This window comes from Eschrichtius robustus, chromosome 6, assembly GCF_028021215.1.
Source record: "Eschrichtius robustus isolate mEscRob2 chromosome 6, mEscRob2.pri, whole genome shotgun sequence".
NCBI classification, from domain to species: Eukaryota; Metazoa; Chordata; class Mammalia; order Artiodactyla; family Eschrichtiidae; genus Eschrichtius; species Eschrichtius robustus.
Genome location: NC_090829.1, coordinates 86,654,898 through 86,778,002, shown reverse-complemented (window position 1 = coordinate 86,778,002; position 123,105 = coordinate 86,654,898). Strand labels below are relative to the sequence as shown.

At 40.5% G+C, this 123,105-nt stretch overlaps 1 protein-coding gene across 5 annotated transcripts; it reads left to right on the top strand.

Moving 5' to 3' along the window:
- Positions 1-14,772: 14,772 nt before the first annotated feature.
- Positions 14,773-104,346, top strand: SIDT1 (SID1 transmembrane family member 1). 5 transcript variants are annotated; one of them, XM_068545528.1, is made up of 26 exons: positions 14,773-14,985; positions 39,221-39,342; positions 40,352-40,522; positions 50,295-50,340; positions 53,503-53,604; positions 54,218-54,301; positions 61,512-61,599; positions 63,943-64,014; positions 64,433-64,526; positions 72,821-72,864; positions 78,734-78,805; positions 80,161-80,306; positions 81,333-81,406; positions 82,798-82,864; positions 84,244-84,317; positions 85,294-85,417; positions 85,625-85,742; positions 88,061-88,197; positions 88,831-88,942; positions 91,830-91,844; positions 92,809-92,885; positions 95,552-95,598; positions 99,729-99,834; positions 99,919-100,029; positions 101,030-101,143; positions 104,284-104,346. In XM_068545528.1, the coding sequence occupies exons 1-26, from the start codon at positions 14,773-14,775 to the stop codon at positions 104,344-104,346; spliced, it is 2,493 nt and encodes an 830-aa protein (XP_068401629.1). The 5 variants fall into 5 exon arrangements, with proteins under 5 accessions (XP_068401629.1, XP_068401628.1, XP_068401630.1 ...); XM_068545527.1 differs by having other exon boundaries at positions 92,806-92,885; XM_068545529.1 differs by lacking the exon at positions 54,218-54,301.
- The last annotated feature ends 18,759 nt before the right edge of the window (positions 104,347-123,105 follow it).

Sequence of the window (123,105 nt, the reverse complement as noted above, 5' to 3'; positions counted from 1 at the left end):
GATTACATATATAGAATATTACTCCAACAACCAGCAGAATACAAATGCTTATCATATGTATACAGAATTTTTAGCAAGATGGACAATAATCTGGACCATAAAGCAAGTTTCAATAAATCCAAAAGGATTCAAGTTATACTAGCTATGTTCTCTGACCACAATGGTTAAATCCAAGGAGGAAAGAAATAATAAAGATTAAAGCTGAATCAATAAAATAGTAAAGCAAAAAACAATAGAGAAAACCAATGAAACTAACAGCTGAATCTTTGAGATGATTAATTAAATTGCTGAACCTATAAACAAATTGATCAGGGGAAAGTTACATATATATTACCAATATTGGAAATGAGAGAGGTGACAGATTCTACCGATACTAAAAGAATAATGTAATATTTTGAACAACCCTATAGTAATAAACTCAACATCATAGGAAAAAATGGACAAATTCCTTGAAAAACATAAATTACCAGACTTTCTCAAGAAAAAATGGATAACCTAAATTGCCCTATATCTATTAAAGAAGTTAAAGTTGCAATTTAAAAAAAAAAAAACCTTCTCACAAAGAAAAATACAGGTCCAGATGGCTTTACTGGTGAATTCTACCAAACATTTGGGGAAGAAATATTACCAATTCTACAGAAACTCTTTCAAAAAAATTGAAGAGTTGAAGAGGAGGGAATAATTTCCAACTCACTCTATGAGGCCAGCATTATCCTGATATCTAAATCAGAGAGAAGTTTACAAGAAAACTACAGATGAATATCCCTCATGATTACAGATGCAAAAATTCTTAGCAAAATTTTAACATAACTCATTTAATAAAATAATTATGCTGAGTGAAAGAAGCCAAACAAATTTTAAAAAGGGTATATACGGTGTGAGTCCATTTATGAGTCTCTAGAAAATGAAAGTTAATGTAGTAACAGAAGACAGACCACTGGATGCTTGAATAGAAAGGAAGCAGAGAGGAAGTAGGAGAGAGATTTAAAGGAAGAAGAAAACTTTAGAGGATGTTGAATATGTAGAAAATGGTTTCATGAGTATGTGTGTCTAGAACACAGGTGATATATATGCTTTAAATATGTGAAGTTTGTTGTGTGTCAATTGTACCTCAAGAAAGCTATTTATTTAGCTTTCTCTGGGTGGTCCAAATGTGAGCCAGATATGCTCCCCAAGCCATAAGATGCTCTACTTCTGCTTAGTCCACCTCCAGTTCCCCCATCCCAAATTCTCATCAGTATTTCTGAAGTCTTCCCGTTATTTCACTATAAATCTTTCCCACTTCCCTCTTGTCTTTGAGTCTCCGCCAAATGCAAGTGATGGTGGATGATCCTTCCTATATCAAACGCCAGATAAATAGTTTCTGTTTATTTTCATGTCAATAGTCTTTGTTTCCACAACTGCTTCTATTTTTTATGACACTGATTTTTTTTTTAATATGGAGAAGATTCGTCTTCAGTACTACTATGAGAAGAATCATACATTTTATATATTCTGATTTTCAAAATGTAAAAATACCTAAACTGGGATATAAATCATATAGATCTCTGGTTGGTTATGAGGAACAAAAAATAGGGAAGCTGGCAGACATGACCAAATCAGGACAATTCTGGGTTGATTGTTGCAGAGGTTATGGTTTGGCTTCCTGGACTGACTGCTGCAGAGATTGTGGGTCAGGTTCTATTGTTATATATCACCTGGCCATTGTCTGTTTGAATATTCAGTCACAGACACCACCATGACTAGCAAACAAGAGATCAAGAGCAATGCAACTGTCCACCACTGCTCATGCCAATGAGTTGAGACTGATTTCTATTCCTTCTAGAGCTTAGGTAGTATCATTAATAACTTCTGCCAAAGTTAATGATAACTTCATCTTATAGTCTTTTCTATTTGTATAATTCTCACCATTGAGAAGACTGCTCTGATTATTAGGATAAACAATGAGTCAGCAATTCCTCCAGGTAGAGTACCTGAACAATCAAGGGTGGTCTCCTTTTGTAGCTTGCATTTGAGTCAGAATTTCCATCCTTGGTAGTTTATAGAATTAACGTCTAGGTGTATAAAGAAGTCTTGGGATGCTATTACTAAAGTGGATAAAATCTTAGTCTGAGGCAAACAAGACCATGTGTTCTGCCTGCAAAGGAAGTAGTAGCCTATAGGGGCACATGGAGATCCGAGAAAAAAGATTTTATGGTAAAATGAAGTCAGAACCAAAAACTTACATATTTAGATCTCTATTAGTCTCTTCCAAGTGGCAAGTATTTGGCCCATCACCCTACAAAGTTTGTTGAATTCACATTTAGAATTACCTGGGGTCTGATCAATAGATTGTACTAATTGATTCTTTCTCTGGGAGAAGGGAAAATAGCAGAGTCACAGGTTAATGTGTTTAATGTAGTTTGTCCATGTAGGTGCAAGTGGAATAGCCATTGGCTATAGTTCTCTATGATCTCATTTGATGCTAGCCTATACGTTTTCATTGTGAGAATCCCATGATGAATGGCATATCCAACAGTCAGTAAGGCTGAGGGCAGAGGGTCCTATCTGGGACAATCTAAGAAGAGTGACTATGTTCTGATCCAACAATTATAATAAAGAGGGGGGGAAAGGAGAGAAGGGAGCATTCTGGGTAGAAAACATCAGTGATCTATATAGTAATAGAGAAGGAGAATATCAGTAAGTCGGTCAAAAACAAAACAACAATTAGACAGGGGTCCTGGTACAATGTCTTAGTTGGAATCTGTCCATTTTCCAAGGCCATGTGCTTATTCCAAAGGTCTTTGGTCCATTGTCTATTTCCAAAGATCATCTGCTTCTAAAGGATCTGTGATAATCCTCAACTTCTTTGTCTCAATCCAGAGATTTGTCTTTTAGGGGGTTAGTTAGTATCATAATCTTGGTTAAGCCTGCTTGTTTGGCAAAATGATCTACTAGACCATCTCCTTTAACTTCCATTTAGTCTTTTTGTCTCTGTTACCGTGGGCCTCAATCCTTACAATAGCCCTTTCACTGGGAAGTTGAAGTGCATCTAAAAATTTCTTAACTTGTTGTCCACTTTTGATGGGGATTCCAGCAGAAGTGAGAGAATCTTTTTGTTTCTAAAGCAGCATGTACTACTCCAGAAGCATACCTGCTATCTGTATATGCGTTTATTCTCTGGTCTTTGGCTAGTTGACAAGCTCTAATAAGTGTTATAAATTCTGTCGTCTGGACTAACTTTCCCTCAGGTAGAGGACTATCCTGTAATGGAGAGTTGAGATTAGTGATAGCATTAGCGATGGCATGATAATCTCCAGTTTCGATTTTGAAGTATGACCCATCAACAAATAGTATTCTCAAAGGGAGAATTCTCAAAGGGAGAATCCTCTCTAATAAAGCTGAGTGAGGTACAGAAAGTCCCTAGCTGAAGCAAGACGATTGTGAGGTTCCCTTTCTGGTAAGGGCAGGAGAGTGGCAAAATTCAGGGTGTTGTGCAGTTAATAGTAATGTGAGAGGGAGAGGGCAACAGAAATTCATAAGAGGTTAACTGACGGACTTAAAAGTGTTGTGTGGAGACTGGTTCAAGATGGCGGAGTAGAAGGACGTGCTCTCACTTCCTCTTGCGAGAGCACCGGAATCACAACTAACTGCTGAACAACCATCGACAGGAAGACACTGGAACTCACCAAAAAAGATACCCCACATCCAAAGACAAAGAAGAAGCCACAGTGAGACGGTAGGAGGGGCACAATCAAAATAAAATCAAATCCCATAACTGCTGGGTGGGTGACTCACAGACTGCAGAACACTTATACCACAGAAGTCCACCCACTGGAGTGAAGGTTCTGAGCCCCACGTCAGGCTTCCCAACGTGGGGGTCCAGCAACGGGAGGAGGAATTCCTACAGAATCAGACTTTGAAGGCTAGCGGGATTTCATTGCAGGACTTCGACAGTAGTGGGGGAAACAGAGACTCCATTCTTGGAGGGCACACACAAAGTAGTGTGTGCATCGGGACCCAGGGGAAGGAGCAGTGACCCGATAGGAGAATGAACCAGACCTACCTGCTAGTGTTGGAGGGTCTCCTGCAGAGGCAGGGGGTGGCTGTGTCTCACCATGAGAACAAGGACACTGGCAGCAGAAGTTTTGGGAAGTAGCCCTTGGCGTGAGCCCTCCCAGAGTCTGCCATTAGCCCCACCAAAGAGCCCAGGTAGGCTCCAGTGTTGGGTCGCCTCAGGCCAAACAACCAACAGGGAGAGAACCCAGCCCCACCCATCAGCACACAAGTGGATTAAAATTTTACTGAGTTCTGCCCAACAGAGCAACACCAAGCTCTACCCACCACCAGTCCCTCCCATCGGGAAACTTGCACAAGCCTCCTAGGTAGCCTCATCTACCAGACAGCAGACAGCAGAAGCAAGAAGAACTACAATCCTGCAGCCTGTGGAACAAGAACCACATTCACAGAAAGACAGACACGATGAAAAGGCAGAGGGCTATGTACCAGATGAAGGAACAAGATAAAACCCCAGAAAAACAACTAAATGAAGTGGAGATAGGCAACCTTCCAGAAAAAGAATTCAGAATAATGATAGTGAAGATGGTCCAGGACCTCGGAAAAACAATGTAGGCAAAGATAAAGAAGATGCAAGAAGTATTTAACAAAGACCTAGAAGAATTAAAGAACAAACAGAGATGAAAAATACAATAACTGAAATGAAAACTACACTAGAAGGAATCAATAGCAGAATAACTGAGGCAGAAGAACGGATAAGTGACCTGGAAGACAGAATGGTAGAATTCACTGCTGTGGAACAAAATAAAGAAGAATGAAAAGAAATGAAGACAGCCTAAGAGACCTCGGGGACAGCAATAAATGCAACAGCATTTGCATTATAGGGGGTCCCGAAAGGAGAAGAGAGAGAGAAAGGACCAGAGAAAATATTTGAAGAGATTATAGTCGAAAACTTCCCTAACATGGGAAAGGAAGTAGCCACCCAAGTCCAGGAAGTGCAGAGAGTCCCATAGAGGTTAAACCCAAGGAGAAACATGCTGAGACACTTAGTAATCAAATTGGCAAATATTAAAGACAAAGAAAAATTATTGAAAGCAGCAAGGGAAAAATGACAAATAACATACAAGGGAACTCCCATAAGGTGAACAGCTGATTTCTCAGCAGAAACTCTACAAGCCAGAAGGGAGTGGCATGATACACTTAAAGTGATGAAAGGGAAGAACCTACAAAGAAGATTACTCTACCCAGCAAGGATCTCATTCAGATTCAATGGAGAAATCAAAAGCTTTACAGAAAAGAAAAGCTAAGAGAATTCAGCACCACCAAACCAGTTCTACAACAAATGCTAAAGGAACTTCTCTAAGTGGGAAACACAAGAGAAGAAAAGGACCTACAAAAACAAACCCAAAACAATTAAGAAAATGGTAATAGGAACATACATATCGATAATTACCTTAAACGTGAATGGATTAAATGCTCCAACCAAAAGACACAGGCTCGCCAAATGGATACAAAAACAAGACCCTTATATATGCTGTCTGCAAGAGATCCACTTCAGACCTAGGGACACATACAGACTGAAAGTGAGGGGATGGAAAAAGATATTCCATGCAAATGGAAATCAAACGAAAGCTGGAGTAGCAATATTCATATCAGATAAAATAGACTTTAAAATAAAGAATGTTACAAGAGACAAGGAAGGACACTACATAATCAAGGGATCAATCCAAGAAAAAGATATAACAATTATAAATATATATGCACCCAACATAGGAGCACTTCAATCCATAAGGCAACTGCTAACAGGTATAAAAGAAGAAATCGACAGTAACACAGTAATAGTGGGGGACTTTAACACCTCACTTACACCAATGGACAGATCATCCAAACAGAAAATTAATGAGGAAACACAAGCTTTAAATGATGCAATAGACCAGATAGATTTAATTGATATTTATTGGACATTCCATCCAAAACAGCAGATTACACTTTCTTCTCAAGTGCACACGGAACATTCTCCAGGATAGATCACATCTTGGATCACAAATCAAGCCTCAGTAAATTTAAGAAAATTGAAATCATATCAAGCATCTTTTCTGACCACAACACTATGAGATTAGAAATGAATTACAGGGGAAAAAACGTAAAAAACACAAACACATGGAGGCTAAACAATACATTACTAAATAACCAAGAGATCACTGAAGAAATCAAAGAGGAAATCAAAAAATACCTAGAGACAAATGACAATGAAAACACAACGATCCAAAACCTATGGGATGCAGCAAAAGCAGTTCTAAGAGGGAAGTTTATAGCAATACAATCCTACCTCAAGAAACAACAAACACCTCAAATTAACAATCTAACTGTACACCTAAAGGAGCTGGAGAAATAAGAACAAACAAAACCCAAAGTTAGTAGAAGGAAATAAATCATAAAGATCAGGGCAGAAATAAATGAAATAGAAACAAAGAAAACAATTGCAAAGATCAATAAAACTAAAACTTGTTCTTTGAGAAGATAAACAAAATTGATAAACCATTAGCCAGACTCGTCCAGAAAAAGAGGGAGAGGACTCAAATCAATAAAATTAGAAATGAAAATGGAGTAGTTACAACAGACACTGCAGAAATACAAAGCATCCTAAGAGACTACTACAAGCAACTCTATGCCAATAAAATGGACAACCTGGAAGAAATGGACAAATTCTTAGAAAGGTATAACCTTCCAAGACTGAACCAGGAAGAAATGGAAAATATGAACAGACCAATCACAAGTAATGAAATTGAAACTGTGATTAAGAATCTTCCAACAAACAAAAGTCCAGGACCAGATGGCTTCACAGGTGAATTCTATCAAACATTTAGAGAAGAGCTAACACCCATCCTTCTCAAACTCTTCCAAAAAATTGCAGAGGAAGAAACACTCCAAACTCATTCTATGAGGTATCACCATCACCCTGATACCAAAGCCAGACAAAGATACTACAAAAAAAGAAAATTACAGACCAATATCACTGATGAATATAGATGCAAAAATCCTCAACAAAATACTAGCAAACAGAATCCAACAACACATTAAAAGGATCATACACCACGATCAAGTGGGATTTATCCCAGGGATGCAAGGATTCTTCAATATACGCAAATCAATCAATGTGATACACCATACTAACAAGTTGAAGAATAAAAACCATATGATCATCTCAATAGATGCAGAAAAAGCTTTTGACAAAATTCAACACCCATATATGATAAAAACTCTCCAGAAAGTGGGCATAGAGGGAACCTACCTCAACATAATAAAAGTTATATATGACAAACACAGCAAACATCATTCTCAAAGATGAAAAACTGAAAGCGTTTCCTCTAAGATCAGGCACAAGACAAGGATGTCCACTCTTATGACTATCATTCAACATAGTGTTGGAAGTCCTAGCCACAGCAATCAGAGAAGAAAAAGAAATAAAAGGAATACAAATTGGAAAAGAAGAAGTAAAACTGTCACTGTTTGCGGATGACATCCTAAAGATGCTGCCAGAAAACTACTAGAGCTAATCAATGAATTTGGTAAAGTTGCAGAATACAAAATTAATGCACAGAAATCTCTTGCATTCCTATACACTAGTGATGTAAAATCTGAAAGAGAAATTAAGGAAACACTCCCATCTACCATTGCAACAAAAAGAATAAAATACCTAGGAATAAACCTACCTAGGGAGACAAAAGACCTGTATGCAGAAAACTATAAGACACTGATGAACGAAATGAAAGATGATACCAACAGATGGAGAGATACACCATGTTCTTGGATTGGAAGAATCAATATTGTGAAAATGACTATATTACCCAAAGCAATCTACAGATTCAATGCAATCCCTATCAAACTACCAATGGCATTTTTTACAGAATTCAAACAAAAAATCTTAAAACTGGTATGGAGATACAAAAGACCCCAAATAGCCAAAGCGGTCTTGAGGGAAAAAAACGGAGCCGGAGGAATTAGGCTCCTGGACTTCAGACCATACTACAAAGCTACAGTAATCAAGACAATACGGTACTGGCACAAAAACAGAAATATAGATCGGTGGAACAGGATAGAAAGCCCAGAGATAAACCCACGCACATATGGTCAACTAATATACGATAAAGGAGGCAAGGATATACAATGGAGAAAAGACAGTCTCTTCAATAAGTGGTGCCGGGTAAACTGGACAGCTACATGTAAAAGAATGAAATTAGAACACTCCCTAACACCATACACAAAAATAAACTCAAAATGGATTCGAGACCTAAATGTAAGACTGGACACTATAAAACTCTTAGAGGAAAACATAGGAAGAACGCACTTTGACATAAGCCACAGCAAGATCTTTTTTGATCCACCTCCTAGAGTAATGGAAATAAAAACAAAAATAAACAAATGGGACCTAATGAAACTTAAAAGTTTTTGCACAGCAAAGAAAACTACAAACAAGATGAAAAGACAACCCTCAGAATGGGAGAAAATATTTGCAAACAAATCAGTGGACAAAGGATTAATCTCCAAAATATATAAACAGCTCATGCAGCTCAATAGTAAGAAAACAAACAACCCAATCCAAAAATGGGCAGAAGACCTAAATAGACATTTCTCCAAAGAAGACATACAGATGGCCAAGAAGCACATGGAAAGCTGCTCAACATCACTAATTATTAGAGAAATGCAAATCAAAACTACAACGAGGTATCACCTCACACCAGTTAGAATGGGCATCATCAGAAAATCTACAAACAACAAATGCTGGAGAGGGTGTGGAGAAAAGGGAACCCTCTTGCACTGTTGATGGGAATGTAAATTGATACAGCCACTATGGAGAACAGTATGGAGGTTCCTTAAAAAACTAAAAATAGAATTACCATATGACCCAGCAATCCCACTACTGGGCATATACCCAGAGAAAACCATAATTCAAAAAGACACATGCACCCCAATGTTCATTGCAGCACTATTTACAATAGCCAGGACATGGAAGCAACCTAAATGCCCATCAATAGACGATGGATAAAGAAGATGTGGTACATATATACAATGGAATATTAGCCATAAAATGGAACGAAATTGGGTCATTTGTAGAGATGTGGCTGGATCTAGAGACTGTCATACAGAGTGAGGTAAGTCAGAAAGAGAAAAACATATATTTATATTAATGCATATATGTGGAACCTAGAAAAATAGTACAGATTAACCGGTTTGCAGGGCAGAAATTGAGACACAGATACAGAAAACAAATGTATGGACACCAAGGGGGTAAAGTGGCATGGGGGAGGGGGGTGGTGGTGGGATGAATTGGGCGATTGTGATTGACATGTATACACTGATGTGTATAAAATGGATAACTAATAAGAACCTGCAGTATAAAAAAATAAATAAAATAAAATTTAAAACTTCAAAAAAAAAAAAAGTGTTGTGTGTTCTGTCTTTACCCCACGTGGAACCGTAAGTTCAAGCAGGGAGCCCAGAACTAATTCAGCAGAAGCGTCAACAAGTTTTGCAGTGGCAGCTAGAGCCTAGTTGTCCACATAGAGTGTCGTGCAGTCAGTTGAAGGCAAAAAGTTATTGACAGCCCTGGTGTAGACGCACACTGAGAAAGCCAGAGCAATAATCTGCTGCAGTGAAGCAGGTGATGTGGGGAACAACTGATGACAGCATAGTGTTTCAGTTAGGTACTAATGGAAAGGAAGGGATAATAATTGTATTGATGTCCCTGAGATCTTGAACAAATCAGTATCCTTGTCCGTTTGGTTTCTTTACTGGCAGCACAGGAATGTTACAAGTGTTAGTGAAGGTTATGAAAAGGCCTTTGGATATGAAGCCCTGGACCATAGATTTGAGGCTTTCCATTGCTCTAGCTTCTGGCTTTGGGGAAGTTTGGATAAGAGTTTGGTAGGACCTATCAGAACTTTAATAGATTTCATTCCAATTGTTTTCCCTATGTCAATTCCTATGGGAACTTTAGCCCATAGAGAGTCAGGTAGTATCAAGATCTTCATCTGGAGTATACACCAAATACAGTGGAGAAGGGGAGGTTTGTATAGAGCAGACACAACTTGACTATGAATAGGTGAGTCCTCTGAAATCAGAAATAGTCCCTCTTGTGTGCATTTAATATTTCAGTTACATTTGCAAACTATATCTCTCCATAATAAATTTGTAGGGATGGTATCACAGAGCAGGAAGGAATGTTTTTCAGTCAAAGACCCAAGGATTGTAGTTAAAGAAGAATCTGTGGGTTATTTGAAATACCTACCTGTGTGCTATGTTTACTCCAAAGAAGAGGCTGAGCAAAGATGGCAGGGGTTGATGTAGAAAGATTAGTGTTGTTAGAAGATATTTTCTAGTTTATCCCAAAATCTCTTAACAGTTTCATCTTTTTGTTTGTTGCATGATTGCATTATGGTCCAATCAACTTTTATTGGAAATGTTTCAGGTGTGGCTTTTAGGAGAGTTTGACCTATCTTATGGGCTTTTTTTTTTGACCCTGGGGTTTATTGTGGAAAGAGGGATCCTGTAGGTCCCTTTCTGCGTCATTCCAATCAGCTTTTGCCATCCAGGATTTAGCATCTGAGGTTCTGATCACAATGTGTACAAGTTGATATAGGTCAGGTAACCCTGGGTCATATGTATCCAAAGAATTCCAAATTCCTCCATGAATATTTGCTGGTGTTGCTTGGGTTTACAGAAATCTTTCATTACAGCTCTTAATTCCCCCTGGGTCCAAGGTTTAAATTTTATGCTTGTCTGCATATCTAGCTTATGGGAGGGATGAATTCTTAGAGGCAACTGGCGTTTGAGGGTTTTAGAAGAGTTGTTGACAAAAGGTAGGCGGTCTGGACGAGAGAAATATGAAGGAGGATGGGCAGAAGGGAAGACAGCAGGAAGATAAGGGGGACGGGACGGGGGCACCTGGCTACAGGAAGGCAACTGGAAGACAAGGAGGCGGAGGACTTGCTATGGAAATGAGTCTAGATGGTTGTTTAAGTTTGCCAAATTGTTCATTAGCTTTGACCAAAGAATCTTCTAGTGAAGCAATTTTGAACAGAGTTTCATTTCAAGGTGTCTGCAAACCAGTAAAAAAAAAATGCTGCCCACTGAGTCTGAGAAGTTTATTCTCTTTCTTTTTTAAGGCACCTCTCAAATGAACAATTTTGTTCAAGACCAGTGTTCCACACACTGGCCACTGAAGGCCCAGATCATCCTTGGGGAAGTTATGCCATTTGAAACACAGGTGCAAGAATTAGAACTGTAATGAGCCGACATATGAGAAGTAGGAGTTTTTCCAGAAGGAAGAGAGGAATTAGACTTAGCTGACCCCATAAGAGCTGGCAACAAACAGTCCATTGAAAGTGCTGCTGTGCACCGTGAGTCTTGAGCCCCCAGTGTGATGGTAACTGCCTCCAAATGTAGACCCAGCACGCTACACCTCCAGGCACGTGTAGAACCAGAGAGGAAGCTCTCTGTGGATCAAAGCCAAACTCTGGGGACCAAAAAAAAAAAAAAAATTGAAACACAAGGATAGTCTTATCTAGGCTAAGCAACGTACGTCCAAAAGAATGCCAGGCAAGTGAGAACCATACTGGTCTGTGAGACCAGCTTAAACAAAAAGCTTAAAAGGCCTATGCCTGTGTTCTACTCTGTGATAAACAACACTTTTAGATGACATAACATAAAACAGAAGTAGAAAAGAGAGCAAAAAAAAAAAAAAAAGAATAAAAAGGAAGGACCTGACTCCACCAGAGATGCCAAACAAATGGGAACCAATAACAAAACCGGGATATCAAACTGAGACTCGATAACCAAAGAACTCAAAGCAAAGGGCAGAGCTCAGACCCAGTGCTGACTTACCATGTCAACGCCTATAAGTGGACTCGGTGGGTACTGCACCTGGTTGAAGGCTGGCGCCCATGATGACAGGCAGTACAGACAACATCTCAATGGAACCTTCAGGAACACTATGGAAATAAGGACCACCCAAGGAAAACAATCAGAAGTTATTTATTCAGAGCTTGCTAAAGTAAGCCACCACTTGTGTTTGGCAGAGACTTAAAGGCAGGGGAGTAGGAAAGCTTTATAGTGAAAAAAAGGGAAGGTTTTCAGAAGTGCTCTGATTGGATCTTGGTGGCATGGAGAAGCTGGAAGCAGGCGCATTTTATGGTTTGTAGAACATATTTGGCTTCCTCTGACTGATCCTAAGTTGGAAGCAGGGGCAAAAATTGGAGAAGCTGGCAGTCACTGACCAAGTCCTGACTGTTCTGGGCCGTTTGCTACAGAGTTTTGTGGTTTGGCTTCCTGGCCTGGCTGCTGCAGAGGTTGTGGGTCGGGCGTCTGTCATCCTACATGGACTGCGCATTGTCTGTGTGTATGTTTAGTCTCTCACAGTGGAAGCTTGGCATTGTAGATATTTTTAAAACCTGGCTGATGGACCACGTTTTACTTTTTAGCTATTGAACAACATAGTCGTATAATAATATTTGGCTGTATAACATTTTATGCTTTCTAATATTGATACAATTTCAAATACATTCTTCCCCCCGCCCCTTTTATTCTTACAGCAATCTTGTGATCCTGGGGAGGTTAATTACCTAATGTCATTCATTGGATTTGGGCTAGAGTTAGGAGTCAGTCACAGTATAGCCTGATTTGCAATATAACACTCAAATTGTCTGGCAGAGATATCATCTATAATGGCTTTAAAATAAATATTTTGGGCTCTATGGGATAAAGGGTCTGTTCCAATTGCTTCTAGATTCATTACTTAAAGTTAGGATAAATCCTTGAAGGGTCATAGCTCCCTTCAAATCCCTACAAGGCTGTCATGTGGAAGAAGGATTAAGTTTATTCCTACGGCTCCAGACGGCAGAACTCACACCAGTGAGTGGAAGAGAGGCAGATTTCAATTTAAAATGTGAAATATCTTTCTAATAATGAGACACTTGCCCCCCAAAGAAGGGGTCACCTTGTGAAAGGGCCAGTTCCTCACCTCTCTTAGTGTTTGAGTAGGACTCCATGATCCTACTCCTCTAGAAAGTGCTTGAACTGGCCAGGCCAGCTAATCCCAAAGGACATCATAAACTTCAAGTTTATGAAATTTTTTTAAATTATGAAAAGAGGCATAGACATTTTAAATACAGCAATTTAACATCATTCAAATTCTGAATGAAATTATCATGCTATGTTTCTCAAAAACAATCAGTTCTATTTTAAACTGTACCCCCAGACTCTTCTTTGAATCAGTATTTTTGTCCTCATGCCCATATATTTTCAAAAACATTTTTTAAAAAGAAAAAAGAAAAAAAATTAAATTCTAATAAAAGTACTAATAGGAAGTCATCTAATTCAATCGTCCATCTGCATTGTTTTCTGATTATGCGCTTATAACTTTATACCAAATGTATTGCGCTCATTGTTTTTGATGTTTTAATAAATTGTAGTAATTCAGTAAGGTTAAAAAAAGAGAGAAACCCTTCCCATTGAATGGTAAATGCTAGGATTTTAATCTGTAATCTTAATTCATTGAACATGTTCTTTTTCCTTCTCTGTGGCTTCTTTTTTAATGTTCCCTCAGGTTGAACTCAATTATATTCTTTTCTAGTTTACAAATAACTTGAAGCTGAAAGAAAAGAGTCCTCCTGACTTGTGACATATTCTGCAAGGACTTCCGAGGGATCCTCTTCTCAAACCACCCTTTTACCTGCCTCTTCAACTGTTTCAATTGACTCCCCTAATTTTTTCCTGAAGGGTTATCTCCTTTTGATTTGGGGCTGTGGTTTCTCTCCTGAAAAACAATACAGAATCCTGGGGATTCTGCTAAATCTAAGAAGTCACTGCAGAGGTAAAGTAGACAAGAAGTTGGGGCAGAAGTTGTGCCCTCTGCACAAAGCCACAGAGCCTCTGCTCCGGGTCGTCTTTGACAACTTCCGGGACCAGACTTAAGGTGGTGTTCGAAATTGTTTTCTTTACCATATCTATTTATTTTTTATGACTGTACATATTTACATACGTACACGTATGGCGAGGGAGAGAGAAAGTGATGACGTGAGGCTCCTTGAGATTAGGAGGTGATAAGAAAATAAAGCAGGTGGCTGGGAAGGGAAAAGGGAGAATTCTGTTAGAGAAGGGAGAATTGAGAGTTAACCATCATTCAGACGAGCAGGAGGTCTCTGCAGGTAGCAGTCTGGAAATGCGAACTCGTGCACCCTCTTTGGGGACAGGCTCTGTTGCTTTCTATTTCTTCGCTTGCAGCCGCGTGCCTATTTATTTGAAACTGACTGAATTTCCTCTCAATGGCTGGTCAGGTTGATTCTTCAAGACTAGTGGATATTTCTTTTTAATGTCTCCAATGCAATTTTTTCTTTTTCTGTCTTTCTTTTTTTTTTTTTTTTTGAGGTTGACGGGGAAGAGGTGGTTGAAATTCTGGCTGGGTAAGTGGGGGATTTCTCAGAAATGAGAAAGGCGGAAGGAAACGGACTTAGAAGCCGGCAAGCAAAGCAGCAGCCCCCGGCCCCCCTATCCTCCGCACCCCCTACCTCCGCCCCGTGACCTTCCGTGGAGACCCCAGGAGGCTGCATCAATATTTGATCAGCCTTTCGCCAGCGCGTTGCCAACGCTTGTCGGCAGGGCTTGCCAGGCATCGCCTGCGCTGCGCTGCGCTGCGCTGCAGCCGGCGCCGGGGCCCGCAAGGGGCTTTGGAAGGACCGGCTCTTCGCTCGCCCCCTCCCCTGGGGCGCGGCGCCCACCATGCGGGGCTGCACGCTGCTCTGCGCGCTGCTCTGCGCGCTGCCCTGGCTTCTGCCGCCGGCGGCACCCGGGCTCCCCGCGCAACCCTTAGCGCGGCGCCGCGACCCCCGCGACCCGGCCAGGGGCGCTGAGTTCGATCGCATCTACAACGGGGTGGTGAGCCTCAGCACCGAGAACATCTACTCCTTCAACTACACTAGCCAGCCCGGCCAGGTAAGACACTCGCTCCCTTCGCTCCCAGGAACTTGCCAGATCTCAGAGCCCCGTCGCTGCTCTGGGTCCCTGGGGAATCGACCTCGGGAGACCACAGGGACCAGGGGACCCTCGTTCCCTTTCTCCTTCAAAGCAATCACTGCCTTGCCCAAGCTGCCGCATCCTCTGCTACCGGCCTCGGGGACACCTTCGCCTCCTCTCGCGCCTTCCCGGCCTGGTCTCTCGCATTTCTGGGCTTTGCAGGGGCGCTGGTTCCCTGCACCGTCTGCGGGTCCTGGCCGCCTGCTGGGCCCTTCTCTAGGGAGGTCACGATTTCTAAGGCTGAGGAGGGAAAGGACCACACCTCTGTTCCTAATCCCCTGCGGGGAAGGAACCTCACCTCTTTTGGATGATTCTGCCAGACTTCTATTTCATAGCACATGGGGAGGGAGAGCTGCTCAGAATCTAAAACGGGAATGTGTGAGAACGGACCAAGCTGCAGAACCTCTGTGTGTTCAAGAGTCACTGCCTGCGTTTCTGTACCGTTGTCACACGTTTGTGCTTCAGAGAAGCCAGAAGACCCGGCCAAAGATATTGGAAATGCAGCCATCAGCCGATTTATCCAGGTTTTGATTTTATACAAGGATGGATAATTGAGTGAAAGTTCTAGACCTATTTCTGACAAAAATTGAGGTGAGACAAGGGAAGGAAAGGACTGTTCCAGCAACTACCCCTTTGACACATATACTCTGATTGTATAATGTAAGAAAACGCATACAGTTAGCTTTTCCCCTCTAATAGGAGGCACAGAGAAAAGAGAAAACTCCCCAGTGTACCTGCCTCTAGATCTTCTTCCCATGAATGTATGTGAATGAATGTGTATATATATGTATACATATGTGTGAATGTATATGTATCCCTTACTATGCCAGCATTCCCTACTCACTGGGGAAATTCCAGAACCAGATGATTGGGATACCATGATATGCCTCCCTAACTCTCACGTAGGATCAAAACTCAGAAACCTGGTAGCTTGGGGTAGTATTTAGCCAAGAGGGACCAGTGTGCCCATCACCACTCCCAGACATTTCCCAAGTGTGTGTACTGAGCAAGTGCACCATCTCCAGTCTGGCACCAGATCCTAAGCTTGGTCTTCACCATGGACCATGTCACCACATTCTTACCCTGTCCTGTCCCTCGCTGACCTTTAGGTTGTACTCCTGAAGTAAGCAGAGTGGCTGTGTGCAGAGCCATTCCACTGTAGACAAGTCGGGGGGGGGGGCAGTTTTTACTCCCCACATTCCTTGTAACCCACCTTTTCCAGTTCTGTGTGCTGTATGGACCAACTGACATTGCACCTGAAGTGTGTTCCCAGCCCTGTTATTGGCTCAGAATAAATAAATGTCTGAAAAACCCCATGATCTCTGGGGTGTACTGCCAGTTTCCCCCTAAATCATTGGTAAGGAAACTCAAATGATGTGTGCAAAGTAAGACCCTACATCAGGCTTTAGTATTTCTTACACTGCTGCTTAGAGATAGAGTGACTGCTTTTTTTTACTGTTCTTTGGACCTTTTTGGCTACAGTATTCAGTGAGTTCCTCTACCTCAGCACACGTTGCGCTGTTTGCAGTTAGGGTCACCTACTTGACTTTCCCAGAAAACCGTGAGATATTGAGGATGGGGGCAGAGTCATGTCCATCTCTATACCCTAGTACCTAGCACAGTGCTTGGCACATAACAGGTTTACTAATGTTTTTGAAAAAATGAATAAATAGTTGAAAAAAGATTTAAGGAGTCTTTAAGCTAAAACTAAATAAAATATACTTTTTAGTAGGTTGAATGTGAGGTCATTTCAGATAAAAACAAAGTTTTTAAAAATTGTTCTGAGATTATGCTCTTTCCATTTTGCCTGTATGTATGTTAAAATGCCCTTTATTTTATGAAACAATGGTGATAGTTTTTAAAATATCTTTGCATAATACAATAAAAAGCTGACAGTCCCTAAATTTTACTAGTCTGAGAAATATAGTTGGAAACCTTAGGACTAGTAGAAAACTCAAGTGTTTTAATTATTTTAATGCCAGTATGCAATAATATGAACCAGATGTCCTCAAATCTTACAGCCTTCTGAAACTTCTCTTTAATGTGCAAATAAGACAGTGGAATCCTCCATCAATTTACTTTGGAAAACTGCCCTTCTCTCCCTCCAGTCCTGTATTCCAGTTGGCTTTCTCCAGAAATGGCATTGTTCTGACCTACCCATCCAAACCATTATTCTGTTTCTCTTGATGGCCTCCTCTCTTCTTGGTCCCTTTTGCCTCATGTTGGAGACCAGCGCCCCCTCCTTCTAATACCATGAACACAATCCTGTTGGATATAGCAGAATTTTACTGAAGGTTTGGAGTAACATAAGGGAATTGCAGAACAGCACAGAGTAGGTGATAGATTAAACCAGAAATCTAAGCAACACTGTCATAACAATTTACCAGCTATTCCTCCACCAGGAGAAATATCAGGAAGGTGGCACTATTTTTCAGGCCCTGGCTTGTCACCATCTTCTTGGCCACCCCTCACCCCAAATGCTGGCCTCTCAGTCTCTAAATTTTTGTTATTCTCTCACATCAAGCAGTTTTGCCTCCATGACCAACCCCAAACTCACTAAAGAACTCTGCTAAATAAAGAGCTATGAGCCCAAGAGCAGAACCTTTTTCCTTTAACCTGAGCAAAGTCTTGGTCAGGGCTCTCTCCCCTGCACACGTCATTTCCCATCTACCTGTCTTCAGTGCAACTAAGAATTTGGTTTAGACATAGGTGTATTCTTAATTGGAAAACTGAAAAATATTGAATGAAATACATATAACAGTGTTTATATTGGCACTAATGGACATGTAGCACATTAAATCATTAAATTCACACTACAGAGCATTATAAAAAGACTTCCCTGAACTATTTTTCAAATGCTTCCCATTTCTTTTCCAATGAACATAAATTTTATTTCCTAATTTTCATGTAGCATCTAGCTCTCCAGAGAGCAGCTCTCCAGAAATCTTGACTGCACACAAGTTTTTCTCAATTTAATTAAGTACATTTTATTTAAAGATTTTTATTTTTGAAAAGACTAATCATCATTCAAATTACACTGGATGTTTCATAAAATTACACTGGATGTTTCATAAAGACACTGTCTGCAAATACTGACTATAATGCTGTAAGCAAAGGAAGAAGAATTAAAACAATGTGGATAAGTGCATTTTAAAAAAAAAAAAAAAAAAGGAAAAAACAGAATTCAGTTTAGAAAAAAAAAAAAGACTAATTTTTTTCGTTTTAATCTTTTTTCCTTTTCTCTTCAAGCCATTGGTATGTTTGCCTTTCTTTTTCCTTCAGCTTGGAGGAGAAAGTCTATTCTAAGTTTAGGCTTTGGTGCAGAGAGGAAACTGCCGTGGGAGACTTTGTTCCTAACCTCCCCTGTCAGCCACTGCATCTTCCATACCAAGCGCTGTCTTGGAGAACTATTTAGCCAAATGTGTCATGCTAATTAGCTAAGCTGGCGCCTAGAAAAGTCTCACATGCCTTCCAGGCTGAGAGTAATGTAAATATGAGGTTGCCGTTAAAAGAAAAATCACTGAAGGAATGGAGTGACTGGTTTAAAGAAGGATAATGAAAATAACGATCGAAGGTACAGGTCAGGCAAGCTCGTGGTTCATTTCAGTCCCTGGAGGGGCAGTGTCTGGAGACTCCTTTCAAGGGGCATAGGGTTTCATTGTGTCAAGGGCTGGGACCAAACTAGAAGGAAATCACCTTGTTGAGAAAATTGTCAGGGATGGGTTTGACTGGGACAGAGGGCATAAGAGCAGGTTTATTGGGAAATGAGAATACTCTTGTAGAGACAGGTGGCGACAATAATAAGATGTTTAGATTTGAGCTAGATGGTGATAAGAAGCCCTTAAGTAAAAATCTAACCATGACCCAGAAAGAGGTCTTCTCGAGGCTTTCAGTAACAGAGTTCATTGTTTGCCACAGATTTTTGAATTTGAAATGTTTCTCTGGACTTATTTCTTTTATTTTGTTTATTAAACTGAGGCATTTATCTTTTAATGACATATAGTTTTCTATGCCTAAGGAACAAATCTTGGCTTTATTAATACCAACCAGTATCTAGAACCAGTTATACCAGCCTGTCAGATCCAGACTGAAAAAGCCTATCCAGTTCTCATGAACAGGACATTCCAGGGGTAACTTCTAGCTGTCTACATTACTACTTAGAAGAATTAAAAATGTTGATGCAATAGCCTCAGTTCTCTCCATCTCGTATGTACTCTCCCCGTGCTCTTTACAATCTGAGGCAGAGAAACCTCCTCTGCTGTCCTCCCACATCTCCTTACTGAACTGGACTGGTGCTTGTTTGGGAAGAATCATCTCATTAGCACATTACCTGGGTGGTTGGTTACTGTCTCAGTCAGTTCGGGCTGTTAGAGTACCATATACTGGGTGCCTTAGAAAACAAACATTGATTTCTCACAGTTCTGGAGGCTGGGAAGTCCAAGATCAAAGTGTCAGCAGACTTGTGTCTGGTGAGAGCTGGCATCCGGGCTTGTAAACAGCACTTACAGATGTGTCCTCATGTGGCCCAGGGAGCAGAGAGAGAAGCCAGCTCTCTCATGTCTCTTCTTATAAGGGTACTAATCTCATCACGAGAGCTCCAACCTCATGATCTAATTAACTTCCAAAGGCCCTACCTCCAAATACTATCACCCTGGGGATTAGGCTTCAACACATGAATTTGGGGATGGGGGGGGGGGGGACACAAACATTCAGTCCGTAGAGTCACCTCTCACATTTTCCTGCGTGGCTCTGAAAAAAGAGTATCGACATGTCATAAGGGTATTTAGGGGCTGACATTACTCCAGTTATGAGTCTGATTTTATGGAGGGCCCATCTTCTGCCTGCCTTGACCCGATAATCATATGCTAAACTGTACAATGGACCTCTACCTTTGCTACTTGTGCTGAACTTGTTTTTCAATTCCTTTTTGTTTCTTGCTGAGTGCCATGTCTATAAGCTTGCTGTAGTGTTGGGTTTGGTTTTTCAGTTGTTATTTTGTTTTGTGTAGATTTTACTGCTGTGATGGTCCCTTCTGACAGGGTGTTTTAGGTTCTTATACAGTTCATCGAGATTTTCAGCCTTTCTGCCTTTCCTGATTTGGTTTCAGTGTGTTACCGGATGTATCTCCTATGTCATTCCTCACTGTTAGCTTGAACCTTAAAGACCAAGGGACTTGAAGATACCGTGAAACCTCTTTGCTGCTAGAAGTGCCAGCATGTCTTTCCTCATTGCAAATAGAAGTAACCACACCCTGTTGACATTATTACACGTTGCCGTGCAGCACCCCAGAGTATGTTAGCCAGCTCTTCCTGCATTGTTTAATGCTGGAACTGACTGAAGTTCATGTCAACACACCAAGATGGTGTGTTAAGGATGTAAAGGCACATCTAATGAGCTATTGGAGCTGGGGCCTCACCATCCTTTCTGCTTATTTGCTAAGCAAGATATCAAATATATCATGGGCTGCCAGACAATGTAATCATAGTCTTTTCTATTCTGCTAAAAAAAAAAAAAAAAAAAAAAAAAAAAAAAAAATTATAAACATTGATTTTTTTTTTTTTTTTTTTTTCTTTTCTTGGACATTTTGAAAATGGAAACTTTGAGGTTTTCCAGTACATTAGTTGGCTATGCAAACCAACACAAACCCTAAGGACCTGTACTTTGCTTAAAACCTAAGGTCAGCAATAAGAATAACACTGTATTCTATTACGTCCTCAGCCTACGATCCCTCGGTTTCTATATACAATAGTGTTTCTAAGGACGTGTGTAAACATTAGATAGCAGAAGCAGTTGATTTACATGTTAAAAGACAGTGCTCCATTCCTGAAAAGCAAAGCTGAATGTTACATAGCGAATGTAAATTATATAGTAAATGTTATTAATAAAATTAATTTGCTGTAATAATTAATTACTTCAAATTCTTATTCCCCTCATCCCCTCAGTTTATTTGAAGTGACAGTAATAGCCAAAGAAACTGATTTTCCTATTGGGAAGAAGTTATATGCAGATGTTAATTTTTGCTACAAGATTCGACAGGGGGTTTTTCAGTTGGTTGAACAAGAAGAGTGAAGCTGGCTTGAAGTTGTCTTATATTGAAAAATGTGTCCAGAGAAAGCTGAATGTAAGTGTTCTTTCCTGCTAAGAAAGCTGTTAGGAATCCACTTCCCTGTCACAGCTCCCAAGAAGTGGGAAATTTTCTCTCTACTTGGACCACGGAAAAGGTTTTGAGGAGCTAGTTTTCAATCCATAATTTTAAGGAACTTTATTTTGGACCCAGCCTTCGACAGCTGATCCCAAGGAAGGCCAGGGGCGTCACTATGTAATTATGAAAGTATTGGTTATTTAAAAGTGAAGACCACCTAGGTTTTGGTTAGACTCTTAAGTGTTTGAATAAAACACTTAATTTCCAAAAATGGTGGCAAAATTAAAGTTTATCTAACATCATCAAGTAACATGTTGTCCTGAGTAAAAACACCCTTTGGCTACCTGGGAACTTACACTTGATACTGTGGACATTTAAAAGTGTAGATAAAAGTCCACCTCTCCCTCTGCCTAACCTTGGCTGCAAAAGATTTACGACTTTGTTTGCTTCCTCACTGTCCCCTATATGTACATATTTTTAACAAAACTTTATTCTTCAAAGCAGTTTTAGGTTTACAGAAAAATTAAGCAGAAAGTGCAGAGAGTTCCCATATATCCTCTCCCCACCCTCCCCCGTTCACACACAGTTTGCCCTATTATTAATATCTTGCATTAGCGTGGTACACTAATGATGAACAAATATTGGTGTTATATTGATATTGTATTGGCCTTTATTATTCACTAAAGTCCACAGTTTACATTAGGTTCACTATTGGTGTTGTACAGTTCTATGGGTTTTGAGAAATGCATAGTGTCAAATATCCATCATTATGGTGAATTGTATAGAATAATTTCACTCCCATAAAAATCCCCTGTGCTCTACCTATTCATCCCTTCTTCCTTTCTTTCAAACCCTAGCAACCACTGATTTTTTTTTTTTACTCTCCTTATAGTTTTGTCTTTTCCAGAATGTCATATCGTTGAAATCATACAGCATGCAGCCTTTTCAGACTTGCCTCTTTCACTTAGCAATATGCTTTCAAGGTTCCTCCATATCTTTTCATGGCTTGATAGCTTATGTCTTTTTAGTACTAAATAATATTACATTGTCTGGATGTGCCATAGTTTGTTTATCCATTCACCTACGAAAGACATCATGGTTGCTTCCAATCTTTGCCAATTATGAATAAAGCTGCCAAAAACATTTGGGTGCAGATTTCTGTGTGGACATAAGTTTTCATCTCATTTGGGTATATACCAAGGAGCTTAATTCCTAGATCATATGGTAAAAGTATGTTTAGTTTTACAAGAAACTGTCAAACTTGTCTTCCACAATAACTGTACCATTTTGCACTCTCACCAGCAATGAATGAGAGTTCCTGTTGTTCCACATCCTCATCTGCATCTGGTGTTGTCAGTGCTTTAGATTTTAGCCATTCTGATAGGTGTAGAATGATATCTTATTGTTTTAATTTGCAGTTTCCTAATGGCATATACAGTTGAGTATCTTTTCATATGCTTATTTGCCATCTGTATATCTTCTTTGGTGAGGCATCTTTGCAGATCTTTTGCCCATTTTTAAATTGGATTGTTTGTTTCCTCGTCGTCGAATTTTAAGTATTCTTTGTAGATTTTGGATACCAGTCCTTTATCAGAAACAAGTTTTGCAAATATTTTCTCCTTGTCTATGGGCTTGTCTTCTCATTCTCTTAATAGCATTTTTCACAGAGCAGACATTTTTTTATTTAATGAAGTACCACTTACCAATTTTCCCCCATGGATCATGCCTTTGGTGTTGTATCTAAAAGTTTGCCATAAAGTCTAAGGTCACCTAGATTTTCTCCTTATATTATCTTCTGGAAGTTTTATAGTTTTGAATTTCACATTTAGATTTATGATTCATTTGGGGTCAGTTTTTGTGAAAAGTGTAAGGTCTCTGTCTAGAATTTTTGTTTGGTTTTTTTGTTTTGCATATGATAGCCAGCTGTTCCAGCACCATTCGTTGAAAAGGCCACCCTATATTTTTAGTATTATAGTACCGCGTATGTGTGTATACATTTATAGCCTATCTTGGACTAAAGAGTTTGAAGCAACTCTTTATTTGGGGCTCATTGTTCTTACCATTGTTCCCAACCTTCCCCTCTGTTACCACCATCTCCGATCTCTACCATTCTCTTGTTGCTCCTTTTTTCTATGTATCTTATGTCTCTCTGCTTCTTCCATCCCTTTTGTCTCTCCAGTCTTCTGTGGACACTGTCAGTCCATCAAGGTTCTTCCTCTTCTCTGGTCGTTTGAAGCTCTGCTACTGGCAAAAATATTATTTCTTCTTCATCTCAGGAGATATGTTTTGTTCCTTCCTTCCTGATTCAGAGCCATAATGGGTAATCTCATTCACTGGAGAGCCGGTCTCCCAATTTTTAAGGTTTTGCTATAGAATGTTAATAATACCAACAGTGGAGGATGAAGAGCTTACATTATTCGGGCAATCAGTATATATTTGTTTGACTTCACGTACCATTGTTTCCTTTCTTCACGTCAACAAGATTTTCTTTGTCAAGTCTGCTTAGCTACAGAAGTGTGTCATTGGGCTTGCATTTGTGATGTTTTTTCTATTTTTTCTATCAATAAAGGAAACACAAAATATCCCTCAAAACCATAAGAAAGAGGTAATTGTATTTTAAACTTAAGAGCTGAAAGGACCTTTTAAATTACCCAATCTCCTCTCTCTTAAAAGGAGAGAAAACTGAGCTGGTAAAATAAATTACTTGTCCAAATTATATAACTAGTTTGAAGCAAAGCCAGGAACATAACTCAGGTTCCTGAGGACATTTCCTCAGGATATTTCTACTAAACCTCCCACAAGGGCACATCTGTTATGCTTATCAACAACAATAAAAATGTTTAAATACCATGGTCATAATTCCACAGTCAGGTTGCTTGATCATACAGTTTAAGAGCTTTATGTCTGACCCCCTTACAGTTACTGAAAGTTGAAACGAGAGGATTTTCACTTCTGTTTTTCCTCCATGGATCGTCCAGGCATCCATTTGCCTGTGTTAAGTCAGGCAAGCAGAGTTGACACTAAGGAAAACGGTGAATGTGACAGATTTCCTTCAGTGTTTCACAGAGCCACAGGCACCCACCACCCTGCGGACCAGTCTTCATCTCTTTTGTGCTCTATTGTCATTAATGCTGGGTTCCTTCTTTGTGCCAGACATAGGGCAGCTTGGAGACCTAAGCAGTTAACCTATATGTTCCTCTAGGGCAGTATTAATCCTGAGAACTGGTATTTCCGGATCCCCACTAAATAGCTATGAAGATAAGCCACAGCAAACAGGAATGACTGACTCTTTCTGTCCCTTTAGATCTAACTGCCCTTTTGTGGACAAAGTGACTCACAACTATTTTAATTTGTCTAACTGGGGGCGTATGTTTTGCTCCCCCAAACTTAGCATGTAAATGCTCACAGTTTTACTTTATCCTCTCTAATACTTGCAAAAAAGGAATCCTGTATTCGTCCCCACTCTCTCCCTGCACCGTCTTCACCAGAGTGGAGGAATTATAGGTTTCTAGGAGAAGGACAATGTTGATCTGGGTAATAAAGGGATAAAAAGCGGGGGATAAGGAAACAGGCAAACAGAGTGAAGTCTGGGTGTGCAGAGATGGTTTGGGGAGATCTGTGGACAGTAAGGCTCAAGTTTGCTGTGAGGTATGAGTGAAGTAGACAGAGAAGGAAAGAGGGTGTGGGGTCGGGCAAGGTTATTGGCTGCAGGCAACAGAAATCAACTGGCTAACATAAGCAGAAAAAGAATTTACTAGAAGGATATTGGACAGCACCCAACCTGAGTTCCTAAGCGCACACTATGGGGACCAAGAGAGAATACACTGCAAGAAATTATAACAAGAGTCACGCAGCAGGAATGTTGTGGCCAGGATGCTCACCTAGGCACTACCACCTCCTCTGCCATTAGACACGGTCACCCCTGGGCCCTGTTGTCATGGTCCCTACTGATGTCACCATTGACAGCGAGTATTAAACTCTTCCTTCATCTTTGTATCATTTAATCACCGTTGAAAGTACCAAGTGGGAGCATCCAACTCTCCGAGCGTGGGTCCTGTACCTGGCCCCTATGGCGTCTACAGGCAGCCTTCCCTCCCACAAAACTCACACGGTGGGGTGGAGGGGAGGAAGTTCCTCTAAAACATGCAAGGCATTTGGATGCTGGGCAGCCCCCAAATCAACCCCTCCAAAAGTTTTCACGGGGTGTTCTCTAGCTAGGACATTTGTTGGAAGACAGCTACATGGACCCAGACATAAGTGATCAGGGACCAATGGGAGCAAATCTGGGCTACTGCAGGCTATCTTTGCCCACTTAAAGAGGAACATCTTACCTGAGCACCAGAGAAGAATTCAAGTCATATATATCATCTCGGCCACAGTGTTTACTCCATGATTGGAAATAGTTGTGTCTCTGAAATATGGCCTTCCCTGAGGCCGCTTCTGCTAGTCTCAGGAAATTTTCTTCGAAGATTTTGAAGCGGATGATGTTTGCAGATGATTGGCTTTGTCTTGTTTAGAAAGCAGTTTTCTTTAGGTAATACTTATATCCTGCCAATACTTATTTAAAATTATAAATGGCACCAGTCTGGCAATGAATACCGCTACAGAAATAAACAGCTGATAAACATCAGATCATAACTCTGACAATCATCGCAGTTTTGTAGTGCTTTTCCATCTTTAGAGCATTAATTAAGTAGGCCTCAGAATAGCTCTAGAAGAAACATGCCTGCAGTGCAATCACTCGGCATATAAATCAAATCCAGGGAGTAGATCCTTGTGTTCTGCCTCAAACCATAAAATAAATTATTTTTACCTCTTTATAATTTTTTCTCCCTCCCAAGAGAAGGAATATAAGCAGGAAATAGAGAGAAAAAGACAGGAAAGATAAAGAGGAAAAAGGAATCACACACAGAGATAAGCAGACTCAGATACCTAAGAGGTTGGTGAACCAACAGAGGCCCCTGGCTCTCTCCCAGGAGCCAAGGCTGGAGATGCCTCAAGCCAGATGGAGGGCAGTGGGACAGAGGAGCTAATGCAAAGTCTGTGAGAGGCCTGGAGAGACAGAAGATGGTCAGCTCTTGGGGTGAGAGGCAAGTGGCCACCCTCAGTCTAAGAGGCCATGGGTAGGGAATAGGTTGGGGGAGAGCTTTCTTGTGGTGCTTTTTGGCCTCCCTCGGTTTGGCCCAGGTGTACTGCTGCCTGCCCTGCCTCGTCATCATCAGGAGGGAGGAAACAAGCAGCACACCCAGGGTCGGCTGGCTCGCGGGATAATGTCTGTGGAGGCTGGCGTGGAGAAGGGTAACCACTGTGCCTGCTGACCTGCTGACCCTGAGCAGTCCCTGCTTTCCCACAGGCCCCTTCACAGGGCAGACGCTGGCAGGTTAGGATGGGAGCAGGAATAGTGTGGGGGGGGGGGGGCGGGGTGGGGGGGCGGTGGACAAGGGGTGGGAAGGTAGAAGTAAAATTAGATGGGGGGGGCAGACTGGACCCCTGGAGGGGGGTGAAAAGGGGCATGGTCAACTCAGAGGCTCTCCACCCTTCCAGTCCCTCCTTCTTCCCTGAACTCCCCTCACATTTAGCTCCTCCCCTCTGGAGTTCACGCTACGACCCCAGGTAGCTGATAGCCCAGGGAATCAGAGCTCATGGGAGAAGATAACAACAGATCTACAGAGGGAAGTTACGTGAGAAACGTCAAACTGAATGACCTTTACCAGATGTAGCAGAGTTAATGAACAGGAAGAATAAGACTTCATGATAAGCAAAGTGACTATCCTGGAAGAGATGTGGATAGGAGGACGTTGTTCAAATGAAACAGGTTACAGCTATAAAGATGAAAGATAAGCAACCGGGAAATCCCAGATTTAAAAAATAATACTGTTTACATAAAGACCTCAGCAATGGGTTGGACGTTCGCATGAATAACGGATTAGAGAACGGGAGGATCGTGTTGAGGATCTACCTAAAGAGGTGTAGGATATAAAGAGAAAAATTAAGAGATTGGGAGGGTGGACCCAATTATGACATCAACATAATAGGGGTCCCACAGGAAGAAAACAAATGGAGAGAAAGGAATATCTGTAGAAATAATGCTGAAGAATTAAGAAAAGCCATTTGCCTGACATCCTGGGGTGTTTTTTAGGACTTGTTGAAAGCTACAACCTTAGCTGGACTACCTCCGCTCAGATGAAAACAGAAACTGTATGTACTAAGTGTCAAATACATGCTTGACTCCAAATAATGTCACAGATAAAATCCTCAAAGAGAGACAAAACAAATACATGGAACAATTAGCAAATATTACAAAACATGAAAATATGATGTAACTGAGCACTAAATTGGGTAGTACAGTCCTTAAGTTTTATGATATTAAATGGCCAGATTAGGGAGAGTTAGGGTCTTCAGGACATACCTGATTTGACCTCAGTTCTTGTGAAAAAAATATCACAGCATTTCCCAAAGTGTGTTCTATAGAACATTTGTTCTGTCGGATAGTCTTGGTGTGGCATGTGAAAGGGATTCCAAGTGTAGTGGAATTTGGCCATGTTTTAACTGCCCAGTATCTGAACCCCATTCCTATATGTTTTGGGGAAATTCCTCATTTCATGAGTCTCTGCTGGAGATAGAGCTCCTTCCACTAGGGAAGCAGAACAGCAGCCATCTGCTGTCTTGAATACACCCCTCCCAACCCCACCAAGCTCAGGCTCGGGGCTGTGGCCACGGCGCTACCAATCAGATCTGCTTTCCCCAGACTTTGACTTGGGAGCCAGTGATGCAGGAAAGCAGTTGTTCAGCAGCAACAGAGGCAGCACTGGGTGTCCAGGGATGGCCATAGCAATGGGGTGGTAGCACTTAAAACCTTCCAGAGGCTTTCTATTGTCCTTAGAGTAAAGCCCCAACCTCTCTAACATGACTTTAAGACTCTTCAGGACTATCATGGCCTTTCATGCACCTCAGGCTTCAGCCAAACTGATTTTCCCTTAATTCTTCAAACTCGCTTCTTCCCTTCTCTCTCTCTCTTTTCCTCCTTCCCTCCTTCCTCTCTTTCCTTCCTTATGTCTGCTACACAGTTCCCTTTGTTTGGACATTTCTCTTGCTCTGTCCACATTTTTCTGGTTAATTCCTACTCATCCTTTAGGAAGATATTCCCTGGAAAGTCTGTGCCGTGCACTTCCACAGCAACTTGAATATTAATGCACTTGCTTGTTGAATTGGCATTCCATGTGTAAACCTGTGATCTCAGTGAGGGCAAAAAGCTATGTCCACACTGCTTAGTAATGTATCTCCCATGCCCAGAACAATGCCTGGCACAGGGTGGGGAGTCAAATATTTATAGAATGAACAAAGTTCATCCTAAAGTAGCTAGAATCTAGACCATATATTGTTCTATATTCCTGGCCTGCCAATCATTACACCTCTCTTCACTGTTCTCCCATGTTTTTATTGGAATTGAAATGTTTAAAATAAAATTTAAATCATAAGCCAAAAGAGGAAAGAGTATATAAATGTATTTCTGTCCAGATTATTGTTGGCATAATGAAATTGGTGAGATGAGGTCTGTAAAGCATGATTCTTAGGAAAGTGCTCTGAATTGTATTCATTTTGTAATGCTGAGAATCTAAAAGAATAGGGAATAAATAGCTCCCAAGGGGTAAACTGCTCTTTTCGATGAGATGAATGAGCTGTTCCAGGAAAGCTGGAAGCCAAGCTGCGAAAGGAAATTAATATCCTATGTGAGATGGACTGCATAACCTTCTCCTCTGCCCGGGGGCAGTTGGGCTTATAAATGTGTCTCCACACGTAGAAAAAAGACAGTCAATAACTGATTGATTGGTGAACGCGTGGGAGTGGAAAAGCACTGCCCCAACCCAGAGCCCGGGTGGGACAGCTCTGCCTTCTGCCCTGCCTGGTGCTCGGCAGGTCACAAAACACAGGGCACCCATAGTCTAGGGAGGTGGATAGTTTGGGTGTTACTGTTCCCATTCTACAGTTGAGGAAACTGAGAATGTCCAAAGTCACCCAGATAGTAGATGTAGTGCCAGAAATAAAATCCAGTTCTATGTATCTTTCTGCCTTATAGCATAAGTTTACAGAAGATGGTTTTCCAAGGCTACATCAGGCAGAGGGAATTATAAACAGTCACATCAATAACTACAGGAATTACTTTAAAGCTTATCTTAAAAAAAAAAAAAAAGTATAACCTGTGATTAAAGCAGCTCAGTTCCCTGCAGTAGTTATAAAACTTGTGGGATGAAATGCTTCATTTACTAGGACTTTCCAGCCTCTAATAAGAAAAGGAGGGCTTCCATGGTGGCGCAGTGGTTGAGAATCTGCCTGCCAATGCAGGGGACACAGGTTCGAGCCCTGGTCTGGGAAGATCCCACATGCCGCAGAGCAACTGGGCCCGTGAGCCACAACTACTGAGCCTGCGCGTCTGGAGTCTGTGCTCCACAACAAGAGAGGCCACGATAGTGAGAGGCCCGTGCACCACGATGAAGAGTGGCCCCCGCTCGCTGCAACTAGAGAAAGCCCTCGCACAGAAACGAAGACCCAACACAGCCAAAAATAAATAAATAAATAAATAAATTTATTTTTTAAAAAAAAGAAAGAAAGAAAAGGTTTCAGAACTGCAAGGCCACTTAGCTCCAGGGCAGCTGTTTTCATACAACAGTCACATAATGGACTCTCCCAGCAAGCCTTCCTTCATTCAGCATGAAGGCTCTTGGCAGGTGGGTACAAGTTGGAGATAAGCTGCTGGTCAGCGAAAGGTACAGATCTGTACCTGAATGGCTTTATTCCTCAAAAATTCTACAGATCTAATGTTATAGGTTGATTTATGTCCCCACCTCCAAAATATATGTTGAACTTCTAACCCCTGGGACCTGTAAATATGACCTTATTTGGAAGTAGGATCTTTGCAGATGTAATCAAATTAAGATGAGGTTATTAAGGTGGGCCCTAATCCGATGTGACTGAAATTCTTATAAGAAGAGGGAAATTTGGACACAGACATGCACAGAGAATCGGACAGAATGTGAAACAGACACACAGAGAGAATACCGTGATGACAGAGGCATGAGTTGCAGTCATGCAGCTGCAAACCAAGGAACCTCAAGGATTGATCATCACCACCAGAAGCAGCAAGAGGCAAGAAAGGATTCTACCCAGACTCTCAGAGGGAGCGTGGCCTGGCTGATATCTCAATTTCAGACTTCTAGTCTCTGGAACTGTGAGAGAATACATTTCTGTTGTTTTAAGAACCCAGTTTGTGGTACTTTCTTACGGCAGCCCTAGGAAACTCACACACCTAATAACACGGAATCTAGGCTGGCACATTACTGTCCAGTGCAGTACTAGCTTCATCTTCATATTTCTTTTCCAGGGAAGAGCAACGGAGAAATGAGTTATGTTAATCAGACCAAAGACAACGTAAAGTTTTCCAGCTGGCTGCGCGTGCGCAAGGTGGGTGGGGAGGTGGGCAGGCTATAATCGGTGAAGTTAGTATAAGCAGGTCAAGCACTAGTAAGGACAGACTATATGAGAGTATGTTTTGGAGACTGTTTGCCACTTCCTTGAATAGCAAAGAACCTGCACAGGGAATCTCCTGGCAGTCCAGTGGTTAGGACTCGGCACTTTCACTGCCGTGGCCCAGGTTCAATCCCTGGTCAGGGAACTAAGACCCTGCAAGCCACGTGGCCAAAAACAAAAACAAAGAACCTGTATAAAATGTATGAAATGAGGGTTGTTGCTCAGAAGTGGGCAAACACAAACACCAGCACATCACGGCTTCTTGATGATGATGATGATGATGATGATGGTGATGAAATATTTCAGACATATAAACAAGTATAGAAAATAATATAACAAATACCAGTGTACCCACAACTCAGCTTAAGAAACAAGAAGACGATTATAATTCCCTACTTACCTCCACCCATCCTCTTCCTTCATCCCCCAAAGTAACCATTTTAGGGAGACAGTTCTTCATAGGTCTCTTGATTTCTGCACATCTTACAGGAAGGCAATGACTGAAATTTTTCTACACTGTTCTTTCAAGGACATTTGTATAGTGAACACCTCAGAAAATAGAGATGGTGTCCCTCTCTGGGGCAAAGTTCAGGCAGGCTTTCTGCCCATGTTGTGACCAGACTAATAATGTACTTGCTCCTAACCCATGAGTCTGGGTCTTCTATCAATATCTATGAAACTGTGGCAACTGGGGTTAAGTCTGAGATCCTTCCAAGTTTTTGAAAACAATTGTCTTGAATTTGGTGTTTATTAATTCCATGTATATATATTTTACTAAAGATAGATAGAAAGATAGACAGATATTATTGTTTTGCTTGTTTACAAAGTTTATGTAAATAGGATCATACAACCTGCTCTTTCTCTTAATTTATCTTCTTCAGAGTTATCCACCCTGATCCATAATCTACTTCATTTCATTTCATTCTTATTCATGACTTTGTGTAAACTTAGGAGTGGAAGTGCTGGGATGTAATGTGAAGTCGTCTTCAGCTTACCCAGCTTGTTCTCTGAAATGGTTGTACCGAATAACATTCTCGTAAGCAATATGCAAGAGTTCCTATTTCTCTCCATCCTTGTAAATGTGGTATTGTCATACTTTTGAGTCTTTACCTTTCTGATGAGTGTAAAATATTCTCATCTTTTCACATGTTCTTTGGTCAGTCTTCTCTTCAGTTGCTCTTTACATCCTTTACCCATTTTTCTATTGGGTTATTGTGTTTTTCTATGAGTTTTCAAGATTCTTTACGTATTCACAATACTGATATTTTGTCTGTTGTATATGTACAAATAACATCTCCTATACTGTGGCTTGTCTCTCCCTTCATTTATGGTGTTTATATAGCTCCTTGATGTCACAGTAGAAGTCTACATCCACAACGGTGTTCAGTGGAGTCAGGGATTCAAAATGGTGATGATAGCATGATCTGACCAAGCATTGTGTGGAGACTGGGCTGCAAGAAGCTTGGGTTCTAGTAATGATTCTTCCATAGCTGAGCATCCTTGGGGAAATCATATCACCTCTACGTCTTGGGCTCCTCCTCTGTAAATGGAACCTTTGGACTAGATGATCTCCCTGAGTACCTTCCCAGATGCAAGGTTCTCTAACGCCATGAGTCAAGGTCATGTGCGCCAGGCAGGCAACAGCAGGACCTATGTGAACAATCCCAACTTCCCTATAACTTGGGAAGTAACCAACTAGCTTCTGTGTTTTTTACTCTGACTCTTCCACATGGGTAGCCACTTTGTCCTCTGGGGGCCCACAGCACCTGCTCACATTGCTACTATAATATCATCACATTATGCTTTTGATGATAACACCATCTGTCTCTCTGACTAGATGATGAGCTACTCAAGGACAGGGTTCCCTTTAGTATATCCTTAGCACCTCCCATAGCTCCTGACTCAGTGACTATTTGATGAATGATGGAGGGAGCATGGCACGGTAGGAAAGAGGGAAGGAAGGAAGGGAGGGAGGAAGGAAGGGCAGACAGAAGGACCAAAGAACCTAAACACCCCCAAAATACACACCCAGTGAACATAACAGGGTTATTAAAACAGTTACCAAATAACATTTGTATGTGTTTGTAAAAAAAAATCGTTTCATAATGTTTGTAACATGAGGAAAAGGAACCATTAGCAAATACTATGGTAGCTATTTTACAAGTGGAATCAGTTTTTCAAGATCACACCAGAAAACAATGGTGTGCCTAAGAATGGAAACCAGTAATCTCTGATTCTTAATCTGATATTCCAATAAAGCCTACAGTCTCATTATTTTAGCAAAACCAAACTAGAATTTGAATTAAACTCATTTTCACCCTCTTTCTGCAACAGAACTCGATTATTTGTAATTTTGAACTTTTCCCTACTGACATATTCTAAAAGATTAAAAAGGGACTCTCTAAGCTTTAAGACCTTTTGTAATTGTGATCTATATAATATCAGAGATAGGAGTACTTAAATAATTCTTCCCTCATAGTTATAATGCAATTCCCTGCTTGTAGTACCATAGGAAGAGAACAAGATATATGTAATAAAAGTGCTCTTGTTGTCATGACAACAGGAAGAAGCAACAGGAGGGAAAATCTTGGCTCTTAAGAGTAGTCTGGGGAGATTGGGATTGACATATATACACTAATAGGTATAAAATAGATAACTAATAAAACCTGCTGTATAAAAATAAATAAATAAAATAAAATTTAAAAACAACCAGTAGTCTGTTACCGGGTATCAGGGTCCATTATGTATTGTCAATACCTTCATTTAGTTTTGGCTTTACATGGCTGACTTCACTGCTGCAAATGTAATCCAACTTTCTCAGTTGCATATTGGTCTCTGGAAAAGCAAAGCAACATTTTAACAGGACTTTTTATCCTTTCCTGGGGGTGATGCATTACTGCTCATCTTGAAAAACTGCCCAGTGTTTTCTATTTCCCACTCTAATGTATTTTTTTTGCAATTTATTATGCCAGTATCTCTGAGTTTTTTTTATTATAATTAGTAAGATCATTGTTAAATAATTTAAAAAACTAAGTGGGTTACAAGAGCCAGACCAGGAATAAAAGAGTGTGGAGATAAAGAGTGGAGTGGAGTAACAATCTGCCCTGCTCTGCTCCCAGCAGACCTCCTTCCTGCTGGCCCAGTTTCAGCCCCACCAGACACACTAGCTTCCAGACGTGCTAGTGACATTGGTGATCCCACGGTTGTGCATCTCATAATAACGGGCAGTTGGCAAGTTGCTGACAAATGGGTCCATCTACTAGATGGTTTCTTTGGAACAGTACTTCCCAAAGTGTGGGCTCCAATTCACATGTATCAGAATCCCCTAGCATGCTGTTAAAAACACATTATTTTTAAGTTCTACTCCAGAAATGATGAGGGGGGGTTTGAGAGATTCAAATGCTAAAAAGCACACTAAAATTTGAGAATCACTGCCTTAGAGTGACATGTAAAACAAACAAACAAAAAAAAAAATGGAGGGAAATCCCTTCTGGAACTAAGTACCTAAGAAGGAAGGAGAAGACTGCAGCCTAGGTAACAAAAAGGGAAGCAGACAAGCAAAAGATGAAGCTGGCCTAGTTCACAGCTTTCCTTAGGTTTTTACCTCAGTTCTGACTGCTATAGATTTAAGCCAGACAAAAGTGTGCTCTAAACACATGTGCTGTAAGTTGGTGTTTGTGTTATGAACCTCAGAAGTGAGCCTGCTTCTAAGTTAATTCATTTTGCCAGCACCAGAGATGCCAAAGGTGAAGTTTTCAGCTTTGCAGAAGAGCCAGGCAAGTAAACTAAATGTTAGAATACTGAGAGGTCCACGTCCACAATGAGACACCACTTCACACCCACATAATTATGATCTAGAAGACAGACAATAATAAGTGCTGACAAGGATGTGGAGAAATTTGAAACTTTTACATTGCTGGTAATGTAAATTGCTGGAATGTAAAATGATGCACCTCTTTGGAAAACATTTTGACTGTTCCTCAAAAAGTTAAACATAAGAGTTACCATGTCACCCAGCAATTCTCCTCCTAGGTATATACTCAGAAGAACTGAAAACACTGTAAAGCACAGGGAACTCTACTCAGTACTCTATAAAGACCCATATGGGAAAAGAATCTAAAAAAAAAAAAAAGAGTGGATATATGTATATGAATAACTGATTCACTTTGCTGTACACAACACTGTAAATCAACTATACTCCAATAAAATTTTTTTTAAAAAGAAAGAATTGAAAACACATGTTCACACAAGAACTTGTTTACAAATGTTTCATAGCAGCATTATTTGTAATAGCCAAAACGTAGAAACAACCAAAATTTCCATTAACTGAAGATTAAACAAATGTTGTATATTCATTCAATTAGAATATTATTGAGCAATAAACAGAAATGAAGTATTGACACATGCTACAACATGGAAGAACCTTGAAAACATTATGCAAAGTGAAATAAGCCAGACACAAGAGAACATATATTACATTATTCCACGTATATGAAATATCCTATGTGAAATAGGCAAATCCATAGAGAAGTTAAATTAGTGGTTACCAGGCACTGGGGGAGGAAGGGAATGAGGAGTGACTGGTAATGGGTACAGGGCTTCTTTTGGGGGTGATGAGAATATTCTGGAATTAGGTAGTGGTAATGGGTGCACAGCTCTGTGAATATACTAAAAACTACTGAATTATACACTTTAAGAGTGAGTTGTGTGGTATGTTATCTATATCTCAATTTTTAAAAGTGACCAAGAAAAAAGGAATAAATTTGACTGCATGAAAAAGTGTTTTGTGGTTGTCTGTAGAAAAAGCTAGCTTCTATTTTCTTCTACTCACCCAGTACTTCTGACATCAGATTTATGGGTTTTCCACACATTAAGCAGTTTTGTGTGGGTGGGTATCCTACAATTCAATCCAGTTCTGACACTGTCTACCTGATGTTTGCATCACATCTCATAGGTTAAGGCTCAGTCCCACAAGACTGCCTCCCTCCCACTTCAGATGCTGATCACAAGTCCAGGCTGTGACCTATGCTCTGACCAAACAGCTATACATCAGAGGTTCTCATGACCCCCTCCTCGGGTTTGATTAATTTGCTAGAGCAGCTCACAGAACTCAGGAATACAGCTTATTTACTAGATTACTATAGTATTATAGTAGGATATAACTATAAAAGGATATAACTTAGGATGAGCAATATAGAAGAGGTGCATAGGGTAAAGTCCAAAAGTGTTCTGAGCACAGAAGCTTCTATCCCCATGGAGTTGGGTTGCTCCATCCTCCTGGTATATGGATGCATTCACCAACCTGGAAGTTCTCCAAACCTTGTATTTTAGGAATTTTTATGGAGGCTTCATCATTTGGGCATGATCAATTATTAACTCAACCTCCAGCCCCCTCCACTTCCTGGAGGATGGAGGTAGAACTGAAAGTTCCAATCTTCTAATCATGGCTAGGTCTTTTGGGTGACCAGCTCCCATACTGAAGTTATCCAGGAGCCCACCAAGAGTCTCTGCATTAGAACTAAAGAGACTCTTGTCACCCAGAAAATTCCAAAGGATTTAGGAGCTCTGTCAGGAGTCAGGAATAAGACCAAATATTAGAACAAAATATGCCACTAGTGCTCTTATCACTTAGAAAAATACAAGGGTTTTAGGAGCTCTGTTCCAGGAACTGGGGGCAAAGGCCATATTTCTATTATTTCACAGTGGTGTTAATATGCTGTATATTAATGCTGTATAGAGGTAATCAGAGGCCACATGCCCCCCCAAGAGAGGGACACCCACTTATTTGATGGGATGGGGACATATCAGGGAAGACATCCCAAAAAAAGGACTTTAGGGATGAGAAGGATACTGAAAGGCCAATCACTGGGGACAGAGCCCTTTTGAGAAACAGCAAGTAATTGGCCATGTGCAGGATTGGCAGGCAAAGAAACTAGAGAAGAAGGCAGTAATCAAGAAAAGCCCAGAGCAATTCAAATCAGTGGAGCAAAGATGGACTTGTTAATAGGTGGTGCTGGGACAACTGGAGAGCCATATAAAAAAAAAAGATGAAATTAAAATCATTCCTCATACCATATGTTAGTATTAATCATGAAGGGATAGGGATTTAGGTATTAAAAATATGATACTAGAAGTATAAAGTACTAGAAGAAAATACAGGCCTCAGTAACCTGGAGTGGTGAAAACTTTCTTGACTCTAATTCCAAATCCAAGGAAAAGATGGAGAAATGTATTTAATTGAATCTAGTCAAGCCTCTAGCTCTGACTGCCAGTTTACAGGAAATACAGGGGATAAAGGAACCTGTTCAATGACACCACAGGATGCAGTCAGCAAAATCTAGTATGTGGGTGTTTCAGGTTTGTACTGCTGCTTTGTGAGCTGCTTTCTTTAACAAATAAATTCCCAAAGGTGGGGGCGGGGGGGTTACCTTTAGATTAAAAGAGATTCAAAACACATATCAACCAAATGCAGTATGTGGATCTTGTTTGTACTCAAAATTTAAAAACTGAAAAAAGCACAATTTCTTAAACAAATGAAGAAATTCAAACACTGTGTGGATATTGGGTGATTTTAAAGAAATATTATTAATTTGACTGAGTATGATAATGGTAATGTGTTAAGTTAAAAAGAAGAGGCCTTATCCCTTAGAGGTATAGATGGGAATATTTACAGATGAAAAGGTATGATCTTTGGTATTTACTTTAAAATAACCCAAAAAGGATGTGTGTGGAAAATGGAAGGTGTAAATGAAATACAATGGTACAATTTTTAATAATTATTAAAGCTGGATAAGTACATGAGGATTCATTATTCTATTCTATATTGTCATAAAAATACTATTCCCATTCCTTTGGAGGAAAATCTGAAAATTCCCAGAGCCACTGAAGGCTTTTTCAGCAGGAGAATGCCAAGATGAAATTGGCATCTGAGGGAGTACAGCCCTGGGGATAAGAAGACTAAATAAGGTGCTGTCAGGGAGGGTCACCGTAATAAAGGACTGGACTCGGAGTGTCATTGGTGGGGGAGGGGAGGATCTGGGTATGAACACTATGTAGAACTTGATGACCTATTGATGGAGAATGCTACAGAAGTAGGAATCAAGGATGACTCGGGCTCGGAATAATGGCTGTGTGGTGAGGCCATTCAAGGAGCAAGGAAATTCAGAAGAAATGAAAGTTAGGGGTGAAGGAAGTGACAGGTGCCACTTCAGACAGGTTGAGTTTGAGGTGCCTGTGGAACATCCAGAGCTTAGGAAAGAGGTCTGCACTAGAGACAGGGTGTTGGCAGTGATCAGCTGCAGCATAATTTCCATGGAAACATGTAGAGCACAGGCACAAGAAAACTCTCCCTTTGTGAGCAAGCACTTCTTATCTAATTATAAATTACTCTTGGACGGTTTTAACATTAAAAAACTAAGTGTCTTAATCAAGAATGATATAAGAGATCCAAATAGTAATAATCTATGATTCCCATGCTACTCTGCTACCTCTCAGTTTCCATTTTGAACATGTCATAGATCTTCAGGGTTTCACTGCAAGCCTTTCTTGCTTCAATTCTTTCCCCTAATAATGTGTTTTCAAGAGAACACTAGGGCTTAAATTCATTAGGGGAAAAAAAAATCTCATAGAAAGATCAACTTTTTCTTACTTTGCCTTTTTTCTATTGCCTATCGTATTATTTAAAAAAAAAAAAAAAACTGAAGGGAAACACCAAAACCATCTAGATCCAGGGGCACAATTCAATTTCCTGTCTTCTAAACAGCCATGATAGTGTTCAATCCTCGGGGTGACACATGTATTCAGAAGAAGCCACGGATCTGCTGATAAAACAAAGCATTTAGTGTTGGGGATTGATCTATGCCTTGGAGCAGGGCAAAGAGAAGACTCTTCAGCCCCTATCGTAACTGTTGCTGGGGGAGCATCAGGCCATCTGCTAGACTTTAATACAACGTGGCAATAACATTTTGGTCTGAAGCACAGAATGATTTTCCAAACCAAAATTAAAGTTTGTTAGCAACTGAGGCACTTGTAAGTATTTTTTTTTTAAAGATATTTGTATATTTAGCATTTATATTCAGATAAGAAGAGAAGCACATCAACATCTTTCTTTTTCTGTTTGGGCTTATTCTCCTAATCTTGTGTTGACCACCCAATTCAAACTCCTCAGCCTGCCATTTGAAGCCTCCCTAATTTGGCTTCACCCAAGACAACTTAAGTCAAAATTGTGAGGGTTGGACCCAGGCATCAGTTTTTTTTTTTAATCTCCCCTGGTGATTTCATTGTGCAATCAGTGTCGAAACTGACTATGGTTACAATATGAATGAGGAGAAGACAGCTGGGATATTTGGAGTGTCTATGGTCAGCAGCAAACGTATGAATTAAAGTTTTTCAGAGCTTCCGATGGCAGCTGTGATGTACCACGTCTGTGCGTGCGCGTGCGCGTGTGCGTGTGACTTGCATTTCCTCTCCCTCTGCCCTGGCTCGCAGGTGAACGCCGTGCGGGTGTATGTGAACAGCTCCTCCGAGAACCTCGACTACCCGGTCCTGGTCGTGGTTCGCCAGCAGAAAGAGGTGCTGTCCTGGCAGGTTCCTCTGCTCTTCCAAGGACTGTAAGTGGATCTTTCCCCGACAGCTTCATTACCTTTGTTTTCTTTCAATGTGCTAGACCTTAACTGCTCTTTTCCCTAGTGAAAGGAGAAATCAGACATGCAGAATGTTGACATATTAGGCATGCTAAGTGCAAACAGTTGTCGTGGTGCGTGCATTGACCGTTCAGCTCTGTTCAGTTTCTCTCCTCTTTGAGGTTCTGACAAGCACTCTGTCTAGATTTGTAGCACCTAGAAGAACGTTTAACATTTTAGTTCTACCCAGAATGTTCTGTTACTCTTGGTTGGTTAGCGGGTCATCCACCAAGGTCAGGGCTAGGTCCCACAGTCAACTTCAATGAGTGACACCTCCCCCCATTCTTCATAATGTTCACCGAGTGTACTTGCTTTATCCCATAATATTTATTGAGCGCTACTAAATGATAGATGCTGGGGATACAGTGGTGGAAGACAACAGTGAAATCCCTGCCTCGTGGAATCTATATTTTTGCAGGGGAAGCTGTATAAGGCACTAGAGCACTAACAAGAACAAACCAGAAGGCATGCAGACATGGGCACATAGTACAGTGTTAAATCATTTTTGAAGGTTAAGACATGTGAGGATTGAAATGCTGACTCTAATGCCCTGACTTGGACTCTGGGGCTTTCTTTATGTTCATTTAGCAAAAGCTTGAAGGTTGGAAAAATGGAATCAACTGGTTGTTTTATCAGAACAGTTTTCCCTTCAAAATCTGATAATTTTCCTGACTGAATTAGGAGGATGATTTGGTACTGAAGACACCTAAGTGAACTGCTCAGCACTCAACAGCCCTCATATCTGTGTTATAATGTCACACAATGTGTGCCAAACACAGTAGCTCTAAAATTACTATCAGTAGGTCCAGTATGAAATTTTAAATATAAGGACTTGGAAAGAAGTTCAGGGAGAAGTGAAACGAGATGTTCCTTTCCCTGCTCATTCATTGAATGTCTTTTCCTTCTCGCTGGCTTTTCTCTCCACTGGCTGCTGCAGATACCAGAGGAGCTACAGCTACCAGGAAGTGAGCCGCACCTTATGTCCCTCAGAAGCAACCAATGAAACAGGGCCTCTGGAGCAACTGATATTTGTAGATGTCGCATCCATGGCGCCCCTGGGTGCCCAGTACAGACTGCTGGTTACCAAGATCAAGCACTTCCAGCTTCAGTAAGCGGGACTCCTTGTGGCCTTTCTCTGTTTGCTTGTCTGCTCTTCCTGACCTTGTCTGTGCTCAGTCCAGCTTCCTTCCTCCCAGATCAGCACTCCAGAAGGAAATCATCCACTTGGCATATTGTCTTAGCAACTTCTGAACTCTCCTGTGCACAGCTGGGCAGCAGGGCCTTAATCTGTGTAAAGGGGAAGCAGTAGGGGACCGGAGCAGAGCAGAGGGTGGTGCACCTGATAGGTGTATCTGTTCCCAGGCAACTGTGAGGGCCCCCTCCTGTCTGTCGTCCAAGCAAGTGTGACGTCCAAGCACTAGTGATGGGTACTTCTGTGTCACTCACCAGTGCCACTCTCCTGAAGGAAGTTTTGGTTTTGTTTTAAGGAAGATCTTAAGCTATTTTTCTTACCCTTATTACTATTCCAGTTTTCTCCTTCTGGTTAGGAATGTATACAGGTTGAAAATAATATGTTATGTGGCTTTGTGCGAAAACTTATGACTGTTTCCTCCTTCTCCTTGCTCTACCATCCTTTGAAACCAAATCAGTCAGGATACAGCATCTCGAATTGTTTATATTAGACATGGAGTATCATAAATTCAGTGGAGGGCATTGTCTCTAAGGGATCTATTCTCTCCCAGAGTTAGTCACATAAAATATTGCATAAATCTGTGTGAAAATGTAAACAGAAAGGCTAAGATTATTCCTTAATAAGGCCAGAAACTTCAGGGAGTTTCCTGCCCTATCTTACTCTAAGTTCAAGGTTTCTCAAGGGTTCAAACTATTCCCTCCCCTCTCAGTGTTTTAAATAAAATTTTTAAAAATATGTCATTAAATTGGTCATATTAAAATTTTAATTTGTACTCATCAAACGGTATCATTAAGAGAACAAAAAGACAAGCCATAGACTAGAGAATATGTTTCCAACACTAACGAACAAAGGGCTCATATGCAGAATATATAAAGAACCCCTACAAATCAAAAAGAAAACACTGGCAAGCTTTTGGCTGCTGTCCCCAGAACCACCCACCCTTCCGTGGCTCTGGCTTCTTCTGGGCAAGAATCTTGGAGCCTATGAGTCTGAGCACTGCTCAGAGTGGGGGCTGGCACCCAGGTGGGTGCAAGGTTCAGACTCCGCTTCAGTGAAATAAATAGATTCTCTGAGGCAAAAATGAGGAGATCTCAGGAACAGAAATGATACTTGAGACTTTGACCTCTCACTAGAACTTTGGGACAGAGACAGAAGATCTCAGAAGGGGAATCAATGTTTATATTTACCCAATGAAAATAAATGACATATAAATAGACTCAAATATGCCAAGTAAAAGCCTAAGAATGTCAAATGGGATTTAGAAAAAAAGAAAACTAAATATATGTTGCTTACAGGAGTACAATCTTTAAAAAGAATGTATAAATGTAGATAAAAGGATAGTAAAAGAAACACCATACTGATACTAAACAAAAGAAAGTTGATGTATTATATCACATTATACAAGATATTCCTTAATGCAAGAAACATAATTAGATATAGAGAGACATTCCGTATTTCTAAAATAATCGTTTACCAGGAAGACAAATTTAAATTCTAAATTTCTGTGTACCTAGTAATATCACTTCAAAATATACAAAGCAAAAATTGCAGAATGGGAAGAAGAAGTGTACAAATTCACAATCTTTGTGGTAGCCTTCTCTATAGCTAATAAAATAACAAACCAAAATTTTAAAATGTATGTACAGGGTTCCCCCACTGTGTGAAAGTAGAGTGTTCCTGTGAAACCTTTTATAAGCCAAATGATATTAAGCAAAGAAGCAATTACCTTAGGACACATCTTACTAACAGATGCACAGAATAAGTTGAGATAAAGCACAGAGGTTCCCAGACACAATTCACAGCTATGGTGGCTTGATGCTGAGATGCTGAGTGTAGTACCAGGGAAGGCGGTGGCGGTGCCACTCTCACCGCTCAGGGCGCACACTGCAAAACAAACGCTGAGCACTGTTTTCGCTTTTCATCTTTTTTCATAAAAGCAAAAATCTTCAGATTTCTTTCAGTTAGTGAAAACAGATACTAAGGTAGCAAGTTGGCATAAAGCGAATTTTCAAAAAGTGAAGGATAGCGGTATGTAGTACCTAGAACAAATATTGGCAAACCATGGCCCACATACTAGCCAATGGTTTTTGTAAATAAAGTTTTATTGGAACATAGCCCTACCCATTCATTTACATATTGTCTCTGGCTGCTTTCATACTACAATGGCATAGTTGAGTAGTTGGGACAGAGAAATTATGGCCTGCAAGCCTAAAATATTTACTATCTGGCCCTTTTAGAAAAAATTTGCCAACACCTGCTATAAAAGAGCAGATCAACATGATTAACAAACTTGAGCTAATTAATGTATTTTGAAAACTGCATCTCAAAATGATAGGATGCCTAATCTTTAGAAAATATACATATCCAAACTTCTGGGATGCAACTAAAGCACTGCTTACAGGAAAATGTATACCTTCAAATGTATATGTCAGAAAAGACAAATGGCTGAAAATCATTGTGTTAACTACCCATTCTAAGAAGTTAGAAAAAGAACTGAAAATAAAATTCAAAGAAAGTGTAAGTAAGTACTAAAATAAGAGCACAAAACAATGAAATAGAGAACAAATTAACAATGGACAAAATCAACCAAACCACAGGTCAACTATTTAAAATGACTAGTATTATTTTTATAATTGTTTTCTAAAAAATAAAAAAGACAGGCAAGCTCATTGGAAAAAAAATAGGCAAGAGACTTAAACAGACACTTCACCAAAGAAACTATACAAATGGTCCAAAAACATAACCTCATCAGCTGTCAGAAATGCAAATTAAAACCATAATGAGATTCCACTGCACCTACCAAACTGCTATACTTTGAAAGGACTGACAACGCAGTTCCACTCCTAGTTATATACCCAACTCCTAGATACATAATTGTGCTGTTCATTCGAGGAATATCACACAACAATAAAAACAAACTATTTTTGCACCTAACAACATGAATAAATCTCACAAACAAAATGTTGAGCAAAAGAAGCCAGACAAAAGGAATACACACTGTTTGATTCCATTTATATAAAGTTTAAAAACAGGTGAAACTATTCTGTAACATTAGAAGTTAGGACAGTGGTACCGTAGGGGAGGAAAGAAGAAGTGCGTGGCTATGTTTAGTTAGTGAGAATTCCTTCAGATATATACTTATGACTTGTTATCTATATGTCTGTTACACTTCAATAAAAAGATTAATTTTTAAAAAATAAGAATATTTTAAAATATTTATATACTACTTTTTTGCAGCTTATTTTTCTGATCAGAATGTTCTGCTCTATTATAAAGCTCTCCTTAAATTTCCTAAGGCAGTTTATTCTGAAGTCTGTAGCCAGTAGAGTTGCTGATATGAATCAAATATTTACCTTGGTCCTCTCTACATCCCTTGACAGTGTATACCCATAGATACAGATGGACAGATAGATTAATGAATGGTCAGAAGGATGGTGAAGTAGTTACAGCATTTTTTTTCCAAGTCCCTCCATTAATTTTGGTGTAGAAAAAAATGATGTGATAATTTCAAGGGCAAAGAACCACCCCCCCAAAAAAGGCAGAAAAAGATCAATTATATGAGTCTCTAGGAGGGAGGTTTGAGCATTATAGTATATATATTTTTAAGGTTCTCCAAGTGATTCTAATGGGTAGCAGAGTTGAGAACAACTACCTTTAAGCAATTTCTAAATGTGGTGCTTGTGTTTAATTGTTTTAATAACTAAATTTATTTGTGATATTAAACAGTATGGGAATTCGTGCTCATAATTTGAAGGAGGTGGCAGCACATTACCCGAACAGAGTGCATTTTGAACTTTGGAGAAGCCCTGCATTTACTAATTGGTCTCTGTGTGCCTGACCTGTCGCTGTTACCTGGTAGTAGTGTACTTGAATTCTAGGGCTGCTATCTGTGAGGCTAATTAGACCCTTTGGAGAACTGAATTCTGTGAAACTGAAGCCATAAGGTCATGACTCTGTGAGAGGGTTATTGAATGATACGCACGTGGTGAAACTACAAGTCTATTCCCTCATATTGTTTTCTGTTTCTGCCTCTCACAATGTGACCTGACCTCAGCAACCAGACACGCAGAGCATTTCAAAATGCACACAGTTACCAGGGGTTTTATGCGAATAAGATAAGCCCGAGAAGAGATGGTAACTGAGATATATGTGTCTCTTCCTCCCTGGCTCTGGACTGTCCCACACCAGCCTTGCTGGAAACTCAGAAATCCAGAGGATGATGGTAACAGGCAAGAGCTGAGGACTGTGGGGAGATCTGAACTCAGGTATTGAGAGAAACACTGAAGAACTAACTCAAATTTCCCAACATTGCAGTTTCTGTTGTATGTTTTTCAGTGGCAGACTACAAGCGTTGTTTTTTTTTTCTAGAATCATAAATTTTTAGAAGGACCTTTGGGAATTGAATCCACTCATTTCATTTTTACAGATGAGCAAACTGATGCCCAGAGAGGTTAAGTGATTTGTCCAAACTCACACAGCCAGGAAAGGACAAAATCAAAATTAGATTCGACCTCTGACTTGCAGTTCTGAGCTGTTCCCACTATACCATGCTATTTCTACTTTCTGTTTAACACTGTCCTCCTAATTTTTGTTGCCCTAAGTATGTTTCTCAATTCCATGAAGCATTTATTTATTTAAATCCAGCTTAAAAAACTAACTTCTGCCTTAAAGCATTACTCCTTGCCGTCTTAACTCTCCCCCACCTGCCTCCACACATGCACATACACCAGCTTTGCCCCTACTCCTTCTCCCAGACCCCATTGCCCTGGCGCTCAGTGCTGCAGAGTGTGAAGTTGCAGATAGGGACAAGCAGGAGGCTGCAGGAACAGGCAGGCACCTGATCCTGGGGTGGGAGGAGCTTGGAAGGGCTGTTGGGAATTCTCTGGTGGTCCAGTGATTAGGACTCCATGCTTTCACTGCCGTGGGCCTGGGTTCGATCTCACAAGCCATGTGGCTTGGCCAAAAAAAAAAAAAAAAGATATTCCCAAGAATGGAAAATGCATGACAGATAGATAGTTTAAAAAGAAAAAGAAAGAAATTTAGACAGTTGTCTATGTTGTGATATTTGTATGGATAATGGATTTGAGCGGGACTAGACTGGATGCAGAGAAATTAGAAGGCTGACGCCGTGGTCAAGATAAATAATGAAATGAACTGAAGAATTTAGAGGTGAAGTTGACAAAACTTGATTGGATATCCAGGGTAAGGGAAATGGGAGAGTCTAGGATGACCATCTAACTTGTAGATGGTGGTGCCCCTAAGAGAAAATGAGAATTTTGAGGAGGGAAGGAAAAGATGGTAAGTTCACTTTGGGACACGTTGAACTTGAAGTGCAGTGCCTGGCAGAGTGTTGAACTTATACAGCACGATGCTCAGGAGAGAGGGCTGAGCGACAGAGAGGCCACTGAGTAGAAGCTTCAGGAAGGCTGGTCCATATGGTGCCTGAGGTGGAGTTACAGGAGGTAAGGGGAGAAACAGGCAGTACCCAGTCCTTGATCTTTGAGATATTTTTGCTGCACCAGGCAGTTTAGACTTCATCTTTAAGGTTATGGGAGCCACTAAAAGATTTTAAGCAACAGAATATCCTGAACAGGTCTGATTTTTGAGATGACTTTAGTAGCCGTGTAGAAGATGAACTGGAGAGGAGAGGGTAGAGGCATGTAGACAAATAAAAAGTTTGAACAGAGAAGAATTAAAAAATTATTAGGACCTGAACATATCATGGCAGCAACAAAGTTGTAAGGGAGAAAAAGAGTCAAGTAATACACATGGGGATAATTCACAGATTCAAAAAATACATGTGGCAGAATCAAAAATATAGTCTTACATGAGTACTTGAAGCCTTCAACCCTCCTCTAGCCTTCTAAGTAGGGATCTTGAGTCTTTGTTTTGAGAGAGAGTTCTGAGAGCGATAGCTCAGCTACTATGCTGTGAAAAGTAATAGAGTTTTGAGGAAATGGATGAGTAAAGAGGCTTTTAGACCATTTTGCTATATGTCATCCTATGTAATGGCCCTTTGGTATTTTGGGGTAGAGTACAGTAATGATTTACATTGTTTTTCAGTTGTTTTTTTTTTCTTATTGGATGCTCTACTGAGCAAAGACAGTGCTTCAGGTGGGAGCAGGTGCATCCAGGTTACATTTACACTAATAGAATCAGTAAGACTTGGTGAGCAGTCAGCTGTGGAAGGGATACAAAGGGAATCCAAGACAACTCCAACAATGATGTCAGAAGTCAGGTGAGGCTTATCGACAGACGTGGCAGGTCAGGGTCAGGGAAAGGGGAGTACATTCCATTTTGATCATACGGAGTTTGAGATGCTTGAGGGCCGGTGAAGTGCAGAAGCCCAGCAGAGAAACACTCTTCTGTGACTGGAGCTCAGGAGATAGCCCTGGGCTGGACATGGAAACTTGTGATTCACTAGCATTGTTGTGGTTTTGGTGGCAACTGAATATTTATATATATGGATTTTATGGCAATTATAATATATATATAATTATACATATATGAATGAAGATGTATGTGGCTAAGGGAAACGAGGAGATCAAGAACAGGACTGTGGGTCACCTTCTCATATAAGGGATGGTCTGAGAAATAGGAGCTCTCAGAAGAAGCTGAGTCGGCATAGTCAGATGTGTGGAAGAAAACCCAGGAAAGCAGGGGTCACAGAGCCCACGGGAGGAAGTTCTAAGACAGAGGAAGTGGCAGTCAGTGTCAGCTGTCACAGGCAGGTAAAGAAAGTTAGGGACTAAGTCACTGGATTTAGCTACAAGGAGGTGACGGGCAACCTCAGGGAGATGCTGGAAAAAGAATCCTGACAGCAGTGGGGAGAGGAAAGAATGAATGAGGGATGGGAACAGAGCACTCTTTGAAGAGGCTGGTTGTGAAGGAGAAGAAGGATACAGAATGACATCAAAGGAGAGAAATTTGGGGAAGAGAGGGCAATTTTGGGGGGTGCTTTTGTTTGTTATTTATTTTGAAAATGGTTGAGACTAGAGTATATTTATAAACCAAGGAGTAGAAAGGCAGATAAAATTTATAGGAGAGTTGGATTTTTGTAGAAGCAGCGTCCCAGAGGAGGGAAGAAAAGACAGGATTTAGCACATGCGGGGAGAGTTTATACTTCAACCAGAGCCTTGAGGTGGAGGGTTACAGATGATGGAGGGTTAGGGAAAGATTTGGGATAAGCAAAGGCAGTTCATGACAGATGGCAGTAAGGAGATAACAGGAAATGATACTCTGAAGTCCATAGTCCAAGTGAATAACCAGTGTAATTTCCTTCGACATAGTGAGGGTTTTGAATGCTCACCGTGCTCTGTGCTAGGGGCTTGCTGTCAGATGAATATGATGCCCTGAATCTCACAGTCCTCTCTGTACTCACCTCAAAAACGACTTAGTTTCTGTCTCTGCCTGTCTTTCCACTTACCCTTTCTTCCCATCCCCCCTTCCTTTTCCTTCTGTTTTATTACTCTCCTGTAGATATTTCTCCCCCTTCTCTCTCCCTTCCCCATGGGCCCTTTCCTCCCTCTTCTCCTGTCTCCCTTCCCTGCACACCCATCTCTCTTGACTCCTCTTTTCCTTTTCTCTTTCCCTCTCCCTCAAACTAGCCAAAATGAGGAAACAAAATTAGCTTTGGGGTTTTCTTATTTATTGAATAAACTTTTGTTTCCTGTGTTTAATTTTTTCAAATAAGTCAAAAATTGTGTACTTCCTTCTCGAAAACTAAAGGTGTACATGTGTCTCAATTAGATTTGTTCTGTTGCTTAATGACACCTGATAAAATAAACCTTCCTCAACTCCACTGAGGCCCACGGGGAAGGAAACAGAACCTTTCATCTGCAACAGGCACCATGTTTATTTTGCACACACTGTTGACTCCATGAGAAAGAGAAGACTTAAATGTGATAGTCTTAAAGAAAATAAAGTGTTTTCAAAGTTTGTTTGTGTTGTACTAGTAAAGGAAACATAAAGAACAAGAAAAAAAAAACAGAAAATTCCTATCAATGTCCACACATTCAATGTTATAACTGGAATTCAAATGACAGGGGAGAATTTAAAAACAAATTGCTGGCCAAAGAAAACTGTTTGCTTCTGGAAATCTTACACTGTCTGTTGCCAGCCAAGAAAATCACTGTCCTCTTCGTTCCCCTGACCTGGCAACAAACAGAATTCAGGGCCCCCTGTTGCCCTGGTAACAGCAGATGACACTCCCCACACGCTGAGAGCCACACACAGCACCGCCGGTCCAGACTCTGGCTGTGGAATCTCAGGAGCACACACACAACTGGATTTGACACTGACTTTGGCTTCTTTAGGTGACTTAAGATCACGAGTTATTAACCATATGTCAGCAGAACCAATCCTTGACTCTGATGATGATTTCTATTGAGAGCGAATATATACAAATTGTATCCATTGCTAAATTCTGAGCCTCCTCTGCTGACAGCCTGAATTGTTCATCATTACCTTTAGAAATAGTGCTCAAATTTTTATGACTTCTAAACAACACCTCCAATTATAAACTTCATGCTTAAATGTCCTGACATGCCCTTTCTAAAGGAATCTTTAATAAAAATTTTAAACTATTTAATTTTTATAAAAGGAAAATTAGGAGTGGAGAGAAAGACTCCTTAGCACTGGGGGATAAAGCTGGGGAAGGACCCCAGAAGAAGTTCAGGTTCAGGTTCCCAGAAGTGCAGGTCACATTGGACAGTTGGGATCATGACATTCCCCAGACACAGGCATTGAGAGTGCAGTGGGCATGTGTGAGTGATCTTCACAACTAAAAATGAGGCAAGAACCAGAAAGAACAAAAGCCCCAAACAGCCCTTACATGACTACAGAGAAGACCAAATTTCTCTTTGTTTTCCAGTCTCTTGAACTGTTCACATATGTTCCTTCCAATAGCGCTCTACGCTACAGATGTATGGTTCCCACATGCTCCTCACACTCTCCTTTCCTCAGTGCTGGATCATTTCTGTCTTTCACAGAAGAATGAAAATATCTAATAAAATATCTAATAAAATTATTCACAGCAAATTAATAATTGGAGAGAAAATAACTTCGTTATATTCTTTTGGTGGTATGTGCATTTTAAGAAGGGTCTTAGAAGGCAATGCCTAACCCAAAGAGGACACAACCTTGGAGGGAAATGTAGACAACTGGGGGTGCTTTGGGGCAGGAAGAGTATGCTTCTATCCCTAGAGACCCTCCCATGGTGATTATCTATCCACCACATTTTTTAAAAAGTGATCTTTTGCCATGGACACATCAAAATTTTGAAGTGCTATCTGAATTATGCAAATGAACCTCAAACCTTCTTTTCCTCTCTCTTTCAGACCACTTCTGATACCTAAACCCTGTACTTGATTGTAAAATCTTAAGAGAATCCAAAGACAACTGTGTCTATAAAAGTCAACAAAGTACTTACTTGTATAGGTATGACTTCATGGGTTTACAAAGACATAAAATTGATCCCTTCCCCAATTTGATCATTCTTGAGAGTTGAAACCACCAAGTTCCCATGCAGCGTACTTTGTCACTTTTATGGGCCCAGAACTCCTTTCTCAAAGGGTAGGGTTTTCCTTGCATCTAGTTTAAGATTTTTTTTAATAAATAATTTTTGCTTGCTAACTTATGCTTTTCTTTCACTTTTCCCACTTCCCCCTCTCCCTCTGATATTTCTCAGGACAAACGTTGCCTTTCACTTCACTGCCAGTCCCTCTCAACCCCAGGTAAGTGAAGGGCTTTAAGGTTATCATGATTCTTCCTGTTGGTGTTACCCAAAGAAACCATGGTAACAGGTAGAGTTAGCATGTGATGTTACCCTTGGTCTTTCACAACATGAGCTATATTTGTACTTTTGGAATGTTGTTCATGTAACTGGGATTTTAGACATACCTTTAACCTTATCACTTGAATTGGTGTAAAATGGGAGGCATGAAGTATTTGCAGATGTTCCTTGGCTCAACCTTCATTCATAAAATTGTGGGCCTATTATATACCAAGTACAGTGTTAAGACTGTACTAGGTGTCAGGGATAGAAGGATGAAGAAGAGACAGGTGCAACTTCTGCCCTCACGGACCTTATAATCAGGATGGGGGTGGGGAGACAGAGAGTGGAAGACCACCACTAAACAGATACAAAAATAATCAATTGATCTGAAAGTACAATAAAAATGAGACAGATTTTAATTTCTACAGTGTTATGGGTAAAATTAATTAGTTTCTCCTGTCATTAAGAAAGAACAGGAATGCTGACAAAAATTATTAGAAGAATTGGATATCTGTGGTGTGCTCTCCATTAGGCCTTAATCATAAACAGACTAAATAGATGAAAACTTCGATTGACTCAGGCTGCTTTTCTGGTGACACTTCTAGCTACCTTCCTTTTTCCTTTCATAGCTTCTGAAAGAGTGAAGTTTATGCAATAGCAAGTTTAAAACAGATTTTTTTAATGTCCTGATATTTATTATAAGTCTTCTGTAGGCTGTAATGCAACTTTGTCAAAAATGGCCTTGGATATACTGTACTAAAACTGGGATTAACATATTATATGGATAACGTTGTAAATCTGTTACAACCACTTGTGAGCTGGTGAATATTTAACAACTGGTTCTTAGAGTGAAAGCCCTGTTTTGTAGCGTTTGCCCATTTCTGCAGTGTAAATACCTCCACTCTGGTAGATTTCAAGCTGCCAGCGTGACATCATTGAACACAGAGTTTGGAATCGATGTGCACAATCAGCCTGCAAGAGCCAACTCCAGCACACCTTGAAGAGTTAAATTTCCCATCAGTGAAAGCCTCCACAGTGCATATATGCTGCCACCCACTGACAGAAGAGGACTACAGTCCCACGATCCATTGCCCTCAGAGTATTAGCCACTTAATTCATGAAATATTTGAAAGCACTAGTTGCTGGGTGCAATGGGAGATATCTATATAGAAAGGGAGGGGAAAACTTGTACCCCAACTGCAGAAAGAGTACAGTCTAATAGTCCTGTCGAAAGCTATAATAAATATGATAGACTGAATGTCGTGATGTACTTTGTAGACTGAAAATCAGTGATGATTATATATTATAGCTTCTTTCTATTTTAAAAAAGTATTAAACACTAAAGCCCAAATAATTTGTATATAAATCACAAACTAGAGTAAAATATACTTAAAACAAATGCATGAAAAAAAATAGAAATTCTTTGACATCTCTGAAGGTCTTACTTTACTCGTAACTGTTCCCATTTCGGCCTATATTTTATAACCTCTTCAACTGTAGGAAAAATTTTCTGTTCCTGTAAGTCCACCCAAACTATTGCACATACTCAGACAACCTGAATCACCGCTGTCTGCCTCTATTCCTGTAGATAGAAGCAGGTTACAGAAACTGGATAGATAATCAGGACACAAGATGGTGATTTTTAGCCTACATTCCAGGCATTGCTTTGGATCCTTGTCACTTGCTTCTTTCTGGTAAAAGTAGATTATCAAGGCAAGGGGTTTATTTATTTGGGGTTTATGGTAATTTAAAGGTAAAAAACGATTAGTAATACCTTGGTATACAGATAAGGCTTCGGTAGATGTCTACAGCTTGAACAAAACCAACTCCTAGAATATACAGGCATATATGTGATGCTCATTACTGCTAATAGTAACCATAATAATGCTTTTGAGTTACAAAGTATGGTTCCCCTAAGAACCAAGAACGCCTCTTGGGAATTCCAGAGTATTCACCTTTGGAAGAGCCCTGTATTATATGTATTTGAACCAAGCTCCAAAATAAAAGCACAAAAATGAAGTGGGTTCTTGAGAGTGTTGCCATCTGTTACAAGGCATAAACAGACTTCCAAAAAGTAGCGTTAATGACACTCTTTAATCTTGAGATAATTTTTTTCCCCATCAGAAGGCTTTGGATTGTTGAAAAAGTTCTATTTTTATTGCTCTGGTTCTCAGAATAAGGTTAATAAAGAGGATGTTGGAATGCAAAATGAAGTTTTAACGGGTTTTGCTTCTCCTTTAAAGTGATAGATTTACTAAAGCCCTAGGATAGGGGTTTGCTTTGTTTGTTTTCCTCAAAATTTTAATCATGTATTTCATGTCAAGCTTCTCAACCAGTTTCTATATTTATAACTACTGGGCAGAAGTCCCCTTTCTTCATTATTAGCAACATGTTTAAGGCTTAGAGTTAATGAATTTTTCCAGTGGATTGATAATCTAAGTAGATAAATAGTGTAACTTTTATCTATTATAAGTGTTTCCTTATTCTGATGATATTTGAGAAATACTTCCGCCCAAAATTGTGAACATATTTCAGGAGGCTAGATGTAGGGCTTGGTCTTTGAATCTAAATGTCATCTCACTGTATTCCAGCCAGGAAATAGATTCTTTGGTAAAAAAGTCTAGGGAAAGGGTGGGTCTAGTGCTAATTCTTGCCTATGGGAATGTGGTTAAGATTCTTGAAGAACAGGCTTATCTGCTTTTCAAAGAGGAGCTTCATATTTCAAAATGACCGCACAGAGGCAAACCTTGTCTCCTGTCACGTTTCACATATCTTTAATTCAAAGGGTTGGGGGCATCTTCTTAAGTCAGAATTGGAATGAAGTGTAGCAAAGTTTAGTTGAGAAGGAAAAACCATAAAAAATATGGCAATATTGTATGAAATGGCTCCTTTCTCTTGTTCACTGCTGTGTTCCTAGTGCCTGAGCCTTGCACAGAGCATTTGCTCAATATGCAAGAGATGAATGGCTGACTGAATTATTGGAGGCTTACTGAGATTTACATCTGAACTTTGTGCTTAATATTTGAGGAAACCACCTTATTCATGGGAAAATAGCTTGAGTTTTTGACGGTAAACATTTCTTAACATTAACAAATCCTGTCTTTCTTTTTTTTATTCTTAGTATTTTCTATACAAATTTCCTGAAGATGTGGACTCAGTTATCATTAAAGTTGTGTCTGAAATGGCTTATCCATGCTCTGTTGTCTCAGTCCAGAATATCATGGTGAGTCTTCATAACCTGTCAACCTTCCAATATGGAGTACCATATTGTCCCAGGATAAATGAGAGAGAAGGGTGAGCACCATGTCATCCTTGTACTACATATTCCTGACAAAACTGCTAAATAATAAAAACAGTATCTTGTGCACACAAGTGGGCAGTCTGTGTTTGTAGACATTGATCTGGGGAGATAGAGAGCAGCTGACTCCTCACCAAAATAAACAAAGGAATGAAGGGAGGGAGGGAGGATCATGACAGAGAACAAGGAAGACCAACTTGTGGGCTGCACAAGAAAAACAGAAACCTGTTTGTTCTATTTTTAAAAATTTTTATTGTGTCATTAGGCCCTTTCTGTTTCACAAGGTGTTAATAAAAAATGGGAAAGGTGTGATACACTTTAAGATGATCTTTTCAGTTCTCTGATATAAAGTGACCTTGACTTCAGAGAACAAGGCATCAAGTTTTAGGAGGACTATTTCATGACTGTTCTGGGGGAAAACTCTTCATGGTTTCTGGCTCAGTAGGGACCCCCTCCCCTGTGATCCAGGTGGCATGTGTGGTATGTATACTATGACATTAGTGATGCTTTCCTTTTTTATCCCTCATGCATGTTACAGTGCCCAGTGTATGATCTCGACCACAATGTAGAATTTAATGGTGTCTATCAGTCCATGACCAAGAAAGCTGCCATCACACTACAGGTGAGACATCACTTCTGTGGTTGTTATTGTCAATGACAGTGCACAGTTTATAATCAGATTACCTACTGGACCAGTCAGGTTACCTGCTGGACTTAGACAAACCTAAGGGATTACCGCTCACTGTGTGCCTTGAATCTCTTTCCTTTCTGATTGATTTTAAAACAAAGATTGCTACACCTGAAATCAAAGCCTTGGTGATAGTAGACACTGCTACTCTGCCAGGTGCTCCGCTCCCCTTGGGGAATCTTGGGAACCTGTGATGCGGTGGGACACGTGTCTGACAGATTGCTTAGAGAAGTAAAGGCAAAAGATTCCAATCTACCCAATGGGGGATGCCAGTTTAGGGTAAAGTTTTTCTGATCCATTTAAAACAACTAAACATATTCTACTAAAACAATATTTTAGAGAAGCAAGAAAAACTACAATCCTGCAGCCTGTGGACCAAAAACCACAGTTACAGAAAGATAGACAAGATGAAAAGGCAGAGGGCTATGTACCAGATGAAGGAACAAGAAAAAACCCCAGAAAAACAACTAAATGAAGTGGAGATAGGCAACCTTCCAGAAAAAGAATTCAGAATAATGATAGTGAAGATGATCCAGGACCTTGGAATAAGAATGGAGGCAAAGATTGAGAAGATGCAAGAAATGATTAACAAAGACCTAGAAGAATTAAAGAACAAACAAACAGAGATGACCAATACAATAACTGAAATGAAAACTACACTAGAAGGAATCAATAGCAGAATAACTGAGGCAGAAGAACGGATAAGTGACCTGGAAGACAGAATGGTGGAATTCACTGCTGCGGAACAGACTAAAGAAAAAAGAATGAAAAGAAATGAAGACAGCCTAAGAGACCTCTGGGACAACATTAAACGCAACAACATTCGCATTATAGGGGTCCCAGAAGGAGAAGAGAGAGAGAAAGGACCAGAGAAAATATTTGAAGAGATTATAGTCGAAAACTTCCCTAACATGGGAAAGGAAATAGCCACCCAAGTCCAGGAAGCGCAGAGAGTCCCATACAGAATAAACCCAAGGAGAAACACGCCGAGACACATAGTAATCAAAGTGGCAAAAATTAAAGACAAAGAAAAATTATTGAAAGCAGCAAGGGAAAAACGACAAATAACATACAAGGGAACTCCCATAAGGTTAACAGCTGATTTCTCAGCAGAAACTCTGCAAGCCAGAAGGGAGTGGCATGATATACTTAAAGTGATGAAAGGGAAGAACCTACAACCAAGATTACTCTACCCGGCAAGGATCTCATTTAGATTTGATGGAGAAATCAAAAGCTTTACAGACAAGCAAAAGCTAAGAGAATTCAGCACCACCAAACCAGCTCTACAACAAATGCTAAAGGAACTTCTCTAAGTGGGAAACACAAGAGAAGAAAAGGACCTACAAAAACAAACCCAAAACAATTAAGAAAATGGTCACAGGAACATACATATCGATAATTACCTTAAACGTGAATGGTTTAAATGCCCCAACCAAAAGACATAGACTGGCTGAATGGATACAAAAACAAGATCCATATATATGCTGTCTACAAGAGACCCACTTTAGACCTAGGGACACATACAGACTGAAAGTGAGGGGATGGAAAAAGATATTCCATGCAAATGGAAATCAAAAGAAAGCTGGAGTAGCTATACTCATATCAGATAAAATAGACTTTAAAATAAAGAATGTTACAAGAGACAAGGAAGGACACTACATAATGATCCAGGGATCAATCCAAGAAGAAGATATAACAATTATAAATATATATGCACCCAACATAGGAGCACCTCAATACATAAGGCAACTGCTAACAGCTATAAAAGAGGAAATCGACAGTAACACAATCATAGTGGGGGACTTTAACACTTCACTTACACCAATGGACAGATCATCCAAAATGAAAATAAATAAGGAAACAGAAGCTTTAAATGACACAACAGACCAGATAGATTTAATTGATATATATAGGACATTCCATCCAAAAACAGCAGATTATACGTTCTTCTCAAGTGTGCACGGAACATTCTCCAGGATAGATCACATCTTGGGTCACAAATCAAGCCTCAGTAAATTTAAGAAAATTGAAATCATATCAAGCATCTTTTCTGACCACAACTCTATGAGATTAGAAATGAATTACAGGGAAAAAAACGTAAAAAAGGGCTTCCCTGGTGGTGCAGTGGTTGAGAGTCTGCCTGCCAATGCATGGGACACGGGTTCAAGCCCTGGTCTGGGAAGATCCCACATGCCGCAGAGCGGCTAGGCCCGTGAGCCACGACTACTGAGCCTGTGCGTCTGGAGCCCGTGCTCTGCAGCAAGAGAGGCCGCGACAGTGAGAGGCCCGCGCACCGCGATGAAGAGTGGACCCCGCTCGCTGGAACTGGAGAAAGCCCTCGCACAGAAACGAAGACCCAACACACCCAAAAATAAATAAATAAATAAATTAAAAAAAAAAAAAAAAAAAAAACGTAAAAAAGACAAACACATGGAGGCTAAACAATACGTTACTAAATAACCAAGAGATCACTGAAGAAATCAAAGAGGAAATCAAAAAATACCTAGAGACAAATGACAATGAAAACACGACGACCCAAAACCTATGGGATGCAGCAAAAGCGGTTCTAAGAGGGAAGTTTATAGCTATACAAGCCTACCTAAAGAAACAAGAAAAATCTCAAGTAAACAATCTAACCTTACACCTAAAGAAACTAGAGAAAGAAGAACAAACAAAACCCAAAGTTAGCAGAAGGAAAGAAATCATAAAGATCAGAGCAGAAATAAATGAAATAGAAACAAAGAAAACAATAGCAAAGATCAATAAAACTAAAAGTTGGTTCTTTGAGAAGATAAACAAAATTGATAAGCCATTAGCCAGACTCATCAAGAAAAAGAGGGAGAGGACTCAAATCAATAAAATCAGAAATGAAAAAGGAGAAGTTACAACAGACACCACAGAAATACAAAGCATCCTAAGAGACTACTACAAGCAACTTTATGCCAATAAAATGGACAACCTGGAAGAAATGGACAAATTCTTAGAAAGGTATAACCTTCCAAGACTGAATCAGGAAGAAACAGAAAATATGAACAGACCAATCACAAGTAATGAAATTGAAACTGTGATTAAAAATCTTCCAAAAAACAAAAGTCCAGGACCAGATGGCTTCACAGGTGAATTCTATCAAACATTTAGAGAAGAGCTAACACCCATCCTTCTCAAACTCTTCCAAAAAATTGCAGAGGAAGGAACACTCCCAAACTCATTCTATGAGGCCACCATCACCCTGATACCAAAACCAGACAAAGACACTACAAAAAAAGAAAATTACAGACCAATATCACTGATGAATATAGATGCAAAAATCCTCAACAAAATACTAGCAAACAGAATCCAACAACACATTAAAAGGATCATACACCACGATCAAGTGGGATTTATCCCAGGGATGCAAGGATTCTTCAATATACGCAAATCAATCAATGTGATACACCATATTAACAAATTGAAGAATAAAAACCATATGATCATCTCAATAGATGCAGAAAAAGCTTTTGACAAAATTCAACACCCATTTCTGATAAAAACTCTCCAGAAAGTGGGCATAGAGGGAACCTACCTCAACATAATAAAGGCCATATATGACAAACCCACAGCAAACATCATTCTCAATGGTGAAAAACTGAAAGCATTTCCTCTAAGATCAGGAACGAGACAAGGATGTCCACTCTCACCACTATTATTCAACATAGTTCTGGAAGTCCTAGCCACGGCAATCAGAGAAGAAAAAGAAATAAAAGGAATACAAATTGGAAAAGAAGAAGTAAAACTGTCACTGTTTGCGGATGACATGATACTATACATAGAGAATCCTAAAACTGCCACCAGAAAACTGCTAGAGCTAATTAATGAATATGGTAAAGTTGCAGGATACAAAATTAATGCACAGAAATCTCTTGCATTCCTATACGCTAATTATGAAAAATCTGAAAGAGAAATTATGGAAACACTCCCATTTACCATTGCAACAAAAAGAATAAAATACCTAGGAATAAACCTACCTAGGGAGACAAAAGACCTGTATGCAGAAAACTATAAGACACTGATGAAAGAAATTAAAGATGACACCAACAGATGGAGAGATATACCATGTTCTTGGCTTGGAAGAATCAACATTGTGAAAATGAGTATACTACCCAAAGCAATCTACAGATTCAATGCAATCCCTATCAAATTACCAATGGCATTTTTTACGGAGCTAGAACAAATCATCTTAAAATTTGTATGGAGACACAAAAGACCCCGAATAGCCAAAGCAGTCTTGAGGCAAAAAAATGGAGCTGGAGGAATCAGACTCCCTGACTTCAGACTCTACTACAAAGCTACAGTAATCAAGACAATATGGTACTGGCACAAAAACAGAAACATAGATCAATGGAACAAGATAGAAAGCCCAGAGATTAACCCACGCACCTATGGTCAACTAATCTATGACAAAGGAGGCAAAGATATACAATGGAGAAAAGACAGTCTCTTCAATAAGTGGTGCTGGGAAAACTGGACAGCTACATGTAAAAGAATGAAATTAGAATACTCCCTAACACCATACACAAAAATAAACTCAAAATGGATTAGAGACCTAAATATAAGACTGGACACTATAAAACTCTTAGAGGAAAACATAGGAAGAACACTCTTTGACATAAATCACAGCAAGATCTTTTTTGATCCACCTCCTAGAGTAATGGAAATAAAAACAAAAATAAACAAGTGGGACCTAATGAAACTTCAAAGCTTTTGCACAGCAAAGGAAACCATAAACAAGACGAAAAGACAACCCTCAGAATGGGAGAAAATATTTGCAAATGAATCAACGGACAAAGGATTAATCTCCAAAATATATAAACAGCTCATTCAGCTCAATATCAAAGAAACAAACACCCCAATCCAAAAATGGGCAGAAGACCTAAATAGACATTTCTCCAAAGAAGACATACAGACGGCCACAAAGCACATGAAAAGATGCTCAACATCACTAATTATTAGAGAAATGCAAATCAAAACTACAATGAGGTATCACCTCACTCCTGTTAGAATGGGCATCATCAGAAAATCTACAAACAACAAATGCTGGAGAGGGTGTGGAGAAAAGGGAACCCTCTTGCACTGTTGGTGGGAATGTAAATTGATACAGCCACTATGGAGAACAATATGGAGGTTCCTTAAAAAACTAAAAATAGAATTACCATATGACCCAGCAATCCCACTACTGGGCATATACCCAGAGAAAACCGTAATTCAAAAAGACGCATGCACCCGAATGTTCATTGCAGCACTATTTACAATAGCCAGGTCATGGAAGCAACCTAAATGCCCATCAACAGACGAGTGGATAAAGAAGTTGTGGTACATATATACAATGGAATATTACTCAGCCATAAAAAGGAACGAAATTGAGTCATTTGTTGAGACGTGGATGGATCTAGAGTCTGTCATACAGAGTGAAGTAAGTCAGAAAGAGAAAAACAAATATCGTATATTAATGCATGTATGTGGAACCTAGAAAAATGGTACAGATGAGCCAGTTTGCAGGGCAGAAGTTGAGACACAGATGTAGACAATGGACATATGGACACCAAGGGGGGAAAACTGCGGTGAGGTGGGGATGGTGGTGTGCTGAATTGGGCGATTGGGATTGACATGTATACACTGATGTGTATAAAATTGATGCCTAATAAGAACCTGCAGTATAAAAAAACAAACAAAACAACTAATACTAAACTTTCATTGGGTTATTTGTATGGAAATATGTTAATATAAATGTTTCAGACATTACATGAAATTTCTAAAAATCTTATATTTGTATTTGTATGGAAATATGTATGGAAATATGTTAATATAAATGTTTCAGACATTAAAAAAAAAAAAAAAAACAATATTTTAAATCAACTATCCTTCGATTGAAAAAAAACATATTGTAACCAAAAAATAACTTCAATTCTGGACAGAATGGATAGGTTCAAAGGAATATGAACCACATTTGTGCAGAAGTTTGCCCTTTTGGTATTATAATTAAATTATTATTTCAATGGTAATTTTATAGCAAAAATGTACACACATCATGTCAGCATATTTTCAAAAAGATTCTGTCCCTGGCTTTAGAGTGGTACTTACTTGGGGTACCTGCAATTTGATCTGTTCTCTAGGTAAGGAGATACTGTTTATTGAATAGCAGGCCATGAATGAGGAGAGGTTAATTATAATTGAGGTATCAGACCAAAAAACTTCTATTAGTCAGGCTTTTATTTTTAATGTCTCAGATTCGATATCTCAAATATCTGCTCTTGTTTTTAGTATTTTTTTTTTCCTTAGCACATCAGCATCATGTGGTCCCAAATTTAAAAAGACAGAAAAATAACCATAGTAGGAAACTCAGACTTTACATCATCCGGACACTAAATTAATGAAGTACAAATCATATCAGTACATTCCTACTTTCAATATGTTTGGCGATAAGTTATTACTTCTCTTTTGGACCCATGATTCACTATTGGGCCATTTTCTCAGTGGGTTAAACATAATATCAGAAATTTGGGGAAAATAAAAAAATTCAGAGTTGTATAAATATACTGGACCTTAAAGATTATCTTGTCAACCATGCTTCATTCACGGATAAGAAACTGGGACACAGAGAAGCCCACTTAGAGAAAGTCAAAGCCAGGACTGTAGCTCAGGTCTCCTGACTTGAGTCTTTGCTTCCCTAACCTAAATTGTTTATTTAACTGCTGACTGTGTGACTTTTAGGAAAGTCATTTATCATTAAATTTTAAAATAATAAAAACTTAATATACTGAAGCTAAAACTGCCCTAAAAAATAAAGTTTATTAAAGAATTTAATATACAAGTATGAATTATTAAACATAGACTGTTGACATATATTTTATATGGGATCTATTACAATTCTAGGCACTCAAGTGGGCACCGGACAGATTGAAATCAAAACAGTCTATTTACATAATTTCTTGGATATAACAATTATTTTATTATGGATAACCTGGAGTAGATCATGGGAATGTGAGAGTCCTTTCTAAGGAGTTAGGGAGCAGAGGTGAACTTTACTTTTCTTCTCTTTCCTCTTTCTTTTTGCCCCCACCATTATGGACTTTCTCCCTTCTTCTCACTATCTTTATGTCTTGTGCAGAAGAAGGATTTTCCAGGTGAGCAGTTCTATGTGGTGTTTGTGATAAAGCCTGAAGATTATGCCTGTGGAGGATCTTTCTTCATCCAGGGTAAGCAACAGTGAGGAGTGTTTGTCTACTTAGAAAAACCTAACAGAATGGAATGGAAAGGAAGCCAAAAGCTCATTTTGGCCCCTTCTGGCCCCTTCCAACGATCTCTAGTTCCCACTAAGTGAGGGTCATCAGCAGTGGCTTGGCAAGGCAGTCTGAGACATACGTGAGAAAAAAATAAAGGGAAGAAAATAATAAATCTCAAGATATTATTGTTACTACAAAATGCCATTTAGTGCCTGAATCTTTTCAAAGCCTTGTACTCCCTCAGTTGGCCCTTTACTCAACAAATATTTACTACTGTGAAGTAATGATCTTATACAGCAGATCGAGGTCCATTTTCAAAGATCATTTTGGTAGCGAGCAGTAATGGAGCCACTTATATTTATCAGTAGTCATCATTTCCCCAAGGAAAATTCAGAGTTCTCAATTCCCATTGCCAAAATTGTACCTTTCAAGACAGTAAGTAAGCAAAGTAGGGCAACTTATCCCAATGGCAGGGGTTATGTCAGCTCTTAGGCATAGTACAAGTGGTTATGGGCAACTACCCACTAACTACCACGGGAATGGAATAGGCTGTTGATTGAAAACACAGACCCCCCCAGCAGCTGATAGGCCATATGTGATCAACATGAAAAGTGTTTACTGTTGAGTGTAACATCGTTCCCTCAGTATTTAGGTGAATTTTCTTCTAATATATTCTTTAATCTCTTAATTACATAGCTCTAGAGTTTTGCCAATGTCCAATGTTCTTGGCAAACTATAAGTCCTTTGATGGCCATATAAGATAAAAACAAATTCTCACTGCCTAGAAAAATGCAAACCACCAGTGCAAGAGGGTTCCCTTTTCTCCATACCCTCTCCAGCATTTATTGTTTGTAGATTTTTTGATGATGGTCATTCTGACCAATGTGAGGTGATAGCTCATTGTAGTTTGATTTGCATTTCTCTAATGATTAGTGATGTTGAGCATCCTTTCACATGTTTGTTGGCAATCTGTATATCTTCTTTGGAGAAATGTCTTTTTAGGTCTTCTGCCCATTTTTGGATTGGGGTGTTTGTTTTTTTGATATTGAGCTGCATGAGCTGCTTATATATTTTGGAGATTAATTCTTTGTCAGTTGCTTCATTTGCAAATATTTTCTCCCATTCTGAGTGTTGTCTTTTTGTCTTGTTTATGGTTTCCTTTGCTGTGCAAAAACTTTTAAGTTTCATTAGGTGGGAATGTAAACTGATACAGCCACTATGGAGAACAGTATGGAGGTTCCTTAAAAAACTAAAAATAGAACTACCATATGACCCAGCAATCCCACTACTGGGCATATACCCTGAGAAAACCATAATTCAAAAAGAGACATGTACCACAATGTTCATTGCAGCACTATTTACAATAGCCAGGACATGGAAGCAACCTAAGTGTCCATCGACAGATGAATGGATAAAGAAGATGCAGCACACATATACAGTGGAATATTACTCAGCCATAAAAAGGAACGAAACTGAGCTATTTGTAATGAGGTGGATGGACCTAGAGTCTGTCATACAGAGTGAAGTAAGTCAGAAAGAGAAAAACAAATACTGTATGCTAACACATATATGTGGACTATAAAAAAAACCAAAACAATGGTTCTGATGAACCTAGGGGCAGGACAGGAATAAAGACACAGACATAGAGAATGGACTTGAGGACACGGGGAGGGGGAAGGGTAAGCTGGGATGAAGTGAGAGAGTAGCACTGACATATATATACTACCAAATGTAAAATAGATAGCTAGTCAGAAGCAGCTCCACAGCACAGGGAGATCAGCTCGGTGCTTTGTGACCACCTAGAGGGGTGGGATAGGGAGGGTGGAAGGGAGGCACAAGAGGGAGGGGATATGGGGATATATGTATACGTATAGCTGATTCACTCTGTTATACAGCAGAAACTAACACAACATTGTAAAGCAATTATACTCCAATAAAGATGTTTAAAACAAAAAAGAAAAAGAACAATGCAGACCAAAAAATGTAGTAGCTCTCTATTTTTGCAGCTGTTTTCTTCAGATGTCTGTGGCATATTGAGCCATATGATATCAGGAGAAGGGTCAAGCCTTCTTCATTCAAGAAAGGAGGCTGCATTCTCATTTGAGTCACTTAGTGCTACCAAAATGCACCCAAACAAAGGCCAAGTTGAAAGTTTTAACCAAAAAAAGTATTAGACAGTTTGAAGGTTTTCACGTAGTTCTTGCTAAAAGAAAATTCAGCAACCAGAGTTAATTCTGGACAGTTTTTAAACAACTGTTCATATCAGAGGCCAGGAACCTAGTATCTGATCCATTGTGCTTTGTTCTTTTTTACCAGAAAAGGAGAACCAGACCTGGAATCTACAACGTGCAAAGAACCTTAAAGTGACCATTGTTCCTTCCATTAAAGGTCAGTCCTGTTACTAAGAGTCAGTGGAGAGATTCCTATGTCAGGAAGGCAGTCATGTCATTCAATGGTAATGTCATCCTTCCAGAGAAACATCATAAGAAAACTAATGTTTACCTTAGAGATAAAAGAGAGAATCAAAGCATTTTGTTAACCCCTTTGCAGAAAGAAAGGGAAGTCAATTATGAAGTTGTATACAGGATGTCCCTTCCCAGCTTCCCTGAGGAAGTCATCACTGTGAAAGGCAGCCATTTATGGACGATGTCTGGGTGACCTCCAATAGCTTTGCTGCTTTGCGTGGAATTATCTTAGGATTTAAGAATGAGTGTGATGCAGATGGGCCCATGAAGCTGTCCTGTCCCAAACATGGTCCTCTCTTCTCTTGAGGACATCCTGACCAAAGCTGTTTCTCTTCCCTCAGGATCTGTTTATGTGAAATCCATTCTTCTCAGTTTCCTCATCTTCTTCTCCTTCTACTTGGGATGCCTGCTTGTTGCATTTGTTCATTATATCAGGTATGTCAAGAGTTTCAAGAAATGTCAACCCCCTTCACCTGTCTCTGCTTAGTGATTAGCACATTAGATTTTAGAGCCATATTAACTGGATTCGAATCTACCTTAGCCACTAACTGTGTGATCTTGAGCAAGTTACTTAAACTTTCTGTGCTTAAGTTTCTTCATCTGTAAAATGAGATAATAATTTACCTCATAGACCAGTATAACTGCAGTGTTTACATCAATGTCCTGCACAGAGTAAGTGCTGATAGTGTTAGCTATTTTCATAGTTAATGAAACTTCAACAGAAAGATAGCTTGGGTAATTTTTAGACCAGAAAAGACTCAATGTAGATCCTATGGAATGTAGGAAATGAGTTCTACCTAACATAGAGATTTAGAAACAGCTTTAAACATTCCATCAAAAAGTACAATTAATACCTAAAATAAATATTGAGATATAATAAGTAGCAGGAGTAATAAATATGCTTTGACACTACATTACCAGGTACTTTCTTACTGTTGTAGCATCAATTTTACAGTAAAATGTTCCTCGAGAGAAAAAAAGGAGATAATCATGCTGTAATTTGGAAATTTCCCTTCCCAAGAGTTTGGAGCCCCCAGTGAAAAGAGCACCAGTCTTTCCTTGTATCTCAGAGCAGGCCTGAACCTTGAGAATTCCATAGCTTGTCGTGGTCTCTGTAAAACAACTACAAAGGAATGGCAGGAGGTACAATAAACAAATGTTCTCTCTCCTCTTGAGCATGTAAAGAAAACAAAGCCAGTATAGAGTTTTCAGATTATTGGGCAAGATTAGCCTCATCTGTAGAAAAACCTCATGGCTACCACAGTGATACAACTGTCTCAGTGATACAGGCCTACCTCTGACTCAAAAAATAACTCCCTTCTGTGACTTTTATGAAGCTTTGCAATTGAGAAACTGACTTCAAAAACCCACTGACCATATCTGGGACAATTTGAGCACCAAAACTATTAAGGAGAATAGTGAATTATAAATCATTGAGAAAAACACAACTTCATGAATCCATATCAGTAAGGGAAGAAAGGAAGGGAGAAAAGGAGGGAGGAAGGAAGGAGGGAAAGAAAGAGCAAAATACTTACAGATATACATTTAATAAACTCAACAAAATTACTAAAATAGATACACATTAGGGACAGGACCCATTAGCAAATACTGACCTAGGAGGGAGGACTCTTGCCTACAGCAGAACACCAAACACTGACTGGTAAATAAGGAGAGAGTGCTGGAATTGGAAAATCATCATTTTGCATAGATCAGGTTAAGAATCATCAATGAATGCTAAAACTAGCAGGAAAATCTGATGAGGATCAACATATTTGCATGACCTTAAGTGCATCCCCACAAATCCCTTAGTAGTTGTAATGGAAAAAGTAGTAACTATACAGCGGAGAAATTAGACTATTGACAGGGTGATAAAAATTAATATGACCAAGGGAAAGATGGACACTGTGTGCCTCCAGATGTGACACCCTGAGAAGGAAATAGCATCACTTATGCAGTATTCCCGCCAGAAATGCACATTTTTAATATAATCCTGAGGAAAAAATTAGACAAACTCAAAATGATGAACATTCTATTAAAATGTATCACAAAAGACAAAAAATAGCTATGGAAATGTTCCAGATTGAGGGAGACTAAAGATATGTGACCACTAAAGACAATATTTGATCTCAGACTGGTTCTTTTACTAGAAGAAAAATATGCTATAAAGGACATTATTGGGTCAATTGACAAAACTGTAAAACAGATAGCAGATTAGGTAAGATTATCATATCAATGTTAAATGTGCTGAAGTTGACAACTACACTGTGGTTATGGAAGAGAGTATCCTTATTCTTTGGAAATATTTAGGCATAAAAGTTCATGACATATGCAACTTACTTTCAAATGGTTCAGAAAATGTTTTTACGTATACATGTATATGAAAACACACATATGCACCCAGAGACAGAATGAGAAAGCAAAGGGAGTAATATGCTAACAATAAGTGAATCTAGGTAACGATACATGGGTATTCTATATTCTATTCTTATTCTTACAGCTTCTCTATAAATATGAAATTATTTTCAAATAAAAAATTAAAAACAAAAACTCCAGTCTACAGGCAAATATTATACCTGGAAAGTATACATACATTAACTGGTTATCAGCTCATTAATTTATCAGATCATAATCACTAACACTGAACAAGTACTTACTCTTTGCCAGGCACTCTGAGTAGACTATCTCATCTAAAGCCCCACAACAAGTAGTAGTATTATCATTATTTGACAGTTCAGGAAACTGAGGCATTCAGAGGTTAAGCAGTTTGACCAAGAATTCACTGCCTGGGCTTGAACCCAGGCAGCCTGGCTCCAGAGCCTTAGCTTAAGCAGCCCAGACAAGATGGGTCTGGAGTGGTCAAGGCATGTGAAGGAGGGCAGTCCTAATCAAGGAAACCAGGTCAAAAGCCTGGAACCCCAGCATGAATTTGATTGAAAAGGGGTCCGAAAAGCTGCCAATTTTGACTCAGGTGAGTTACAGCATCATGGGAAAAGAAGTTCATCTTTTCTGCCTCTCTTAGGAAGGCTGTCTCTACCGCTGATGTTTTAGATTTTAGAAAATAGGTTTCACCTCTTTAGTTACCTAGCAGACATAACCAGCGTACAAACAGACAAAAATTAAGAGCTGGATGTCAATCTCTCTAAAGTTGTTATTCAGCCTGCTGAAGCGAGCACAGTTTTTGAAAGTTGTGGCCTAAGGCTCTGTTGAAACCTCTGGCTGCCAGATTACTTTGCTACTGCCAACTGCACAAGCATAGATTCTTTCCAAATATAGGCAAACTGAAAATAGAAATCTGGAGACATAAGAACTACTTGGCATCTAAATAGGGGAATAAACTGAGAGAAAATGCTAATAGAACTCTTCCTTCATTGAACTAAGCAGAAATAACAAAGTTTTCTACAAAACCAAGTGAAGCCAGCCAGTCCTGGAGCAGAATGCCAATTGCTTGTTGAGCCCCTGTTCTTTATTACTAATACATGCGGGGTTCGCAGTACATGCTATGAGATCTGGATGAAGACAATGATTAGAGACATGGCTCCTGTCCTCAGGGAGCTAAGAATTCAAAGTGGTTTTATGCTATTTTTTGTTTTTTATGTTTTTTTGTTTTTATGTTTTTTGGCTCAACCCTAAACTCCATTCCCCTCCCACCCCCCAGCTCCAATTCATTTAGCAAGTATTTATGGAGCCCCTGCAATGACCCCCTGGGTCAAGCACTGCATACATGTCTCTTTTTTTTCTTTAATTATATTAGATCTATATCACTTCATTTTATTTATTTATTTTATTAATTTATTTTTGGCTGTGTTGGGTCTTTGTTGCTGCGCAGGGGCTTTCTCTAGCTGCGGCAGGCAGGGGCTACTCTGTTGCGGTTCGCGTGCTTCTCATTGCGGTGGCTTCTCTTGTTGTGGAGCACAGGCTCTAGGCGCGTGGGCTTCAGTAGTTGTGGCTCACGGGCTCTAGAGCGCAGGCTCAGTAGTTGTGGCGCACGGGCTTAGTTGCTCCACGGCACGTGGGATCTTCGCAGACCAGGGCTCAAACCCGTGTCCCCTGCATTGGCAGGCAGATACTTAACCACTGTGCCACCAGGGAAGCCCTGCATACATGTCTCTTATTCCTTCCTCTCAGTCACCCTGCCAGATGTTCAGTTCAAACTACATGATCCTGATTACTCATTCTTCCCTTGATTCCCGTATTAGTTATCTATTGCTGCATAAAAGTCAACCATAAAAACTCCAATGGCATACAGCAATACATATTTACATTTGCTCACAAATCTATGGGTCAGCTGGATGATTCTGCTAATCTGGACTAGGCTCAGAGATCTCAGCTGGGTGTGGTCGTAGAGTGAAATCAACTGGCAGGTCAGAGAAGAGCTGGCTTTTCTAGACTGGCCTCAGCTGTACTTTGCCTCTCATCCTCCAGCAGCCTAGCCCTAGTTATTGTATCTCTAAGAGAGATAGCAGAAGAATGCAAGGCTTCCTTAAGATGTAGGTTCAAAAGTGGCATGATATCACTTCCCCCTCTTTCTCTTGGCCAAAACAAGTGATAAGGCCAGTCCAGCTGCAAGAGGTAAAGATACAGACTCCACTTTTGATTGAAGGAGCTAGATACAAGATGAGGTATAGCCATTTTTCAATCCATCTAGCATAGGTCTCATTTACTCTTTTTTGTTTGTTCACTGGATACTGCCTGCCTCACCCTAGCTTTGTAAATCATTTAACTCCTCTAATTAAGAACTTTATCAGCTCCAAAACCTAGGGCAAATGTGGTTAAAGCCTGTTAATACAAACACAGTCCAAACACATCATCTTTTATGAGTTCATATAATTGCTTGCTAGTTAATATCACGAAAATTGTTTTTTTAAAGGGACTTCCCTAGAGCCTCATTTGCCAGCTAGAACAGTCAGACCCAATTGTAACTGCTCTCCTTAATGATATGCCTTGTTCACTCAACAAATATTTAGTTATCATTTCCTGGGTGCCAGGCCCTGTCCCAAAGATTAGGGATACAGTGGTGAACAAGACAGTCTAGGTCCCTGCTCTAATAGAGCTTACACTGTACAAAGGAAAAACATATAAGCAAGCAAGCAAGCAATTAATAAAGAAAATAATTTCAGCTAGTGACAGGAGAACAAACACAGTGGTGGGACAGAGAATGATTGGACTGGGGAAGCTACTTTAGATTTGATTTGTTCAGCAGGGAAGACCTCTCAGGACCAAGACCTGAATGGCAAGTAGGAGCCAGCCATGTGAGGATTTGGGGAGAGAGTGGCCCAGGCAGAGAACAAGAGCAAAGGCCCTGAGGCAGGGATAGGTTTGCTGTGTCTAGGTACAAAAGACGTATGAAGAGAAGTCCTTCCACCAAACATACCAGGATCAGGGGTGTGCAAATTCTAGAGCCCCCATTTGGAAGTAAACAAGAACATGTACCAAAGCACAGCCGCATATAGTCCCCAACTTTTCTCCCTTCTCCCCCAACTCCAACCTCATACCCAAAAGGGAGGCTCATCTGGGGGGAAGAGAGCAATTCACATTTTAATTTTTGATAGACATTTACATTTGATACACCCGGTTTTTAAAATAATGACTTTATTAAGACATAACTCATAGACCATAAAATTCACCCCCCTTTAAAAATTCAGTGGTTTTAGTATATTCACAGTTGTACAACCATCACCACTATCTAATTTTAATCACCTCCAAAAAGAAACCCTGAGTTTATCAAGATTATAGGATACAAGATCAATATACAGAAATCAATTGTATTTCCATACACTGGCAGTGCACAATTCAAACACGAGATTAAGAAAATAATTCTATCTACAATAGCATCAAAAATAATAAAGTACTTAAGAAAAAATTTAAGAAATTAAATATAAGACTTGTACATTGAAAACTACAAAACATCCTTGAAAGAACTTAAAGAGAACCTAAATATATGAAAAGACATCCTGTGTTCATAGATTGAAAGACTTAATATTATTAAGATGGTATAGTAGACAGAATAATGGCCCCCCAAAAATGCTCATGTTCTAATATTCAGAACCTGTGAATATGTTACTTTACATGGCTACAGAGATTTTGCAGATGTGATAAAATTATGGAGATTATCCTGGATCATCTGTGTGGGTATAATGTAATCACAAGGGTCCTTATAAGAGGGAGGCAAGAGAGTCAAAGACAGGAGGAGGTGTGATGAGGGAAGCAGAGGTTGGAGTAATACATTTGAAGATGGGGGAAGGGGCCATGACTTAAGGAATGCAGGCCACATCTAGAAGTTGGAGAAGGCAAAGAAATGGATCCTCCCCTGGATTCTCCAGAAGGAATAGAGCCCTGCTGATATCTTGATTTTAGCCACATAAGACTCATTTTAGAATTGACATCCAGAACTGAAGATAATGAATTTGTATTGTTCTAAACCACTAAGATTGTGATAATTTGTTACAGCAGCAATATAAACTAAAAGACGTGGTAATACTCCCCTAACTGACTTATAGGTTCAACACAATCCCTATGAAAGTCCCGGCTGACTTTCTTCCAAAAATTGATAAACTGATCCTAAAATTCATATGGAAATGCAAGGGACCCAGAATAGGGGAAAAAATCATGAAAAAAAAAAAGAACAAAGCTGGAGGTCTTACACTTCCTGATGTCAAAACTAACTACAAAGCGACAATATTCAAAACTCTGGCACTGACATAAGGAAAGACATACAGATCAATGGAACAGAATTGAGAGTTCAGAAATAAACACTTACATTTATGGTCAATTGATTTTTGACAAGGGTACCAAGACAATTCAATGGAACAAGGATATTCTTTTCAACAAATGGTGCTGGGACACTTGGGTATCCACATGAAAAAGAATGAAGTTGTACCCCTACCTCACAACATATAAAAAAAATTAACTCTAAATAGAACAAAGATCTAAATAAAAGAGCCAAATCTATAAAACTCTTAGAAGAAAACATAGGTGTAAATCTTTGTGACCTTAGATTAGGTAATAGTTTCTTAGATATGATAGCAAAAGCACAAGTAAAAAAAGAAAAAAATAGGTAAATTGGACTTCATCAAAATTAAAACTTTTGTGTTTTTCTTTTTTTTAATTAATTTATTTATTTTTGGCTGCGTTGGGTCTTCGTTTCTGTGCGAGGGCTTTCTCTAGTTGTGGCGAGCAGGGGCCACTCTTCATCGCGGTGCGCAGGCCTCTCACTGTCGTGGCCTCTCTTGTTGCGGAGCACAGGCTCCAGACGCGCAGGCTCAGTAGTTGTGGCTCACGGGCCCAGTTGCTCCGCGGCATGTGGGATCTTCCCAGACCAGGACTCGAACCCATGTCCCCTGCATTGGCAGGCGGATTTTCAACCACTGCACCACCAGGGAAGCCCAAAACTTTTGTGTTTTTAAAGGACATTATCAAGGAAGTGAAAATACAATACACAAAACTGGAGAAAATGTTTGTAAATCATATATCCAGTAAGAGTCTAGTATCCAAACTATGTAAAGAATTCTTACAACCCAAAGATAAAAAGAAAAATATCCCCATCTAAAAATAGGCATTTTTTAAATTGAATAGATGTTTCTCCAAAGAAATATGCAAATGGCCAATAAGCATGTGAAAAGATGTTCAACAACATTAGCCATCAGGGAAATGCAAATCAAAACTACAATGAAAAAAAAAAAAAAAAAAAAACTACAATGAGATATCACTTCATATCCACTAGGATGGCTATAATAAAATTTTTTAAATGAAAATAACGAGAGTTGGCAAGGATGTGGGGAAATTAGAACCTTGTACATTGCTAGTAGGAATGTAAAATATTTAGTTCCTGCTATAGAGCTGCAGTAGAAAACAGTTTAGAAAAAAATGTTAAACATAGAGTTACCTCATACTCAGCACTTCCATTCCTAGGTCATACCCAAGAGAATTTAACACATATATCCACACAAAAACTTGTACACAAATATTCATAGCAGTGTTATTCATGATAGCTAAAAAGCGGAAACAATCAAAATGTATATCAGGTGTAAACAAATAAATTAAGCATGGTATATATCCATACGATGGAATATTATTCAGCCATAAAAAGACTGAAGTATTCATTCATGCTACCACATAGATGAACCTTGAAAGCATTATGCTAAGTGAAAGAAGACAAGGAGACCACATGCAATACAATTCCATTTATATGAAATGTCCAGAATAGGCAAATTTATAGAGACAGAGAGTAGATTAGTGATTGCCAAGGGCTGCTGGGAGTAGAGAATGAGCAGTAACTGCTATGGTTTGAGATTTCTTTGGGTGATAATGACAATGTTCTGGAACTAGAAAATAGTGATGGTTGCACAACTCTGTGAACATACTAAAATTCATTGAATTGTGCACATTAAAGGGTGAATTTTATGGCATGTGAATTATCTGAAAATAAATGAATATGGAAATAAATTGATGAATTTAATATATGTATGCCTGTATGTGCCTAGGTGTGGAATTGCTGGGTCATATTGTGTCTCTAGGTTTAACTTTTTAAGGAACTGTCAAATGGTTTTTCAAAGTGGCTGCTCCATTTTATAGTCCCACCGGCAATGTATCAGAGTTCCAATTTCTGCACATCCAAAGGCCCATTTTTAAGAGATCCTAGCAGACAAATCTGCAACAGAGTCTATAGGGAACAAATGGAAAATGCTGAAGTTTTTGCGGTCTTAGGAGCATGTGTATGTGCTTGTTTGCAGGTATCAGAGAAAGTCCATTGATGGAAGCTTTGGTTCCAATGACGGTAAGAAAAATCCCTGGTTTCAATTCAAACTGATGTCAAGTATGTGGCAACATTCCATTTGGTACTTTTGTCTCTCTGACTTTTGTGATTTCCCAAACCCTCTATTGATTCCTACCCCGCAACAGACACACACAGAGTGGTCTAATCTGCAGTCTTTCTACAGAAAGCAGAGCCAGTGAGAACCAATTTACGCACTTGATAATTACTGAGATATGGAGCTCATACTAAGGGCCTCTGTTCGGAGAGTTCCTTGTAGTTGTCCACAGCCCATTTGTCAGCAATTCATCTTTTTAAAAAGTTTAATCTTTTCTAGGACATAAATTGTTCATATGTCTTATCACAGAGCTGACTTGTGAACAACAGTAAGAATTTATTGTGTCAAATCTAATACAGAGCTTACTTTTCCCAAATTGAGATAGAGGGTTTTTTTGTTCAAGGATCTAGAAAACTGAAGTATTTGAGACTAGCAAGTATAATAGAGTATTATAACTTTGGGAAATCCAGCGTAATTGATTATCCAACCGTTGTAACATGCCCTTTCCTCCACTCTGAGGATTTGAACAAAGGAATTCAGTTGCTTGATCTTTTTGTCAAATCTTTAAAAAAAAAATTAAATGTCCTTATTTTTAAAACTTGAGATATAATTGACATATAACATCGTATAAGTTTTGGGTGTACAACATGATTCTATATTTGTATATATTGCAAAATGCTCACCACTAGAAATCTAATTAACATCTATCCCCACACATAGTTATACTTTTTTTTCTTGTGATGAGAACTTTTAAGATCTATTCTTTTAGCAATTTTCAAATATACAATACAGTATTATTAACTCTAGTCACCATGTTGTACATTACATCCCCAGGACTTATTTATATTTTATAACTGGAAGTTTGCACCTTTTGTAAGTGTCCTATTTTTTAAAAAGCCTAAATCAGCATGAGTTACTCAGTGCTCACAAGCTATTTGGCATAGAATGATCACTTGGAAAAGGAATGATGGAGTGAGACTTGATTTTTAAGTCACATGCAGCAGATTTTTTTTTCTAATTTTTATTGGAGTGTAGTTGTTTTACAATGTTGTGTTAGTTTCTACTGTACAGCAAAGTGAATCAGCTATACTTATACATATATCCCCTCTTTTTTTGGATCTCCTTCCTATTTAGGTCACCGCAGAGCATTGAGTAGAGTTCCCTGTGCTGTACAGTAGGTATGCAGCAGATGTTTAGTTCTGTGTTTTCTACAGTTAAAAGACACAAAGCGACTCCCTACCCCACCCAGCAGGAGTATCTCTCCCTCTGCTGGAGGTCTGCTTCTCCTGCCTTCCTTTGACTTTCGTCTTCCTTAATGTCAACGTGTCTATTTTTCCAGGCATCCAGGCAATTGGTTTTAATAATATTCAACAGCCAATGTAGAGGAATATAAAAGAACACCTGCTCTAGTGTCTTTAAAATGCTAAGCACTACTTTCTATTTTATTCATAAAATGTTAAAATGAAATGTCTTCTCTCTGGATCTCAGCCTTTTCCCTCTGATGCTCTCCAGGTTTTGCTCTTATTTAGGCCTAGTCGAACTTAGAAAGCCTGGTTGGTTGGATCCGATAGGTGCTCTGTGAATGGACGCTCTGTTATTTTTATCGTATGAGTGAAGTCATTTTATCACTGCAATGACAATTAAAGGAATTTCGTATTCAGAAGGGTCTCCTGAACAGTGAAGCACTGGTGGACAGAGCTGGGACTTGAGCCAAATCACTGTCCAAGATCAAGAAGGCTCTGAAAATTAGCTAAGAGCTAGAGGTACCCTTCAGATAACAAGCAGAAATGAATGAGTGACCAAAAAAATAAATAAATAAAGATGCATCCGTTGGATTCATGTGGCTGCAGGTAACAGCAAAGTTTATCTCAAACATACCTAAACAATGAAGAGTGTCTCCTCTCCCTGGAAGTTGAGCAGAAGGGTGGGCTTCAGGATTCACTGAGTCCAGTGGCTCTGGTCCTTTTTCCTGCCATTCCCTTGACTCTGCTTTGCCCCCAGAGCTGGTAGTGAGATGGGTCCTCACCTGACAGTGTCCAGAAGGAAGGACTGTTTCAGAAGCAACTAGCAACTTCTTTCATGTTTCACTGGCCTAGAGAGGATCATATACTTGTTGCTAAACCAGTCACTGCAAAGGAATCTATTTACTTACAGATCAATCAAGCCTGCTTATAGAATTAGGGTGCAGTCATCTTTTTCTAGGACCAGGGTTTCTCAAACTCAACATTATTGACATTACAGCCAGATGATTCTTTGTTGTTGGGAGCTGCCCTGTACATTATAGCATGTTTAACCGCATCCTTCACCTCAACCTACTAGAATTCAGTAATACACTCCCTCCCTGTGACAACTAAAGTTATGCCCAGACATTGTCAAACGTCCTCTTGGGAGCAAAACGTTCCCCCCACCCCTACCCCCAACCGAGAATCACTGACTTAAAAATATGGGCTGCCAGGCACAGGTGAGGGAGGATACCCAAACAAAATCCCAGCTTAGTTAGGAAGTAGGAAATAGGAATGTTCACCACAAAGGGCTTTGAAATCAGGAGGAAGTAAGGAACCTATGTAATGCTGAGAGGCTACGGGGAAAGATGGCACATGGCCACTGGTGAGACAAGACCTAGGTTCTTCAAACAAGAGCAGAGAAGATAAGCTCTACCCTAGGGAGGAACCAGTTAGTGACTCTTAATCATATGAAACAGAGCACAGAGAAACCAGCCTGTAGCAAGAGACAGAGGCAAGTGAGGGACCTTATCTGAAAGCTAATGTGAAAGATTCAAGGGAGGAACCTTTAGAGAGGAGCAAGGGTACAGAAATGTCTTTGTCTCCCAAGGGCCAGTATCAGTGTGCCCACGGGGGCTACAAGAAATTTAATGGAGCTTAGAGCTAAAGGAAATGCCCTGGTGGCTAGTGCCTAGAATAAATGCTAGGAGCAGAGTTTGAGAAAGGGGACCCCACTAGATTTGGCATGTTGTCTGCCGCAATCAACGTGGAGCTAGATATCTGAGGAACTTGACCTGATGCTTTCACCCTAGGTACGCCTGAGATGGAGGAAAGGGAGCCAGGTCCCTACAATTTGCTAAACTGTCGGCAGCTCTGTTTTAGTTATGTAACGATAGGAAGGCTGCATTTGGAAAATCTGTCGGCTCCCCTGCATGTGTTTTTCTTTGATTTGCCTGCAGTTTTTAAAGCTGTGTTTGAAAAATGTTGACGTTGGCTCCAACTAAACTAAAAAGCAAAGGAAGTTCTTTCATACTTCATGGGATAAAGAAGGAGATAAGAGCCTGGAGCCCAGGTGAAATGGAAATAGTGTTGGTAAAGAGCAGCTTCAGGCTGTGAAGGGACTTTACTACTGTGGTGTGAATGGATGGACACTGTATCCTCTATTCCTCACTTAGCACTTAGGACAGGGGCCTCTGCGGTAATCTGAGGGGCACTGGGCAAGGCTCTGTGTTCTAAAAACACGTCCTCCAGTGGCTCTATCAGTGGAAAAAACCCACACTTCACATCATTGTTAAAGAGCCTATACAGAAATTCAGTTACCACCTTGAAAGAGAGACAGATGAAACGTGACTCACAGGCCTCTGGGACCACATGAGCTGTCACCACGAACCTGGGTGCAGCCTAAGAGGAGGGTACTTTCTCAAGTGAGGGAGCTTGGTGAACTTGCCAAGTTTGCAGATTTAAGAACCAAATGGCCAATCAGATCCTTCCCTGGATGGAGCAATTACTGAATCAGCCTCCCAGCAAAGAGCAGGGCCCGGAAAGGATAAGACAAGCAGCGTGCTGAGTTCAGAGGGGTCAGGGAGCACAGGCCATCCTCAGGCTCTGTGGCAACGGGTCTCAGACTCTAGTCCTGACTCTCTACTCTGCTTTTTCCCAACGTCCTTGACTTTGCCTGCCCAGTTTTTTCTTCTAGAGGAATTTTACTTTTACATCCTTCTGCAAAGATTAGTGGTTTTCTTCATTTTCTCCTCAACTTTTGAGATACAGCCTGACACCCGTTGGGATAGGTAGCCAACTGGCATAAAAATGAAATCTCATGGCAGCTAGTTCACAGCGTTGCTGACTCCCTCTTCCGCTTCCAACCTCCTGAGTCTGGAGACAGGAGGGGGCAGGACAATTATAAATGTGACGTCCCTGAAAGAGCCAAGCATGCTCAAAATGAAATGAAGTTTTTCTCCTCACATGGAGCAATTAATATAAAAGGCAAGCATGCAAGCATATCCTATTCTAAGTTAGTAAAGCAGACAGATGGCAAAGGGCTCGCGCGCAGAGAAAAACATACCAGAACAAGTTTCCTCATTAAGATGAGCTCATTCACAACTTTATATGTTTGCTTATTCCCAGCCAGAACATCTTGGTCTGTCCTATAAACTGATACTTTGTGTTTAATTCTGCTTTCTAAATGCCATACAGTTAAATAGAAATATGGCTTGCCTTCTGGGCGCATCCATCATGTTTGAAGTTTGGGAGGTAATGCTTCAGTTTTTGCATTCTAAGGTCTTAGACATTAGAAACGTTAACAGAATACTGTTGTCCCGTGTTGACCAATCTCCTGTTTAATTGTGCATATAGAAGTGCACAGATTTGAAACAAGTGCACTGCTCAGGAAAATCTCGATGCTCTTGTCCATCACAGAACCATTGTTGTTGTGGTTGCCTCGGGGTGAAAAGAACTAGCGACTACATCGAAACCAGGTCCTGCTCGATTGCGAGGCAGAGTGCAGAAATCATCGAAGTCTGAACAAACCTACACAGCTGGCTTTTTCTTTTTAGCGAAGTTGTCGCCTAACAAAACAGTGATTGTTTTTGTTTGCTCACTTGCTTTGACTTTAGTTTTTGCATTTTTTTCTCTTTTGATCACACACACAAAAACCCTTTGCCTCCTACAGACCATTTCAACCCCCCGCTGCAGTGGAACTCAAGCGTTCTCCGACGCACGTGTCTACTTCCCATGCCAGGGGGCTTCCCAGGAACAGAAAATGCCAAAAATTCTGGGGTTTATGATTTTAGTATCATTCTTCGCTTACTATTTGCACATGTAATATTTGGAAAAGTTTGAGGCTCGTCATCTTAGAGAATGTTTTTCTCTCACTACCCGCAACCATTTGGCAACAGACATGCCTATTCTACCTCTGAACTATCCCCCAAATAACCCATATTCCTGCACATTCTTAGTTCATGTTGTCATTATTTTTTGCTCCAAGGAGTGCAGTAATTTCCATCCCGTCAGGGCTCATCCTGCCTATAGTCAGGGTACTGTTAATGACTGTGACGAATAAACCTCCGAACTATAGCGCCTTAATCACAGAGGTTTATTTCTGGTGTTTATGTTCAGTGGTGGCCTTCCTCACAGTGATTCCAGGACACATGCTCCTTTGTTCTTGTGATTCTGCAATACTGTCAGGCAGGAATCAGCAACGTTTCTTCTGTAAAGTGCCAAATGGTAAATGTTTTAGGCTCTGCGGGCCATGTAGTCTCTGTTGCAACTGCTCCACTCTGCCATTGTAGCCAAAAGCAGCCATAGACATACTCAACGTGTGGCTGTGTTTCAGTAGAACGTCATATATAAATACTGAAATTTATAATTTTACCTGCCATAAAATACTCTTCGTCTTCTGATTTTTCCCTAACCATTTAAAAAATTTAAAACCATTTTTAGTTTAACGGCCATACAAAAACAGGTGGCAGGCTAGATTTGGTCTGCAGACCATAAAATTGGCCTGCAGGCTCCTATATTAGAGTGAAAAGAAAATCAAACTATTTAGAGTTATGTTCTTTCATTTTGGCAACTGGACATAAAGTGTTTGCCTCTTTGCTTTTCTTTTTAACAGGCTCTGGAAATACGTCGGTGTCACATCCCATTGCTGCCAGCACCCCTGAAGAAAGCAATTATGGGGCAATAGGTATTTCCTACAATGAGTCCATTCATGGAAGTGTTTCCTGATTCTCCAAAGAACAGGATACAAGGAGCCCTCAAGCCACTAATAACTGTGAGAGTGGGCAAGGCGGTCATCGTATAAGATTATCTTTTATTTATAAGATGAATTGGCTGGATGATCTGGAAGGTTCCTTCCAGCTCTAATTTTCTCTGGTTCTATTGATCCGTTTCTTGGGTCTGCTAGCCACACTTGAGCAGAATTTTCTGTGGTTGCCATCAACTGCCTTGGGGATTTTTTCACACCCAGCCTGAGTTTAGGGCGTGAAAGATGCGTCAAGAGTCTGAGGTCTGGGAGCCCGACGTCAATTGACCCATTGTTTCATTCTCAGGTTTCAGTGGAGTAAGGGCGATCAGAAGACTGAGGCTGTGCAGCAGGTGAACACGGCTGAAGCCTAACGATATTCCATTTGGGCTAACTGCATAAATGACCTGCTCACTGCCACCCAGTCATTCACATGGCAACCCCCAGGGCTCGCTCAGTGGCCTGAAGGGGACAGAATTCTGATCCCTGTCTTGTTAGAGTCGGCGTGCATTGACGCTTCCACACACTTCCATGATGCTTGCGGGCCTGTGAATGGTGCACCTTAAGCTGTCAGCATAGAGGGGCTGGGAATCCTGTATGCCTGCCCTCTTATTCTGTAACTTTGAGAAGCATGTGGGCTCAGTGCCGGAGACTTATTTCTGGCTCTGCAAGAACAGGGTTTTGTTTTTTTTTTTAACCATCTGAATAGAAGAAATAAAGCAGAAGGTAGGATCTGCTCATGTGCTCATTAGGCTGCGCAAATTCCCATCTGCTCTGGGAAACATTCACAGGAACACAAGGATTCTTCTTCCTGAGAATGTTGTTTCCATTACATAATCATAGATACGGCATGTGGGGGATTTCGGTGTACAAATACTTTTATCCACGAGAAATGTATAGCTGCTGGACATGTGGGTACTTACACGTACATGTGGTAGAGGCTATACATAATTACGTGCATGTGTATGTTTATACATTTATGCTTATATTTAAAAATATGAAACATGAAATATAAGCATAATATTATTTTTGCATCCAAATAGTTAACAGAGCAGATGCCTTTATATTATGTATTCAGCCCTAGAAAGAGATGATTTAAATATAAAAATAGGAGGAGAGGAAAATTAGAAGTCCATTGAGGAGGAATTGAGAGAAAGAACATGTGCTGTGGGTAAGGAGTTGGTTTTTACCAACACAACGTTTTCAGGAATGAGTCGGCACTGTGCTTTTTGCAGAGAAAGATGGGCTCCATGGGTTCCTCTCGGCTTGGGAAGGCAGATGAGTCTCTTCTGTTTCAGATGAGTCAAGCTCCAGTCCTGGCAGGCAAATGTCCTCCTCCAATGGCAGACAGCCGTGCCAGTCAGACACGGACAGCTCCGTGGAGGAGAGTGACTTCGACACCATGCCAGACATTGAGAGCGATAAGAACGTCATCCGGACCAAGGTACTTCGGCCTGGTGGTGCTCTTCGAGAGGGCGAAAAGTTCAGGAGCCAAATACAACTTCAGCAATACCTCAATTTCCTTTATATATATATTTTTTTCTTCAGGGGGAGTCAAATTTCTCAGGGAGCTTTTTATTTTTTTATTTTTATTTATTTATTTATTTTTTAAACATCTTTATTGGGGTATAATTGCTTTACAATGGTGTGTTAGTTTCTGCTGTATAACAAAGTGAATCAGCTATACGTATACATATATCCCCATATCCCTTCCCTCTTGTGCCTCCCTCCCACCCTCCCTATCCCACCCCTCTAGGTGGTCACAAAGCACCGAGCTGATCTCCCTGTGCTATGCAGCTGCTTCCCACTAGCTAGCTATTTTACATCTGGTAGTGTATATATGTTCAGGGGGGCTTTTTAGATAAAACTTAGCTACATACTAAAACCAATACTTGGTTAATTAACACTTCTCTCCGGAGGGAGAAAGTGAAAGCAGTAAAGAAAACAGAGCGCTAAAACGCTCTCACGGTCTGAAGTGGCTGACCGTGGACAAAAATGAGGAAGGGATCCAACCAAATGGGAGAAAAGATTCATTTGAAGGGTGTACTTGGAAAAACTCCCTGGTTGTATACATAAAATCCTTCAGGAGTAAAAGATCATTTCTTTCTGGCTTGTATGTATCACATTGTGTTGTATCCAGTAAGGGACACAAAGGTGAATCGTACCGTTTCAACCTCTAGTTCAAGAATCACACAATGGGCATCTCTGAAAACTGGGAAACCAATTCTTGAGATTTAAGAAGCATTCAAGACTCCCAATAGGTTTCCCACATCAGCCAATTTCCCTAAAGCCAAGGGAAATACTAGGATTTTTAAAGGCATCCTGGGAAAAGCAAAATTAAAAGAAAAGTCTTGTTAAATAATTTTAATCCCTAGTGAGTGATTGAATTGATATGTGTAAAGCTCTCCTTTATATTTTATGCAAGAAATCCAAGTACAGTTTTGCATTCTCTTTTTATTTGGCATCCCAGATGTTCCTTTACCTGTCAGATCTGTCCAGGAAGGACCGAAGAATTGTCAGCAAAAAATATAACATTTATTTTTGGTGAGTAGATGACCAGGAGGGCTATGGTTCTCTTTAGTAAAATTAAAGTTTTCTTTGTAAAAGCCACAATCACTTATGAGATTCATATAAGTGAATCAAGTCACAGGTTTCAGTGTTTAATGAGGCACAGGTATAGGTGTTTAAAGGATTCATGCCACATTCGATAGGAAAGACAAAAATGAACTACCAAAGGCAACCAGCCCTAAATTAAATAAATACAAAGTATTAAATAAGAACAGTAGTGGAATCCCATAGGGAGACACTAAATCCTTTCCTAGGAAAATACAGTAACGATAACATTAATGTCACCACCTTCCCTCTTCTCCTCACCAGGACTTGCTCTTGGAAGGGCCAGTGATTAGAGGGATGAGATGCCTAGAGCATCTCATAGTAGCTGGAAGCCACCCTGAGTGAAGATGATACCATCAGCCAATGATAAATAGACCTGCGATGGTCAGACAAAGATGCAGTCTCCCTCCAAGCAGAGAGTCTGAGGTGCCTGGCAGGGTCCCCTCCTTCCTCTCAGAAACCCCCAGCTGACACTTGTGATAGCCCTTCCCATTCTTTTTTCTGGAAGGATACCCTTTTACTGGGATACAGATACTAGAGGAAAACAAGGGCCAGTGGGGACCACATGGAATTCCATAGTAGGACCATCATTTTGGAACTAAGAGATATCTAAAAGAGCCACATCCCTTTGTGAGATCCATCACCCATTACCTACTCTCGGATCACTGTTGTTTTTTAATTTTTTTTAAGTCACAACTTATTTTTATTTTTTAAATTTATTTATTTTTGGTCGCATTGGGTCTTTGTTGCTGTGCGCAGGCTTTCTCTAGTTGCGTCGAGCAGGGGCTACTCTTCATTGCGGTGTGCAGGCTTCTCACTGTGGTGGGCTTCTCTTGTTGCGGAGCACAGGCTCTAGGCGCACGGGCTTCAGTAGTTGTGGCACGCGGGCTCAGCAGTTGTGGATCGCGAGCTCTAGAGCGCAGGCTCAGTAGTTGTGGCACACGGGCTTCGTTGCTCTGCAGCATGTGGGATCTTCCCGGACCAGGGATCAAACCTGGGTGCCCTGCATTGGCAGGCGGATTCTTAACCACTGCACCACCAGGGAAGTCCCTCTCTGATCACTTTTAATCTAACAATATCCTAAATAGATAGGCCCTCATTAATAATTGGTTAAACCAGAAGCAAGTATTATTTACACTGTTTTACAAGTAATTGTATGAGAGGAAGATTGGAGAAACAGGAACCACATAATCAGTTTCTAATCGCTTTTGTGAGTTAACTAGGGAGTTATGGGGTGGAAAGATTCTTCTAAAAAAAAAAAAGGGCAAAGTTTGCATTGTTATTTTGGAAATAACCATTTCTGGTTCTTTCTGCCTGCGTAGGAACATCGTTACCATTGCTGTGTTTTATGCGCTGCCTGTCATCCAGCTGGTTATCACCTACCAGACAGTAAGTGCTGCCCCGAACTCCAAAATCCCACCTTTCATACTGCAGGGAAAGATCTTTGCTGCCACTTACAGAGAAAGGTATAACTTGAGCTCCGTCCAAGAATTAATTCCCCATTTGGGTTCCCACTGGATTTCTCCACTGCTTCGTCTTTGACCTTTAAATCTAGTTCCCAATTGTTTTATCACAGACCTCTTGTATTATTTTGACTACCAATCTGAAATTATTACCTTGCACTCATTTAGTCTTGGTATCTATCAACTATGTCTATTTTTTACCAGTCTAAACTTCTGATCATCATGGGATGATGAGTAAAGTTCGAGACCAAAACAAAGAAACCTGATGTCTAATTTAGCCTGTGTCCTGTCACTGAGGGTAAATATGTTTTGTAAAAGTAAAAACAGCTTCACAAAACTAATGAGATATTAAAAGAAAATATAAAATAAATTAAAAAACAAACAAAAACAATAATTAAAATAGCTTGAGAATCCCCACTGCACCTTCACAGAACCCTAGGGTCCAGGTCACTTAAGTGATCTCGTCTGGGATCTATTACACATGAAAAAGCCCATTTAGAATAGCACCAGGTTAAAGGTTTCTAATGCAATGGTTCTCAAACTTTGCACTAAAATCATCTGGGGGACTTTTAAAAATCCCAGTGTCCAAGCTGTACCCCACACCAGTGAGATCAGAGTGCAATCAGGCATCAGTACTGATGAAACCCCCAGTGATTCCAGGGTACAGCCAAGTCTGAGAGCCAGGAGTTTAATAATATTTCACCAATTCCATACTTAATACGTGATGAGGACGAGGACTTTATAAGGTTTGAGCACCACCATTTATAATCTAAATATTCTCTGAATACTCTGGTGCTCTGTCAGAAGATACAGCTATGCTGTGATCTAGGAAGGTTCTTAATGATAGCGACAGTGATAACTATGGAAAACTGACCACACATCTCCACCTGCCCTGTGGTTATCATTTCCACACAGAGGACGGAACGGCTCCTTACCCTCCCAGGATTCATCTAGAAAATAGGATGTACCATGACCGTCCTAATAGGCAGGTCCCAATGTTAGCATCCTCTCAAAATCCTTTTGTGATGAGAACAAAGGAAACATACTCAGTTGCATTCTGCCGTGAGGCCACATAATGAGGGACACAGAATATTTCAATTCGAAGCAAGATGGCAGCATTTAAAGGAAATGTGTCTATACTGTGTAAAGGCTGAAGACAATGAGCCATCCCCTGCTGAGAAGGAGCGCTGGCTACACTGTAAATCACTGGCAGTTGATCGCCGTGAGCACTGTCCACTTTTTGTGGTTTCAGGCTCAGGGGGTGGAGGAAAACAGCATCTCCTCTTCTCACTCTTGGTTTTACAGATAGTCAATGTCACTGGTAACCAGGACATCTGCTACTACAACTTCCTCTGTGCTCACCCCTGGGGTGTCCTGAGGTAAGCTCAGTCCTCTGAGGCAATGAGAGATGCCTTTCTGTGTAACGTGGCGATTTCAGTTTTTAAAAATACTAGAAACAATTGTGGAAAACTACCCCAATCAAGGGTAAAGAGGAATGAAATCAAGAAGTTGAGATCAGGTATGCCTCCTCCATGCCTGTATGGGGGCCTCAGGAAACAGTCCTGAGAAGGCAGAGGTGTGTTTGAAAATACCAGGTCCCTCGCTGTGATGACCCTCATCCATGGGCATGAGCTACCAGTACATTCAATCCGTTAAACAACCTCATGAGATAGATAGGATTATTTTTACCCCCGTTTTTAGATGAAGATGTTAAGGCTTAGTTAGAAAGGTAAAGACTTGCGGAAGGTCCCTCAGCTGTTAGTGATGTTGAGACTCACACCAGGGCCTGCTGCCTCCAAGGCCATGCTCCAGCCTCCAGAACATGGCGAAGTGGAGAGAGCATTTGCCTGGGAGTTGCGAGCCTGGCTTCTTGATCCAGAACTGAACTAGTCTCAGTTTCCTTAAATAAATCTGCTGGCTGTGACCAGTTGACACTTATCCTGAAATTCATGGTTACAGAGCTGAGTATGGACACATAACGTGGGTCCATACATCTATGTGAATTCACTCTCACAGTGTAGCTGAAACGCTTGGCCCAACTGCCCATCTGTGGAGCGACTCTTTCCTAGGATTCATTCCCCGCCAGTGCCATCAGCACAAGGGAGGACTGAGTGGGTGTTAGGGAAGCTAAGCAGGCATCCCTGAGAGGAAACGGACACATTATCACAGGCTAAGCATCCTAACGTGGCGTTAGGTTAAAGATGCTTTCTGATGATCTCAGTCCTGAAATCTCATGGAAAGGTGAGCAGTGGAAAACGCTGAATGCTGATTTCACTCGCTCATCCATGCCTTCATTCAGTCTCTAAAGCTCTTTGATACCTTGACTCTCTCATGATCTGTCTGTCATCCCCTTAGTGCCTTCAACAACATTCTCAGTAACCTGGGCCACATGCTCCTGGGCTGCCTCTTCCTGCTGATAGTCTTGCGCCGGGACATTCTCCATCGAAGAGCCCTGGAAGCCAAGGACATCTTTGCCATGGTGAGGAGAGGGTGGGACGAGGGAGGTGAGAGCTAGGAAGGGTTATGGTTCCAAACGGGATCTGCAAAGAGGAGGGACATCTGGCTAGACGGTGTGACGATGGATTATGTGTAATGGACCACACGAGGCCAGAGCATGGGCGTCCCGGTTCTGTGGCTGAGTCACTAAGGAGTATCTTTCCACTGACCAAGCTTTCTGCTTTTTCAGGAGTACGGGATCCCCAAACACTTCGGTCTCTTCTATGCTATGGGCATCGCACTGATGACGGAAGGGGTGCTCAGTGCTTGTTACCATGTCTGCCCTAATTACTCCAACTTCCAATTCGGTAATTAGAATTTACATCAGCTACACAGATTTGAGTTATAGGAGTCTTATCCTGGGACCCTCTCAGAAATGCCAAGGTCGTGCTTGCAAGAATTAAATAACATTTTACGTGAAGTGATCTGAGGGCACCTCACCACAGGGCATGGTTTCCCCACATTGTACCGTTTTGTTCTCTCTGACCACCTTTTATAGACTACAAAAGAGTGAACACTGAGTACTGATCTCATGGCTAGATTTGCAGGTGGGCAATGGGCTAAGTGTCAGGCATCAGGTCAGGTAGAATCCACCAACAGACATCTAGAAATCTCCCTCAGTGTAGCTTGGCTTAATTTAGCAGTTTGCCTGCTTTGGGTTGAAAGTAATAGAAAACCCAATTCGAATTGGATTAAATAATAAGTACACTCATCAGCGCACCAGCCAAACGTAGAGGTGGAATGGCCTTGTGAGTGGTTTGTCTGGTGGCTCTGGCTCTGCTTCTCTGTAATCCCCTTGGTTGCACCCAGCCTGCACATTGGTGATCTCCTCAGGCTGCCTTCCCTCGTGGTGGCAGAAATAGCTACAGCAGGTCTTGGCTTCCTGTCTCCACACCATGATGTCTAGAGAAAGCAGCGAGCTGGCTTCCAGGAGCCTGCATTTGAGAGCAGGAAACTTCTTTTCCCCAAACTCCCCAGATAACAGCCCCTCACGCCTCAACAGCTTACACAGCCCTGAGCTTACTCCAGAATCTTTCTCTGTGTGGGGGTTAGCTCGGGCCAGCATTGCTGCACCAGTCACGGTGGCAAAGGAGGTGAGGTTACCTTTAGACCAAAGAGACCCTTCCCTGGAACTAGGGGTGCGGTTAGCTTTCCTAAAGCAAGTGGTCTGGGAGGGTGTGCATTTCTGAATAGAAAATGGGGCTGAGATATTTGAGTTGGTATCGAGATGCTGTTAGGATGGAGAAAGGGAATAGCTGATGCTGGAAGAAGGCAATTAACAATGTCCTCCACACTCGAGGATGGGGTTTTTAAAGACAGTTATTTTGTGTTTGTGCTCTAGCCTCTGGCTGTTAACTCAGAACACCACGGAAATTCTCTGTCATGTTTTAATTTTTTTAAATTAGAAGACATTTTTAATAGAGGAAAACTATAGAGAACAATATCATTCACCACTCAGAAGGAACAAATGCCAACACTTTAAATATTTGCCTTAAATCTACTTTAAGAAATAAAACATTGTGTAAAGTTGAGGTCCCATTTTGAACTGTTTTCTAAACGTATCAACTCTCCCCTTCCTCAGAAGCAACAACTGTGATTAATTTTATATTTATCCTTCCAGTTTGTTTTTACAGTTTTTCTTCCTTTGTAACAAATTAATATTAATTTATCACACTTTGTTCGGCATCCTTCTTTTTTCATTCAACAAAATGTTTTCAAGATTTATTGGTATTAAATCAAGGATATCCAGTTCATTCATTTTTAAAGACTGTCATTCTGTAATAAAAATATACCACATTTATCAATTCCTCTGTTGAACAACACTTAGATGTTGCCAATATTCTGCTAGTACAGACAGTGCTGCAGTGACTAGCCTCATATATGCCTCTTTGCGCACATGTGAGAGAGGTTCCCTGGAATACCTAGAAGTAGAATTTGGGGGTCACCTGGTCCTGGTTGATGCATCTTCCATTTTACCAAAAACAGCCAACTTTCTCCCCAGAATATTAATTCCTACTCCCACTGGCTGAGTGAGAGTTTCCACTTCCCCCGTTATCATCACTAACGTGTTATTATTAGACATTTACACTTTTGCCACATTTTTTAGTAACATGGGACATTGCATTGCTGTTTTAATTTGCATTTCCTTAACTCCCGTGCAGCTAAGCCACATGTAATTTCTAGCTGTCTTCCATCCCTAGGCTAGAAAGCCTTGTATATGAGCAGTAATCAATGTGGTTATGTTTCAGTATGCTGAGGAGGACCTCCTGCACCCACGTAGGATTCTCTTTATTGTCACACTGCCCTGTTCCCATTAGGGATTCTTTTGTTGTTGTTGGACAGGAGCGTTTATACACACATAGCCCTGCGAGTGGGGATAGGCAGTTATTCATCATATCATCTGATACTTCTCTCCTATGAGCTAGGAATGCCCCTCCTGGAGGGGGGTGAGAGGTGGAGTGTGTAGGGTTTACCTAGAATGTGCCTGGAGAGGCTGGCGTGTTGCAGGTCACCACACAGTCTGAGGGCAGCAAATACTCCAAGGCCTGAAGGGAGGGGTTTTCTGAGGCTGAAGAGAGGTCTGTCTGCCACCTACTGGATCTCGATTGTCTCGGCTTCTCCTCAGACACCTCCTTCATGTACATAATCGCCGGCCTCTGCATGCTGAAGCTCTATCAGACCCGCCACCCAGACATCAACGCCAGTGCCTACGCTGCTTACATCTCCTTCGCTCTGGTCATCACGCTCACCGTCCTTGGAGTGGTGCGTCCCTCCCCACGGCTGGCAGCCCTCTTGGGAGGCTTTGTATTTTGTTTTTTGGACCTCAGGTGAACAGGTTTCATTAATCATAATCCTTGGCTCATGACACACCCTCATCATTGGTCCATTCATAGCATTTTAGTTACTGAGCTAGAATTTTTAATAATGTAACAGGCCCCTGGAACACTGCCCCTGGACAGTGTTAATACAAAGCTGGGACCTGACTCGGGTGAGACTGGAATAGAGATGTACGGGCTGATGGGAGAGAGACTGACTTGAAAGGACAAAAACCACTTTCTAAATGTGCGTGCACATGTGTCAGTCGTCTTCTGTTATTTGAAGAGCATTAGCTCCCAGCTTTAGACCTACTGCCTCTTCACCTGCTGTTCAGCTGCCTCACCCATTGCTTCCCTTTTCCATTTCTTTCTTTTTCATTTGGCCAGGTAGCCATTCTTTTTCCTGCCCTGGGTGCAGTAAGATCCCTGTGAGATCAGAGAAGGGGGAAAACCCAAAGTTCACACACAGCTAGGTTTTTGACACCTTATGCATACACAAGAGATGAAACAATTTTAGTGAGTTCTCTGGGAAAAAAAAAAAAAAAACCCAGATGAAGGTAACTTCCATCTTTACTCCTAGGTGTTTGGGAAAAATGACCTGTGGTTGTTCTGGGTCATCTTCTCTGCAATCCATATTCTGGCTTCTCTGGCCCTCAGCACCCAGATCTACTACATGGGTCGTTTCAAGATAGGTGAGTCACCTGTTACTCTATACTAAACATGCTGATTAACTCACCCTGAGAAAGAACTGTCTTGCCTATCCTAAACGGAGGTGTTACTTGTCACCGTGAACGTTTGCTCTGAATTCTGTGTGTTTAATAGCATATATTCTCTCCAAGAGCTTCCTCTCCTGTATAAGATAGCAACAATCTACTATCACTAGTTCTGTTTTCAACTGAGACACTAAGCTAGCTCAGAGCTGAGGCGTCCTTCCAACTCCAAGTCCCAAAAGCTTTACAATTCGCCAAACTTTGGAAGTGCGTTTGTAGAACGGTATGATCATCACACCGCGAGTTCCACTGAGGAGAACGGTTTTCAGTTCATAGCACTTAAAAGGAGCATTTCTCTAACCATCCTAAATGGTTAACAAGAATAAATTCTATATCATTTTCAAATTCTGGGGCTGGAACTTTTGGAGACCAACTTGCCAATCTTAGAGGCAGGACACCTGCCGAACGCCCTCTGATGGCATGAACGTATCACATTAGAACGCCAAGTGTTCTGTGGAAGTCAGCTTCTGATCTGCTCTTGGTCAGTCAGCATACATTGGAGCAGGTGCAAGTCATTTTAGAGCACCTAAATTTCACCCATCATTTTAAAGTCCGGGAAGTCAGACTCAAAGATTCATTTGTATATTTCAAGAAAAACCAATATATATATATATATATATATAAACTAGGCCCATCCCTAATATTTGCAGAGCCCAAGGCAAGATTGTAAATAAGAGCCAACTTACCATATGTATAAAAATGTTTAAGTTATAAAGCAGACTAAAAAAGTATTAAATATGTGGAAGAAAGGAAGGAAGAAAGAAGGAAGACCAACAAGCTGATAAATATACCTTCATTACAACCTACAAGGTACAAGTTCAAATTTAAAATTCTCAGGTGCATGGAAGAGTACTCCAGAACATAGCTGTACAGGAGAGCTGATCCCCAGCCCCTGCCCCTCTTTTCTTCTCACCTCTGGCTCTGTCCTGCATCTTAAGGGGTCTCACAGGTATGCATATGGACACCCTTGTCTAACATCCAATTGGCCATTCCTTGCCCCTAGAAGTGCATACTCTAGTGGTGCCATCTGCCCTCAGGAAGGCAAACCAGGGAAAGGACCTATGCAGGCTCCGAGAGCGGGCTCAAGGCCATCAGGACAGGGAATTCTTGGGTCCAGGAATTCAGAATGTGGCCTAGAAGGAGCAGTCCCCTTGCCCTGCAGACTCCTCACTCATTGGGGAATGAGGGCCTTTAAAATATGGCACCCCTGTTGCCCAGATCTAAGAGCGATTCTACATAAACAAGTGGCTTTAAGACTAGAAGACCAAATAAAACAATCTCTCATTTTGGCAGTTTAGTTTTTCCTTTTGGCATGGTCAGTAGATTAACTCTTGGTGTTAACATAGCCAGTATACCTCCAACTCCCCCAGTGGAAGCATCAATAGCTGGTTGGGTAGAACATTTGGTACAGCACTCGTTCATGCTCCATCCTCCACACTCAAAGGTGAATGAAGTCATACAAACTAAACTCTCAAAAGGAAAATAAGTTAGGCACTGTTTCTCTGGGCTTTGCAAGTTGGAAAAATAAACTTGAATACAGATATATGTAATGGTAGTGACCATTAATACATAGAGGAGCTTTTAATATGTTTATACCACCTTTGCCCCATGCAACTTTGCAATACTGAATTAATTTACCTTTTTAAAAAAGGAGAAATTTAATGTAGTCTATTATAACCATGTACTAGTTTGTCAGGGTCCCAACAGGAAAAAGCTATCACATACAAAGACAAAAGATTTATTCACAGAGGGACTCTTCATAGGACAGGGGTGGGGTGGAGAAGAATGAAAGGGGTAGCACAGTAACCCGGGGTTAGTAGCAGAGAAGCTTTTACTATCCGCATGCCCAAAAGGGCATGGAGGAAGTGGTTACCAAAACATGGAAGGAGGGCATCATGGAGAGGAAGTCACCTTCCCCCATGAGCGTGGAGCAGTGACCTTTGGTTAACAGACAGGCAACCTCACAGGGAGGGCACCAGGCAGATAGCACTCTGGGCTCACTCTCCTTCCTCTGTCCCTCCAGTCTCCTGCTGGCGTTTCTCATTGTCCAAATCCAAGGGGAGCGAGGGAACCCACTGAGTGGTCCCTACACTCACCCTCCCCGGGCGTGGTGAGGACAGAGAGACATGGCAGGTGAGTCTGGAGGGGCAAAGGGAAGGTAACCTTCACACAACTTAACCCAATATTTAAAATTTCTGTACCTAGGGAGTCTCCCCCAAGTGGTTACGGATTTAGCAAAGTCAAAAGGGAAACATTGTGACAATGGCATCTACATTTAGTCCAAAGGGAAGTCGGGTTAGTGGACAGTGCCTCAGGCAACACCAAGCTCTCTGCCCATTCCATAAGCTGCCTTTGCTTTCTCAAATCACAGATTCCTTTCTCTGGGGCCCTCGGGCCACACAGGAAAATAAATGTGGACGTGAGGAAAGGCAGTAGCAATGAGGCAGAGCATTTCATAAGCAGGACAGAAAACTGCAGAGCTACTTGCCCAGATCACCATCGTGCCTCTTGTTTCCCGAAAAGGACCACAGGCAGAGGATGGATTATAAGTTGCAAGTGGTGCGCAAAAGTACACAGGGAGAGAGGAACGTCTGATTCACGCTTTGAAGAATAGTGAACTTCTGAACGTTTGAGACAGGCAGAAGGAGTCTGTGTTCTTTACGAGAAAACATTACTTTTGTAATCAGAAAACAAAACTAAAGTCATCTGTTTCGAGAGAAAAATAAAATGACCAGTAGTTTACCTGTTCGGCTACCTTCTTACAAATCTTTTTTTTCTCTCCTCAATTCTCTGCTTCCCACTGATTCAGATGTGTCTGACACAGGTAACATTCAGCCACCCTCCCCAGGGTTTTCTACATTGTTTTCTTAACAAAGCGACCTGCCTGGCTGACCTGCCAACTCTGCTTTCTGAACACTTCTTTCAGAATGGGCAGGATTTGGTGGGCAGGGGGTTTGGAGAGAGGCTCAGAGGCAGGGATGCACCCCAACCCAGCCCGCAATGCGCCTCTTCTGGGCTAGTGCATGGACACGCCCAAGCCCCCACCCCACCCCCAGTGTATCTAGTCTACTGAACGCTGCTTAAATTGACCCCAGGGGTAGCCTTGAAGAGGAGCAGCAGCACAGCAGAGCTGGGGTCCACCCTCACTGAAATGCTCGCTTCGGGAAGACCCCAGCCTTGCCCGTGACATCTGTGTGTGGATGGCTCACAGAATGACAGCCCCACCTGGGGCCCTGACCCTGCTCATGTAACAATCATCATACGTACAGGCTTTCTGAACATGCTTAGTAGATCCCACTGTCCCCTGGTTCAATTCTTACTGACTTATAACCACACTGAGAAACACAGATTCGAATTTTTACACGCTAAGATTTCCCACGGCCTAGAGAGAGCAGATGTTTTAAGGTGACTTTTGAGAGGCCCCATACATCTCTGCTGTAAAGGAAACACCACTAGGGTAAACTATCAACAGAGGGGAACTCAGCTGAAGGAGACCACAGGAGGGTTGGCCAGCCTCCCAAGTGGTTTGCGAGTGCTTGTTCCTTGTGTCCACCTTGCCTGCCTTTCTGCGGGATGCTGCATGGATAGCGCACACCTGCCACGAAAGCCCAGGCAGCTGTGGGTGGCGTTTTTTAAAGCAAACATTTATTGCTGGCCTATTAGGTACAAAGCATGGCTTTTATGAGGTGACGACCACATCATCCTGGCCGCAAAAGCTTGGGCCAAAGGGGAGTGTTTTGGATTATCTCTGACCAAGCCTTCTCACCATGCGATTGTGTCATCAGCAGATTTGGGAATTTTCCGACGGGCCGCTATGGTGTTCTACACGGACTGCATCCAGCAGTGCAGCCGGCCTCTCTATATGGTACGTGTGTGTTCCTGCGTGCCTTGGCCTTCTCCCAGACAACAGGAGGACAGCAGGAGGGGCAGGCTCGGGGTAGTCACACAAGGCTCCCCAAACCAAGAGGGCCAGATGGCCTAGCGTGGCTGAAGTCCAGTTAGTGAGGGAAGAGGCATCTTGCTTCCTCTTCTCACTCTTAAAAGACACGCTGGGATGGTTCCTTTTTTGTACATGAAAAATTGCTAGTATATAAAGAACATATGTATGTATATACACACATGAAACTATTGAAGTGATGAGTGCTGGAGGAGGGAGGATCGAGATAGGGTGTCCCTATAAATAAGCATCCAAAGACGTACGATTATTTCACTTGTGAAAGTGAAGAGAGGGCACTGTTAATAATGACACCTGGACTGTCCCAAGCAAACTAGGGACATATGATCACTCCAATCACTTTCATTAGGAACTTTCCACATTATACATTTGTTTGCTTTTTATACATTGTTTGACTTTTACAATGAGCACGAATGCTTTTTCAAAATTGTAGTTATTGCTCGATGGCGGAAATACACTTTTAAAAATTCTACCGTATGGTTTTCAATATGTTACACATTTCTGTACTGAGCAGAGGGATCAGTGTAGTTTCTACACTGAGCTGGGATCAGCCCTGCTCCCAGCTGCCTTGGCTTGCTGGCCAGTGAACTTGGGAAGGCTACATACCTCCTCTGAGCCACTGCCCCAGCCTTTACCCCATGCTGTGATCAGAACTAGTGATGCCATTTGGGCCTGGCACACAGGCATTCACTAAATTCCTGCTGATAGTTTATAATCAGAAGGATTTTTACATAAAGGAACATGGGAATGTTTTAGCCCCGTAGAGCTTGGGCAGGAGCTATAGGCACTAAAACTTCAGGGAATTGAAGCTGGAGGGTTTTACTCAGGGGAGAACTTAAAAGCCCATTAGGACCTGTGAGTATTAGGAGAGATAAGAATGCCTCAGCTGTGAACCATAAGGGGAAATTAGTGTTTCTGGGTTTTTTTACATTAATTGATGCAGGCTGTCTTTTTTTTTTAACAGACTATTTTTAGAGCATTTTAAGAGTTTTTAGGTTTTTTAGGTTCACCGAAAAATTGAGAAGGAAATACAGAGATTTCCCATATGCCCCTCCTCCACACAGACACAGCTTCCCCATATCAACACCCTCACCAGAGAGGTGCATTTGTTAGTCAGTGAACCTATGTAAACACATCATAATCACTCAAAGTCTATACTTTACATTACAATTCACTCCTGGTGTTGTACATTCTATGGTTTTCTTGACAAGTTTGTGATGACATACATTCATCATTATAGTATCAAAGAAGGTAGTTTTCCTGCCCTAAAAATCCTCTGTGCTCCACCTATTCTTTCCCTGCCCCTCCCCCCCAACCCCTGGCAGCCACTGATCTTTTCTAGTGTCTCCTTAGTCTTAGCTTTTCCAGAACGTCATATCGTTGGAATAATATAGTATGAGGCCTTTTCAGATTGGCTGAAATAATATGCACTTATGTTTCCTCCATGTCTTTTCATGGCTTGCTAGCTCATTTCTTTTTAGTCCTGACTAATATTCCACTGTCTGGATGTGCTACAGTTTATTTATCCGTTCACCTGTTGAAGGACATCTTGGTTGCTTCCAAGTTTTGGCAATTATGAATAAAGCTGCTATAAAATTTTGTGGGCAGGTTTTTGTATAGGCACGTTTTCAGCTCCTTTGGGTAAATACCAAGGAGCACAACTGCTGGATCATACGGTAAAAGTACGTTTAGTTTTCTAGGAAACTGCCAAACTGTCTTCCGAAATGGCTGGACCATTCTGCGTTCCCACCAGCCATGAATGAGAGTTCCACATCCTCACGAGCAACTGGTGTTGTTAGTGTTTTGGATTTTGGCCTTTCTAGTAGGTGAATTAGTTTTCTTAAAAGGAAGATATTTCCTTCAAATATAATGGATCACCCACAAAGAGAATCACTACTTTTAAATAGATGAGTGGCCATGCAAATTAAAGTATAATTAGATAGCACCTAACAGTTGTAAGTAGTAGGCAAAGGAGCAGGAATGGATTGTGAATAAATCTCTATCGGAGTAATTGTCCTTTGAGATGGACATCACCTCTCTATTTTCTCCCCTACCAATAACTTTAATCTTAAGGCCATGTGTTTAGAAACCAGGAGCCGGGGAGCTGCAGGACCTCCTTGGAGCCAGAGTAATGAAACTAATTCCAGGTGCATCCCAAGAGCTGCCTTAGGGCCCACCAGTTAACACAACCCACGGAAAGAGTCCTTGGTTACAGAACACTGGTGGCAGAATTCTTTTAACTATTAAGTAATCAGCACATACCACCAGTCTTCCCACCAAGAGGTGGGCCCAGATGCCCAGCTCCTTTAAAAACTGGGGGGAAACAGCAAGACTTCTGCTTTATTCGCCAGGCTTTCTTTTACAGGGACGAGATCACGTCTGTTTGCAGTCAGAGGCTTTGCCATTTAGTCCTCGTAGAGGACTTTCCAGTCGTAGGTACAACTCTCTTAAAACTATAGAAAAATTGTTTTCACCAAGGCAATTGTTTTCCCATAATTGATGCTTCCCCTATGGTAAGTTTTTTTAAAAACAGTATGTGCGGCCCCTCATTTGATGTTTTCTTTCCTCCTTTCCAGGACAGAATGGTATTGCTCATCATGGGGAATCTGGTTAACTGGTCCTTGTAAGTAGTCTTAGGAAAACACGTTTTTCTCTTTATTAATTTCTCTGTAACACCGTGGTTTAGCTTTCCTTGGCTGACATTTTTATAAAGAAGTCTTAAATTAAGGAGAGCATAGGACTGTGCTTGTTCTAGTGACTTGAAAGAAAGCTATTTTTCCTCCTGCAAAGAATGCACTAGGAAGCTCTTGTGTACCAATAGTTGCCTCCCTTAAAGCAATGAGTTCAACACACTGATGTCTTGAGCTCACTTGTTCAACAAGACAAACATCAAATTTGCTATATCTAGGTGGATAAATTAGATTAGATATATATGCATATACACACATACACACATATATATAAAGAGAGATTAATTATGCCAGCACCTGCAAAAATGCAACAGTTTTAAACTCTTTTTAGAACTTTCCATAAAGGCTACCCAGTAGGCATTTCTCTTACTAGGTGTGTGTGTGTGTGTCTCTTTCTCATTTCTTTCTTTCCCTCCAGGTCTCAATCTTCCTACTCTGCCTATATCATTTTTCTTCCTTTTCTTTTCCCTCATTATCACCTTGGCCTTGTTTCCTCTAATGACCTCAAAGTAGAACAGTGCAACAGAAGTACATTTATGCTAGCTGTATTTTATGTATCTATTTTTTGCAACTTATTCTTAACTTAAAGATGTGAATGAGTGAGATATTTTATTGATCCCTCAAAAAATAAGTATGTTTAGCTGCTTTTATTAGTGGTTCTTAGCTGATGTGCTCCTCTGGGTCAGTGACCTTTGATAGAAAGGTGACTCCCTACTCCTCCTCCCTTTAATATACCAGATACGAAGAAAGAAGCACACCATCAGGGAAAGCCAGAATCAAGTCATGAGAATTTGAATCTTATTTGGAGGCCACATGCTTCTGGAAGAAACTTCCCACAATATTGTTGCCCGAGGGTTTACCTTGGGGAAGGTCCATACCTGTGAAGGACTGTCCTTTACTCAGGGACACGTCAGGATGGGTGATTCTTGGCCGTGGTCACCTGCGATGCTCTCTCGGCCACCCTTTTAGGGAACACCCCACAGTCCTGGCGACTCTGTAAGACAGGATGGAGGGCGCTGATAGGAGATACGATACTGAACAACCGATGATAGTGTCTGCAGGGTCAGAATCACCTAGCTTGTCCCTGCCTCTAGTAGAACTAAAATCAAACCCAAGTCTGCAATCAGACTTAACAATCAATGGAAAGATATCCCATGCTCTTGGATTGGAAGAATTAATGTTGTTAAAATGGCCATACTACCCAAAGCAATCTACAGATTTAATGTGATCCCTATCAAATTACCCATGACATTTTTCACAGAACTAGAACAAATAATCCTAAAATTCATATGGAACCATAAAATACCCAGAACTGCCAAAGCAATCCAGAGGAAAAAGAACAAAGCAGGAGGCATAACTCTCCCAGACTTCAGACAATACTACAAAGTTACAGTAATCGAAAAAGTGGGGTACTGGCACAAAAACAGACATATGAATCAATGGAACAGAATAGAGAGCCCAGAAATAAACCCACACACCTACGGTCAATCAATCTTTGACAAAGGAGGCAAAAATATACAATGGGAAAAAGACAGTCTCTTCAGTAAGTGGTGTTGGAAAAGCTGGACATGTAAATGTAAATAAATCAGTGTAGTTAAATCAGTGTAATGTAAATCAGTGAAGTTAGAACACACCCTCACACCATACACAAACATAAACTCAAAATGGCTTAAAGACTTAAACATAAGATATGACACCATAAAACTCCTAGAAAAGATTATAGGCAAAACATTCTCTGATATATATCATACCAAAGTTTCTTAGGTCAGTCTCCCAAGGCAATAGAAATAAAAACAAAAATAAACAAATGGGACCTAATCAAACTTACAAGCTTTTGTACAGCAAAGGAAACCATAAACAAAAAGACAACCTATGGAATGGGAGAAAATATTTGCAAACAATGCGACCCAAAAGGGCTTAATTTCCAAAATATATAAACAGCTCATACAACTCAATAACAAAAAGACAACCCAATCAAAAAATGGGCAGAAGACCTAAATAGACTTTTCTCCAAAGAAGACATACTGATGGCCAATAGGCACATGAAAAGATGCTCAGCATCACTAATTATTAGAGAAATGAGAATCAAAACTACCTCACAATGGTCAGAATGGCCATAATTTAAAAGTCTACAAATAACTAATGCTAGAGAGGGTGTGGAGAAAAGTGAACCCTCCTACACTGTTGGTGGGAATGTAAGTTGGTGCAGCCACTATGGAAAACAGTGTGGAGGTTCCTCAGAAAACTAAAAATAGAATTACCATATGATCCAGCAATCCCACTCCTGGGCATATATCCAGAGAAGACTATAATTCAAAAAGATACGTGCACCCCTATGTTCATAGAAGCACTACTCACAATAGCCAAGACATGGAAACAATCTAAACGTTTACTGACAGATGAATGAATAAAGAAGATGTGGTACATATATACAGTGGAATACTACTCAGCCATAAAAAATGAAATAATGCCATTTGCAGCAATATATGGGTGCAACTAGAGATTATCATACTAAGTGAAGTCAGAAAGAGGAAGACAAATATCATACGATATCACTTATATGTGGAATCTAAAATATGGCACAAATGGACCTATTCACGAAACAGAAACAGACTCACAGACATAGAGAACTGACTTGTGGTTGCCAAGTGTAGGGGGGGCGGGGGAGGGAGGGACTGGGAGTTTGAGGTTAGTAGATGCAAACTATTACATATAGAATGGATAAACAACAAGGTTTTACTGTATAGCACAGGGAACTATATTCAATACCCTGGGACAAATCATAATGGACAAGAATATTAAAAAGAATGTATATATGTGTATAACTCAGTCACTTTGCTGTACAGCAGAAATTAACACAACATTGTAAATCAACTATACTTCAATAAAAAAATAAATTTTTAAAAAATGAACAAAAACAGTCCATTAATAACAGCTTTACACTTGAAATACTTAGGAATAAACTTTGAGAGATGTGTGGAATCTTTCTGCAGAAAATTTAATTACCTTATTAGGAGACATAGAGGAAAACTTAGCTAAATGAAGAAAGATGGCATGCCCTGGGTGAGAAGATTAACTATTGTAAAGATATCAATTCTCAAGTTAATGTGTAAATTTAGAATTAGAAATGAAGTTAATAGGATTTTATTCTGAAATTATTTACCTATTTAGACAAAATTGTCAAAGGTCTCTGCGAAAGGTTAACCGGAGAAAGGAGGGGCAGAGGTGTATAGTGACAGCCCAGCATTATTCAATAGAACTTTCTGGAATGATGTGTTTATTAGCCACTTGTGGTTACTGAGCACTTGAAATGTGGTGTGACTGAGGAAATGAATTTTCAATTTTATTTAATTTTTATTAATTTTTATTTAAATAACCACATGTGGTTACCACATTGGATAGTGCAAGCTAGCCTAACCAATAACGCGATGAGCCACTGCTCCAAAACTAGAAATTATAAATTAGTGAATCAGGATGAAGAGGCCAGAAATCCAACTATATATATATGTGCATGGTGTGTCTGTATTAAAAACAAGCTTTCAAAACCAGGAGATAAGAAACGGCTATATAATAAAGACTTTTGTTAGAACGGAATAGAAATTTGGAGCAAAATTAAGCCCAATCGCCAACCAAAATAAACTTCAGTATTAATGTAGACAGCTAGCAAAAATTTGGTAATGTGTGTCAAGCCAATTATTGAGATAATTCTATGTCTAGTAATCTATTCTAATCATCTTAAATGCAAAAAGAAAAAAAAAAGCACAATATGTCTGAAGGTATTTATTGTTGCAGTTTTTAATAATAGTGAACAACTGAAGGACAAAGAGAAACTCTTCATTTCAACTAGAGAGGTAGGATTGCTTATGGTACATCCACTGATAGGAACCTTACAATCATTAAAAACGAATGTTCTGAAGAAGATGTAATGAATTGAAAGTTACTTATAATATGTTCAACATTTTTAAATTCCCCTCCCACCAGAAATGGGGGTGTGGGAGTGAAAAAGCCAAAAATGTTACAAATCCACCTTCATAGCTACAAAATAATTCCTCTGTGTGCTCAGTGCCCTCTTTGGACTGATCTATCGACCCAGGGACTTTGCCTCCTACATGCTGGGCATCTTCATCTGTAACCTGCTGCTCTACCTGGCCTTTTACATCATCATGAAGGTAAGAGCGGCGGCTGGGAGCCGGGCACTGCGGGCCCTCCTCGGGTGATGCGTGCAGCCTGGCAGCATCGCTTCTCACCCACAGCTTCGCAGCTCCGAGAAGATCCTCCTGATCCCGCTCTTCTGCATCGTCGCCACCGCTGTGGTGTGGGCCGCCGCCCTGTATTTTTTCTTCCAGAATCTCAGCAGCTGGGAGGTAAGAGGACAGTTTTCTTTTCCAGGACGACGTTCTCTCTCCATCTTGCCTTTCTGACCTTCCTACCTCCCTCTCTTCATGTGCGTGTTGCTGCTTATCTTTTTTATATTCTCTAACATGAATGCTTTCTCTAAAGGGGATGGTTTTAAATATCCACACATGACTGCTCAATAAATGGCATGTCATCATTATCAGGGTGGCACCTCTTAAACACGAAGCTCTACCGACACTGCAAACGTGATCTTCATTATGTGTCATATTATGATTATGATCCTGTTCCCAGTGGATGTTTAATATGTACAGAAACCTTGCTTAGTGTATCTTCTCCACTTACCATAGTCACCATCCATAAACAAATACACAGGTGCAGGTGTTTATAAATCCATTTCACAGATAGGAAAGCTGAGGCCTAGGAAACTGGTGATGTATCTGAGGCACAGAACAGGGAAGAAGTCTTAGCTCTCTATCACCATAATCACCACAGGCAACTTTAAAACATTTTTATCACCCCAGGAAATAAACCTGCATCCGTTAGCAGTCAATCACCATTTCTCCCTAACCCCTTAGCCTTAGGCAACCACTAATCTATCTTTTGTCTCTAGAGATCTACCTATTCTGGACATTTCATATAAATGGAATCACATAACATGTGGTCTTTGAGTCTGGCTTCTCTTCATAATGGTTCCTAGGTCCACCCATGTGTAGATGTATCAGTACTTCATGTTTTTATTGCTGAATATTCCGTTGTATGGATATACCTCATTTTATCTACCCGTTCATCAGTCTATGGACATTTGGGTTGTTTCCGCTTCTTGGCTTTTATGAATGCTGCTGCTGTGAACAACTGTGGTCAAGTTTTTGTGTGGACGTATGTTTTCTTGGAAGCTAACTTTTTGACCCAGGCATCTAGTAGCGACTTTTTAGGTGTCTGGATACTCAGCCCTCTAAGGAGTTGAACTGTGGGAATGCCCCCACTACATCCTGCCTCACCTTCTTCCAGGGAACGCCAGCCGAATCCCGAGAGAAGAATCGAGAGTGTATCCTGCTGGATTTCTTTGATGACCATGACATCTGGCACTTCCTCTCTGCTACTGCCCTGTTTTTCTCATTCTTGGTGAGTTTATAAAAACTTTTTTCATTTCTTCTCGCTTTACATCCTGTACCCCTTTTTTTCTCTTCCCCTCTTTCTTACATCCCCTTTTGTATTTTTAATTTCCCTTTCCAAGTCTTCATAATTCAGTGTACAGAATATCTTATTTCTTTTTTTACACTGTATCCTTCGGTTAGATCTTTATTTTCATTCTCCTTTTACTCTTCAATACTTTAAGACACAGAGTGATAAAATAATTTTCCTTCAGTTGTGCAATGTTTGGACTGAATTGTTGATTAGAACTCACATGCCCAAATCCCCTGGGAACCACTTTTGGCATTGGCTACAATCTCAGCCACACTAGGTTATTCCTTCTTGTGCTATACTCACATTCCTCCCCCTCTTCCAGTCTCACTGCATGTCTTACAAACATTTCACAAGTTCTTGGGGAGTGGCTCAGGATAGCAGCCAGGCCTCTTTTTGCCTTCTAACCAGTCTCTTCCAAATCTCTCCTGTAGTCCCTCCATTTTTTGCCCAAACACCTTTCCAGAAGCCATGCATGTTATAACAACCCAGGATGAGAACTCCCAGCATACTTCCATCTTAATTTTGACTTTTCCAAAATAAAAGCCCATGGTACCTGTACATCAGGTCATTTAACAAACAATATTGGGTTGGCCAAAAAGTGCCTTCAGTTTTTAAGTAAAAATAAAGGACATTTTTCATTTTCACCAAGAACTTTATTGAACAACATATTCACCCTTTTGTTCCACTACCTTCTGCCAGTTTTCAGGCAACTTCATAATTCCATCTTCCCAAAACTTTTTTATCTTTTTGAGCAAAGAACTGTTCCAGGTGCCTTTTAGAGTCTTGCAGGGAATTGAATTTTTTTTCATTAAGAGAATTTTGTAAAGACCAAAATAAATGGAAATCCGAAGGTGCAATGTCTGGTGAATACGGCTGATGAATCAGAACTTCCCAGCCAAGCTGTAACAGTTTTTGCCTGGTCATCAAAGAAACATGCGGTCTTGCGTTATCCTGATGGAAAATTATGCGTTTTCTATTGACTAATTCTGGATGCTTTTCGTCGAGTGCTGCTTTCAGGTGGTCTAATTGGGAGCAGTACTTGTTGGAATTAATCGTTTGGTTTTCTGGAATGAGCTCATAATATTATGAGGACTCCCTTCCAATCCCACCATATACACAGCATCACCTTCTTTGGAAGAAGACCAGCTTTTGGTGTGGTTGGTGGTGGTTCATTTCGCTTGCCCCACGATCTCTTCCATCCCACATCGTTGTACAGTATCCACTTTTCACTGCCCATCACAGTTTGTTTTAAAAACGGAACTTTTTATGTTTGTTTTTATTTTTGGCCGTGTTGGGTCTTCGCTGCTGGGCGCGGGCTTTCTCTAGCTGCAGCGAGCGGGGGCTACTCTTTGTTGCAGTGCGCGGGCTTCTCTTTGCAGTGGCTTCTCTTGTTGCGGAGCACAGGCTCTAGGTGCACGGGCTTCAGTAGTTGTGGCACGTGGGTTCTAGAGCGCAGGCTCAGTAGTTGTGGTGCACAGGCTTAGTTGCTCTGCAGCATGTGGGATCTTCCCAGTCCAGGGATCGAACCCGTGTCCCCTGCATTAGTAGGCAGATTCTTAACCACCGCACCACCAGGGAAGCCCAAAACCAGAACGTTTTCGTTATGTTTAAGTAGAGAATCACATGCGGAAATACATTCAAGAAGGTTTTTTTTGCTTAACTTAATGTGAAACCCAAACATCAAAGTGATTCTCATAACCAAGCTGGTGCAAATGATTTTCAACGCTTGATTTAGGTATTTTGAGTATGTCGGCTATCTCCCGTGTGGTATAACGTTGATCGTTCTCAATTAATGTCTCAAGTTGATCGCTGTCAACTTCAACTGGTCTACCCGACTGTGGAGCATCGTCCAGCGAGAAATCTCCAGCACAAAACTTCACAAACCACTTTTGACATGTTCGATCAGTCACAGCACCTTCTCCATACACTGCACAAATCTTTTTTTTTTTGCGTTTCAGTTGTTTTTACCTTTCTTGAAATAATAAAGCATAATATGCCGAAAATGTTGCTTTTTTTCTTCCATCTTCAATATTAAAATGGCTACACAAAAATTCACCAATTTTGATAGGTCTTTTAAATGCACGCTGATATGACAGCTGTCACATACAATCTAACAAAATTGTTTCAAATGAGGTTAAAGACAACTAAGTGCTACTAGAGCCATCTTACGGAAAAAACTGAACGAACCTTTTGGCCAGACCAATATTAGGCCTCCTGGGTTCACGCTGCCCACTTACTTTAGTCTTGTCCATGTAACCTCAAGAGTGGAGCAGGGCTACCCCCTCGTGGCCACTTTGGGAAGTTTAACCAGTCTGTATAAACATCATTCCCGAAGGCTTTTATCTTTGATAGTCACCTTCTCTAGAGAGACAGAGACAACAAAAGTGGAGCTAAGGGTTCCATGTGGAGAGAGTGATGGTAGAGGGAACTAAAAATGGAGGATTAGGGTACAATTCTTATATGACCTAAACAAGATTTCATTCCGTTTAGGTCCCGACCCAAATGTCCCCTCCTAAGTAGTAATGATGTCCCTGGCCACCCAATGAAAAACAAAATTTTATACATATACAACTGAATCACTTTGCTGTATACCTGAAACTAACACATTGTTAATCAACTATACTCCAATATAAAATAAAAATACAAAATTTAGAAAAATAAAATTTTAACCAAAAAAAATTTTTTACCTCGCCCCATCCCATACTTCCTATATTCCCACCACAGTTTCATATTTATCCTTAGTACATATTACTAGCTAACATACTAGACTTTGCTCATGCATTTGCTTCATGTCTGAAGCCCTCTCTCAAATGTAAGCCCCACCAGGGTAGGGATTTTTGTCTCTTTTGTTCTAAGCCATATCTCTAGCACCTGGAATAGCACTTAATAGACCCTTGATAAACATTTGAATTAATAAATGAACTATGTAATTATGACAAGTGCCTGTTAAGAGCACGGCGTTGCAGAAAGCTGCAGAAGACCTGAAAACAAGTAAGGGCACTTGTGAGTCTTTGAGAGAAAATAGGGACTTACTGCAACTGTGGGTTCCTCTCATTTCTCTGCCTCTCTCATTTCAGGTTTTGTTAACCCTGGATGATGACCTGGATGTGGTTCGGAGAGACCAGATCCCTGTCTTTTAAGCCTCCAGCATGGAGAGCGGGGAGAGGGAGCAACCAATCTTGGTGCTGTTTCATGAAAAATACAGGGACTGCAGCAAAGTAACCACTGCCAAATGCTCCACTCACCCTCTGTTGGGTTGGCTCTGTACACATTCCCGCAGGGAGGAGAGGAGCTACAGGGGGACCCAAACCTGCAAGAAGGGAAGCAGAAGGGAAGCAGCAACTGTGGACAGAGTCAAGCCCTTCAGAGTCGAAAGACACCCACCATCCCCTTCTGTCACTACTCTGAGTTAGACATGGACAAAAGCTGCATCGAAGTTGACCTTGGGACCACTCCCACCCTCACCTGAGATTCACCAGCCATGGGGGAACCATGCTGCCCTCTGCCCTCCAGCTGCCTCCCTGCCCAGAAACTCCAGGGTGGCCCCCTATGCACCTCTGTAACATCTGCTGCTCTAGACATCCCAAAACACCAGCCCACTTCCCCGAAGTCCTGGAATGATGTGATTCCTTGGAGTCTGGTAGAGGGGTGGCCCCAAGGCCCTACCCAACTGGGATAGATGTTTTGTAGCACCAGCTCGTCACCTCCACCAAAGGAATGCTGTACGCTTCCCCCAGGTTCCTGACCACATTAGGAGGACTCTGCATCAGGCTGTGTCACCCGCTCCTGGCAGGTAACTGTCCCTGAGACCAAGGTGTGGGTGCTTCCCTGTTCCTTGGTGTCTTCATCTCACCACTGTGTGTGGACCCCCTGACTCAGGCTCTACCTTCTTCGGAAGGCCACGTCTCCACAGACCAGCTCCAAGGTGGAAGGGGAAATGGGAAAACTCTTCCAGCAGCAGGCGGAGCAAGAGGAATGACCAACAGCACTAGGAGCCTGGTGACATCAGCATCAAGCACTCAGGCCTCACGTTAAGGACTTGGGCTCCTAGAGCAGATTCAGCGAAGACAATTCGGCCTCCAAGCTAAACAGCTCCATTCTGTGCCTGCATCACCCTTGGGGAAGAAATAAGTGTTCTAAGCAGGGGCACTGCTCTCGGGCTCCTGTACAACCGGCCAAGCCCCTCCTCTGCTGCTTTACGCAGATCAGGGGCTCTAGACTTTCTCCTGAGCTTCTCTGGAGGCCACTCTCAGGGTGAAGGCATCTCACTCCTCCGCTCTAGTTGCAAAGAGCTCAGCCGGTTTGGGGGCAGGGGCGGTTGTCTCTCTGACACATCTGATTCACATTCACTCCCCAGGATGGTGTTGAAATGCTCAGTGTCCCACTTCACTCTCTCACTGTCCAGCAGCTCTGCCCCCAGGAAGTCCCATTTTGACCAAACTCCTGTATTACCTGCGATGTGACGTCATCAGAAAATTTACATGCAAATGTGCACACACAGATATATTTGCCTGCGAAATTGAAGTCACCTTCTCACCTCTGCTTTCTTGATCCTTCATTAGAAGGATCCTTCATTCTTTTTAAAATATATATATATAATTCTTTCTCTAAAATAATGTTCAAAAACACATTTTGGAAGTTTGAATGGCAAACTTTCCCTGATTTTAAGAACACAAAGATGCTTTCAATGAAACATTATGATTTTTTTTTCTAAAATGCCCCCAAATTCATAATTGGTCTTCTGTTATTCTTTATTCCTTAATAATTGTTGGCTTCCATAGGCCATACGAAGGCCACCTATTAAATGGTTGTATTAACCTAACATTTAAAACAAATTTCGAACCTGTTTAACTTGGCTGATTAGACCTAATTCTTTTACTTTTAATGCACTAAAAGTTTTCAAATCCAAAAAAAAGCGGGGGTGTGGGCTGGTGCAGAATGCGAACGACAAAGTCTGTTCAAGCAGCCCTGTGGCCTGAAGTGAATAAATTGTAGGACACGTTACCTGTTCGGTAGCTTGTCTGGGAAATATGTCCGTGGAAATGGGGAAGGGGCCCCATAGAAATGGATGGATTGTGCTGCTGTATTCTTGACCGTTTTTCTGACAAAGTCTGTCTTGTGCTACAAACTCACACATTGTGGTCAGTTTTGTTCTCTGCAGCAGGACTGAAAACCCAGACCAAGCCTGCTCTTATAAATATCAATTCTAAATGTTCCTGTTGCTACCTTTTTCTATAGTGCTGATTTGTGCATGGCCGGAGGCCACAAGAAGTCGTTCAGCTGCGTCTGTAGGGTTGATAGGAACTCGGGGTGGAGGGGGCAGCCAGTTACTCACAGTGGTCCCTCATCCACATGTAGTACAGGCCTGTGTGACTTCTGTCTGTCCTCATGGACTTCTCTCTTTACAAGAGGAGGGAAGGCAACTCTGAAAGCCGAGTCCAGCAGGAGGGTAACGGGAGCCAGCCAGCCAGAAGAGGCTCTTGGCAGAGAGGCCCAGGGTAATAAGAGCAGTTCCCTTGGAGGACAGAGGTGTGGCAGCCAGAGGGGCAAAACCGCACATAAAAAAGGCCTCTTCACACCTCTGAAAAATGCTGGGGAGGCAGCCCCACCTGTTAACATTGGATGGCTGAGGGATTAGCCCGGTTTTATTTTAGCAGCAGGAGAAGCCAGTGGAAAACCAGAGTCTATCTGGGGAAGGGACTTTCCATGGTTGAAGGAGATCACCGAGTCAGCTCCTGGGGTAAAGAGAGTGGCAGCTTCTTCTTTTGTAGCCCCAAGCAGCCACGAGAATGTCCTATGGGGTCGCAAAATGCATGTGTCAGGGAAACAAATAATACCCAAATGTTTCTCCTCCTGGGAGACAGTCTGTCTGTCTAAAACTTGGGAAAAAGGGAAAAACAAAGATAAACATTCTTCATAGAAGGAACAGTTGAATCCGAGAAACATTCTTGAGTCAGACTTTAGTCCACATATGTTCACCTGCTTGCTGTGTGACCTTGTGCAAATTGCTGGAACTCTCTGATCTTCATTGCCACATCTACATGACGCTACATGAAGGTGACAAGGGTGGAGCTGTGTAGAGCACCTGGAGCGGTGCCCGCAGAGAGAAGGTCCTCACCTGCACCTCTCGAATCCTGCAGGGTGGCAGGGCCAGAGCAGGTCTCCCTGCTGGGCTGGCACCTCTTGCCCAAGGGGGCCCCTCAGTGAAACCAGCTATGCTGTTTCCTGTCCTCAGTTCCAGGAGGCCCTGAAGGGGCTGGGAGGCCTCTTCACCTTCAGAGAAACTGCCCAGAATTATCACACCTCCCAGCCCCAGCCGCCCCCTTTGCCCTTTAATTGCTGCATTTCATTGTCTTTGGCCCTTAATACTCCAACGCAGATGAAAAATTGCTGCCAAAGCTGGGGCCAAGTGGAAAGTCTGGCTGTGTATAAAGTCACACCTCATTACTGCCAGTTCTACTCTGGGAATCTCAAAGAAAACCTAGACTTTCTCCTCTCTCCAGCATCTATAGCTACCACAGTCCTGGGGATGCCAGGTGCAAACGTTTACCCCGATCCTTATCACCAAATGTTCCGTAGGGAAAGCCTGGATGTTCAGCCTGGATGAAGAGGGACTTCAGCCTGCGGGTGACAAAACAGGTCCCACAGGAAGCCTGAGAGGGTCGCTCTAGTTTTGAAATGATTCTAACGTCCCCTGGTGAAACTAAGGAAAAGCATTATGAGTAAAGATACAACTGGCCTCTGCCTGAAGCAACGTAAAACCCAAAATTATGTTTACCATAATTTTGCCCAGTTTACAGTCATTGCTTTGCTTTGTTTTTAAATGCTGTTTGGTGGTGTTAGGGAACCGGGTTCATTTTACCTGAAGCACAGCAACCAAAACGGGGAGACACTGACGTCCGCGGCAAAGACAGGGCTTATCCGCAAGGCAGCCAAGGGAGAAAACGGGAGAAAAAATCTCAAATCCACCTCCCCGAAGGCAAGAGGCGCGGCTATTTATAGGACGAGGAACGAAGAAGCGGACTGCTCTGAGGCACGGGGAGCGTGGGAAGCCGGGGAGGTGGGGAAAGGTGATTGGGAAAAGGTGCGGTCATCGCCGTGCTGCGCAGGCGTAACTAGGCTACGTTCCAAAGGTCACGGGTGGACACTCGCGCATGCCCAGTTGGAAGGTCAGTGGTCCCACCTAGTTTCAAGCAGCTTAGCTGAGCTAGATGTAGCCTGCTCCAAATTCCTGGAAAGCAACTCAGGCAAACAGTTTCTTGTTTGGGCCACGTGCTTCTTGGAGAACAGGCAAGCCTTAAAATGACTTTGATTAGTGAAGGCAGGGGAAATGGATTTGACTAATTACCCACGGTTTTGGCGGGGACAAGATATATTTGTGTGGCTAAGTTCAAATGTCTCCTCAATATTAAGGCACCATCGTCAATAAGGTTAATGGCCTGCTGAATCTTAGGCCTTAACACACATGAATTCAAATAAGCTTGGCGAGGGTCATGGATCAGCCTTTTTCAATGAGTTTCTAAAAGGCCATAGTAATAGAGTTTTCACTTGGACGGGATTCCTCTGCAAAAAGAAACCAATTTTTAGACTTTTTAGACCCCTGTGAACTACAAGGGGGGCGGGGTTTGCAGTTCATCATATGGTTTTCCTGAAGTAGGGTCTTGCTATTCTTATTGAAGTACAAGGAGGGCTAAGTGGTGACCAATGCTGACATAGAATTACCCTTTGCTCCTCCAGTCTTAGGGAAATGGAGCTCTGCGTTCTTTCTGAATATCTCTATATTAGAAGTTTTCATGATTTTTCCTGAACCAAATTTTTTAAAACTCCATGATTTTATCCTACCTCTTTTTCATTCCCTGTCATCTAAGGCTTATCCCTTTCATTGGAGATGAAAAATAGCTAACCATCATAGAATAGCCTTGAAGTTATATCACATTTCAGTCATGCTAATGTCTGGGTGTCTCATTTCATCCCAGAACATGCAATCCCACTATGGTTGGCTCCTGGGCCCCTAATTTCCTCTAACCCTGTAACTCTTGATATTTTTTTTTAAACTCTTGACATTCTTTGTGAATTAGGACTCTAAGTCCTTTAAACAGAGGACTATCCAAAATAATTCAAAAGCTCTCTCTTTTAAGGTGCTCTGATGTTGCCAACACAGAAAAATGTTGATTTGCGTTTTATGATTTATTTTTAGAAGTACACTTTTTAAAAAATTAATTAATTAATTATTTGGTTGCACCAGGTCTTAGTTGCAGCAGGCGGGCTCCTTAGTCGCGGCACATGGGCTCCTTAGTTGTGGTATATGAGCTTCTTAGTCGTGGCATGAGAACTCTTAGTTGCAGCATGCATGTGAGATCTAGTTCCCTGACCAGGGATCGAACCCGGGCCCCCTGCATTGGGAGCACGGAGTCTTATCCATTGTGCCACCAGGGGAGTCCTGCGTTTTATGATTTTTATTACATTGCTTATCTGAGCGTTTCACAAGGCTCAGTACCCGGCCCTTTGAGGAAGAGGACAAATTCAGGCCTAAGGTTTGCTCTGCTTCTCTCTCAATGTGGGATACCTTGTAAAGTAACCTGCTTTTTAGGAGGTCCATTTCCCCTTTATCCTCTCCTTCCTCACCATTTCTCTGTTCACTTACGTAGAATCAGAAATACTGCTTCAGTCAATAGTCAGTCAAGAAATATCTGGGCCAAGCACTGTGAGGAACTGGGCAGAGCAATGGGCAAAACACCCAGTCTCTTCAATCATGGGGTCCACGGTCCAAAAGGGGAGAGACGCATGAAACAAAAAACTTGTTCATTATAAGTGGGCAAAGAGCTCCAAGAAGAGAATGGCCTTAGAAGAATCTTATTAGGTACAGACCCAAAGAAAGTCTAAGTAATTATCAGCAATTTTTATCCCTAGATGTGAAGCCCCTAAATTGCTGCCCCTAGAAGATTAAAGTTGGCAGAACCGATTATTAAAACAGCAAACATTTGTCATCGGACATTCTGCCAAGGGTTTTATATACATTCCATGCTGGATCCTGAAACACTCACCACCACCAACCCCATGAAGTCGGTATTGTTATTATCATCCCCATTTGCCAGACAGAGAAACTGAAAGTTAGAGAAGTCAATGTCCACTAGGTGAAGTGAAAGGTGCAGAAGCCTGGATTCACTAGGTGAAGTGAAAGGTGCAGAAGCCTGGATTAAGAGTCGGAAATGAGTGGTTCAGGTAACAAGAACAGAGACAGGGAAGGTGGATGGTATTGCAGCCCTTATTTGTTCATGTATCTATATATGCAAAACACACAGCCTAGAATTCTATAACCCTTGAACATATTAACAAAAAGAGAAGGTTTTTCCAAAATTCAGAATATGTGTCTGTTATATAAACCTGAATGACAATGAAACCTATCGTGCTTTAGGAAAGTCAACCAATAAAACTGCAGCTTTGGACCATTTTGGCTCTTTAAACTGGAACAGCGGGATTCAGAGGACTCTTGCTTCAATTTCTAAGCTTGTGAAGTTAAGGACCAAAGTCCTTTTTATACATTCAATGACTGTATTTGGCAAAGGGCTGTAGACCCAAAGATTCATTTTAAATTAAAATATATGTAGCATAAGGTGTCAGGTTTCTACTGGGAACCTGTTGGTTCAGAAACAAAATTAACAGTGGAGAAAAAGCACAGGAATAAGTGGGGGTTTTTTTTGTTTTGTTTTGTTTTTTATCTGCATTGGGTCTTAGCTGCGGCATGAGGGATCTTTCATTGAGGCATGCAGGATCTTTCATTGTGGAGCGCGGGCTTCTTTCTAGTTGTGGTGTGGGCTCCAGAGCTCGTGGGCTCTGTAGTTTGCGGCATGCAGGCTCTCTAGTCGAGGCCTGCAAGCTCAGTGGTTGTGCTGCGTGGGCTTAGTTGCCCTGCAGCATGTGGGATCTTAGTTCCCTGACCAGGGATCGAACCTGCGTCCCCTGCATTGGAAGGCGGATTCCTTACCACTGGACCACCAGGGAAGTCCCTGGAATAAGTGGGTTTTTTAATTTCCTAAAACATGTTCAGAGACTCAAAATACTGTCAAGAGTCCTAAAGTCCTCCAAAGCTGTCTCTGAAACCAGTCTATGCTGGTCCAATAGGTCAGGCAGAATCTACGACTCTCATCGATGGCTGAACCATCTTTGTTCCTGGTGGCTGGGAGTATTTCCATTCCACCAAATTGAGGCAGAGGAACTAGCCTGCATTGAACTGGGAAATCATAATTCTTCAATTGGGGGTACAATGATAATGGAGATAAAATTTTCTAAATTGTCCAGAAGTAAGAAAAAAAAAAAAAAAAACCCAATACGACTTCGTTTGAAACACCAACATACTAGCCAATTTTCTTCTCCTATACTAAGCTGTCTCTTAGGCTTAAAAAAAAAAAAATTAATGTGAATTTGCACATTTTGCCACTCAGCAGCATTTCTTTTTTGAAATGGGATTTAACCTAATTGAATCACAAGTTCCCAGAAGGAAACGTCCCTGAAGCAGTAAGTTCTCTACCACTACTATTAGGCTTCAGTCTCTTTCCAAACCACAGATTTGAATGTGATAAAGCAATGTAAGAAAACACCACCCAAACCAGACCTGCACAGCACACACTTAGTTAAAACCTGGATTTTCACATCTTCCCCAGATCTGTAGTTTATATGGTCATGTGAAAAATTAAGTGGCGCATTGATACTAGGTAAGCAACCTACCTGACTTCTGAACTTATGTAGGCAGCAAATTGGAATTATGTCCTTAATTTCTCTCAGGAAGAAGAAAAGGTCAAAAGAGGTGTTGATACTGACCAACAAACCATATGCTAGTGGAGCCCTGCATTTCAGTCTCCCATGTAGGGCAACAGAGATGAGGAATGTCATGGAAAGTAATCGCCACTTTACATTTAAATATTCCTTTGCAACTATGTGAAACCTCTTCAAATATAAAACCTCATTTGTCCTTCACAACCCTGTGGTCTGGACAGGACAGATAATGTACCAGCAAATAAATTAAGATGCAAAGAAGTTATGCCACTTGCTCAAAGTCACATAGCCAGGCAACAGGAGCCAGATACAAAATAGTGCCTTGGCCTTTTCTTTTGCTAAAGAATGACAGTAAAATAACTTTTAGGTTTTGCTGACTCACGAAATTTATCATGAGAAAACCAACATCATCAGATCAGACTTCCATAGTTTTTTCTTAACCTTTTTATTTAGGCATAAAATATATTCAGTAATGTACAAAATGTGCACTAATCATAAGTGTATACTGATGTGTAAATTTTTACATATATTTTACAGATATATTCACACACACATACACACACACACACCCCATTGTAACCACCACCCACATTAAGAAAGAAAACATTTCTAGCATCACTGTACCTGTTCCAAGTTAATCCCTCCCCAGAGATAACCACTATTCTGACTTTTCTCCTCCTAGATGAATTTTGCCTATTCCTGAACTTTATATAAATGGAATTATGCAGTATGTACTCCTTTTTGTCTGGCTTCTTTCACCCAATGTAATGTCTGTGAGAGTCGTCTGTGTGAATCAGTAGCTTCATTGTGTGAACATATGACATTTCACTTATTCATTCTCCTGTTGATGGATGTTTGGGTTGTTTCCAGTTTGGGGCTACCTGTAAAGAAAGCTTCTATGAACATTCTTATACATTTCTTTAGGTGAACTTATACATACATTTTCCCCAGAGTATATACACAGTACACTATGGAATTGCTGAGTCACGGGATAAGTCTTTAGTTTTCAAGGATACTACCAACTGTTTTCCAAAGTGGTTGTATCCGTTTACACTCTCATCAGCATCATATGAGAGTTCCAATTATTCCACGTTTGCCAACACTCGGCATTTGTCAGCTCTTTCAATTTTAGACTTTCTGGGTGAGGTGTAATGGTATTTCACTGTACTTTATTTTGCATTTCTCTGATAACTACTGATGTTGAGCACCTTTTCATATAGAATTCTTGGCCATTTATGTGAAGGAGTTTTTAAAGTTCTTTTCCCATTTTTTAAATTGGCTATGAGCCTTTTTCTTTCTGATATATATAATCTTTGCTAGTCTGTGACTTGATGAAGAGACATTCGTGATTTTAATGAAATCAATCTAACTTATTTTTTTCTTTTATGTTATAGTCAGATGATATTTCCTGTGGTTTCTTCTAGAACACTAGTTCTCATTTCTTGGTCTCGGGACCCATTTACACTCCTAAAGATTATTGAGGACCCCCCAGAGTTTATGTGAGTTAATATCTATTAATATTTACCACATTAGAAATAAAAAATGGAAAATTTACAAATATTTATTAATTCATTTAAAGATAACAATAAACTTATTACATAACACAAATACAGTCCTCCCCTGGTATCTGAGAGGAATTGGTTTCAGGACCCCCTTGCATAAAAATCCACAGATACTCAAGTCCCTTATATAAAAGTGGCATAGTGTTTGCATATAAAATATGCACATCCTCCTGGATACTTTTCTTTTTTTTTAACATCTTTATTGGAGTATAATTGCTTTACAATGGTGTGTTAGTTTCTGCTTTATAACAAAGTGAATCAGTTATACATATACATATGTTCCCATATCTCTTCCCTCTTGCGTCTCCCTCCCTCCCACCCTCCCTATCCCACCCCTCTAGGTGGTCACAAACCACCAAGCTGATCTCCCTGTGCTATGCGGCTGCTTCCCACTAGCTGTCTGTTTTACGTTTGGTAGTGTATATATGTCCATGCCACTCTCTCACTTTCTCCTGGATACTTTAAGTCATCTCTAGATTACTTATAATACTTAATACAATGTAAATGCTCTGTAAATTGTTGCCAGCATGCAGCAAATTCAAGTTTTGCTTTTTGGAACTTTCTGGAGTTTTTTCCCAAATAGTTTCAATCCACAATTGGTTGAAACCTCAGATATGGAACCCGAGGATACTGAGGGCCAACTGTAATATCTTTTATGAAAAATAACTATACTTTCCGAAACAAAAAAAAATTGTGAGAAGAGTGTGTTTCACATTCTTGTAAATCATTTAATATCTGGCTTAATAGAAGGTAGTTAGATTCTCATATTGGTTTCTGCCTTCACTCTTCTGCAGTATGTGTTTTGCTTGAAGCATACGAAGAAAATCTAGCCCTACAGAAATAGTTGGAAAAGGGAGCAGCCGTTCTAGATAATTGTAGATATTCTCTTTGATACTATACCAAAACTCAACACATGGTAGTTTCCCAAAATTAGTTGCAATGTGGAATCCAAAACCTTATCAGTGAACTTTTCATGTTTTGTAATGTTAAAATCCATTGGTCTATCTTTCAATTTGAATGGATCTTTTTACCCATGCATGGTTTTGTAACAGCATGCCTCAGTCACTTGGAAAATATTGGCTCACTGAATTGTGCAAATCCTTGAAACATTACAAATTTAATTATATAATTATTAATTATGTATATGTGTATACATATACTATTCATTTATATCACTACTGATCTCATCAGAGAGGTCTTAATGGGAACCTGTCAAGCTCACAGTAGTGGATACAGTGCATATACATTTCATTCATTTTTCAGAAAATGTCTGCCAAATACCCAAGTCTGAATAACAATAGATTTTAGTCATTCTCTCAGCTAAAAATAGTATTCCATAAAGAAAACCAGGAGTTCATTCTGTAATTTAACACCAGTGCTTTTCCTTGTGAAAACCACCATCCTCTGGCTTGCAGCAGAAGTGCTTTATGTTTGCTTCGCATGTGCTCACACAATATTTAAAAAGGATATTAAAAGGAAGCATACCCAAGAGTTAAGATTGAATGAAATTGTTAATTTCTGTTGCTTCATCAAGGAGATTCTAAACTACGTTGTTTTGTTTTGTTTTTTTACTATGGCTTTATGATGATTAAAAATACAGTGACTATTGCTACTAGCACAGTAGTCAGTGCCACTGCCTTGATTTGTGCTAAAGTACTAGCAGTTTTACCCACCATTGCTTTTGCACCATCAGTGCATATGTCGACACAGTATATAGGCATGTCACATCTTGGTTCTATCATAAAAATAATTTTGACCTCACAGATTCCCTAAAAGGGTCTCAGAGAAACCCAGGGAGGCTGGAGACTACATTTTAAGAAGCACTACTCTAGAAGCTTTAGTGTTTTACCTTTTACATTTAGGTCTTTGACCCGACTCAAATTAGTTTTTGTTTATCATGTGAGGTGACGGCAGGCGGCAGGTGTCTAGGGCTTTTTCCCCTTCCGTACTGATATCCACTTGCTCCAGCCCATTTACAGAAAAGACCATCCTTTACTCACTGAAATGGAATTGGCACCTTTGTCATCAATCAAGTTGACTATATGTGTCTAATCTATTTCTGAATTTTCTGCTCCCTTCCATTGGTCTACTGTCCATCCTTGAGCCAATATCACACTGTTTTAATTATTGGAGCTTTATAGTAATTAAAAAAATTTTTATTGAGGTATAATTCACATATAACATTATATTGGTTTCAGGTGTACAACAGAATGATTTGATATTTGTATATATTGTGAAGCCATCATCACAATAAGTCTAGTTAACATCTGCTACCATACGTAATTACAAAAAAATTTTTTTCTTGTGCTGAGGATTTTTAAGATCTACCCTACTAGAGTAGTTTTGAAATCTGGTGGTTTAAGTCTTCTAACTTTGTTTGTAAGATGGTCTAGACTATTCTAGGACTTTCACATTTATATAATTATTATATTAAATAGTATATAAATTGAAGAATCTGGTTGTCAATTTCCACCACCCCCCCCCCAAAAAATAATCCCTGCAGTGATTTCAGTGGCAATTGCCACTGATCATCTTTGTCTTGATCCCAACTTGGGAGAAATTATTAAGTATGATATTAGCTGTAGTTTTGTTTACTGGGGTTTTTTGGGCAGAAATGCTTTATCAGATTGAGAATGCTCCCTTCTCTTCCTCTTTTGTTTAGAATTTTTACCATAAATGGATGCTGAATTTTATCAACTAAAAAGTTACCATATTTTTAAAATATGGTAATTGAGTTACCATATTTTTTTTATTTTTTATTCTGTCAATACAATGAACTGCATACATTGATTTTAAAATGTTAAAACAGCTTTGCATTCCTGAAATAAACCACATTTGGTCACGATGTACTATTCTTTTCTTATATCACTAGATTTGATTTGCTGACATTTTGTTTAGAATTTTCAGGGAATTCCCTGGGGGTCCAGTGGTTAGGACTCCGCACTTTCACTGCTGTGGGCCCGGGTTCCACCCCTGGTTGGGAACTCTGGCCCGCAAGCCATGCTGCAGCCAGAAAAAAAAAAAAAAAAAAGAATTTTCACGACTATGTTTATTAGGGATATTGGGCTATAATTTTCTTCTACTATAATGTTGTGACAGATTTGGTATCAAGGTTACATTAACTTCTTAAAACAGGTTTGGAAATAATCCCTCTTCCTCATGAGTTTGGGTAGATTGGTATCACTTCTCCCTTTAACATTTAGAGGAAGTCCCCACTAAGATCTCTTGGGCTTGAGGGTTTTTTGTGGGAAGACCTTTAAAAAAATCAAAACAGCTATTGAGATATAATTCACATACCATAGAATTCCCTCATTTAAAGTGTACAATTCAGCAGTTTTTAGTGTATTCACAGAGTTGTACAGCCATCACCACAATCAACTTTAGAACATTTTCATCATCCCCCGTCAAAAACCCCACAAATACTATCAGCCACCTCTCACTTTCTCCCGAACTCCCCAACCCTAGGCAACCACAAATCCACTTTCTGTTTCTTTAGATTTGCCTATTCTGAACATTTCATAGAAATGGAGTTATATAATACATAGTAGGAAGGTTTTTAATTATAGATTGAATTTGGCTAACAGGTATAGAGGTATAAAGATTTTCTATTTCTTCTTGTGTTTCTTTTGATAAATCATATTTTTCAAGAATTTTGTCCGTTTCATCTCAGTTGTCAATAATATTGGCATAATGTTGTAAGTGATCTTTTTATGATTTTAATTTTTGTATGATCCTTTGTGAAGTCCCCTTTTCTATTCATTTTATTGGTAATTTATATTTTCTTTTTTTCCCTGATCAGTCTTTCTTAGGAGCTCTTTTGTTTGCTTTTTAATCTTTTCCAAAAATCAACTTTTGGGTTTGCTGATTTTCTCTATCATATGTCTGCCTTTTCTTCTGCTTATTGGTCACATTTTTCTGGACATTGTATATATTTCCTGGATATTGTACATAAACGAACAGCAAAGATCGAAGTTGTGTTATTTTTCACCAGAAGGGAATCACACTTTTCCTCTGTTAGACAGAGAGTTGAGCTGGGTGAGAACGGGGATGCAGCTGTAGTTAGAGGCAGTTCACTTCTGGTTTTCAACGTCTTGAAGGTGAGACTGCTTCATCTAGCAGGAATTTGTCTCCTAAGCTTCATAAAACTGTGGGAGCTTTCACTCTGCCTTTTCAACCCATACTCATCCAATGTCCCCAGGGGATAAAAAGAAAGGCCAGAGATCTCACCTCATCTAGGGAGGCCTTTTCTCTCTCTGTTTTGTTCAGATCTATTTATATAGTCAGAGGAATTTTGTCCTCTTATATTGATGGGTTTTAGTATCTTTTTAAACATAATTTTCTAATTTATTCTTTGTTCTAGCGGTGCAGTGGGATTGATAACATGCCACTAGCTATTACATTCTATCCAAAAGTGAAAATTCCCTGGATAGCTTTTTAAAGAGATGTAAGTTACTAAAATCACTTTCCTTCAAACATCTAACTAAACTGGAAAGCTAACAAAACGTTAAATGTACGGCTGTTATAACTTGCACATTCATTTTAGGGATATTGAATCTATGCACAGTGGTTGCACTATTATAGGTTGTATGCACTTTACAGCATATTAGGGTTCCTTGTATAACCAAAATATATGATACATCTATGACCTCTGTATGAGAGGCAGTGGGCAACAGCAGAAAGAACACTAAACCCTTGATAGTCAGAATACTGAGCTTTAACCTGAACTCGCAAAAAGCTAGACCAGGAAAATATAGTGAGCACTAATTTCCTGGAGAACATGTGAAATAAATGCTCTCTAAGGTCCGCATTTTACCTGTTTTAATATTAGGACACGTTTTACTCATTCATAAGACCAAAATGTCAGGTGTAAGTGAGATGAACACCTGAGCATCTGCTCTCAGATTCAATAGAACCTACCAATGTTTTGGGGTTTTCTTTTGTATAAATTTATTTATTTATTTTTGGCTGCATTGGGTCTTCGTTGCTGTGTGCAGGCTTTCTCTAGTTGCGGCGAGCGGGGGCTACGCTTCGTTGTGGTGCGCAGGTTTCTCATTATAGTGGCTTCTCTTGTTGCAGAGCACGGGCTCTAGGCGCGCGGTCTTCAGTAGTTACAGCACATGGGCTCGGTAGTTGTGGCTCACAGGCTCTAGAGCGCAGGCTCAGTAGTTGTGGTACACGGGCTTAGTTGCTCTGCGGCATGTGGGATCTTCCCAGACCAGGGCTTGTCCCCTGCATTGGCAGGCGGATTCTTAACCACTGTGCCACCAGGGAAGTCCCCTACCAGTGTTTTTAAAGTACCTCTCTTGATACCTTCTCCCTCCCTCCTTTCCTAAGAAGTATCCATTATCCTGAATTTTGGGTTTCTCATCTCCTCAATTTATAATTTTTGTTGTTAGTTGTTTGTTTTTTGGCCACACCATGCGGCTTGTGGGATCTTAGTTCTCTGACCAGGGATCAAACCTAGGCCCTCAGCAGTGAAAGTGCAGAGTCCTAACCACTGGACTGCTGGGGAATTTCCCCTCAATTTGTAATTTTTCCCACATCTGTAGGCTATCCCCAAAGAATAAATTGTTTGATTTTAAGGTATTTAAACTTTACATAGCTTTATACTGCACAAGATCCTCGGCAACCTATTTTTTCCCCTCAAACTTCATGCTTGTGAGATGTGACAAGTTGATGTGGGTAGTTGTAATTAAAGACCTAATTCTTGTCCCAAAGTTTTGTGCTTCAGTTTCCGCCACCACAAACACACAAGGAGGAGAGTTTAAATTGAATAATCTATCAATTCTCTCCAGATCTGAAATTCTAATTCTACTTTTTACAATAAATATAGAGGTGTACAGTTTACTCCAAAAATATAGCGCTGATCATAATTATGATTTATCTGAGCTTGACTCATTGATCAGAAACACAACCCCATGGGAAATGTATCATGGTATCATTTTCAGACATTTTGACAAAATTTAAAGATTACCTGAACATGAATCTTCAGTATGTAAGACAAATCATTTTAATACCAGGTTTGAAGCAGCACAGGCAATGATGAGAAAAGGCAGAATTCACAATGCAAAAATGCAAAGTTTATTTTCTTAAATAAAATACTATATTCATATCTATACAAATAATTATTACAACCATTAAAATGTTACATTTACCAATAAAAATTTCAAAACTTTAAACAAGAGCATGGTTCAGAATATTCACACCCTAATACAATGCATTTGTAAAAAGATGTCAAAATAAACAGGACCTATTCTTATTTACAGCTGTAGGACAATCCTGACCATATTATACATATCTGCTCTGGATTCTATTACAAAACAGATTAGTTCCCATTAGAATTATAAACCAGGTAATTTACAGTAATAGGACACAGTGCACAGCAGACATTGCTGGCGTGAGAATAGTTACAAATATTACATACCCTACTGAAAGCACTACAGTTAGATTTTTTCTGGTGACTGCCCTACAGTAAGCTTCTCACCCAGTGTATCTATAAATAATTTGTGAAGGTAACTATGTTCTCAGATTTTTCCGCCCACTTTTACTGAAATGAATATATATGTGTATATATGGATATATATATATATCCTGTTGAAAGTGGAAGCAAATCTTTTCTTCACAGTAACACAACTGCAGCATTTTAAGCAACACTGTCTGGTCCCTTTCTTCTTGGAAGATCAACAGTTCAACTCCCCCTAAAAGTTACCAATATAGTCATGTCCAGTGCCTCACAGATGAAAAACGGTTTTAAGACTTAGGGGATGGAGGAACAGAGGTCCAGAAAAGTGAAGAGGGGACTGACATGGAGTAAACCTTAAGTTCCTATGACATAGTATGGTGTATAGCTGTACACACAACTGAGGGGAAAAAATTAATGATCACCTTTTCAAAAAAGTGTTAACAAATGAAGTTGTCTTCCATGTCTCATGAGATCCCTAGTGACAGATTATGCGGTCATCCAAAATAACACCAATTTGGACACTATCCCCAATATTTTCAACCCAGGTTGGCTCATGTTTATGAAGCATCTGAACACAGGCATGCGCCAGAAAATGATTACAGTTGACAGGGTTTGTGCAAATCTAGAGAGAAGGATGTTGAATGGCCACCACATACAAGCTCTGAGTTTAAAAGGAGTCTTGCATCTAACTAGTAAGTTTTTTACAAGATCGGCTTTAAAGATGGCTCAGAGAATGATAAGGCAACAGTGAGAAACATCAGCTGTACTTGTCGTCTAGGTGTTTGATTACACAGCAAGTACCACCCCGGCCGGCCCTTTGCTGTAACAGAGGAGTAAGTAAGCAGTATATTCCAATGGCTGGTCCTAGGACCAGAGGCACAGTTGCAGGTAAAGTGCAGTCTCAGGGTAGCGGCATGTGGGCACAGCTAGAAGCTCTGTGTCCAAGAAGGTCCTCAACACTTCTTCCCAGAACACCTGGATTGCCTCAATCTGAACCTGATGTCCCCCACAGACTCTAGTAGAAACACTCTTAGGCTCACACAGGAAGTGTAGAATGCAGGGAGAATACTGTTAAGTAAAAAAAGGACCCTTTTCTGTTGAACTCTGGAGGAAGGAGAAATGGTATCCTTCAGCCAAAAAGGTATCGCAGAAGAAACTAATTTCTGGCCGTTACTTTGCATAAAGGTATCATAAAATCATCGCTTATTATTATTGCCCTCTGGAAGTACACAGCCATAGGTCATTATCTCTAGGCAAAGGTAGATTTAGAGAGACAACAGAATTAGAACAACGACTTCCAGGTTCCTAAGGATATCAACGCAAAGCCGTCTGATTTTGGTACCACCTTTGCCCTTTCTTTACTCCTCCATGGGGGGGAAAAAAAAACTCTCCCAAACAAGGGACAGAACTATATGGCACATTAAACATTTTCAATCGGTCGTGAACTACTTTTGTTTCGAGAAATTCTCGTTGCCCCTTAATAGGAGATATAATGGTTTCCAAAGGCAGGCATTTGGGAATCACTGATTTGGAAGTATGAGTCCCTATCACACACCAATCCAACAGACTCTGGACCCAATAAATGTTTCAAGGCAGAGGAGTAATCGTCCTTCTAAGGAAATGACCAGATTCCCTGCCACCTGTTTGACATGGAGCAGACGGAAGAAAATAAGAGCCTAAGTACTTACGTATCAAAGGAAGGATAAAGCTAAGAAGATGCATGTTAGTGATTCTTTACCCTTTCTCAAATTTTAAAAACTTCACTCCCATTAAAATGTATTTCTACATTTTTTTGGAGTATAAATCTTAGCCTCTCCATGAAATGGCCAATGTTAGAAGGCAAGAGCAAGGCAAATGAATTCTCTTTAAAATGTTTAAATCATTTTGTATATTAAGAAGCCTGATTTTTAAAAGTTGATCCTCATTGCAGTTCACCCTGATATGTGACTGAAAATCACTGAAAAAGAATATTCCTTCCTCGTTCTTCTCTTCCCAAAGTTCTGATACATTACATTTTATGAAGAATGATCACTCTGGAATTTGCACTCCTTACTTAGAAAAAGGGTGCCATCTCTGGTACACCCCAAAGGTCTTAAAATAAAAATAAAAATAAACTTCCTGCAGCAGTATAAAACATCCGGAAACAACCTGTATGTACCAAAAAAAAAAAAAAAAAAGAAATGACATCAAAGTTGATTTCTTTTATCCATGATTGACACATTAGAAGTTTTTACATGATGAGAAATCTGAAAATTTTCACCTCATCAGAAGTTGCTGTGTAAAATGTTTAGAGGAATCAACCACTTTCTGAAACTGATTCTATGTGATCAATAACACTACAAGAGAGAGAAATGATTTAATCAATGACTCTCACTTATGACTCATGCATAAGTTAGTGTATTTATAGAAATTACAAATTTATCTGTGGAAATGGTTTTACATTCTATAGACATATATTAGTAAGCCATGAATAACATTAAATTTACTATAACAAAAATTGACTGTTTTCTGCCATTCCTTTGCCAAAAATTATATCCAGAGCTTGTTAGATACTAAATAATAAATTTCCTCCCCCAGATCATGTAGCTCTAATTATCAAATACTTAATACTGCTGGTAAATCTTATATACTCGTGCTTATAAATCAAGCAAGATTACTGTGCTCTGAACACTTTCAAAATTGAGTTTGTGTATAAAATGATCTCTTACATACATACATACATACATACATGTCTGTAAGATAGAGCTACATGTAAGCAGGAGCCAAATTATTTGCAGATGGTCATATCTTTCCTCCGATGGTCAAATAAGCCTTACTTAGGGGGTAGAGACTCTTTTGGGATCAAAGTGTTATATTCCTGGAATGAAAGCTCTGAGGAATGTAAATGCTATCTCTGAACAGAGCTGAGCAGAAAAATACAATCAAGGCAACAGAGAAATATCTGCAAGTACCAGGCTTGGGGCCTTTCCACTGAATGTTCAAATTGAGCTTCTTCTTAGCCTGTTACCTTAGTTCCAATTCTAACAGTCCCCAGTTCTTCAGAACTCAATAGCCACTGTGTGTGTGTTGGCGGGTGCAAGAGGAGGAGCGGGGGACAGAGA

Coding starts and splice junctions, on each gene's coding strand:
- SIDT1 (XM_068545527.1), top strand. CDS start 14,773: ATGCGGGGCTGCACGCTGCTCTGCGCGCTGCTCTGCGCGCTGCCCTGG. Junction 72,865..78,733: donor AAGCTTTGGTTCCAATGACG/GTAAGAAAAATC, acceptor TCTTTTTAACAG/GCTCTGGAAATACGTCGGTG. Junction 99,835..99,918: donor CCTTTTACATCATCATGAAG/GTAAGAGCGGCG, acceptor TCTCACCCACAG/CTTCGCAGCTCCGAGAAGAT.